This window comes from Hibiscus syriacus, unplaced genomic scaffold (assembly GCF_006381635.1).
Source record: "Hibiscus syriacus cultivar Baekdansim isolate YM2019G1 unplaced genomic scaffold, ASM638163v2 tig00110270_pilon, whole genome shotgun sequence".
NCBI classification, from domain to species: domain Eukaryota; kingdom Viridiplantae; phylum Streptophyta; class Magnoliopsida; order Malvales; family Malvaceae; genus Hibiscus; species Hibiscus syriacus.
This window is the reverse complement of record NW_024062656.1, coordinates 199,007-343,185: the sequence shown is the minus strand read 5'-3', so window position 1 is coordinate 343,185 and position 144,179 is coordinate 199,007. Positions and strand designations below refer to the sequence as shown.

The window sequence follows — 144,179 nt, the reverse complement described above, 5'->3', positions numbered from 1 at the left end:
TCTCTATTTTTCCCCCTATATTTCTCCATAAGCCGTCGAAGTAGATGAATCGCCTCCGTAGTAGACCTGCCTGGCATAAAGACAAATTGGTTTTCCGAAACCCTAGTAACCTATCTCAACCTAGCCTCTATCACCCTTTCCCGTAGCTTCTTGGTATGGCTGAGTAGTTTAATACCTCTGTAGTTGCCACAACGTTGGGGATCTCCTTTATTCTTATAGATTGATATCACCGTAGACTCTCTCCATTCCCCTGGCATATTGGCATTCTCTAAAATAATATTAAAGATGTTGGTTAACCACTTAACTCCCTCTTCTCCTAAGGCCAACCAAACAGTGATAGAAATTTGATCTAGATCGACAGTTTTGTCCCTCCCCATCTTTCTAAGAGCTATTTTGACTTCTCAAACCCAATCCTACTTGTAGGGCAATCATTGGCCGTAGTAAGATGATTGGTTGGCCCATCAATGATACTATCTGTATAGGGAGAGGCACCGTCATTAAATAAGCCAAAGAAGTAACTATCCCAAACCCTCTTAATATCATGATCTTTCACTAAAAGAACACCATTGTTGTCCTTAATAAACCTAATGTCGGGTTGGGTAGAGTATAAATTTGAGATTGAAAAATACTTAATTCAATTCGAAAATAATAATATAATTGAATTTTATATATTAAAAGATAATTATTATAATACTCTATATATTTTTAATTTGGTCCCTATTTTACATCATAAAAATGAGAATTATATATATAGTATCAGGTCGAGTATGAGCTTTTATCCTAAAATTGGGTCGGGTTTAAGGTCATATGGAACTTCCCTAAATCTAGGTTGGGTTGGATAAAGAGATGTTATGCTCGTATCAACTTCGAATGATCTAAAAACCTGGCCTAGTCAAACTCATGAACTTTCTTAATTCCAACCCTAAATTAAGATACATCAATACCATTTAACTAGGAGACAATAAAATTATCAGTTAATCATATGCCAATTGTATCAATCTCTTTATTGTTAAAAGTTATAAAATGGTCATTAGACTATCATATGTTTAAAACTCATCATTTTTCGTTAAAAATTGAAGGTAATCTGAGCTGGACTTTAACATACTGATTGAGATATGAGAAAATTTGATCTCAAAATCTCAAATGACTATCATATCCCAATCAGCATGTTAATGTCCAGCTCAGACATCCGTTAATTTTTTCAATGAAAAAGAATGAGTTCAAAATATAAAAATAGTCATGTGACCATTTTGTAACTTTTAATAGCTGAGGGACTCAACAAAGTAACACACTATAATCAGAAGATCGTTTTATAATTTTTAATAATCAAAATATTTTAAAAAAAATAACATTTTATAATCGGAGAATCATTTATATATTTTATCCAATATTTAAATTATTCATGTAACATGTATACGCGTATATGATGTTTTTTTGGTGTGTATTAAATGTGCTGCCCGTTAATATTTAATCGACGTTTAATTACAAAGCTTATTGGCGGATGTAAATGGGCACGGGGAGGGTGCATGCCCACTCTAACCTTAAAATTCAATTTTTTTATATTAATTGTTTATTTTTTTAATGATGTCCACCCAAAAATTTTACTTGTGTACATTTTATATAAAAAATATCTGTTAATAAATGGTTGTCCCTTTTTCCCATATATATGGGGTAAGAGGGAGGTAAGATAGTAGGCTACCCCCAACACCCGGTTGAGAGCAGCTTCCGTAAGAGACCTCCGAATTATGAAATGTCCTCTGTGGGACTCGATCCCACTCTGTTAATGATATATATATACCAATCGTAAAAAATTTTAAATCCGTCACTGTCATAGTTGATAATAAATATTAATTAAAAGATTTTAAAAATTTGATAGGAGGACACATGGGACTATTAACTTGTAATTGTCGGTAGGCAAAGTAAGAGCTAACAAGGAGATGTAAAATTGGTAATGGTTTGCTGTTCTTTTCTTCCCAATCAATTAAGGTTTTTCCAAAGCAATGTGTGAAGATACGAGAATCCATTAGTTAACCGCCCCATAATGTAATGTAGGTAAGTCTTCATGTGGAAAAATTGACACAATCTCACCTTTGAAAATTGTCATTCCTTTTATTGGGTCATTTAGGACATATGTGTAAGAGGTTACCTATAATGGGATAATATTATAACCCTATTTACAACTCAAAGACCAGAGTTCTTTACTTGTATGATTGTAAAAGAAGGTTGACCATGATGAAGTTGACGTATGATTGATAATGGAGATGTAACTATAGTTGGTATATGCAAATATCTATATATAGATATTTATAAATTTTCTTGTAATATATTTAGTCGAATATATATATATATTTAATAGTTTGGGTGAATACAAAGTAGTTTTTTTAATCAATTGACAACGCACATATAACCTAAAGATGCAATTGTTCGAACCCATAACTTCTAGAGAGAATATCATTCCCTTCTACCACTAAGACCAATTGATGAGTTCTATTTAATTGAATATTTAGATACAATTTCCAATTTTTTTTCAAATATATAAATATTTCTATAAAAAAATAATCATACTTATATGGAATATACTTGCATCAAAGTTCGAGTAACATAGTTATTATGAAAGAAAGGGTTGTGGTGGTTTTTGGTGGTTCACTCCTTCTGGTTTGAAAAAGAAAAGGTGAGAGAGTGCAAACCTCACTTTTTTTTCAGCTCGTTTATTCTCTCTTTTCATTCCACTAAACAATTGTACGTGGTTCTCTGTCTAAATCAAAAGGAGAGAACCGTCAAAACCAACACAATCTCATTTCTCTCATCAATGATTGATGTGGTAAGCTTGAAACACCTCATGCCTAAAAAAGAATCAGTTAAGATGAAACCCTAAAAAAATAACCAATATACAACCAAACCGATTATCATCATCACAAAACAAAATAATCAGAACTTCATTTCTCTCGTCTACAGACTAAAATAATACATACAAAAGAAGAAATAGAAGGCAACTTTGAGATTGTGATGTTTGGGGCATAGATTGAGGATAGCGATATGACTAAGAAAGGATGGAAACTCAAATAGTCCCCCCCGGACCACATACAATGGACCCTCTTTCTTCATCTCCAAGCTGCTGGACAACGACGTGCAATCTCATCTCTTTTAAATCCAAACTTTATTTATTTTCTACATTTGGTTTTAGGTGAAGGACTTATAATGGGTGTATGCACAACCTTGAATGAATACGTGTAAGATCAAGCTGTAGTAGAGGTTCGTGCATGTCTGCAAAGGCCGAAATTTATTTATGACGTGTTTTCACAATGCCACAGTTGAGGATGATTTGCTAACTGTAATTTGAAATCTTGATATTTTTAAAAGATCGTTGATGTGAATAGATAAAATGATATTGAATGTAGACAATTTACTTCTTTTTATTTAGATGGAGAATTGTCGTCATTAATCTTACGATATTCAACTGATAATATTAATGATATATTTATAAAGGAAAGTTGACTAAAGAATGTTTAAAATCGAAGAAGATAAAATCTTTCATTGTGTTTGTCATTGTGGTTTATATACGGACTCTTTCTATATGTTTATATTAAGTTTAAAGTCATGATTATAATGAATAAACTAGGTATATAAATGTAGTCTTCAATTAATAGTAATTTTTTTTAATTCATAAATAAAATTTATCAAAAGTATTATAGAAAATATTGATATTTATTTTATTCCTTTAAAGATGGTCTTAGTAAGTTAGTGGAAAAGTTATACCATGGAGAGTGAAGTTACAAAAATAAATCGATAATGTTAGTATAACTTACAAGAAATAAAAATACGAACCCAGGATTTTCAAAATGTCATTCTCCATAGCTTTTAAGAGTTTTTGTAGCTTTTTCTTTATTTTGAACCGTCCCTATAAATTATAATTTTCTTCTAAACGAATACAAAAAATATGGGATAACTATATATATATATATAACTATATGGGATTACTTGCTGATTATGTTCGACGATTTTAACTGCCAAATTAAGATTTATTCTATGTTTACGAATCAAATGATTTTAACAATTAAAAAGATGATAGTTATCTTTAAAGATTTTAGATTCGAGTACGATATTTACAGAAATATTTGAGCGTTTAATCTTAAATGATTAAAAATATTTTAAACATATATTATTTTATAATTATTTCACACTAATAAAAAATTTACTCGACATACTTTAATTTTTCTACTTTCATAAATTATTAGTTACTCCAAGGAGTTAATTTCATTAATTTAAAATGCCAACATGGATATTTCTTTAAAATACCTCTTCTGATAGTAGTTCTTAGCATTAAGTTTGGGGGTACAAATTATATATTTATCTCAAACTCAATCTAAAATATTAGGTTAAAAATTACATAAATGGTGGTCCTCTTACTATATGGTTTTGCTTTTTGAGTTTCCCAACTATTATGAAATGATTCTCTGACTATATGATATTGTTTTGTTGAGTTTTCCAGCTATTAAAAGTTACAAAATAATCACTCGACTATTCATAAGTTTCAAACTTGTCATTTTCTATTATAAATTGACACTCATATGAGTTGGACGTTAACATGCTGACTTAATATGATAAAATAAGATCCTTGAATCATTTGAATTGAATTTTGTGTGGGTTGAATCTCCATTTAGACTATATTGTTGAGACAATGCTTGAAACATTATATCGTCGAACCAGTACTTGAAAGCAACAAGAATACAATAGACATCATTTAAATATGATTTTATCATATCTCAATCAGTAGGTTAACGCCCAATTCAAACGACTGTGAATTTTTTTAACAAAAAATGACAAGTTTGAAACATATGAATAGTCAAGTGACCATTTGTAACTTCTAGTAGTTGTGGGACTCAACAAAGTAACATCTTATAGTCAGGGAACAATTTTACAACTTTCAATAGTCAAAGGACTCAACAAAACAACATCCTATAGTCAAGGGGACCGTTTGTGTATTTTACCCGAATATTTAACAGATTCGTAAGTATCATATTCGCTTACTTTAAAATCATGTATGAGCAATGTTTTTAAAACCGGACGGACATTGAACCGGTGAAGGTACTGGTTCAACCGGATTCAACCGCGGTTGAACCAAATTTTATATAAAATAATATTTTTTTAATTTTACATAATATTCAAAGCAATATTAATATATATGTAACACTTTTTTTTAAGTTTACAATATTAAAAGGTATAAAAATATCACAAGTCATAATATATATAAATTAAAAACCATAAAATCAAGTGAAACAAAATGATTCAAATCAACTACAACATAATATTTAAGGAAAAACATATTAAATAATAAATATAATTATATAACTATAATCAAAAAAATAAAATTGGGGCTTAAAAAACATAACAAATGATGTCATTTGGTTTAATTTTTTTAAAAAAACAATCCCACATGGCTAAGAAACATAGCAAGCATCCCAAAAGTTTAAAGAGTAAAAATATGAGAACAAAACAAACCCACATGGCTAAGAAACATAGAAGAACATCTCAACTTACTTCTATAAATAATAGAGGTAATTTGACATTCAAAATCATGGAGCCTTTTGGTGAGCACAGAGCGAACTATTCTTTGGCTTCAATTGAGCTCAAATTTTAGAGTTCAATCGAACTTCTAATTTTTTTTTGAGTTCGAATTTTCGAGTTCAAGTTTTAATATTATATTTCGAGTTGAACTTGATAATTTTTAGCTCGTGAGTTTTTTAGTCGAGTTGAGCTTACTTTTAAAGTTTTCGAGCTCGAGTCGAGTTCAGCAATACTCAAATTTGACTTGGCTCGTTGAACAAACGACGTCGTTTGTTTAATTTTTTTAAAAAGAAAAAAAGTGAACCGGCGGTTCAAATCGATTTTGCCGGTTTTCAGCCGGTTCACCCCGGTTTTACCGGTTTTCAGCCGGTTCTATCGGTTTTCAGCCGTTCATTGTCAGCCAGGTTTTGTGAGGTAACCGGACCGGACAGGTCACCAGTTCACAGTTCAACCGGCCGATCCGGTCCGATTTTGATAACCATGTGCATGAGGACAAAACAATATACAGATAAATTACAGAGGCGATTCATTAATAAAAATTTATTGTACTTTGAATAGTTCAAATGATCCCATTAGAATAAAATAGACCTGAAAATACACATCAATTGATCGAAAATTAAATATACTTGAACTAAAATAAAATTTTAATATTCATCACCAACTACTTTATTAGAGGTTAAATCCTCATCTATAACAAATCTAGAGGCCCTATTAAAATTTTTAAAAAATTTAGTCTCCAATTAAAATTTTGAATTTTAAAAGTTAAAATAGAATAAAATAACCTAATGAAATTTTTAAAACTTTTAGGGTGTGTTTGGTTGGGGGAATGTGAGATTCATATGGGAATGAATCCACATTCCCCCGTTTGGTTGGCCGGGAATGTCATTCCCGGTAATCTTACATTACCAATAGTAGATTTTTTGGGGTATATTACCGGAATGTCATTATCTCTATTTCCTTAGGTATTGTTGGATTACCAACGTTTTGGACTAAAATGTCCTTAATTTTTTTTCTTTAAAAAATATCATTATTCTGTCATTGAATAATAAAAATTCTACGAAGGTTAAATTACAAATTTATCCTTAAACTATTTTAGATTTACAAAAAAAATCTATAATTAAAATTGTATATGAAGTTCAGGGGTTAAAATAAAATTTTACCCTTTCATTAAACCTTTTTATATTTTCAATTTTGTAAAAAAATTATATAAATTTTATGAATTTAAATTTTTTAAAGAAAATGTATAAATATTTTCCAACTTGTTAAAAAAACAAATATATAATAAGGACAATTTGGTCAAATATACATTCCAATAATCTTTTATTTCATTAACCAAACACGATAATCTTACATTCCTGCTAAACTAACCAAACACAAAATACAACATTCCCAGTAATCCTATTCCCTGGTAATCTTTTATTCCCACCGGTAATCTTACATTTCGTGAACCAAACGCACCCTTAGAGGGATTAATGAAAGTTTCCCAAAATTTTGGGGGTAAGGAATGATATTTTTTTAAAAATAAATTATAATCATGAATTGGAAATGAAATATCCACATCAATAGTGTAACTAGAATAATAATATTAAATATTTATATTAACTAAAAAATTATAAAATTAACTAATCAAAATCACTGTATGTTTGAGAAACTTTTGAACTGATTAGAATTTTTTTAATTTGATTTTTCAAATGTATATTTGATAATGATATTAAATTTTTATTTAGTATAAAATTTTCAAAGCAAAAGTTTTGAATAGTAACTTTTCACTTGATGTTGAAAATTTTAAGCTGATTTTATTTTCAAATAATTTATCCAAAGCTACTCAAAATAATATGACATATTATATTTATAAGATTTAAATTACAAATCAATTATATTCAGATTTATTTTCATCAAATAACATAGTCACTACTTAATTTGAACTAATATAGCAAATTATTTTATAACAAACATATATTAGTTATTATTTTATCAAATAATACATTATACTTTGATTTCTTTTAAATGTCAACTTGTCAAAAAATAATTTAATTTAATATAAAATCATTTAGTCTCTGATGATGTTACATGCGATTATTGTGATATATTTGGAGGAATAACTTCATTTGATTTTCAGGGCCTGGGGAAGTATAATCCCATAATCTTTTTGACAAAACCTTCCTCTTAGTTTGGTTTAAAAGCTTACGTCCAAGTGTTGGACTCTAAAGTCAACCTAGTTATACACCAAATGTTTGATTTATTTATTCATAAATGAGAAGAAAAGCCATCAATTTCACCATGTTTCCATACATCATTCATCTACTTTCAACATACACAATTTATGTCAAGTTTACATACACCCCCAATGTGTAGGATTCAACTAACATGGTTAGATCAAGTTTTTGGTCGATTTAACTCGAATAGCATATATATTTTTATTAAACATTAAATTCGACCAGGGTTTATAAAATTCTTATTTGTCTCCAAATTCAACTCAGATTTTTTAGGATGAAAATTCGTCTGACTTTTTCCAATTCATTAAGTAAGGAGATAATCGAAAAATATAACGAGTGATATTATAGTAGTTATTTCTAAATATATAGAAGAAAATTACAATATTTTTAAATCAAATAAGAGATTTTTATTCTAAACTTAATTTGATATGATTTTATCCTTCATAAAACTTGACTTAACCATACCCAAACGTATTTAAAAAAATAAATCTAACTTTATAAAACTAAATCAGATTAAAATCTATTAAATTCAATTGATTTAACTCTAGACTCATTGTGAATGTATATATATATATGTATATACTTTGAACTCAGTGGCATTGCCTCTAAAGTGGAAACTGCAAAGACTGAAACATACTTTGTTGTTTAATCCCACACGTGCGATACATTCGGTTGGTTAAAGACCAACATATACATAGGTCATTGTATTCGTAGTTGATTCAGGCAGTAGTAGATCAAAACACAAGAGAAGTGAAGCAGAGATGGACCCAAGTAGGAGCGGGTGGGAACGGATGTTTCTCTAAAATTTTCAATTTTTATTAATAATTTACTTTCGTCTCCTAAAATTTTATAAATTCGCCATCCCTTAAACTTTTATAAGTTTATACTTCTAATATAAAATCTTACGTTCGTCTCTAAAAGTACCCTCATGCTTGAGAATATAAAATATAAAAAAAGGTATCTACCAATGTTTCATGAACTACTCTGCCTAAAGGTTTGAAAAAAGAGATCAAGTCAAACAAAAGGTTTTACAAAAGTTAATTAATTAAGCAAGTAAAAGATGCAAAGTCAGGTCAACTAATCAAGTTTTACCCACACAAAAAAGGATATAATAATAAGTAATTTTAAGCAAAATGGGTCAACTCCACATGCATCAATACTGCATTTAATACAATGCCTGAGATGATGATTGTTGGCTCATTGAATTTGGAACTACCAAAGGCCATTAAGTAATTTGGAAAATGCTAATATGCCCCAACACCTAATTCTCTTTTGACATTCAAAAGTGAGTCCTAATTATTCAGTCTCATCATAGAATTTTTTGTTCAAACTATGAGCTGAAAACCTCTAACTTGTCCTTTGCTATCAAGAAATACTAGTGTGCACACTTACATTCCTTAATCCTTATTTGTTTATAGATCAAATATACAAATGATTGTTAAACTATACTGAAGTGATTTTTTCATCACTGAACTTTTAAATGGTACAAAATGCTCATTAAACTTATCGATATGTTACAAAATGATCATCTTGCATTATAAAATACTGATAGATTTCGATAAGTGTAATGACCATTTTTTAACAATTCAATAAACTTAATGATCATTTTATAACAGTTCAATAAATTTGATAATCATTTTGTAACTTTTAACAGTTCAATGATAAAAAAAATATTTTAGCAGAATTTAGTGGTAATTTTACTTTACTCCTTTTTTATTTATTCATTTATTTTAAGGTCACTTTATTGCTTAATTTATTATACATAATCTAATTACTTAGAGTCCCTCAAAACCCTAAATTATAGACAATCGTACTTGAATGAATTTGAGCCTACTGCTTTTAAAAGGTGTCAACCCGTCTAAAGTTATTTTATTTTACTACTTTTCATTCTTTTTGGGCTTTATAGTTTAAAGCCCAAGTTAATTCAATATGGTAGTTAGATTTGACTAATGGGTTAAAGCAGAAAAATTACGATAGCCCAACATTGTGACTGAACGTGGTTTTTTCGGCCTAATAGAGCACCTGGTTTTTTTATTTTGGAGTATACAACAGATGCTACAGTAGTTAATATGACATATGCTATAGTATTTAACGAATCGTCACCTCGAGGTGACGAGTTCCATGAGATATATTATTTTAATGGACCCAGATGAATGGGCCCCATGGGGGCATTAATTTATTGTATTTAATGTGACTCGTCACCTTAAGATGACGAGTTTATTAAAAAATATTTTAAAAAAATTATAAAAATAATTTAAATTTTAAAACGTAAAATTAAAAAGGGAAGTCGTCACCTCAAGGTGACGAGTTCCTTCGAATTAAAAAAAAATGTAGTCGTTTATAGTTGTTGGTCAATAGACAAAAACAATGGTCACTTGGGTAATAGTCACCTCGACGTGACGACTTCTTCTGATTTTTGAAAATTCTAGCAGTTGGGATTAGGGCTGTAAATGAGACGAGACAGATCGCGAGCTATTCGAGATCGACTCGATCAAGGCTCGATAAATACTCGGATCGAATGGACTCGACTCGAGCTCGACTCGAGTTCTTAACGAGTGAAACGAGCTACTCGATATTCGACTCGAAAAGCTCGTGAGCAGCTCAAAATATAATATATTAAGATTTTATTTAAAAAAATAAATTAATAAAAATAATAATATTTATGTATTGATTTTTTAAAAAAAAATACATTAAGATTTCATGTATTTAAGGTTCATGTTCGAGTTTGAGTTTGAGGCTTCAATCGAGTTAAGTTTAAGATTTTTTTTTCATTTCGAGCCTTTTCGAGCTGCTCACGAGCTTCAGTTCAGGATTTCGAGTTCGAGTCGAGCTTGAAAATTTTAAGCTCGCGAGTTTTCGAGTCGAGTCGAGCTCAATTTCAGAGTTTTCGAGTCGAGTCGAGCTCAGCAATACTCGAGCTCGACTCGCTCGTTTACACCCCTAGTTGGGATTGAGGCTATAAATAGGGGTTGGAGTTTAGGTTTTTACCATGCTTTACAAACGAATTTGAGTAAAATTCGTACTTCCTAAAGAAATATCAAAAATGGATTCCCGAGATGAGATGTTACGCCTCGATAATATTCATATTTATTTGATAGAACTCCACCTGGAAGAAGAACGGAGCATTCGTCAATGCGGGATGACATCGAGAGATCAACATAAGCGGATGATTCTATATCTTCTGCAACCCGGTCTATATCCAATCATATTTGTACATGGCTTTAAGGTGTACCCGACGTTGATTTCGGCTCTGATTGAACGTTGGAGGCCCGAGACACACACTTTCCATTTCTCGAGTGGTGAAGCGACGATTACTTTGGAAGACGTCACTTACCAACTCGGTGTTCCTGTGAATGGCGTCGTCGTCGTCAGGTAGAACGATTACAACTCCATCGATAATGTCCACGAAGTTTTGGAAGGCTGTCACCATCCAAGGTCATGGACGACTATCGGATACGGATGATGTGGTTGGAGTCCAAATTTCTAGTGACGGACAACTCTACCGAGGAGGAGGTTATTTTTGCATCACGAGCATATTTTCTCCAATTGATCGGAGGGATATTATTACCAGATAAATCTGGTAATTTGACACACAATCAATATCTGTTTATATTAAATAATTTATATGAGTGTCTTAATACCAGTTGGAACTCGACGATTTTAACATTTTTGTATCAAGAGTTTTGCAAAGCTACAATCGTTGATCGACGTCAAAAAGCACTCCCGATCTTTGTAAGTGTAATTTTTATAATAAGCAATTCCGATCTTTGGATCATAATTTATAGTTAAGATGGATTTAGGTACGCATAGTAATAACCAATAGGTAACATAAAATTGGGTAAATTAATTATAAGAATATCCTTGATTTGGATATGGATATGGATATTTAGAAATTATAAAAGGAAAAATGTAGTAAAAATTAAGAGCAAACATAATTTTATCTTTATCATTTTCCATTTTTGTTAAAATGCTTTTATTGTATTAATTACATATCCATTAATCAAGGATATGTAAATAATTATGTTTGACTTGAACTGCCTATGAGGTAATTATATATGCTAAATCAATTAGCCTTTATTTATGGGCAGGATTCATCTAGAATAAATTAATTTAAATTATTTTGGTTTGAGTCCGATTTAAGTTGTTTTATATTTAAGTCATTTTAGACTCGTGTGATTAAGGTTTGAGCCAGTTTATCCACCTGAGAACCACACACACTTTGCCATGGCTTATTATGTTATCAACTTCTCCAAACTTTGCACTTGGGAGGTAATATTAAGGAAAAAGAAACCCTCTTTTTCCTTTACATTACAGCCATGCAATTCATGCGTGTTCTTTTTTATGTTATATTGTTAATAAGGTATCCTTCACTATTTTTAGATATGATTTCTTGGATAGTCGATTAAATCTTTAACATTCAATATTATTTTTATGTTGGTGTTTTTGTCTTTCGAGTCATTAGAAGTTTTATAGTGTTGCGAACAACTTTAATAGGTCTTATGAAAATATGATCATATTTAGCTAGTTCAAGTTATTGCACATACAAATAGATTGGATTGGAGCTAAAATACCAGGTCAAAAGTTGATGTCTAATTAACAATAAAAAATAAGACATAAAATTAAAACAAATTTTGTGTCCCTTCAAATGAATCATAGCTTCATCTCTGCAAACATGGATGGATTGAGGGGTGTTGGAGTGATCATACTCTTAAAAATCTCAAATTTCCATAGTTTAAATATTTTTTTGTTTTTCTATTTATAATCCAGTTTTGCATCCTTGAAAATTTGAAATTGTGCATCTCTTAAAATTCTGCATCTATTTTACATGCAAACGGGTATCCATACAGCCCTCCATCTAAGGTGTTCATTCTGTCAATCCTTTAACAACTCTAAACAAAGTATAAAAGTTGACCTAAACTTTCCATAAACGACTCTTTACAAACTTTAAACGTTTAAAATGTTATTATTTATTGAATTTAAATCATAAAATAACTTTTTTTTTTAATAAATTGTAGTTTGTGGAGTATGAAAAGATGATATACTTAGACGGAGACATCCAAGTATTCCAAAACATAGACCACTTATTCGACCTAGAAGATGGCTATTTTTACAAAGTTGGCTGTTAAATATGGTTCATCTAGGCTTGGGTTGATAGGGGAGTGAAACGGAGGAGTCCATAAGCTTAGGGTCACTACAGCAAAATTGGCGGCGTTTTTTTACCTATAGCGGCGTTTTAAGCACCGCAAAAAACACATGCGGCGTTATGACAAACGTCGCAAAAAGCGCCGCTGAAAATAGCACCGCTAAAGTTCACGGCGTTTGTTAACGAAAAACGCCGCAATAGGTAACGATATATAACGGCGTTTGTTGCAATAGGTTCTGATATTTAGCGGCGTTTGTTTTAAAATGTTGCAATAGGTTTTGAGATTTAGCGGCGTTTTTAGATACAAACACTGCTAAAGGTCTGATATATAGCGGCGTTTTTAGGATACAAACGCCGCTAAAGGTCTGGTATATAGCGGCGTTTTTAGGATACAAACGCCGCTAAAGGTCTGGCATATAGCGGCGTTTTTAGAATACCAATGCCGCTAAAGATCTGGTATATAGCGTCATTTTTAGGATACAAACGCCGCTAAAGGTCTGGTATATAGCGGCGTTTTTAGAATACAAACACCGCTAAAGGTTGATATATAGCGGCGATTGTTAAAAAAACGCTTTAATTGGTGTTAATAATTTACGGCATTTTTGATACAAACGCCGCTAAATGTATGATATATTACGGTGTTTTTTGTTACAAACGCCGCTAAATAACACATAATTTAACAAATTAAAAAATATTGTCGACTACCCCAAATCTATTTTTTCAACCTGTTCCATTATCCAACAAACATGACAACAATAACATCAAACTCTATATCCATAACAATCAACGTCAATTCCAATATAATAAATAAAAGTTTTCATTAACATAATATAAGTTCAGTTAAACACGGTTTAATAACATTAACAGAATGCTGATAACATAAATGAGACTATGATGGTGGATTTTGAGGTTAATTTTTCTGTATCATATGCATCATATCATTGAGTCGTTTTTCAAATTCTTCACATCTCTGTTGATATGTTGCTTCTCTCTGTTCTGCCGCTGTTTTCCTTGCTTCATTTTCCGCTTTCAAGTTAGCCATTTGTTGATACATCTCAGCCAACTTTTGTTTTAAACGACTAACTTCTAATTGGGAAGATTGAGACTGTGATGACGTGTACTGTGATGAACTGATCCAAAATATTTGGTGGGAGTAACAAATGATCCTTGACAACGCACCCGACCATATCTTTCAGGACCCAAAACGTCATTAATAGCTTGATTTTCAATGTCATCATCATTAACAAGACCTTGACTCGAACCAGTCGTATAATACTCCACCCTTTTCTCCCCTCAATTTATCCTAGTAATAAGGTGAATAATTAATTAAAATAAAAAATGTCATGGTACAAATATAAATAAAGTCAGGTAAATTTAAAACATCTACCCAATAAGTGTACCATAATTTTTGCAGCTTCAGCAGTCATAGGAGTGTCATCCTTCTTCGTATGTGTCATGTCGAATAATTAGATGCAACCAACTTTAGAACGGATGTATTTTCCTACAATAATTACTATGAGTTAGTATGTACATGGTATACAAAAAACAATGTCAATAATCTATATACCTCCTCATTAGCTATACAAGCAAAACTCTTCGATCCAGCCGCGTGCGTAAACTTTTGATGTTGCCTACTAGCAACACCAACATGCTCTCGATCCTACAATGTCAAACAACCACTTTTAATGATAATTTATAATTCCTTACAATTATTTCTGAAAAATACATCATACCTGTCCTTTTTGTGAACTCCAAAATCTGATTTCATCTTCCCATTGGTACTGAGCATTCCAGGTGGGACTGTTTGCAGTTCTCTTCAAGGCTGAGATCATTCTTGAAGTTTTATTCTTTAAGGAGCTCTTGTGGTCCCTTCATCTCTTCCCTAACACTTGCTTCACATAATCGTCAGAGACCTCTAAAGTAAATTTCTACTATACAAAAATAAGTGTGCACCGTAAGTATACATTAGTATTGAATTTCTGTAGAGTATATACTAATAATGACATTATTACCTTAACAAAATCCAACGCCTGATTTTTATTACTATTAGCATTTCGCGCCATGACTCATAATTGATCGGTAACAGATTCGCATTACGTCCAACTATGCCTAAGTAACCTGCTAGAAGACGTGCTTCTGGGCCAATAGGTTGACTGACATCGTTTCTTGAAACTTTGACACGATGCCCAGGAGGAAGTTGATATAATTCCTTCAAAGTTGTACGTCCTCGAGTCTTGCGCGTTCCAGCATTTTCAACTATATAAGAAATTATTAAATGTCAATTTTGAAAATGAACAATGTAGTAAATAAAGTTTCGAAGATTACCTTGAATTTCTACTTCTTCTTCAACAGTTTCAGGAACTTCTGAAGACTCAGGTGCATTCGATTCATCATTATTTCTTTCTTCATGGTCTTCAGAAGCTCGAACGACCCGCAAATAAGTTATTTTTCTCCTCGGCATGATATTTGTAATAAACAAACATATGTAATAAAAATGAATTAATTAATGAATATATTAAAAGACAACATCTTAAAGGTTATAACATTATAAATAAATAAATGAAGATATAAAATCGTATGACATTCTTATGTAATGTCAGTTGTCATAAATATCTTCATCAACGTCCTCCCGAACCCATTGAAATTGTGTTGTATTTATGATAGTTTCATCTAAGTTTTGTGGTAGTAGAGGTAAACATTCTGATCTTGTTTCAATTTCATCTCTACTTCCATCCCCGATGTCTATCAAGTCTCTGGGAGTATTTCGGAGCACAACATACCAACTGTCATCCATTGGATCGTGACAATAAAATACTTGTTTCACTTGAGAAGAAAATACATATGGTTCATCCATCAAACGTTGACCCGTATGAATTAATCGAGAGAAATTCACCATTATAAACCCGAATTTATCTCTTTTTATGCATCTGTTTACATCAACCCAGTCACACCGAAACAACACAACCTTTCGTTTTCCATAATAATCTAACTCAATAATGTCCGTAAGATTTCCATAATAATCGACCTCTCCCTCATGCGGATTATTGTCCCTGACACTAGCATAACTTGTAGTCGACGAAGTAACTACAACTCCACAATTTTGTGTCCTCCTTAATCTTTCACGAGATTTCATGTGGAACCTGAACCCATTAATGAGGAAGGCATTATATCTTTTAACTATTCTATTCGAACCTTGAGAAAGCCATTTAACATCTCCACTAACTTCTCTCCTACTCCAAACCTATTACACATGAATGGTGAATTAATTTGCATTGATTTCGATATAAAAAGCAAGACATATATTATTTATAAGTATGTGGAATGATTTAGTTGCTTACCATCTGGCCTAACCATTCATGAAAGGTTTCTGTGAATAACTTATGTATCTCTTCTGCAGTTGTAATCTTCGGGAGCGTGTACGAGATCTCAACACTTCTTTAAACTCACTATAAAGTATATTATGTCGTTAAAAAATGATTTAGCATAAAAAAGAGATTTCATTAGGATTGGGTTCAAAAGACTTACGTGCGAAAGGGATCTATTGAATCGTGATGGAAAAGAACATATCGGTGAGCTTGAACCCAAGACGTGTCATCTAAGTGTGCAATTTCAACTTTCCCTAATGGTTGACCATAACTTCCAAACAAATAATGTTAAGGTAAGTCGTTAGTACTTAACACATCATTTTGATTTGGTCTATTCCATCTTGTTTCAACATCTTCCAAATATCTAGAGCAAAATGTCATACATTCCTCTGCAAAATACCCTTCAGCAATTGATCCTTCCGGATAACGCTTATTACGACAGTAAGACTTCAACTTGCCCAAGAACCTATACACAAAACAACATAGTACGTAAATACATTTTATTAAAATGTATAATCAGTAGTAATTTGAAAAGTATCATTCAATTAACACCTCTCTATAGGGTACATCCATCGATAGAAAACTGGTCCACCAACTTTTGCTTCGTAAGGAAGATGAATTAGCAGATGCACCATAATTATGAAGAATAAAGGTGGAAATATCTTCTCCAAGTTGCATAAAGTCAAGGCGACTTGATCTTGTAGTTTATCAAGTTCTTCAACCATTAGAACTTTCCCACATATGGCTTTCATTATATTAGAAAGTTCAATGATACAAGACATCACCTTACTCGACATGCAACCGCGAACAACTACTGGCAGTAAATCTTGCATTAATATGTGATAATCATGTGACTTTAAACCATAAAGTCTTCGATCTTTAACACTGATACATAGATAGAAATGTTTGATGTATACCCATCTGGGACCTTTACATCCTTCAACACAGTGCAAAACACTTCTTTTTCTTTCTTCGAAAGAGAAAAAAAAGAAGGCGACAAGAAATATCTTCCCTTCGGATGTAATTACGGATGAAGATCATACTGAATTCCCATGTCCACTAAGTTAAGTTGACTCTTAAGATTATCTTTAGATTTTCTGACATCATTCAGAATGGTCCCGATAATATTCTCATAAACATTCTTCTCAATATGCATTACATCAAGATTATGTATCAGAATCCGCTTCTTCTAATAAGGCAACTCGAAGAATATACTTCTCTTTTTCCACAAGTCTACCTTATTTGGATCATCCTTTTCATCAGACTCATCACCACTCTGTTGGTCAACTTCAACCTCTTCATTGACATGCTTTGCCTTTTTCTTTGATCGTGTACTACTTGGTTGATTCATATTTCCATAAGTAAAATTGATATTTTTCAACATTCTGAATATTTCAGACCCGATTGTTTGGTTAGGAGCATTTCGAAACTCTTCATCACCATCAAACATATTCTTTTGACATCTAAATCTATGATTATCAGGTAGCCACCGATGATGTCCCATATAAGAGAACTTCTTTCCATTAACCAACCACTTCGAACATGTTTGTACATCACAACAAGGACAAGCATAAAACCTTTGGCACTCCAACCAAATAAATTTGCATAAGCTGGAAAATCATTAATTGTCCATAATAAAGTCGTACGTAAATTAAAGTTCTCTTTTGTCAACACATCGTGCGTTTTGACCCCTTCCCATAATGTTTCAACTCAACAATTAGCGGCTGCATGTAAATATCAATATCATTTCCGGGGCCTTTCTCGCCAGGGATTATCATGGATAAGATGAAGATTGTTTCATGCAAATCCAGGAAGGCAAATTGTATGGAACAAGTACAACATTCCAAGTACTATACGAAGTACTCATTATTTTGAATGGATTAAAGCCATCAGTTGCGAGACCGAGCCTGACATTTCGAGGATCTCTAACAAAACTTGGATACTTATTGTCAAATGACTTCCAAGCTAAAGAATCTGCATGATGCCACCTCATAGAGTCAGCAGTCTTGGAGGACATAAACAATCTTTGTAGCCTAGGTATTAGAGGGAAATATCGCAGAATCTTGACCGGTTTCTTTTTTGATCGTGCTTGAGCTTCATCATCAGTAACATGTTCTACCTCCCTAATCATCCATCGAGATTTTCCACATACATGACAAGATTCCTGATTTTTTCGATCATCCCAATACAACATGCAATCATTTGGACAACTATGAATATTTTCATATCCAAGACCCAAATCTTTTATCATTTTCTTCATATCTTTGCATGATTGAGGGATTTTTGCAAAAGGAAACACTTCTCCTAGTAACTCCAACAATTGCATAAAGGAGTTTCCAGTCCACCCACCCAGGCATTTTAAGTGGAAAAGACGAATGCAGAATGAAAACTTTGAAAACTTTGATCCCTCATAAAGTTGTTCATTCATTTCATTCAGCAACTTGTAAAACTTTGCCGCTTCTCTATTTAGCTCTTCATCACATCCAATTATTCCCGTCTCAATGAAATCATTAACATTATCCTGACAATAATTTTCTGTAACATACGACAGTTGATTGTACAAATTAAATGCATCTCGTAGCATCCCTTCCATGTCATCTTCTCTAAAAGTTGGATGGTGAGAATGAACAGGATAAGTCGAATAACTCGTGGAAGTAGATCTATTTGATACAAACTCTCCATGAAAGATCCATTTTCTATACCCTTGAACAAATCCAAAAATAACTAGATGCTCGTACAAAACTTCACGAATGTGCCAATTAATGTTCATACAATTCTTACAAGGGAAAAGAATCATATTCTCTTGGCTTGCATTCACAAAAGCTAAATTTAGAAAGTTTTCGACTCCATTTCGATATTCGACTCTTACCCTTGAGAAATCCATCTAACTCTTATCCATTTCGTATTTCTGGAGTTTCAATTTAAAATGTTAATTGGTAATATTATAGATACATTTATAACCTAAACATAAGCATTAAACTATCAGATATAGTCTATAATAATTTAAAACCTAAATTGGAGTTGCTCAGCTCAATTAGCAGCTACTGAGATAATTCAAACCGATTAAAGTATAACAAAATATGCAAGAAAATATCAAATCTAAACAAGAATACTTTAATTTCACTCATAAGCACAAATAAATTAATTTCACATAATAATTTAAGTTCACATTTATTTGCTAATATTATAACCTAAACAAAAGTTATAATTTAATTTTTAATTGTTCAATATATGTAACATCCTCAATACCGGGTTAGTGACCAAATTGTAAAATTTTAGAAATTGGTGATTAAAGTGGGATAATTGAATAGTTCAATGATTTATTGGAAATATGATGAAGTTATTTAGTAATTATTGAATGAAATAAAAGGTAAAATAGTCATTTGACATGGAAGATTTTTATTTTCCTTTATTAGATAAGGAAGCCCACGTAGAAGAGAAAATAAGGCAAAATAAACTTCCAGAGTTCTCTTCTTCTTCTTCAGCTGTGAGTCACCATGGCAAAGGTGAGTTTTGTGGCTAGTTGATTATTTGTTGAAATAAAAGTTGGTTTATGATTATTAGATGATAACTAAGCTTAAGGAAAGCTTAAGTTATCTTAAAATCAAAGTATGATGGAGTTAGGAGGGATTAAAGATTTGATGTTCTTGGGTGAAATCTTGAAATAGAGTTCATAACTAGAGTTGGAAGTTAAATTTGACTTGTCAATGGTCTAATTAAGAAGTTAGAAGCCATAGAATTGGAATTAAAAACATATTGCAAAGTTGGTTTAATTCTTGAGTTACATATGAGGAATAGAATTTTGAAGTTAAAGATGGTTTATATGGATATAAATTGGTTTAAGCATGTGTATATGAGTTGAGAACATGAAAGGGGTTGAAAGATGAAGCATTTGAGTTGATTTGAGTAGATTTTCGGGCTTAAAAATGAATTCTAGGCTATGTGCATTCGATGCACATTCAAGGTGCACCGATGCATCAAGGGTAAATTTCCAGAAATTATTCAGAGTGTATCGATGCACAGGAAGTGCATCGATGCACCCATTAAAAATGGAAACATCGAATGCAATTAATGCATTGATGCATAAAGAGTGTATCGATGGACATGTTAAGGGATGCATTGATACACTGTAGAATGCATCGATGCACTTCAAGGGAAATAGAATTATACCTTTCTTTTGGTTTAAGAAATGATAGATTAGTGTATATCAATTGGATACTATATGTATCAATGTATGATTATATAGATATCGAGCACGAACAAGTCCTGGAACAATTATCAAGTCAAGATTCGATCGAAAGAAAGGAAATCATAAAACTGGATTGGAACTTAGTGAGGCTCAGGTGAGTGCATATTAGATCGTATATGATATAAAATGAAAATAAGACTTGCGACAAGTCTATTTCCTATAGTGTTATGCATAAATTCATGAACATAACATGCGTTTGTTATGAATTTTATGTTGTTGCAGGTATGATATGACTTGTATGAATATATGTTTATATAATGAATAAAATGCATATATGATATATGAATATAAGAGATTAAGTGAATGAACATAGATGATATGCAAAATTATATAAGAATAAGATATATATATATATATATATTTATGAGAAAACATGCAAGTGATATGAACTATGTGATATGAATATGTGAAATATGATACAAAGTGATGTGATTATATGATCACAAGAGATAAGAGACAGGTGAAAGTGAACTATGTGATTATATGAATATGTGACATGATATATTGTTAATGCCCATGTTATGTGTAAAGAGACCTAGAGGTATAGTTGGCATGCCAAGAGTTGAGGGTCTACGTGGTCCTTCGGGACATATATGTATCATTTGGAACATTTACAAGGTCTTTTGAGACAGATTTGATCCACTGGAATATGTATATGGTTCTTAAGGAGTGGTCTTTCGGGACAAATACAATACATAGGTCCTTCAGACAAATATCATAGCCCCTAGTGGGACCCCATACGAGCTGTGGTGACAGCATAGTGCACAACCTCCATAGACTCACATATCTACAGTTCTCATAAAAGTACATGGGCTAGACAAAGATATAACAATAAATATATTACATGTGAAAAATATGCTTTTGTGATATATGTTGATATGTGTATTGCACGAGTCATATGATGAAATGTGTATTGTTTGGTTACACGAAGCATATGTTGGTTAACAAGGTTAGGTTTAAGAGGATATGATCAACACATATAAATGATAATAATATGGATAGTGAAATAAGGCTAATGATAGAAATGATGAGTGATGAATATATGTATGTATATGTTTTTATATGTAATGATATATATTGCATATGTGTTATAGGAATTTGTTACATGAATAAGGGTATGAGTGATAGTAGTAATTGTTCATGTATGATTACAAGTTATAATTTATATTTTATGTTATTGCCTCACTAAGTCATCGACTTAGCGTGTGATTGTTTCACACGTAGGTTACCGAAGTGAGAAGAGTAAAGAGCAAGGTAGAGCAAGACAGGTCAGTTCTCCTTACCAAAGGTCAGATCAGAAGAAAGATGAATAATATGTATTTTAATACATAAAGTTCTAGTTGGCATGTATTCAAAATAATATATTGTATAAGCTCTGAATAGTTCGATAAAGGTTTTGAATAAGTTATATATAATAATAAATTTTAAATTACTCATATTTTATACAAGTAAAGGTTTTTAAAAAGTCAATGTGACGCTTCATACTCGGATCCGGGTCGGATACGGGTTGGGGGTGTTACATTTAATGGTATCAGAGCTACGGTTTAGCCGATTCTCGGTATAAACTAAAGTCCAAAGTGTTATAAAATGTGTACATGCAACACAGAGTGAAAATTTCTGATCTGATAGGGTAAGGAGTATGTTGTCTTGTTAATATAACAATATTTGTATATTATAGTAGAAATTGATTATAAAAATTATCGAAGTGAATCGATAGTTGACAAATCTGATGGTGATAGCAATTCACTTGCCCTGGCCAGGCAGGATGAAGAGCAGAAACCTCAGAAAGTGTCTTATAAGATTAAAGGTTGATTTCAGGAAATTGAAATCATATTTGAATAGTGATAAAAGGTTTTCACTGTTTCGAATTGAAAAAGTGATATGAGAAGTTTTGTTATAAAGTGAATAAGATAGAATATGGTGAGCAAATGTCACCATAAGGACGTTAAAAGATCTAAAGATGTGATTATAATTTGTGGAGAATTCAAGAATAAGTGCATCAGTGATAAGCGTATAAGATATATACAGCCAGAGTTGATGAGTTTGAAATAAAGAAATAGTACCGTGTATAAGCAAGAATGTGGATAGAATAAGGGTTTGCATTTTGGATGGACAGAGTTAACATTGGCTAACCAGATTATGTGATGGAAAAGGTATAGAATTTAATATTTTGATGTTGTCAGGATAAGACAACCAAATATAAAATAGATCTGGATACAGTTGTATATTTGGACCATAGTAAGGTGATATAGTAAAGGAAATAAGGATTTGTATATTTGAGTAAAGCTGAGGATTGATAAGAAGAGTTTGAGAATGTATATATATCAATGATCAGTTTATAAGACAAAGGAAGTTATGATGTTGAGTTTGAATAACGAAAATTTCAGGATGTATGAGAATGGAGGTGAAATTGACAAGTTAAGTAAACGAATTTTGAGATAATTTTGATTGGAAGGATGTATGTGATTGGTTGACTAGGTTTGTGTTCTAGATTGGGCAGAAGTTATGGATTAATTGTCAGAGTAAAGGTTATAAGATTAGAAGAAAAGGTAAAGTTAAGTTAATCAATTATGATGTGAAACTGAATATAGTTGTGTATTCTGATCAGATAGCTATGATGTAGAAAAGAAGATAAGTATTTGCATGGAACCTTAAGGAAGGAAAATACAAGTATAAGAAATGATAAAGAATGAATTTTTGTATAAGTAAATGGGTTATCAAAGTTATGAGGATGCCATGAAGATTGGTACATAGAGATGAGTATAGATGATAAGATAAGAGTATGTGAACATGAAAGGAAAGATATGATTTGGGGTATAAGGAATAAATAAGGAATAATGGAGTAAAGAAATGAAAGGAATTTAGTTAAAGGATCAGATATGATAAGGGTTATATGGAAGTGTAGATGATAATTTTGATATAAAAGTAAGAAAAGTGTGCAAGGTGATGTAAAAAGATTCTTTAAAGTGTATGTTGAATCATATTTAAAGAAGATTTAAGGTCATGTTTTTGGTTAAATGATGATGGAAAACGAATTTGGTTATTATTGTAAGCAGTTAGAGATGAATTTATGATGTTGAGTGGTGAAAATGGATGTTACTGTCTACATGATTAGTGATATTATATGAAGTCGCAGAAATGGTCAAAGGAAAATGCATAATGGAAGGAGAGAAAAGACAGAAAGGGATTAAAGTTACTAGTTATTGTTTATATGATCAGTGACAGTAGATAAATGTATAAAGGAAAAAAGTATTTGAAGAAATAAAGGAAGAAAAGATTAAGAAATGAGGTAATATGAGAACAATAGAAGATGTGTTCTTATTGTTTTGTTCAGTGAAAATTCGAGGACAAATTTTCTTTAAAGGAGGGGAGATTTGTAACATCCTCAATACCGAGTTAGTGATCAAATTGTAAAATTTCAAGAATTGGTGATTAAAGTGGGATAATTGAATAGTTCAATGATTTATTGGAAATATGATGAAGTTATTTAGTAATTATTGAATGAAGTAAAGGGTAAAATAGTCATTTGACATGGAAGATTTTTATTTTCCTTTATTAGATAAGAAAGCCCACGTGGAAGAGAAAAGAAGGCAAAATAAACTTCCAGAGTTCTCTTCTTCTTCTTCAGCCGTGAGTCACCATGGCAAATGTGAGTTTTGTGGTTAATTGATTATTTGTTGAAATAAAAGTTGGTTTATGATTATTAGATGATAACTAAGTTTAAGGAAAGCTTAAGTTATCTTAAAATCAAAGTATGATGGAGTTAGGAGGGATTAAAGATTTGATGTTCTTGGGTGAAATCTTGAAATAGAGTTCATAACTAGAGTTGGAAGTTAAATTTGACTTGTCAATGGTCTAATTAAGAAGTTAGAAGCCATAGAATTGGAATTAAAACATATTACAAAGTTGGTTTAATTCTTGAGTTACATATGAGGAATAGAATTTTGAAGTTAAAGATGGTTTATATGGATATAAATTGGTTTAAGCATGTGTATATGAGTTGAGAACATGAAAGGGGTTGAAAGATGAAGCATTTGAGTTGATTTGAGTAGATTTTTGGGCTTAAAAATGAATTATGGGCTATGTGCATCGATACACATTCAAGGTGCACCGATGCATCAAGGGTAAATTTTCAGAAATTGTTCAGAGTGTATCGATGCACAGGAAGTGCATCGATGCACCCATTAAAAATGGAAACATCGAATGCAATTAATGCATCGATGCATAAAGAGTGTATCTATGTACATGTTAAGGGATGCATCGATGCACATGTTAAGGGATGCATCAATACACTGTAGAATGCATCGATGCACTTCAAGGGAAATAGAATTATACCTTTCTTTTGGTCTAAGAAATGATAGATTAGTGTATATCAATTGGATACTAATATGTATCAATGTATGATTATATAGATATCGAGCACGAACAAGTCCCGGAACGATTATCAAGTCAAGATTCGATCAAAAGAAAGGAAATCGTAAAAGTGGATTGGAACTTAGTGAGGCTCAGGTGAGTGCATATTAGATCGTATATGATATAAAATGAAAATAAGATTTGCGACAAGTCTTTTTCCTATAGTGTTATGCATAAATTCATGAACATGAACATGTGTTTGTTATGAATTTTATGTTGTTGCAGGTATGATATGACTTGTATGAATATATGTTTATATAATGAATAAAATACATATATGATATGAATATAGAGATTAAGTGAATGAATATAGATGATATGCAGGATTATATAAGAATAAGATATGATATATATATATATATATATATATTTATGAGAAAACATACAAGTGATATGAACTATGTGATATGAATATGTGAAATATGATACAAAGTGATGTGATTATATGATCACAAGAGATAAGAGACAGGTGAAAGTGAACTATGTGATTATATGAATATGTGACATGATATATTGTTAATGCCCATGTTATGTGTAAAGAGACCTAGAGGTATAGTTGGCATGCCAAGAGTTGAGGGTCTACGTGGTCCTTCAGGACATATATGTATCCTTTGGAACATTTACAAGGTCTTTTGAGATAGATTTAAATCCACTGGAATATGTATATGGTTCTTAAGGAGTGGTCATTCGGGATAAATATAGTACATAGGTCATTCGGGACAAATCTCATAGCCCCTAGTGGGACCCCATACGAGCTGTGGTGACAGCATAGTGCACAACCTCCATAGACTCACATATCTACAGTTCTCATAAATGTACATGGGCTAGACAAAGATATAACAATAAATATATTACATGTGAAAAATATGCTTTTGTGATATATGTTGATATGTGTATTGCACGAGTCATATGATGATATGGGTATTGTTTGGTTACACGAAGCATATGTTGGTTAACAAGGTTAGGTTCAAGAGGATATGATCAACACATATAAATGATAATAATATGGATAGTGAAATAAGGCTAATGATGGAAATGATGAGTGATGAATACATGTGTGTATATGTTTTTATATGTAATGATATATATTGCATATGTGTTATAGGGATTTGTTACATGAATAAGGGTATGAGTGATAGTAGTAATTGTTCATGTATGATTACAAGCTATAGTTTATATTTTATGTTATTGCCTTACTAAGTCATCGACTTAGCGTGTGATTGTTTCACACGTAGGTTAATGAAGTGAGAAGAGTAAAGAGCAAGGTGGAGCAAGACATGTCAATTCTCCTTACCAAAGGTTAGATCAAAAGAAAGGTGAATAATATGTATTTTAATACATAAAGTTCTAGTTGGCATGTATTCAAAATAATATATTGTATAAGCTCTGAATAGTTCGATAAAGGTTTTGAATAAGTTATATGTAATAATAAATTTTAAATTACTCACTATTTTATACAAGTAAAGGTTTTTGAAAAGTTAATGTAACGCTTCGGACTCGGATCCGGGTCGGATACGGGTTGAGGGTGTTACAATATAAATTGACATCATAATAAATTCATACTAGAGGAATAGCACGATCATTTTTAACATGATAATTTTAATCTTAATTCGAACATTAATAATTACGTTTATTAACTTGAATTATGTTATTTGTTCATGTATTATGTATAAATTGTAGATTGTATTGATGTTCTTTAATTTTATCATTTATGCCTATATATTATTAGGCTAGGACTAAAATTTTAAAATTCGAGAATTATCGCGACTAAATTAATCATCGATACTAAATTAATCAAATAAATATTATATTAATTCATTACACATCCTATGCATGAAGACATCTACCTTCAAAAACTCTCTAGAAGTGCAACTAAAATAAGCCCTCATAACTCATATCTATGTCAAGAAAAGGAGGAATTGAGTATGTTGGATATCTGTGCGTTGTTATTGTTATAGACTAAGAAAAGTTTAATAGTAACCTGGGTTTCACGTTCAAGCGTATTGTCTTGAGGAACAAAGCAGTCACGCTGGTATCGTTCAAGGGTCTTGTTCGTACTGCCAAAGAACAAAGTAAATGATGAAGTTGCATGCAAGGACTTGAGAAAGTAAAAGGAAATTCTTTCAACGCAGGCCTTAAATGTTTGATCGTGTACTATTGTTCAATAATTATTTAACTTTAACCAACTGGCGCAAAGCAAGGTTCAAACTTTACTGCAGACAACATAAATATTTAATTTTAGTTCAAAATATAGTTGTGAATAAAATGATAATAGATGGTATACATGTTGTAATTCTAGATGACCAAGAAGTAAAATGATACCCCATTTTTATAATCCAAATCAAGATTCAAATATATAATTCTGCAATATGTATCAGTATCGCAAATACAGATAATATCTGGGGTGTTCGATTCTACAAAGCATAGTAATTTTAACAACTTAATCTAAATATTATTCGAATATTCAAAGACAGATCAAATATCTAATGACAACCAAATCTAGAATCCGAATTACACTTCCTTTGAAATTAAAGATTAACCAGATCCTTCGCTCGGATTAGAGAAACAAAATGAAAGTAAATGGGGATAAATTTTCCAATGTAATCAATGTTCTAGCGCAGTTCTAGCATTGCCTAGACAAGACAGATTTAGAATCATTATAAATCAATTAACCATGAAAAATAACATTCTAAATAACTAGCAATGGAATTATGCTCCCAAAGTACATAGTTCCATAATATTAAATGAAGCTACACTATTCCTTTCTCAGATAAAATTAAAAGCTAAAGCTAAACAAAAGATTCAGATTTCACCAAAGAACCTAAATCTAGCGATCTCAAGTCCTATATGCTTTATTTATCATGTGTACAAATTACTGATATTTGGTTTAACAAATTAAATGAAATAAAAGGGAAATCATAGTGATGGACAGGGCATTTAAGAATCAGATTTGTCCCAGAAACATTTGTCTCTTAAGACATCACAACTATGGTAATATGAAAATGCAGACACATAAGCACAAACAATATACAACTTAAGTTTATTAAGTTTTATAATATCGAACTTTCAGAAAAGGTTTTCTGCATTGATTAAATTAAATCACAGGAATTTATTATATTCATGAACCATAATAAATGATGATTGTTTTAGTTTGAGGTTTGAGTACCTGGATGAGGCAAAGCCTTCTGGTCACTGGCCGAGCAGACAACTCGTACGATGAAGAAGGCAATAGGAGGATTATCCCTTGTCAGATTTGAAATTTCTTGGTATAATCTAACGTGCAACAACCTGTTTTTCTCCACAGATAAATGCCTTCATATCACAGAACAAAAACAAAAAACAAGATCAATCTTAATGAAAAAGAAACAAGTTTGTCTCCATAGCCATCAAAATTTCACTCAAACCCATAATTTTGGCAGGGTCATAAACGAAGGTTAAAGTTCAAATAATCAACCAGGAAACAAGATTTTCTGCATGCTTATTAAAATTCAAATTCTTTAGTGCTTTAATGCATACATACGTACCATTCATTCAGTACCAAAAAATACCTTGTTGAAAGATGAAACCCACGGCATAATTATAAACAGTGATATGGACGAAAGCAGTAGGGGTTTTGTTTATGGATTGATGGAGGCGCGAGAGTCAACGGTGATGGCGCGACACTGGAACCAACGGCGTGAATGGTGGCCACTGCAAGGCCGATTGCGGTGTTTTGTTTGTGAGGGAGAACGAAGGAAGATATGGAGGATAGATGGAGACGAGAATAGGGCTCAAGATTCGAATATCTAATTTGGGGATTTAATATCAATTTGTGACGTTTGTAATCCAAACGCCACTATAGTTATATTATATCGCGACGTTTTCTATAAACGCCAATATAGTCCATATATTGCGGCGTTTTTATTTAAAAATGCTCCAAAAGTACAAATATATTACGGCGTTTTGTGAACAACCGCTACTATATCTTACACCTATTACGGCGTTTATATAAAAACGCCGCTAAAGTACTATTCTATGTCGGCTTTTGTTATAAACGCCACTACTATCCAAATATTTTGTGGCGTTTGTGTTTAAAAACTCTACTATATATTACAACTATTGTAGCGTTTGTACAAAAACGCCGCTATAGTACAATTTATTAGCGGCGTTTTTATACAAACGCCACTATAGATTAACTATATTGCGGCGCTCTTAGATATAAACGCCGTAAAAAGTCAGTTATATAGCGACGTTTTTGGATACAAACGTCGCTAAATACCTTTATGTAAATAAATATTTGATTTCTTCTCTACATAAACTAAAATTAATACCATGTATTTTTATGTAATTAACAACAACTACTCATTTTAATTAAGACATAACTGATGCATAAAACTACTTAACAACAAAATACATTATAATTTATAAACATTAATTAAAGTTATGCATAAACATTCTTCACCATATTACACCTATTGTGGCGTTTGTACTTTAAAGTTATGCATAAACAGTCTTCACCATAAAATTAATACTTAACAACAAAATACATTAAAATTTAGAAACATTAAAGTTATGCATACAAAGTCTTCACCATATTGTTCACTTGAATTTATTCTTTACTGCACCTTCGTGGGGAAAGGACATAAGAAAGTTGTTTTCCTTGTTTGACGACGCATCGTTGCGTTTTTCCTCCGTGTAAACTCTATATGGAGAAACTCTTCGTCCATTTCACCAAATAAACCTCATACATCTGGTTCACCAAGAAGAGTCCTTACGCGGTGCAGTGCTTCACTTGAAACATATAACAACCTTCCACCTACAGTATGAAACTTGATTAGAGGTGGCTTTGGAACTGAATCAAACATTAAAAAAAATTAAATAGAAGATAGACAAGTTTACTTGGAGTATCAGTAGAGGCAACGTCGTCTTCATTGAGGATAGATACTGATTTTGCAATTGAAGATTCTTTCAACGCTACAGATTTAGCAATTTCGGTTCTAAACATCGGGTCTTTATCCACTTCTTTATCATCGTTCTCAATAAGCTTTGAGCATCCTACATGCGTGCGATCTATGAAATTTGGGAGTACAAAATAAAAATATAGTGGCATAAACTTTCAGTGATTAATTATTACCTTCAATTAGGAGATCGGCCATGGAAGGGTATTTTGCAATATGAGGGCCTTTCGGGTCATCATCGACTTTCGACAGCAAGTTCGGACTGATAGCCTCCCAACGATAATTCGATCTATCGTCAGAGCAAAGACGCCACATGGACATTCCGACGATAATTTGTCTTACTGAATGAAACACCTATTATTTGTACCACAACCATTTGTTCAAGTTTTGAAAAGCTATTATTATCATATTCAAAAGCTATTATTTTTGTATTCGAAAGTAGAAAAACACAGCTCCCAAGCAGTAAACCAGTAAAACAATATGTATAGATATTCTTTTCTTATTCGAAAGATATTATTTTTCTCTATTACACCAGCTTTCTGGGTTTTCCCCATTTTCAGAATACCAACAAAAAAATGAAAAAGTTTTGTACTTAGAGAAGGGATCAAATCGTGCAATCGTGAGATAAATGTTCGCCGGTGAGAGGACCGATTTGGTCGCCGAGACAAACAGAAGAGGACGTCGCTTGGAATCGGATGAGTGCTGTTGTTATACAAGAGAAATCCCTTTTAGGGAAATAGCGTTGAAATGAATTTAGGGATCGAGCAGGTGAAAATAGTGGAGCATATATTGACCCTTTGGCGGCATTTTTTAAACAAACGCCACTGTAGTACACGTTTTTGCGGCATTTTTTTAAAAACGCCACTATAAACAAACATATGGCGGCGTTTGTTATACAAACGCCGCTAAATTATTAATCTATTGCGGTGTTTTTTGCACAAACGCCGCTATAAACAAACCTATTGCGGCGTTTGTTGATAAACCCCGCTAAATTAATTCTCTATAGCGTCGTTTATTGGACAAATGCCACTATAAACAACCTTGTTGCGGCATTTTTATACAAACACCGCTAAATTACTATTCTATTGCGGCTTTTATTGAAAAAACACCACTGTAAACAAATCTATTACGGCGTTTTAGTTATAAATGTCGCTAAAGTATAATTTGGTGGCGTTTGGATTGTTAACGCCGCTACATGCTTAAATTTTGTGGTGTTTACCCTAAAAATGCCGTTATAGAACACTTTTGCTGTAGTGGGTTAATGTGGACGGGAAACAAAGGAAGCAAGCATTGGGTTGTCAGAAATCATAATGGAATGGTGATAGGAGGTCTTGCTTGTAACATCAGGGGACTATAATCCGCGGAACTAGTTGAGGCTAGAGCCTTTTTAGAAGGCATCAGCTCGACCGATGAGAATACATAAAAAAAGTCTAAAATATATTATAGTTTTAAATTTCAAGGGACGCATATCCCAATCCATCCCGACAACTACTCTCAACTTGTTAGAGATGCTTCAAATCATAATGTGATTTTTATCGGGGGACAGACGAATCTAGTGCCTAACGAGTTAGCTCGTTAGTCGTTCTCTGGTATAAGTCCTTTATGGTTTATTTCTGATGTACATATATGTATTGCAAACATTGTAGTTTTGGACGTCATTAATAGTTAAACAATTTAATTTTCCTAAAAAAACTAAGTATATAAAATAGTATAAAAATCTTAAACGAATCAAACACAAGGTTATTTATACAATTTAGACAATAAACCTAAAACAAGTTTAGTTGTTGAAATCCTTAGTGAAGAGTTCAACATCTACACTAACACTAGAGAAGGGCCGGTCCAATGAGTTGTAATGCCTTGGGCGAGATAATAATTTTATGCCCCTATACTTGTACCGTATAATAGACAAAACATAAATACTTTTTTTATGTCCATCCTTTTACCTTACACTTATTTATTTATTTATTTATAATCCACCTTGAAATATACTCATTCACCAGTATCCTAAGGGATAAAGGGAAAAAAACAACCCATTTTCTAACCATTATGATATGGGTTCTAAGAATAGAGGGTAAGTACTCTTTCAACTAACAAGTCGGTTCTTCAACATGATCAGAAGCTTCTTCATTTATAATGCTTTACCAGTATCCGTAGATTATCAGAAGCATATAAAAATCTACAGCATGCCATAGTTCGAGCACTAAAATATCCTTCACAAATTACACCTACACCAAGTTGCTTACACCTATGTATCGAAAAGGAAAACTAGTTTTTGGCAAGTCAAATTGCCTTTTAAGTTGGTTTAAAACTATCTTCACAGTGCAACTTGTACATCGTATAAAGTAAAACAAATTCAAATCTGTTTGAAGAATGAAGTAGTCCTATAATCAACAATTCAAAACTATGAATAAAAATGATTTCTTTGTACATAGAACCAAAATCAACAAAAAATCGTCCAAGTCCAATACGTTTCCCAACAATAATGAATCTATTGAACCAAGAAAAGGAAACCCACATGCTGATGCCCTCCTCAAACATACTGCCCTGGGCTAAAGCTCATCTGGCACATGTATTGGGTCGGACCTAACTAGAGATGGTTGTGGAATCGTATAATTTATGAAATTTTATAATCTAGATTTGAACTAAGAAAACTCGAAATTAGAAATATATATTTTTTTAGAAAAACTATTAACTTGTGACAGTAACTATTGCTAGAAAGTCAAAACAACAGACAAAATATTAGTAACGAAAACAAATTGTTTCTAAAATATCTACAGTGACGTATATATTCCGTTTGAGAAGGCTTCTCTTGTCCTAAGTGATGTCTCCTTAACTATCACTGAGGTCCTATACTTAAATTTTCCCCATGTATATAATCATTTAATTTCATTTTCTTGAATAAGATAGATATAAGGTTTTGTCTCCTTTGCATTGTTAAACCAATAGATAATGAGAAAGGGAAAGCATTCCTCTACTCGAGTCTTGAAATTGACCTTTCCCCCCTCTTTACAGGCACAATATCATGATTGGATAAAAATTTTAGAAGTTATTTCAAGACAGGATATATATTGAAATTTCCCATTCAAGACCTGTGGTGCCAGTTTCAAAGGAGTCTTATTTCTTATGGTGGCGTTATGCAGCTCAGGCGGCACTGCAACAGAGGAAAATGTTGTACAGACTACAGAGTAACTTTTTTTTTTCTTATTTACATATACAAATATTTGCATTTGATAATTACTCTAGGAGTACCTTTTGCTTGATAATCTTAATATTTACCCTTGAAGTCAACCTTTTTCTTCGTTAGCAGTTGCATCTCTTTGCCATCTGCTGTTTGGGTAAATGCTTTTCCCCATTAAAATGTTTATTTATTTCAGTTATAGATTATCTTGGGATAGAATTTCGCATATGTGCAAGCTTCGTCGGCGGTATGTTCACTTGTATGCAAGTTTGCTACAACAATCATCAAGTGTTGACAAGTCAGAAGTTAGAGACATTGAGATGGGTCTTGATGCAAAAGCAATTCTTCTATGGAGGTAAGAATGCTTAGCTTTGCCTAACTTCTATGCTATCCCTCTTTGAAATGAAGTAAAACTTGGTCATTACTGGGACAATGATCTACATGCTAGACGTCCCAATCTTTTCCTAGTTCTGGAAAAACATGGTTTAGTGAGTTGATGTATTGTCTGGTAATAATTGCAAAAATTCAACTAGACAGGGTTACTCTACTGTGAGCTATCATCATGATCATGCGTTATCAGGGGAGAATCCGGGGCTAGGCCGGGGGCTTGGAAAATTTTATTTATTTATTTTTTATATGAATTGGAGGTCTCATTAGAAAACCCTTTCATATTTACTAGGACACCAAGGGGTATTCTAGAAAAAAGCAGAAAGGGGAAAAGAGTTCAACAGATTTTATTGAAATATAAAAGAACAATACAAAGTGCTTAGAACTAAAGATTGTTTGTCCCAAAAAATAAACCTTATAACCCTACATCAGAATCTTCTACAACCCAAAAAGAAAGCCACTATATTAACCAATTCCTATCTTGGCTAAAGCATCTGCTTCTAAGTTGCCGGTCTAGCTATCCAGCGGAGAATACCCTCTTTACTCCTAATTCTATCAGTTGTTTCCTTAGATATTGTAGCATAAATGCCAGGACACTCATCCAAATTATTTATTCACTCCACACAGGTTTTACAATCACTTTCAATGATCAACCGTCACTTAGAGCTCCACCTCGAGGCTTCGAAATAGCTGAGACCTTTTTTAATGGCCAACAATTCCACCAAAGCTGGGGGCCTAGACAAGAAGGCTCTGAGAAAGTCCCTAGTACTGTACTGGAGTTGTCTCGGAGAATCCCACCTACAACCACTTGCTTTCCAATCACTATTTATTGCCGCGTCCACATTTAATTTGAAGAAACCCTCTAGTGGGGGGTCCAAGTGAGATTTTGGAACAAAGCAAAGATCCTCTAAAGAAGGGTCACCAATTAGGGAGTCCAACAGAATAGGAGTTTCAAGAAATTTGGCTAGAAACCAAGCTGGTAGTTTAAATCTAGCTGTGAAAAAAATCTAGGTTGTGTCTAACACTCCCTTTTCAAAGGCAATAGCATTCCTACTTTTCCATATCGTCCATAGCACCACCCCAAGAATGAACTTCCAAATGGATGATTGCAGTACCAAGTTCTTCCAAGCTGGAAGAAAGAATAAGGCGTTTTCGTGCAGGACTGAGGATATTTCAACGTTCCAAATCCAACCCCTGTTTCCATGCTCTCCAAGCTGAGGTAATCTTCCATTTTGGTTGACAGAAAGGGCAAAGAGTCTTGGAAACATACTCTTTAGGGGAGCTTCCATTATCCAAATATCGTGTCAGAATAAGATATTCTCTCCATTTTCCACATTAATTTGTAGGAGATTGTAAAAGCTGGAGTCAAAATCATCATTCTTAAAATGATTGTTCAGAATTCAACTCCAAATCCAAGAAGCATGTGCTGATTTTTTATTGCTAAACATCAAGGTTCTAATGTCAAGATTATACTTGATGCAGATCAATTTTCTCCACCCAGAATCTCTTTCATTTGCAAACTTCCAAGACCATTTCCCAATTAAAGCTCTATTCATTAGATTAAGATCCACAACTCCTAAACCTCCACTGTCTTTTGATTTACACATTGTTGACCAGTTACTCCAATGTATCCTATCCTTCTCTGCTCCTCCCCTCCATAAGAATCTAACCATTATGGTATTTAGCTTCCTGTTAACACTCGAGGAAAGCCTGAAAATCGACAAGTAGTACGTTGGGAGAGAGCATATAACAGATTTTAGGAGAACATGTCTTCCAGCCAAGGATACAGTTGCTGCTTTCCAACCATCGATTTACTATGGAAAAATACCAACTGCAAACCAATAGCAGGAGCCCATTCTTTAACAACTTCTTTATTGTATTAATCCCAAATAATATGCTTTTGGAAAAGCTCAATTGAAGTCCGACATTACTTCAAACACACATAGAACTCTCTCAGCATTTCTAATCTGGATGATCGATGCGCTGTAGAAAATACATTCTATTTGAAAAAAATTCTAACTTGGAGAAATTAATTAATAATGGTAAAAAAATGCAACTCCAGTCCCTTCAAATTTAATTAGATCAATTTAGTCCCTATTAGCCCTTCAATTAATGGAAAAATTGCATTTTGGCCATCGCAAGAATTAATAATTCAATTTAGTCATTTTAACTCAACTTTTTTACCTCTGCCCCCTCCAATTAAAAAATCTCAGTCCCCAAGAAAAAATTCCTAGCTCCTCCCCTGTGCATTATTAATTATTGCATGAAGTTATTAGTCTTGGAGGTTGATTACTTTAGGTTTGTTTTAGGTAAAATAATTTTCGGAGTCCTATATTTGGTGTGATTTAAGTTGTAACTACCACTACCAAAGAGGGAATATCCGTAAGTTCTGATTGCTTAAAATTAGATTATAGTGAAACCAGCAGTCATGTTTTCTGTCATGAAAGTTGGACATAGCTCCACTAATTATGTACCAGTACATGCCCTATAATATGAATATGCATTTGGAATGGGTGGACATGGGTTGAATGCCTCCGGAATCCAGATGTACCAGGAAAGTTTTTAAAAATGATTTTAGACCAGGGACAGATATGACCAGTCAAGCTACAGAACCTGCCATGGTTTACTAAAGGGAGAGATGCACCAGTATGAGTGTTTTCTGTTGGTCATAGTATTTTCTTTATGTTCATAGTATTTTCTTTATGTTCAAGTACTCATAGGATTAGTAATTGTTGGATTACCATATGTTCTATTTATATGATGATTTTTTCTTCAAACCAGGTATATATATATCTGTTATTAAAAGTGATCAAGGATATTAATATACAATTCATACTTCAACGTCTTTTTCTTCACTAATCAAATGGTCAACATTTTTCATTTTTACTTGGATCAATTAGGTTACTTGCACATGCCAAGGTTGAATCTGTAAAGTCAAAGGAAGAAGTTGAACAGAGAAGGCTTCAGAACAAAAGTTGGTATTCATTGATTTGGTATGTGGAAATATATATGAGAAGTTTACCTTGATATTTGTTATGATTTTCTTTTGAGCTTTTCCCCAAATATTAACTTTTGCAAATTCTGTTTTCCTTTAATCACAGGGGTAGACAATCTGAAGATGCGTCTGATGGGGATGCTTTGGGTGAATCGCAGTTAACAGAGGAAGGGTTGAGTAAAGAAGAGTGGCAGGCAATCAATAAGTTACTCGGTTACCAGTCTGATGAGGACTTGATGTCACATTCAGGGAAGGACTTGCAAAGCATGATCTGGTTTATAGTAATCATTTATATAAGTCAAGCTGCTGCAAGGATTATCGATAAAAACCAGACGGAGATAGTTTGCTGTAGATTTGAACTTCATGTGTCTGCTAAGTTTAAACACCGCAGTACCTACTGTGATGTAAGTTGAAGATTCTATGGTGTGTCAGCCCCTGAAGGTTCACTTGCTCAGGTTTGTTTGAGTAGCATGTTTGAGCTGATTCGTTCTGAAAGCTTCTTTGTTGATGACAACTAAAGCCTTCCCACTAAAATGAACACCATAGAGGAGCTTATATCCAGATCAACCTGCTCTTTTAATTTTTAAGATAGCTTTAATAGATTCAAACTGTATGCTATTTCCGGATAGGATGATATATACTTATATATATATAAGTATTCCCTTATGTTGGATTTTTTCTGCAGAGTGTTTGCACTGAGAAAAAGGTGAATGCATTAACCGCTATTTTTGTCCACGTAGGAGAGAATGTTGATCAGAGGTTGTCAGCTACAATTTCCCCTGCTATGTTATGGTAATTTCTTTGATCCATCTAGGATCAATCCCTTTGGAGCAATGGAGCTCTAGATTTTTTGATGCTTTCTCTGGAGACCCTTAGCTTTCCAAGGTGTGTCAATCTAATTATGGTTGAAAGTCCCTAGTTTCGGGTCTAAGATTCAAGCCTGTTGCTAAATTTATTGTCAACTTTTTGCACCCCGGTCCAATGTTTTATACTATAGTATTGTCTTTTGGAATAATCTATTATTAGCACTTTAATTGTGAATGCATTTGACAAGCGGTTCTTTACTTTTTCTACCATCTTGTAGTTAGTTCCGACATCTCTTAGGAGAAAGAAGATGAAGCTTGATAAATTCTCATGGCTTTTTGCAGGTTTTGAAGGACAGTTGTGATCGCTTTTTTGAGTTTGTGAAGAGTAGTAATGCAGTTAGTCCAACTGTTGCTTTGGAAACTGCCACTGCATTGCAGGTAATGAAACTAATACACCCACTGCGTGGGTGAAAGAAGTTAAATACACGAGTAAAAATAGGTTAAGGAATTTTGATGCAAGCATTGAAGCCTACTGTGTGTCCCACTGTTTCATATTTATTTTACATTAACTATAGAAGTAGGGGGTTATATTTTCAAAACAAATTAATCAAAAAATGTTTTTAATATTACATGTTTTATTATATATATATATATATATATATATATATTTAATGATATAATTTGGATATCGTGTCAATTCATTGAGTTGGTGTCAGTTGACTTAATGGCACCCTAGAAACAACTTCTATCACCCTTCGTGCTGCGTAATTATTTGAAACCATTGGTAGACGAGGATAGAAGAAGTGACGCGCCGGCCACAGGAGCAGTTTCAAACGGTGCTAGTCTGCTAGAGGAACAATGCAGGTTAATGATTGTTTCTACTTTCAATTGTGTTCTTCATATCTCAGTTGTTTGATCATTTTATTAGTTTCTTTTTTACTTGATATTATGTTTTATGCTTTGTATCTCATTCAATGGACCGATTGGAAGATGTACAATGGGGATAAAGCCATTCTGGTGAAAAGGGCTTGAAGTCGAGAAGCTTGTCTATGAAATCATTGTTTTCAATGGTTGGCTTTTCATATAATTTGTCAGAAAGCAATTTCCAAAAGATTGTGAAATTAGTTAGGAGACTTTGTAAAATTCTTAGTATCTATAATATCTAACTTTAAGGGATTAGTTTTTCTTAGAATTAGTTAATTTTCTAATTTAAAATTTTCTTAAGTCAAGTCTTCTGCTTGTATATATATTAGCATAATGATTCTATGAAGAATATATCAGAATTCAGTCAATTTCAACATGGTGTCAGAACTTTTTAAGTTCATTTCTAAAGTCTTTTTAATAGCCTTTTATTGTTTTCAACCCCTTCCTCGAGTAACTCAAAGAGAATATGGTGGAAGTTAGTGAAACCAACAACTCTGAGACTATTCTAGAAGTTTCAGTGAATGAAGGGAATTACTCAAACCCAATGAGTGACTTGAAGAATATACAAGCAATCTACAAATTAAATGGAAAGAATAACCTAAAGTGGTCTTAACTGGTTCGTACCTTCTTAAAGGGGATAGGAAAGTTGAGTCCCCTACTTGGGAATAGACCTAAAGAGAGGGATTATAAGTTTGATGCTTGGGATGAACAAGACTCAATGGTAATGTCTTGGTTATGGAACTCCATGGTGTCATAAATCAGTGATACATGCATGTTTCTCAACACAACCCAAAAAATATATGAGGTTGTGGAACAAGCTTATTCAAAGGTTCGAGATGCTGCCGAAATTTATGAAAGCAAGACGCATTCATCTACCAAGCATGGAAGTAAATCAATCATAGAATATTCCAATCTGTTGCAAAGTCTTTGGTAAGAGATGGATTATTACCAATGCATCTAGATGAGATGTAGTGAAGATGCAGAACTCCTAAAAAGGTTTGTCAAAAATTATTGAATCTATGATTTTTTTGCTGGACTAAACGTTGAATTTGATGCAGTAAGAGTCCAAATTCTTGGAAAAAATGATCTTCCCTCACTAAATGAAACGATTGCAATTATTTGAGCTGAGAAAGGAAGAAGAGGAGTTATGATTAAGAATAATCAAGTAGAGAGTTCAACCTTAGTCATAAGAACTGTAACTGTGAGGAGACCTGGCTTGGAACAACCCATTAATGAAGATAGTAGGTAGACATAACTTACTAGGCCAATCAACAGGGACTCCTTGTTGTGCACCTATTGCAAGAAACCTTGTTATACGAAAGAGAAGTGTTGAAAACTTCATGGGAAACCACATACAAGTAAGAGTTTTTTTTAAATGTGAACAATCTAAGGGGTAACGACAAGCGTATACAACAAAATAGCTGGGGAGACCCTCAAGAACCACCTGTTGAATTCAATAGAGAATAAACCAAAAAACCAAAAAATTATTGGGGACAATGGAGAAGCCTTCTTCAACAGGTACTTGTACTCTGATATTCTTAGGTATATCCTCTTCTCAAAACTCTAAAGCCTCAGATATATTCACCCAAAGTTCTTGGGTAATTAACTTAGGGGCTACAAACTACATAACAAACTCCTCTCACAGATTTATCACCTATACACCATGCCTTAGTAATTAAAAAATATCAGTAGTAGATGTCATTGTAATTACAGTGGTTGGTCAGGGGATATTGTTGTAAGTGAAACTCTCACACTAAAAAATGTCTTTCATGTACCAAACGTTTCGATGTCTAGGGGCTATCCACTATTCCAAACATATCTGGGGTCCAACGGTTTGTCTCTTTTATTGATGATTGTACCCGAGTTTCTTGGATATTCCTTCTAAAACAAAAATATGATGTGAGCTCTTGATGCAGGGGGATCCGAGACAGATGATGCTGAGCTGTCAGATTGCACGTTGATGGCGCTGAGATACCATGAGTTGGCAGATCAGCGCAAAGGCGGGAATTGATTGTGACATGTTCCTCATTGGGGTCGTTTTGAGTATGTTTCAGTCTTTTGGCCATAACTTTGGCTACATGTGTCAGAATCGCGCATAAGACCCCAATCTGGAAAGCTCTTTTCGACGCGCACGCTCTCCACATGAGCTACGCTCCATGTGGCCTTTTTTTTCAACCTCAAATTCTGCCGTTTTCCCCTCCGAATCACTAGATTTAGTTATTTTTTACTATTTATGGTAATATTTCGATTGTTAATTAGGAAGTCAATTTAAATCCGATTTAGGCCGGATTTTTGGGAGATTGCTTATTTTATTTCGAATTTCAATTTAGAGTGATTTTTGGGATTTTCCTATTTTTGGCAAAATTCGAATAAAGACGATTTTTTTGCTATAACAGTCCGGCTTGTGGACTGCTTTTTGGATTGTTTTTGATTTTATAATATTTTATTAAACCCTAGAGACTTTTTTTCTCTGATTTTTTGGGCGAATTTTCTCTTGTGAATCATCTGTCGGAGCTAGCCTACAGGATAATCACTATTCTGTCTGGCGTCAGTTGGTGTCAGAGCTTCAACATCTTCTTGGGAAATTTCACCAGTTTCAATGGCTGGAGGTCGTGGTCGTGGTCGTCGTGAGCAGGTTCCGAATGAGGAAGCCCAACGCCGTGATCGCAGCGTTCAGGATGTGATGATTGCGGATTTGCAGAGGCAAGTCATAGAATTAACCCAGCGCCTGGCGGCGCAGGATTTCGAGGATCGTGAGGCCACTGATCACGATACCAATTCCACTTTCAAAAACCCATATCACAATCGCGTAGGATTCCGGGGCGCAGGATTCCGGGAGCACCGTGGTCGGGAGGAGCGTCATGGAGACCTCGGTTTTCGGGTCGATCTCCCTGAGTTTTCTGGTATGTTACAGGCCGAGGGATTCGTGGATTGGATTAATGAAGTGGAGCGTATTTTTGAATATAAAGAAGTCCCCGATCGTGTGAAAGTGAAACTGATCGCCATCAAACTCAAGGGCAGAGCATCTGCGTGGTGGGAACAGTTACGACGTTCACGAGAAAGACAGGGCAAAGCCAAGATCACTGATTGGGAGAAGATGAAAAAGAAGATGAAGGGCCACTTCCTTCCCTTCGGCTACACGCAAACCTTATTTCGGCGACTTCATGCGTTGAGGCAGGGCGCGCGATCAGTCGATGATTACACGGAGGAGTTTTACCAATTGGTCGCCCGGAACGATTTATCTGAGTCGGAGGAGCAGATGGTGGCGCGATATTTGGGGGGTTTACGCCAGCCCTTGCAATATGTCCTCAGCCTTCATTCATTGTGGAGTGTTTCGGAAGCATACCAGCGTACACTTGCTGTTGAAAAATAGCAAAACAGGAGACCAGTGATCAGGAGCGATCACAACAGTCGACCAGTTCGCCCTCAAGAGTCTCGTCCTGCTCAGCAGCCACCGCAGGGTAATTCTAACCCTACTATTAGATGTTTTCGTTGTGGTGAACAAGGGCATAGGGCGACTGATTGCAGGAAGCCTGCTAGTCAAAAAAGCAAAAATTTGTTGATTGAGGAAAACGTGGAAGACGAGACTGAGGAGATTGGCGAACCCATGTATGACGATGATGAGACTGATGATGTGATGTATGGAGATGGTCATGAGACTCTGGTCGTTCGCAAGAGTCTACTTACCCCCAAGGGCGATTCAGGGGACGATTGGTTGAGAACCAATATTTTCCACACGACTTGCACAGTTGCAGATAAAGTCTGCAAAATGATCATTGACAGCGGCAATTGTGAGAATGTAGTGTCCGAGGAGGTTGTCCAGAAATTGCAGTTGAAGACGGACCGTCATCCTAAGCCATACAAGTTATCATGGCTAAATAAAGACAGTGAGGTAACAGTTGATAGGTGATGCCTCGTGTCTTTTTCAATTGGTAGAAAATATTTTGATAATGCCTGGTGTGATGTTGTGTCTATGGATGCGTGTCATATATTGTTGGGTCGACCTTGGCAGTATGATCGCAGTGTCATTCATGATGGACGGAAGAATACATATTCCCTTAGCATCAAGGGAAAAAAGATTGTGTTGGCACCCCGGCGGGAAGGACTTACTCCTACCCCAGTAACCCATAATACTAATCTGCTTTCTATGTCCAGGTTTTTAGATGAGATTGAGCATGGCGACGTGGTCTATGCCTTGCTACCTTGCGAGAACAATGCAGTAGACGTGGATACAGATTTACCAGTAGAGGTGCAGCGGCTGCTAGCAGAATTCTCTAACTTGATGCCAGAGGATCTTCCTCCTGGACTACCACCTATGAGGGATATTCAGCATCAAATTGACCTTGTTCCTGGGTCAAGTTTGCCAAATCGACCAGTATATCGCCTCAGTCCCAAGGAGGCCGAAGAGTTGCAGCGACAGGTGGAAGAGTTGTTGGAGAGGGGCTATATCCGAGAGAGTATGAGCCCATGTGCAGTCCCTGCTCTGTTAGTGCCAAAGAAAGATGGTTCTTGGCGTATGTGTGTTGACAGCCGAGCGATCAACAGAATTACAGTGAAGTACCGGATTCCAATTCCCCGTCTAGATGATATGTTGGATCAACTATCTGGTTCTAAGATCTTCTCAAAAATTGACCTTAAGAGCGGTTACCACCAAATCAGAATAAGGCCTGGAGATGAGTGGAAGACGGCGTTTAAAACGCCACAAGGGTTGTATGAGTGGATGGTCATGCCTTTTGGGTTATCCAATGCGCCCAGTACATTCATGAGATTTATGCATCAGGTCTTGCGGCCTTTTATGGGGAAATTTGTTGTAGTTTACTTCGATAATATCCTCGTTTATAGTCCGACATGAACTTCACACTTCGATCACCTCCGTGTTGTTTTTGAGATGCTGAAAACGGAGTGCTTGTTTGTCAATCAAAAGAAGTGTTCTTTCTTCACTACTTCTGTGACTTTTCTTGGTTTTGTTGTGTCTACTGATGGTGTTCATGCAGATCAGTCAAAGATAGATGCAGTCTTGGAGTGGCCCAGACCAAGAACCTTACATGACATCCGAAGTTTCCATGGCTTGGCGTCTTTTTACCGTCGATTCATTAGAAATTTCAGTACTCTGATCGCCCCTATCACAGAGTGCCTCAAGGGGCGTGATTTCCAGTGGTCTGAGGAGGCAGAGGCCAGTTTTCAACTGGTCAAGCAGAAGATGACCGAGGCTCCAGTTTTGGCACTTCCAGATTTTGACAAAGTGTTCGAGGTAAATTGTGATGCATCTGGCGTTGGCATTGGTGGTGTTCTGAGTCAGGCAGGTCGTCCGGTTGCTTTTTTCAGTGAGAAGCTATCGGGATCAAAGAAAAATTATTCCACTTATGATCTGGAGTTCTATGCCATAGTTCAGTCCCTGAAGCATTGGCGTCACTACCTAGTACAGAAGGAGTTTATTCTGTTTACCGATCATGAGGCCTTGAAGTACATCAATGGCCAACACAAGCTGAGTAGACGTCATGCCAAGTGGGTAGCATACTTGCAAGAATTCACTTTTACGCTGAGGCACCAAGCAGGGAGTTTGAACCGCGTCGCAGATGCCCTGAGCCGTCGTACCTTACTTCTCACCACCATGAGTACTAAAGTTGCAGGATTTGAGACGTTCACAGATATGTATGCAGCTGATCCTTCCTTTGGAAGGATATTTCAGGAGGTAACTGAGGGTCACCGTCATGATTTTGTTTTGCATAATGGGTATCTGTTTCGTGGATTACAATTGTGCATTCCAGATTGTTCATTGAGGCAGCAAATTATAAGTGAACTCCATAATGAGGGACACTTTGGTCGAGATAAGACATTGGCCCTTATCTCTTCTGAATTTTATTGGCCCAAGTTGACTAGTGATGTGGCCCATTATGTGGACCGTTGTTATGTGTGCCAGCGGTCTAAGGGAGTTCTCACCAATGCGGGATTGTACACTCCCTTACCTGTTCCTGAAGCTCCTTGGTTCGATGTCAGCATGGATTTTGTACTAGGCTTACCCCGCACCCAAAGGGCCTCTGATTCTATCTTTGTTGTGGTTGACAGGTTTTCCAAGATGGCTCATTTTGTAGCTTGCAGAAAGACTATGGATGCTGACCGGATTGCCCATCTCTATTTCAAGGAGATTGTGCGTTTACATGGTGTTCCTCGATCCATCACTTCAGATCGTGATACTAAGTTCATCAGTCATTTCTGGAAGAGCCTGTGGGGGAAACTGGGAACGCAGTTGAATTTTAGTAGCGCCTACCACCCCCAGACGGATGGCCAGACTGAGGTGGTGAACCGAAGTTTGGGAAACCTTTTAAGGTGTTTGGCAGGAATGAAGCCGAAGCAGTGGGATTTGGCATTGCCTCAGGCAGAATTTGCCTACAACAGATCAAAAAACAGAACCACAGGTTTAAGCCCATTTGAGATTGTCTATGGTCAGAACCCATCCGGGGTGTTGGACTTAGCCCCTATTCCACGTATAGGACGTTTCAGTCCTAAAGCAGATGAGATGGCAAAGTATCTTCGGGGTATCCATGAGCAGGTGAAACAGACCATTCATGAGAGCAATACCAAGTACAAGACTCGGGTCGACAATCATCGTCGTCAGGTACTTTTTGATGTTGGTGATTTTGTTTAGGTTGTATTAACTCGTGATCGTTTTCCTGTTGGTGAGTATAATAAGCTTAAGGATCGGAAGATTGGACCTTGTGAGGTCGTGCAGAAGATCAATGATAATGCTTACAGGTTGCGACTTCCCAGTCACTTGAAGACTTCTAATGTCTTTAATGTGAAGCACCTAAGTCATTGTTTTGTGGATCCTGATGACACTACTCTGAACTCGAGGACGAGTTCTTTCCAACCCGGGGTGACTGATGCAGGGGGATCCGAGACAGATGATGCTGAGCTGTCAGATTGCACGTTGATGGCGCTGAGATACCATGAGTTGGCAGATCACCGCAAAGGCGGGAATTGATTGTGACATGTTCCTCATTGGGGTCGTTTTGAGTATGTTTCAGTCTTTTGGCCATAACTTTGGCTACAGGTGTCAGAATCGCGCATAAGACCCCAATCTGGAAAGCTCTTTTCGACGCGCACGCTCTCCACATTGAGCTATGCTCCATGTGGCCTTTTTTTCAACCTCAAATTCTGCCGTTTTCCCCTCCGAATCACTAGATTTAGTTATTTTTTTACTATTTATGGTAATATTTCGATTGTTAATTAGGAAGTCAATTTAAATCCGATTTAGACCGAATTTTTGGGAGATTGCTTATTTTATTTCGAATTTCAATTTAGAGTGATTTTCGGGATTTTGCTATTTTTGGCAAAATTCGAATAAAGACGATTTTTTTTGCTATAACAGTCCGGCTTGTGGACTGCTTTTTGGATTGTTTTTGATTTTATAATATTTTTATTAAACCCTAGAGATTTTTTTTCTCTGATTTTTTGGGCGAATTTTCTCTTGTGAATCGTCTGTCGGAGCTAGCCTACAGGATAATCACTATTCTGTCTGGCGTCAGCTCTACCTTCAAAACCTTTTACAACATGATTAAAACCTAATTTGAGGATGAAATAAAGAGGTTTCAATCTGAAAATGTACCTCAACAAAATGGTGTAGCCGAGAGAAAAAAGGCATTCAATCAAGTCCTCTCACCATATTTCCAAAAAAAAAAGACATCATACATGAGTCTTCATGTGTCAATATACCTTAGTAGAATGGTGTTGTCGGGAGAAAAAATGATCATATTCTTGACATCACAATGGCCTTCTTGTTCCAGGAAAATGTTCCTAAACAATATTAGGGGAAATTGTCGTAACTCCCATTTACATGATAAACAGACTGTTTGCAAAGGTCCTTGAGTCTCGAAGCCCTATACATATCCTAACAAAGTTTTTCCCTAATTTCAATACTTGAAGTAATCTTAATCTCAAAATATTTGGTTGTGTTGTCTTTGTCATATACATTCTCAAAATAGGGGAAACTTCGATCCAAGGGTAGTAAAGTGTGTTTTTGTTGGCTATTCTTCCACTCAAAAGAGGTGCAAATGCTATCATCCTCTTATGACAAAATACTTTATTTCTGTTGATGTCACTTTTGCAGTAAAAGAAAACTACTTTACTCGTTCTTATCTTTAGGGGAAGATTCGAATTGTCATAGACCAACCTAATCTTGTGAATCGGCTTATTTGTCACAAATATTCTAAAAGTTTTTATAAATCTTATACTATAACATGAAAAAATAAGAATTAGTACAGTAAAAGCTTTGTTTTTACCACTCGAAGATGTAGTAGGAATTCCTTCCAATTCCAAAATATTGAACCTCGTAGTCATGGATAGTGACGTGATCCCCTAATTGTAGCGGTCGCAGTGAATGGGCATTTCTTATGGATGTAGCTTCCTTCAATAGTTTCACGAGAGGGTCTTGAACCCCAATCCAATGCTCTTCCAGAAGCAGTTTTCTCGGAGCTTAAAAATACTTTGGGTTGTTTCGAAAACGCCTCTTCCGCCATTGTTGATGAACTCTCTGGATACCCTGGCAAAGGCAAGTAAAAAATAATAGACAGCCACTTCCAGAAACCCAGCTGACACATAGCAAGAATAAAAATTACGTTTGAAAACAAACGTGCGTTTGCCGGGAGTCGAACCCGGGTCTATTGCTTGGAAGGCAATTATCCTAACCGTTGGACTACAAACGCTTGGTGATGCCAACTACTCTACAAAACTTTATGGTCATGACTGGGAAGCGATGGTATTATGTCTCATTCGTTTGTTTTTGATTAAACATTGAAGGGATGACAAAAGACAACGAAATAATGAGTGAAAAATGTAACGTAACAATTAAGCTGCGTTTAAAAAGAGTGAATCTTTGTCTTTAGAAAACCATGCCCACAATATACTCTATGCACACACTTTAACGTTCTTCTTATGGTTTATATAAGAAATGCAGTGTCCACCAAACACAGCACTTTCATCTTTGCACATATCAGTAAGCCATTGATTGTGTACCGAGGGATACTTCGCTCAGTTCTAAAAATACTGACCCTCTGCTCTACCTGTATGAAGAATTAGAATTAGTTGTTATCCAAAACTGTATGTTAATATTTTAACACCGAGGTAAACATAACTATCAAAGTACTAAATGTTGTTTTTGTTGAGGGAACTTTCGACTTCTTCAAGATAAATCTCGAAATGTCGCTGGTCGAATTCCCAACAATCAATATTATACACATGTCGAAGTTGTCTCTCATACTTTGTTGAGAGTCATCGTGGGTTTACAGATTCAGGAGCGCTTCTTAGGTTGACAAAGATAGTTGTTTTGTATGAATACTTACACGGCTAGAGCCACACTTGCAAGTTTTTAACATATAGCTTATAGGTTGGTGCTTCGAGTCGCATGACACACAAGGTATTTCCATAGTTATTATTACACATTATACTTGCACTTATCCTGTGAGGTATCATATTCATTGCCTGCCTCAGTATCTGGTACTGCGTTTTCGATTGCAGTTTGCACCCGAATTCCCCGTAGACCAGCACCTTTTCACCTCCATCATAGGATTATCTTTTCCACTATACCAACAGACCAAACAACGCTTTTTGTATTGTTTACGAACTTGGTGTCCCCTCACGTGAGCCTGAAATTAATGATAAGCAGAATAAAACTTTTGATTCATACTATCAAGAAACCAAAGGAGAAGAGAAACCATGAAAAGCAACTTAGGGAACTTATTGTAAAGAGACACCAGCTGAATCATTCTTGTAATTCTCAATTCACCAAAAGGAAATATAGCAAATATATGTAAAACATTTACATCTTACAATAACATCAAGAAAATAAATCAAAAGAACTTAATTTATATGCTCTAAATCTTGTAGATCGTCAATTTTTTCTTGCAACTCTCATATGTTCCATTATCATTCTTACTTGTACATGTCCAAGGTGTTTCATCCCTTATAAATTTTTTTTTCATGTCTTCAATTTTTCTTTTCAAGAAATATTTTCAGATGCTGCAAAAAGTCAGAAAACAAATTAGGCATTGCTAACATTTCTAAACAATGCTAATAAGACAAATTTGTTTTCTTTGAGCACTGCTAATAAATATTCCATGACATTACTAATCAAAATCTTGAAATGTAAAGAGATCAAATTGTTAATGGATTTTCATTAAGACAATTTATATTCTAACTACTGTGGTAAATCTTTGTACAATTTAATTCACCTTTATCTTTCAATTTTTAAATCCAGAAGCTAAAGAAGCATCATTCAATAATTTAATTGATGGTATAAAATAAACTACAACAATTTGATTCAATTTGTAATCATCATCACTAAGAATCTTTAAATAAACATGTTTAAGCATAATCGATTAAACTATAACAAACTTCAAGTCAACATTGTTATTAACAAGATTAGTAGAATAAAGCATAAAACAAAAGAAAAATAATGTATGAAACTATCTTATAAAACCAATGTAACTGCATAATCACGTATCACTACTAGTAATATGTATTGTAAATTTGAATAGTACAAATAAATTTTTTGGAGTGGACAAGTCAGTATCTCTACAAATCAGATGATCAATTTCTTTACTGTCAACAAATAAATAGACAACTCTGACAATACAAAGACTTGTTGAACTTCATCAATATTAGGATTATTCAAAAGATGAATTTGCATATATATAAAAGTGAATGCAATTCTTACTATAATGATAAAAATTTAAAAGTATAAAATTACTAACGTAAGTTATATATTTAAATGTACCGGAGAAACTGTTGAAAATGCATGCACCACCGAAAGTGCCAAGCAAGTTGGCAATTATTTTCAAGAATTAATGCACCGAAAGGTGCATGGAAATTTTTTATTAAATGGGATAATTCAATTTAGTCATTGTATTTTAGGGTATTTATAAATTAGTCCTTATGTTTCTGCTATAAATACCTTAGCTCATTTAGCTTCAAAATCATCCCAAAGCATTCTAGCTTTCTTCCAATACTAGAGAGAATTTAGAGAGTTTCTTGAGAGTTGTTTTCTCCTTTTTATCTAGAGAGAATTATCATTGTTTTCTCATTGGTAGATCGAGAGGTTGTAATTCCTATTTTCTCATAGTGAAAATCTTCTACCATTGCCCGTGGTTTTTACCCTATATTATTTAGGGGTTTACCACGTAAATTTGTGTCTTCTTTATCTTTATTTTTATTTTCTCAAATTATCAGTTGCGATTTTGCTCTATCTGATAGCCGTCTTCCGCAACAATTGGTATCCGAGCCAGATTAGAGTGTGTAATATCTGCTTATTGTCTTTGTGGTTGCCACCAAAAGGTGGATCCTCCAACATAAGAAAGTAAGAAGGTATTACCCATTCTTTGAAGGTTTCAGAGAACTATTCACGATAGTGAAATAGTGGGAGCTATCCGTAAAAGAAGACATGGCAACAAAATTTGATATTGAAAAATTCAATGAGAGAAATTTCTCATTGTGGAAATTGAAGATGAAGGACATCCTGAGGAAAGATGGTTGTCTAACAGCTATCAGTGAAAGGCCGGTAGATTTCACAGACGACAACAAATGGATCGAAATGGACGGGAATGCTATGGCAAACTTTCATCTAGCATTAGCAGATGAAGTATTGTCAAGCATCGAGGAGAAGAAGACAACTAAGGAGATATGGGATCATCTCAACAAATTGTACGAGGCCACATCGTTGCACAATAAAATTTTCCTTAAGAGGAAATTGTACACCCTTTGGATGTCAGAATCTACTTCAGTGACGGAGCACTTAAACACACTGAACACTTTATTTTCTCAGCTTACATCCTTAAGCTGTAAAATATGAGAACAAGAACGTGCTGAACTTCTACTTCAAAGTCTACCGGATTCGTATGATCAACTCATCATCAACTTGACAAACAGTAATGTCATCAGTCTAGTCTTCGATGACGTTGCAGCTGCTGTTCTACAAGAAGAAAATCGGCGCAAGAACAAGGAAGACAAACAAGTAAATCTGTAACAAGCAGAAACGTTGACAACGACGAGAGGGAGATCAACATAACGTGGCCAAAGCAGCAGTCACAAACATGGTAGATCGAAATCTAGGAGTAAGAAGAATTTAAAGTGCTACAACTGTGGAAAGAAGGGTCACTTGAAGAATGATTGTTGGAGTCTAAATAAAAACTCCAATCCACAAGACAATACTGCAAACACTTCAGATGATGGAGATGCTCTATTCTGTGAAGCGTCAACCACCGTGGAAGGTAGAAAGATATATGCAGATATATGGCTCATTGATTCGGGAGCAACATATCACATGACCTCAAGAAGAGAATGGTTCCATCATTATGAACCTGTCTTAGGAGGATATGTGTATAGTTGCAATGATCATGCCTTAGAGATCGTTGGCGTGGGAACCATCAAATTGAAGATTTATGATGGAACAATTAAAGTTGTTCGAGATGTGCGGCACATGAAAGGCCTGAAGAAAAATTTATTATCCTACGGATTGTTGGATAATAATGCTAGCAAGATTGAAACACGGAAAGGAATCATGAAGGTGTTCCGTAGAGCGCTTGTGGTGCTGAAAGGTGAAAAGATAGCTGCAAACTTGTACATGCTGAAGGGAGAGACTTTGCTAGAAGCAGAAGCCTCTGTTGCCTCATGTAGTTCAGATTCTGCAATGCTATGGCATCAGAAACTTGGACACATGTCAGAACAAGGAATGAAAGTCCTTGTGGAGCAAAAGCTACTTTCAGGCTTAACAAAGGTATCACTTACTTTGTGTGAGCATTGTATAACAAGTAAGCAACACCGGTTGAAATTCAAAACATCAAATTCTAGAGGCAAAAGTGTTCTAGAATTGGTTCATTCTGACGTATGGCAAGCACCAGTTACATCCCTAGGCGGAGCAAAATATTTTGTCTCATTTATTGATGACTACTCTAAGAGATGTTGGGTGTACCCTATTAAGAATAAGTCAGACGTGTTTTCCACTTTCAAAATCTTCAAAGCGCGGGTGGAACTTGATTCTGGAAATAAGATCAAGTGTTTCAGAATAGATAATGGATGAGAAAACACAAGCGAAGAATTTGATGACTTTTGCAGGAAAGAAGGCATCAAAAGACAGTTCACAGTGGCAAACACTCCTCAACAAAATGGAGTGGCAGAGCGGATGAACAGAACCTTGTTAGAAAGAACAAGAGCAATGTTGAGGGATGCAGGCCTAGAAAAATCATTCTGGGCAGAAGCAGTCAATACCGCCTGTTATTTGGTGAATCGAGCTCCATCAACTACAATAGAGCTGAAGACACCAATTGAGATGTGGACTGGTAAACCAGCTGATTATTCAAACATCCATGTATTTGGAAGTGTCGTGTACGTGATGTACAACTCCCAAGAAATTTCAAAGCTGGATCCAAAATCTAGGAAATGCAAATTCTTGGGGTATGCTGATGGAGTAAAGGGGTATTGCTTGTGGGATCCCATTGCCCGCAAAGTGATCATCAACAGGGATGTTATCTTTGTAGAGGATAAACTAAAAAGAAAAGAAGACGATGATAGCGCTGAAAAGTCAGAGACTACTCAGATACATATGGAAAAGGAGGTTGAACAAGGATATTCTTCTGAAGCAGAACCAGCACATGATGAACAAGAACTAGAGAGTTCTGAAGCTCCAACAACTCATCAATTAGATCGTGTGAGAAGACGTCCCAATTGGCACTCAGATTATGTTATAGAAGGTAATATTGCATACTGCCTTTTAACAGAGGACGGTGAGCCATCAACATTTCAGGAGGCAATAAACAGCTCAAATGCTTCACTATGGATGATGGCGATGCAAGAAGAAATTGAAGCCCTTCATAAAAATAATACATGGGACCTTGTGCCACTACCACAAGGAAGGAAGCCAATTGGTAACAAATGGGTCTTCAAAATCAAGCGAAATGGTAATGATCAAGTGGAGAGGTATTGTGCAAGACTGGTGGTCAAAGGATATGCTCAAAAAGAATGTATTGATTTCAATGAAATATTTTCTCCTGTGGTTCGACTAACAACAGTTCGAGTAGTTTTGGCAATGTGTGCTACATTGAACTTACATCTAGAGTAGCTAGATGTTAAAACAGCTTTTCTTCATGGAAATCTTGAAGAAGAGATTTATATGCTCCAGCCTGAAGGTTTTGAAGAAGAAAAAAAGAAGAACTTGGTTTGCAGGTTGAACAAATCTCTGTACGGTCTAAAGCAGACGCCAAGGTGTTGGTATAAGAGATTTGATTCCTTCATTATGTGCCTTGGATACAGCAGACTTAATGCATACCTTTGTGCTTATTTCAAGAGGTCTGGTGATAACGATTTTGTTATATTGCTGTTGTATGTGGATGACATGTTGGTTGCAGGACCCAACAAATATCATATTGATGAATTGAAGGCACAACTGGCTAGGGAATTTGAAATGAAGGACTTGGGATCAGCAAACAAGATTCTAGGGATGCAAATTCACCGAGACAGAAGTAATAGGAAGATTTGGCTTTCACAAAAGAATTACTTGAAGAAGATCTTGTCAAGATTCAACATGCAAGATTGTAAGCCAATTTCTACCCCTCTTCCTATTAACTTCAAATTATCCTCCAGTATGAGTCCTAGCAGTGAAGAAGAGAGGATGGAGATGTCTCGAGTACCGTATGTATCAGCAGTGGGAAGTTTAATGTTCGCTATGATATGCACAAGACCAGACATTTCACAAGCAGTGGGAGTGGTTAGTCGGTACATGGCGAATCCAGGCAAAGAGCATTGGAATACAGTAAAGAGGATCATGAGATACATCAAAGGGACCTCAAATGTTGCATTATGTTACGGAGAATCAAATTTACTTATCAATGGGTATGTTGATTCTGACTATGCATGGGATTTGGATAAAAACAAATATACTACATGATATGTGTTTAAAATTGCTGGTGGAGCTGTAAGCTGGGTTTCAAAATTGCAGTCAGTTGTGGCTACATCCACAACAGAGGCAGAATATGTAGCAGCTACACAAGCCAGTAAAGAAGCAATTTGGTTGAAGATGCTATTGAAAGGGCTTGGGCACAATCAAGAGTATGTCTTTATGTTCTGTGACAGTCAAAACGCCTTGCATCTAGAAATGAATCCAACATTTCATTCAAGGACAAAGCACATACGAGTTCAATACCATTTCATTCGTGAAAAGGTGGAAGAAGGGACCATAGATATGCAGAAGATCCATACTAAATACAACATAGCAAATTTCATGACGAAGGCGATCAATGCTGATAAATTTACCTGGTGTCGATCCTCTTGTGGCCTGTCAGAGATGTAAGCAACATGATGGTACAAGGTAGAAAGAATGGTGTGAAGATATGATTGTTCCAATCAAATCTTCAAGTGGGAGATTGTTGAAAATGCATGCACCACCGAAAGTGCCAATCAAGTTGGCAATTATTTTCAAGAATTAATGCACCGAAAGGTGCATGGAAATTTTTTAGTAAATGGGATAATTCAATTTAGTCATTGTATTTTAGGGTATTTACAAATTAGTCCTTATGTTTCAACTATAAATACCCTAACTCATTTAGCTTCAAAATCATCCCAAAGCATTCTAGCTTTCTTCCAATACTAGAGATAATTTAGAGAGTTTCTTGAGAGTTGTTTTCTCCTTTTTATCTAGAGAGAATTATCATTGTTTTCTCATTGGTAGATCGAGAGAGGTTGTAATTCCTATTTTCTCATAGTGAAATTCTTCTACCGTTGCCCGTGATTTTTACCCTATATTATTTAGGGGTTTTCCACGTAAATTTTGTGTTTTTTTTATCTTCATTTTTATTTTCTCAAATTATCAGTTGCAATTTTGCTCTATCCGATAGCCGTCTTCCGCAACATAAACAAACTCTGAATATAATGGAAGGAGACTAGAATAGATCTTTTAAGTACCAAGGCACCAATGTCTTTTTAATAAATTGATGAGAACCTAGAAAGCATTGTATAACCAAATCAAAACTTTAAAAGTCCATCTATAAATCTTATAGCTCAATAGTTCAATCTCTCATAATTTTTGATTTTTCAAAAAAATAATGAAAAAAAGAAATTTTCCTTTATACTTGTAGACACTTTAAAATCCCTGAAACACAAATCTGAATATTTCACAATTTGAGAAAGGCCGCTAGCATAAAAAAATAACAAAGGAATCAATAATCTAAAAGTAAAATTCTCAAACCAGACAAGGATACTACGAAAATTTTACTTCTAAAACGAAATTCGAATATTGAAAATAAAAATGAACTCTAATCCAGAACAAACAAATGAAAAGGAAATATAAAGATGAAGAATCTGAAACAAAGAACGCTAATGAAAGAAGCAGCGACAACAGATTTTTCTTGTAAAAAACAATAAATTTCCATGGAAGAAGAAAATTTCTCACCTGATTTTCGTTGTCATAAAAAGGATGAGACGCCATTTGCAAGTTTTTTACAAGAGTTTTGAATGCTTTTGAAGTAGCAGATGCTCTCTAGATGAAGTGAGAAGGCATGTCATTTTACGGAGAATAGTGTGTTTTTTCATAACAAAAGAATATACCATGAAACAAACACAATGAAACTTTAGATTTGAACGTATAACTTAAGGGTAAATTCAGAATTTACTACTTCAACTATCACTTTTGTTTTATTTTGGTCTCCAAATTACTTTTTTCAAAATCATATTTAATGTTTAGTTTTAGTTTCATTTTGGTCATGCGCTGTTAACAAATTACAGTGATATTGATATGTCACCATAAGATAATATCATATCATCATTGAAAAAAATAAAATAAAATAAAATACCACATCAGCAATTCTAAACGTGTATTGGATAATTTTAACAAAATAGTGAACAAAACAGAATAAAAGAGATAGTTAGGGTACTAGACGTGTAGTTTACCCATAACTTAACCCAAACAAAAATGTCATCATTTGCCAAAGAATAACGTCTTGCGGAGCCAGAAAACATGGTATATTCTTTGGTTATGAAAACCATATTTCATTCAACAAGCAGAGAACGGATGCTTGTTGATTCATCACAACAAGCCTAACTATAAGCATAGGATTAAGACTCGAATCCTCAAAAAAATTATCTTTTTTACGTTTGGAATAACTTTTTGTCTCTCCTTATACCATATATCAATATATCATATACATATACATATACATACACACATACATATATATATATATATATATCAAACCATGTTTGATACTATTAAGCTGTGTCTAAGACTTCTTTCATACCCAAAATTTGTCCCCATGGCCATGGCTTCTCACGTAGCCGACAACCTACAAGGTATCAATCCGTGCATATGTTTGCCTATGATAAATTGATAATCTTTCTGCATACATAAATATATATATTGTTCTTGTTGTTAATGACAGTAGAGTTAAATTTGCAGAAGTTGAAAGATATATATCAGAAGCAGCTCCTTGTCATTACGTGCTAAAGATACAGTCATTTTCATTGCTTGCAAAGAACGGCATCGAAAAATATGAATCTGCAGAGTTCCAAGCTGGTGGCTACAAATGGTACTTTTGATTGTTAATGGCTGAATTATTGCATTATAAGTTTTTATGGTATGCTTAGCCTATCGTTTTTTTCGTGTTCTCTCACAGGAAACTGATACTGTATCCGAATGAGAACAGAAGCCGAAATGTGAAAAAGCACCTTTCTCTCTACTTGGTTTTCACCGATGTCGGTTCACTCTTCCGACAGGGTTTGGAGGTCCATGCTGTTTTCAGGTTTTTCGTGCTTGATCAGAGCAAGGATGAGTAGCTGGTAGTTCATGGTATTTTTATTCCATGCGGCTTTTGTTTGTCATTTCAACTTTAGAATATATGTATGTATGCATGTATGGAAGCTGTGGATTTGATTTTGTTATTGTCATGTGGTGCCTATAGATGCCAAGGAGAACAACAGGCGGTTTCACAGATTGAAGCATCAATGGGGATTTGATAAGCTCATTCCGATTCGAACGTTTAACGATGTCTAGAATGGATACCTACTCGACGACACTTGCATGTTCAGAGCTGAAGTGTTCGTCACCAAGGAAACAAGACTGGGACGAGCCTAATGCTTGTGTGTGGTAAAAGATTCCATTAGTTGCAAGCATGTCTGGAGGATTGAAATTTTTTCCAAATTAGATTCAGAATACTTGGAATCAAATGTGTTCTTTTATGGTGATCAGAAATGGTATGACAACCCTTAACGCGACTACGAATATGGTACATTCTCGAGGTCTACTGCTATATACATTCCGAAAATGCAGGAAAATACAGCTTTATCCGAAAGGAAGACGACATGGATCAGGCACTCATATCTCCCTGTATTTGGATTTGGCCGATTCATCAACTCTTACGGATGATTCGAAAATATTCGCCTAGTTCACTTTGCGTATCCAGGATCAGATGCAGAGCAGGCACATTTCCGGAAAAGGTATAAAAACCAAAACGATTCGTCTAATAACAGTCATTTTCATCAAGTATATCATACCAGAATCACAAGTTAAAATTCCGGTTTGTGTTGCAGTTAATCACTGGTTTAGTGAGTCAAGCCAGGAAAGTGGATGGGCAAAATTCGTTTCGTTGGCGTATTTCCACCATACCGGTACCGGCTACCTGGTGAAGGATATCTGTGTAGTGGAAGCTGAGGTGATCGTCCACACGGTCACTAGTACATTGTAGATATAACGATTATGAGAACGAATTCGTCAATCAACACTCATACCCCTACATACATGCTTGAACTCTGGGACCTCAAGGATAACAACAATCCCTTAATCACTAAGGTGGCTTGGTTCATGCTAAATTTTGAGTTTAAATACCTAATAAGTCTTTATATTTTTCTTAAATAGTCTAATATTTTGGCCCAGCCAATATTTAATTATGGCTCCGTCCCTGAATATGACAAGTGTTGTTTCCACAGGCATACTTTGAACTGCTCCCAACCATTCTGAGGGAATCGAGTCGGAAACTGCATTTCATTTGAATCAGGAGGAGGTGAACTCAATTGCTTAACCAACTCTAGATTTTCCCTATTATAGTAAGATGGACAAAAGAGTTTCAGCCTATGACATTAGTGTATTTTTTGTTGCATGAAAAGCTGGTGGCCAAAAATCCGGCTACTGCAGACGAGATAGTTTTAGCCTACGCCTAGCATTTGTAGTTGTACGTACCGAAACAAAGAGGATCTCTTATAAATATCAGAAAAATCTACGCTAGTTTGAGCCTCTGCAGATTGAGAAGTAATTTCGAACATCCATGTCGCCGGATTATAATCGTCTTTAATTTTCGGCACTCCAGGGATGTTCTAAAGCATTATATAGAAACAATTAATGATGGTATGCTTGCAAAAGAACTACTTTCTGTATCAGATCATAATACTGTGAACCACCGTATTATTCATAATAATTCAACAAGTAAGATGACCTGAAAGTACTCGATAACTCGACTGGACTGCTGACCAAGCGGTCCGGAGTAGATAATGCTCCCTCCGGTTTTCAGTAAAATCAACTGCCATGCCATGAGAGCAACACAAAAGTGAGGGGTCTCTCTTTTTTATTTTTTTGGTTCCTTTCGGATACAATAGAGGAAAAAATGTAAATCATGTTTTATACCTCGTCAAATGCCTCGAATATGTGAATGCTAGGTTGGTGGATGGTGCAAACAACGGTTCTTCTGGTTTTAACTACGTTCTTCACCGCTCTCATAACGATTGCTGCTGCTCTTGCATCTAGACCCGAAGTCGATTCATCCATAAACATGATGGATGGATTGGCAACAAGCTCTACGGCTACGGTCAGTCTCTTACGCTGCTCGGTAGACAACCCATTGACTCCAGCTATGCCTACTACGGAATCTTTGATTTCATCGAGCTCTATGGTTTCAAGCACTTCATTTATGAAGTTCTGCAGGAAAGAAAAAGAGAAGAGAAAATGATAACGAAGAACTATAAACTCAAGTAACGTATTGACCAAGCAATGTGTCTGCCGTACATCTTTAGTTCTTGACTCGATATAAGACGGAAGACGCAGCCAAGCAGAATATATTAGTGATTCCTCAATGGTGAGATGGGGAGAATGTATATCAGTTTGCTCACAGTAGCCTCATACCCTGGCAAATGCATCTTGAACCTTGAGGTACCCACCAATTCTAATCTCTCCTTCAATTGTACCCCCGGTTTTCCTTCCGGAAAGAACATCCATAAGAGTTGTTTTGCCTGCTCCACTGACACCCATCAATGCTGTTAAAATGCCGGGATGGAATGCTCCCGTAACATCCGACAGAAGCTGCACCTTTTGGTGCTTAAAACCCTGAAACAAGAATTGACAACTTCATAAACAGTAAATTAAGAATTTAAATCTACATGAATGAAACTAGCTGTCGGGTTAGGATTGTTACCACAGGGACATTCACATCGTACTTCACGTCCCGAAATGCGACCATTAGGGGCTGGAAAGGCAAAGCCATTTTGCCTGTTCGGAACACGGATTTTACATTCAGAACATGTTTGATTATTCATGTTAAAGGGGAATCAATCTTCTCACCTTCTGTAGATACTGCAAAACTTTCAGACTCGATGGAGATTTTGCTTTCTTTCTGTATACTTTCATCTTTGCTATCTTCAAGTCCTTGAAGTTGAGAGTATCTCTCGAACGAAAGTATAGCGCGAGACTTTCCTGGAGCTGAACTTCATCAATGTATCGATTAGCACGAAATATATAGTTTTCCTTTTAAAAAGGACATTCCACCAGAAGTTGGAGTAACTTACGCTTCATGAAAGTCAAAGCCTGTATAAAAATGACATTGAAAAGTACTGTTAATCCGAATAAAGCTGCAACGGATAACCAGTAAAAGTAGCTATTGTAGTTCAGTCCACGACTTTCTAGAGTTTGTTGTCCAATGCTCGTGTTTCCGGACTCAACCTATAAACGAAATTAAACAAGTTAAGAAACAATATTTAATTTCTTTTGCCTAATGAATGAATCATTGATAAGAGGCTCCTCTAATGTACTATGCAGCACTTTGAGGTAGGTAGAAGTGCATTTCCGAAAGAAATCGAAAAGAAGAAGAAGAAGCTAGCAACAACCACTGCTACTTATTGAGTAGTCGGTTTTACCTTTTCCCACCGAGGTGCAAGAAGTTCGTTCAACGTCAAGCCTATCTCCCCATATGACACCGGATTTAGCCAAAATCCCCATTTTAACCAAGAGGACATAGATGCTGTAGCCATTTAGGGTGAAAAAGATTGTAAAGAAAAACCCTTGGCATTTATCTAAGCAAATGAATTTCACATAGGAATTGATGGAGAGTGGCTAATGAATGTTACGTTCTGCAACAATGAACCAACCGAAGGATATAATTGTCAATAGTACAAGATTACCAGCGGTTGTTGAAACAACTATCGTTTGAGACAATGAAGCAATTACACGGAACATAGACATTCCTGTTAGGTGCAGACCAAAGCATACAAGGAACTGCACAAAGAACCTAAGAGGGGCATACATAATATACTTCAGATGAGACAAGCATATATATATCAATCTTACTGCTAAGTACTAATAGTATACATTTGACGCTTAAACTTAATCTGAATAAACATAGAACCAATATTTCCATATGTGCAGATCTCACCTTGTGACCTCAGGGCTGTAACCGATGCTATAATAGGTGAGAGCAGTCAATAAAAAGGATTCCATTAATGAAAGTGGAACTTTTAGGACTAGAGCGGGAATTACATAAGCCCATGCAGGATAGAAGCAAAGCTCTCTCTGTTTGTAGAAAACATCGAGTCTTGATACGGTCATGCTCAGTTCCGGAAATGCGTCAACAATGAGTATAATGATGGTGAAAAAGAGAGCACCCGCGTAATAATTCGCATGGATGATGTCAACAGCCATTTGAGTGCGGAGGAAAACTGACATAGTCATTGAACCAACCACGAGAAGCTGCAGAGAAAAACAATCCAACAATAACGATTTCAGATATGAAGGATATACATGAAAGTTGATTAGATGAAACATGTTGACAATTACCTGTACGGACTTAAACACATACAGAAAAGCATTCCTCTTCATTAGCAGGAATTCCCTCATCGAGCAAGCTTTAAACAGTTCCCATTTACTCAGTGAATACCTTTTAAAGGAAAGCGAATCTCGGCCACTTTGAGTCTTCTCAAATGGATTCGAGAGTTCCTTATCTAGATTCAGTCCGATTTCACATTCTTTAAACTTTGGATGAATTGATTAACAGAAACATAGCTGTAAGGTAGTTCCTTATGGTACCAATACTGTGCTTGGACTTTTCTAGAGATTACCTGGAGCAGATAAAAAATTAATAACTATTTAGGATAACGATAAGGACATCGAGACAATGGCTCGACAACTATGAGCGTTGCAGTAGGCATACCTCCTGAATAAAGTCGGCAATTCCTTTCCTTTCAAGGCACCGAAACCCGCAATCCTCGAAGAATTTGCAAATATAAGTGTGAGGGCCGTGATACACAACTTTCCCTTCTGCCATCAGAATAACATCATCGAAGAGCTCGAATATCTCCGGTGCAGGTTGAAGAAGTGAAATCAATGCAGTAGCATCGGTAAGATGAACCAAATGTTGAAGACAGGAAACAACCTGGAAGCTGGTAGAACTATCAAGGCCATTCGATATTTCGTCCATGAACAAAGCCTTTGTTGGACCAACAATCATCTCTCCTGTAGTTAAAAGAAAATCCGGAGCTATTCAACCCGATCCAAATCTAAACCGCACAAATTTAGCAAGTCTACTGTCAAACATACACTACCTGTTGTCAATCTCCTTTTTTCACCACCTGAGACACCTTTTCTAATGGCATCACCAACCCTTGTGTCAAAACAGTTGTCAAGGCCAAGAATCTGAAGAAAAAAAAGGCGGTGTGAATCCATGTTTCGAGACGGTATTCGCTAGTGATTACCTTCAGAATATAATCTGTTTGAAGGGTACTTTCCATACCTTCAACTGATATTGCGCGCCTGTATGAAACGGTAACAGTTTAGTCCACAGAACATTATGCTAAAGAATGGACAAGCAGTTCCGTTAACTCGAGCATTGAAGATAAACAGAAACCTTCATGTAGGCATCTATGTCGGGATTCGGAACTATCCCCTCCTGCTTCTCTCCTAGGCTGATTTCCTTCATGATTTCTTAATGATCATAAAAAAAAAAGAACAATTAGAACATACAAAGTAAAAACCATGTAACTTTTATCAAAATCACCATTTATATTGGGCACTTACCTGCTCTGCTACCTATACCCTGAAAGCGAGCAGAAAAATCAAGAGTCTCCCTCACCGTCATCTCTGGAGTATGCAGATCATATTGGCTAATATAAGCCGAGGTTTTTTGAGGATTGAACTCGTCCAGTCGATAACCATTGTAAGTTATTTCCCCCGAAACCTTTTTGCAGAATAAAATTATAATAAGCATGTGATAGCTTAGAAATTAAGAAATCAAGCTGCAGCAAGTTGTGGCATGCAGTGCAGTAGTTTTGGTCATCGATGTCACCTTGAGAGTTTGGCTTAATTTCCCGGCAAGCGCCAGCAAGAATATACTTTTACCGCATCCGGGAGGGCCGACCAATAAAGTCATCCTAGATGGAAGGGAATCGAAAAAGAAGTTCAGTCAACCTAATCCCAATATATAGACCACAGAAGGATTTATTCTCTTCTGTTGCTTGATGTACAAGCTTTCTTCCCTCTCTTCGTGGCTCGTTATTAAATGAATATTTCGTAGGTCTAACTTCTGGGTTTTACGATGCCGCTGACGTCTTTTAGGATGCTGATCTCGACCTCCTGTTTCGAGCCTAATAGATTGGCTATACCCTATCACAACAATAGAAACTAGAAAGCATTAACAGATTAAGCTGAAACTGTAGAAATACACAACTTCAGATGCTATAAAATGTCAATCTACTCCAGGAATCTATGCGATTAACGAGCTGTGGTACTTACAGAGAAGGCGGCTTTTGTGGCATTTCAGAGTGTGGGAAGAGGTTTGCCATGAACCAATTGGCACTCAGCTTGAACACTCAGATTTTTGTATCTCACTTCCACAGAAGGCAGTTGCACCCCAACCCTGCAAATTAGAACAAACTATGAATCGGATTCGAGTGCTCATCAAGGTAATAGGCAATTAATTAAGAGTTACCTTTCAATTATGTGTCTAAGTTTTTCCAACAAACGCAGGTTATCATCCGGAACGTGTTTCACAAGCTTCTCCACTAAAAAATGCTGCTCATCAGGTCGAAGTTTGGTGACATCAACAAGTCTTTTTCTTCCGACATTCCCCGTAGTGTCTGCTTTTCCGTCCGCCACTTTTTAATCAAAAAGAGCCGTGGTGATCCGTTCAGACATTGGTAGTCTCTCAACCTCAGCCCGTTGGGACACACATTCATCATCATCATTACCATAAGAAGTCAGGGAACGTAAACTGGACACATCGCTTACGTTGCTTGTTCCAATATCGGATAACTCGATTCTCACGGATTGCTCGTCTGAACCAGCCGGTCAGGCCATCATTCGGAATGGGACGATGAAGCAAAGGGTTGAAAACAAACATAGCGGTGAGAGACGCGAAGAGGTGCATATGTAGTATGAAAGATGGAAGGTAAGGGTACGTGTACATTCAAAGACAGGAACATCCAAAGCATGTAAATTCCAAAAGTGTAGCGATGAGCCTTATGCAAAGAGGAATCCACCTTATGCATAAAAGAATCATCGTAACTTCAAAATGATTCCAAATTAGAAGCAAACAAGAGCACAAGACAAGGTGGCATAAATTGCAAGGCTATTTTGTTTATTACCTTCGGACATTGTAAGGGACAAGTAGAAATGTCCATTTAACGTTCTATGTTTTGGAATTTGTGATTGTTCTTTTAATAATGTCGCCTTTGCAAGATTTAAATTTATGTTTTCCCCTTGAGATAATGTGTAGTATATTTAATTAAAATAGTAAGAATTAATATTTGATGCAATAACGATGAACTTGAAACCTCTAGAAATAACAACAGTCTCTTTTACCAATGCGGTCATTTATAGGTTGAACCCATAGCATTCAAATAGGTAAGATTATAGAGTTTTAAAGTTTACATCGTGTATCAACCCTTTTTTTTTAGTTTTATACATTATGGATGAATCGGATAATTACATACTTTATGTTAATATAGAAAGAGGATTAGTGTTGTAAATCTAACTGTAGCAACATCCTCTCACTAAAATGGTAGAGAAATCAAACACGTATTCGTCAATTGAGTCACCACATTTATCAACTGCTAGACATCCGCTACCTTGTTGTATTCCTGTCTCACATATTTTGGTTTCACCTTCCAATTCTCGGCATATGAATACATTTCACGAGGACAATCCTCTAGAGTATCTTAGACTTGCAAGTGAGAATTGTATTATCAGTTTTCAGCTCGACTTCCGTATAATAATCTAATCTTCATATATGCTGTAATATATCATGAACCGCCCATATCTCTATCATTATAACCAAATATCGTCTCAAATTATGCGAGAAATCAAATATCCAAGATTAATTATTGATTAGATGTGATTGAAAGGGTACTTTGTCTTGCATTTGTGTTTTTGGACAACATCTCAAGGATGGAGGAACAAGGACATAAGTGTGCGATTGGGAGAGGAAGAACAAAGTCTTCCGGCAAGAAAACAAACCCCTGATTACATTTATTTGGTTTGGTTTCATTGCTTTGGCATCTTATTGTTTACCCTTTTTAATTTTTTTTATTGGGGGGATGGCCCCCACATGTGTCTACTGTGTTCCGCCTCTGGGTTGAGGTAACCGTGCAACATGGATGGCTTAAAACACTCCATATCTAACGCTCACATTGTACATTGTTGGATCATGGTTAGAAAAGGCACCCACAGCACATGGTAGTCTAAGAAAATTACATCTTTGAGATTCCACACATTCAAGCTGCCATATTTTAATTTTAAGCAACTTAAACTATCTCCTACAGTCCATAGTTACCTCTGTTTATGATATCTTTGTACCTCCATCTAAACATCAATGATTCCGGTCGCAGAAAACGAATAGGAGAGGCAGTAATCAAACCATCCATTTTGGAAATCAAATGCAGCGGCTGATCGATCAGTGACTGAATTCATAAGATTGCGATTGCATAAAAGAATCAGTTACACTTCTCTGACTCGGTCATGGCCGCTATTTGTTCCATCCAAGTGTTCTACTGAGGTTGTAGACAACAATTATTAAGCAACTCCTGTTTTAGTTGCTCCAAATCATAGATCTTGTCGTTCATACCTTGCTTTCTATATGCATCCACCATGATGGAGAAGGTTAACTCATTTGGTTGGCATTGCTTATCTTTCATTCGATTAAAAACTCTCTCCATTTCCATCAAATCGTCTGCCTTTGCGCACGCGGATATTACCGCATTGTAAAATGAGGTATTTTCGGGTATCTCAAAATTGGCAGCCAACTGAACAGTGCTGATAACTTTATGAAAGAGACCGGCATTAGCATATCCATTGATTAGGCAGCAAAAGGTCTTGGTGTCTGCTTTCATCCCTTCGCCGCGCATTTGGTCGAACGTGTATTCCATGTGTTTCGCGTCCCCAGCATCCGCAAAAGCCTCGATGACATTGTTGTAAGTAGAGGTTGTCCATGAAAATTGAAGCTTACGCATGTACTCCATCACGGATGACATTTTATCGTACATTATTTTCTTCCCATAAGCACCGATCAAGATATTGAAAGAGCGTGTTTCTGGCTCGATTCCGAAATTCCGGAATTTCTCGTACCATCTCTCCATCATATCAATCTGCCCTTTGTTACCAAACACACTAAGTATAATGTTCATTGTCCATACATCAGGCTTGCACGCCGAGCTCTCCAACATGCCAGATAACACTTTCTCCATTTGATCAAATTTCCCAGCCTTACCATATCCACTTAACACTATGTTCTGAGTAACCGTATTCGGCATAATCAACCGCTCATCCATTTCCCCGTACAGAGATTCGACTAAGTCAAATCGCGAGGCATCGACACACGCCTTAATCAAGGTACTGTAAGTGAAGACATCAGGCTGGCAAGTAGGAAGGGTTTTCATTCGCTCAAGCGTCCAGAACGCCTCGTCGATGAGATCGTTCCGACAATAAGCCGCGAGCAACGCAGTGTAAAGCTCTGGAGTCGGTTCACATCCTTCTTCAAGCATTTCATCAAACAGCTGGCGTGCACGATAGGGTTGCCCGGATCTCCCCAATAAGATAAGAAGTTTCATATAGGTGCCTTCCTTGGGTTGATAAAAGGGTTGTTCTCTAAGCATCTCAAACACCTAAACATAAAAACCCTAAAATATAACCAAAAAACGAATGAGAAAGAACGAGAAGTAGAGAGAGAGAGAGAGTAAGTGACCTCGAGAGCTTGAAGCCACTGCTTCTTGAGAATGCACTCGGATAAGGTCTCGGTGACGGTGGAGACCCAGGCTTTGGCGTTGTTCTTGCCGTCGAGTTTCTTCTTGAGGTTCTTGAGGGGTGGGTTCTTGGAAGACCCGGGAATCGAATGGCGAGATAGGCCTGGGTATTCTCCTTCTTTCCATAATCTTTGCTTCTTCTTATCTGAAACAGCATCGCCGGCGAGTGCTGATGAAATGACGATGGAGTTTGGGAAATGGGGTTTGGTTTTGCAGATTGTTTCTGGACGTGGAAGAGCAGAGGAGACCAGAGAAGAAGAGAAGGAAAGCGACATGGACGATGATGCCATGAGAGTAAAGTGTGGAGCTTTTCAACACCAATTCAAGCAGCAAGCAGCAATTCAACTTGACTTTGCCAAAAATAATCTTCTTAATTGCACGTATCTAGTACAGGAATAGGATAAATAATATAGATTTATTCTCTCTACTTTATGGTCTATTATTTCTCTCAGTCCCTGTAATCTTAGCGCATTTGAAATTTTACCATAAAAATTAAGATAATTTAAACTTAAAATGATCAAACATTTATATATATGCATTTTAATTTAGTATTTCTAATACACTAAAAATCCAACCAACGACGACGTCAGATATGATAAAATCAATAACATTTAAAATCTAATATGACGTTGGACTTGATAAAATCAAAGGTAAATTATATATATAACTACTTAATTATAAGAGAATTTTATTTTGATCATCATTTTTAATTTTATTAATCATATTATTTAATTATTTAAATATTATTAATTAAGTCATTTTTTTGTTAAATATTAATGAGACTAGTTGATATAACATTTAATAAAATTAGTATAATTATAAATTTCATCCTCGTTACTTATATATTTTAATATAATTTAAAAAAAATTAACCCACCAAAAAAATTTGTTATTTTAGAAGACCATATTTGGCCATATAGGTACTAAGCATGCTAAATCCTCATTTGTGTGTGGTTTTGATGCCTTAAATAAGCTTACATGTCACAAATTATGTATTAAACATGTTTATATGGTTTGCATTATGTATCATTATGATTTGAGAATGTTTTGGGGCTCCCAAAGTTCAGCAAAGACCTAAAAGTGAGGTATTGATATAGGTAAAAAAAAAGATAAATTATAAATTTAATATCTAAATTATCAATTTTGATCTATTTTATTACATAAACTTTCAAAAAACTTCAAAATTATGCCTACTTTTTTTTGTTTCATTTTAGTATCCGCCGTTAAAACTTTAGTTTTTATTTCATTTTAGTACTTCATTCAAAATTTAACGTTAAGTTTTGAAAATATTGAAAGTTTAGGTACTAAAACGGACCAAAACTTATAGTTTATGCACTAAACACGTTAAATTTTTGACAGCGGATATTTAAATGAAATAAAAAATTAAATATTAGGTATGATTTTAAAATGATTAAAAGTTTATATACCAAAACAAATTAACACTGATAATTTAGGTACCAAATATAACATTTACTCTAAACAATATTGATATTATAAACATCAAGACCTTGTAAGGCAATGATGTCAAACGAAAGGTATCATTGTTTCAAGTTTAAAATTGGCAAAATATGTTAGAGGGATAAAAAAAAGTAAGAACCTGTAGGGGTGTAAATGAGTCGAGTCGAGTTCGAGTATTGCTGAGTTAAACTCGACTTGAAAACTCTAAAATGGAGCTCGACTCGACTCGAAAACTCTCAAGCTCGACTCGAACTCGAAATCCTAAACTGAAGTTCGTGAGCAGCTCGAAAATGCTCGAAATGAAAAAAAATCTTAAATCTAACTTGATTGAAGCCTCAAACTCAAATTCGAACATGAACCTTAAATACATGAAAATTATATTGTATTTTTTATAAAAAAAAATCAATACATAAATGTTAATATTATTAATAATTTATTTAAAAAATAAAAGCTTAATATATTATATTTTCGAGCTGCTCACGAGCTTTTCGAGTCGAATATTAAATAGTTCGTTTTAGCTCATTAAGAACTCGAGTCGAGCTTGAGCTCGAGTCGAGTCCATTCGATCCGAGTATTTATCGAGTCGATCTCGAGTAGCTCACGATCTGTCTCGTCTCATTTACATTCCTATTCATGGGACATTTTTTTACGTGGAGAGTGTTTGATATAGTAAGGGGTTTTTTATTAACTTTTGTTATAGTGTAAATTTGTGGTAATTGAAAGCATTTGCTGTGCTTCTATAGATTCACGCCAGTTAATAAATTTTATAGAGAAACATAACTTTAAGAGAGAGATTAGAGAAGAGGACAAGTGAAATAATCATCCAAATTAATTTAATAAAAGTAATGAATGTTTCATAAGCTTCTTTAATAAAGTCAATATGGGCTTATTTAGAGATTATACATTCGGGCTTTCAATTATTGATATCTCAAAATACGTTGTATTCGAATTCATAATCTCAAGAGATAAAATTAATTTCTTAATCACTTAGACAGTTTGGTCAGTGTATGATTAATTTATTTAGGTTGCATGATGGTGATTGATGTGTGTAATTTAAAAATTATTTGATTGACATCATTAAAATTTAAATAGTTAAGTGATATAATTTATAAATTAAAAAAATTAATAGTTGAAATAAAATTATCTTATAATTAAGCAACAATCCATATAGTTTGCCCTTAATTCTTTTTTTATTACACCCTTAATTCTTTTTGGATGATATTACTTAATACATTTAAAAAAAATCTAAATTACTCGTTAAAAGAATTTTATATTATAAGATAGTATATTTTTAAAACTTTATTAATCGATTGATAATATATATATATATATTTTACAGACGTAATTGCTAGAATATAGTAATATTAACCAATATCGCTTTATGATTCTACATGTTTATTTTGATTAGTAATAGCAAGAAAAAGAACTCTTTAACTTGACTGAGCCACCACCACTTGCACCATTTTTCCAGAGGAATAGAGATGTTCAGTTTTCACCGCCGAGTATGGTAATCTCCTCTCTCTTTTTAATTTTATTTTAAATCAACGTTAAAATTCTGAAAATATAATTTGATTATCATAATTTCGTAAAAAATCTAACTTTTTTTAATTAATTATTACCTTTTAGAGCAAGAGGCTGAGAAAGGAGAAGATGAGAGAAACTACCCTGGCGCCCGCAATTGTAAAAAAAAAAAACCACCTTTTTTTCCTCCAAAACTTCTTTTTTGCTAAGTATCATATTTAGACGTTACATTATTAGCCAATTAAATGCAATTTCTGTTCCAAGCTTCTCCTTTCTTCAATCTCTGTATGTGTTTAGTTTGTCATTTTGCATGTTGGGTCGGTGGGTTGAGTTCTAAGCTTTGCTAATGGCGGCCAAGAAGGCGTGTGAGTCTTTCTCCAAGAGCTTAATAGAGGACGTCCACAAATGGGGTTGCATGAAGCAGACCGGGGTCAGCTTGAAGTACATGACGGAATTCGGCTCCAATCCATCGGACCGGAACTTGTTGCTTTCGGCCCAGTTCCTCCACAAGGAGCTCCCCATTAGGATTGCTCGCAGAGCTGATGAGCTTGGTGCCCTCCCTTATGGCCTTTCTGAAAAGCCTGCTGTTTTGAAGGTACATTTCTTTGTCTTGGATGAACCCCAAATGCTTCATTTTTTTTGGTTTTACTAGAAAAGGGTCTTTAGATCACCACTTAAACTTCAAATTTCTCTTGATTTGCCTTTAGAATTTCTTGTCTTGGATGAACCCCAATGGTGTCTTTGTTTTGCTGCTGCTAAGTAATCTAATGGAATCAAAGAAATTGTTTGCATGTTCATGAAGTTTTGTGATTCTTTGCAGTGTGGTTGAGTTCATTTCGAGTTAAGAAATGGGAGAGGAGATTAACTCGTTTGATTTGGTTTATTATTTCTTAGGTCCGAGACTGGTACATTGATTCCTTCCGTGACATGAGAAATTTCCCCAAGATCAAGGATATGAATGATGAGAAGGAATTTACTCGAATGATCAAGGCTATCAAGGTGAGACACAACAATGTCGTCCCCATGATGGCTTTGGGGGTTCAAGAGTTGAAGAAAGGAATGGATCCGAAGATTGTTTACGAGGATCTTGATGAGATTCAACAGTTTCTAGATCGGTTTTACATGTCGAGAATCGGAATTCGTATGCTTATTGGTTAGTTTCAACTTCATTAGTTTCGCTGTGATAAGTCTGTCGTTTTCTTGAAGAAATATCACATTTGTTTCTGTCTTGGAGCTGGTTTTAAGCACTGTCTGCATGTTTGAATTTGGGTGAAATCAGGGCAGCATGCGGAGTTGCATAACCCTAATCCTCCTCCTCATGTTATTGGCTCTATACACACAAAAATGTCTCCTCTGGAGGTGGCACGAAATGCTAGTGAGAGTGCTCGTGCCATTTGCTTGCGAGAATACGGGAGTGCACCCGAAATTGATATCTATGGTGACACTGGTTTTACATTCCCGTAGGTTGACTTTATCTCACTTTGATTCTGTTTGCTCCATTTAGTGTCATCTAGAGTTATCATCCCTTTTATTTTAACTACACTTCCAATCATGGATTTTCCTGAGATGTGTCTTTAATTCAGTCATAAATGCGGTAACCGACGGTCCTTTGTTTTCGGTCACGTGTATCCGATCCTTTGTTTTCCGTAACGTGTATCATCTGTTTTTTTGCATGACAGGTACGTTCCAACACACTTGCAGCTTATGGTGTTCGAGTTGGTAAAAAACTCCTTGCGTGCTGTCCAAGAGCGCTTCATGGATTCGGATAAGGTCACACCGCCTGTTCGAATAATAGTTGCCGATGGAATTGAGGATGTGGCCATAAAGGTAGTTGCCGATGGATTCGAATAACACTTGCAGCCAATTATGTGATTTAATTATGTGATTTCTGCTTTTGTCTAACATTACAAGTTGGTCTTAACTGGAAATGCAGATATCAGATGAGGGGGGTGGAATACCAAGACGTGGTCTTCCCAAAATTTTCACATACCTTTATAGCACTGCCAAAAGCCCCTTGGACGAGCACTCAGATCTCGGAACAGATGATAGAGTAACAATGGCTGGATACGGTTACGGGATACCTATAAGCCGCTTGTACGCACAGTATTTTGGAGGCAATCTTCAAATTATCTCTCTGGAAGGATATGGTGAGTGTAGTTTGGTACAATTTGATCGATTAAACACTTAAATTGCTTGCAACATTAAAGACAGGCTATAATTAGTAATTGTCGAACTGGTTTGCTCGAAAGCATTTGGTTGACATCATATGGTATTATACTTTAAATATTACTTTCCTTGCATTCTTGAAGGTGGCAGCGGCACCGGCACTGCCATGTTGATCGAAAGTAGAAAGAAACAATCAAAGGATTTTATTTATGTAAAAAACCAGATTAACTAAATTTCAAACTGACTTATCCTTTGTGTTGATAGGGACTGATGCATATCTTCATTTGTCTCGTTTGGGAGACTCGAAAGAACCATTGCCGTGATTTTCTCTATACTCCGGGTACCAGGAGGACAGGGGAAGGAAAATTTTAATTTCTGTAAAGAAAAAGAAACATTTGAATAGATGTTTTCAATCTGGTTGAACATTGTTTTCTATCTTGAAACAGGGAATCAAATAGTTGTTTACAGGCCAAACTGTTAATTCAAACATGGAACTTGGTATGCTATGATGCTATCCAGCTTCTAACTAGAAATAAATGACTTGCGAAAGAAGAAACCGGGTCGTCGTGTTTCAACTTTCTTTTTTCTGGTAAATAACTTGCTATACAAAAGCTAACATTCTTGGTCATTCTTACATTAGGATTATGATTGTTTCTCATGGCTTGCTCATCGAACACTAAAACCGAAACTTAATGTTGATTTTATGGATGAACCTGTATTCCATATTTCAAGCATAAGAGTAAAGTAACTATGTACTAAATTGTAAATTCAAAGGTATACTAACCTGATGTAATTTTTCTTCCTTGAAGCTTACGGTTCTAAGCTTCAATTCTCCTCTGTGGTTTGTCATTTCATCTAAAATCTCAGCATCACAAAAGTTGTCTCCTGTCCCTTCACTGTGAGCATCAAATGAAACCCTTTCCTGTTTGAACATTACTAAATATGTGATCAAACTGCATGAAATCGTCTAAAGCAGGAAGGATTGAAAGGATCAAAAAATATGTGATCATACTCGGCTGCATCGAGTTCCTGAAGATATTCATGGCAGAAAAACTTGGGAAGGATGTGCTTTCTGATGCCAATGAGGAAGAATGGAAGTGGAAACAGTATTCCGGCTATAGGTACCCATGTCACCCCGAAACATACCAGAAAATATACCAATTGGAAGGACGTAATGAAAGGTACAGATTCCACTAATGACGCATGAACGCCTTCGAGGACTCTGTTCAAAGATATATGAATGCAAAACCACATCAACCATCAGATTTATCAGAGTTATACTACAGCACCTATTCGATATATCTTTGTATAAATCATCAAATATCTTACTTGTAACGTCTTCCGGGGGTGATGAACAGTAGCAACACCCTTTCCCAGAACTGGTTCCCTGGGAGGCTGTCAATGGCCATATAGGCAAAGTATCCCCACAGTACCGAGGTAGTTATCATTTTTACTACAGGCAGAGCACATGATGAGAATCCAACAAGGAATGACTGCAACAAGTTGCTCATCCTTTGCTCATTAACTCTAACTGGCAAATAAGCATCGATATGTATCTCGGGATCGAAATTTTCTTTTGCAGTCTCCCTATTGATGCGTTTCATTACAACCTCTTTCAAGTTCTTCAACTCTTTATCTACTGAAGTAGGCTGCAATCCAAATGTTGCTCTAGTGAGTCTTGCAGCCAATCAAAGATGCTCGCAAGCGTGTATATGTATTGAGTAGTATAATCAGTATTACAAGCCCACTGTACTTACAGCAGAAGATGAATCCATTTCTATGAACATGGCTTGCATCCTTCCATAGATTTCTGAGCTGCTTGCTAGTTGAGATATGCCCTCCTTGGCACTTTTTACCATTCTTTTCCGATTCAGCTGCGATCAATGGATTATAGAGACTAAGAATCTAGATTGATAAGAATCATACAACAATAAGAGGAATAGTTTCGAACTGTACGATGTTTGACGTGACATTTGAGAACCGCAAGACTCTTGGTGTGCATGGGAGACTGTGGAAGGACCCCATTTGAAGGAGGGAGTCCCAGCAATCCACAAATCAAAGTCTGAAACCAAGATTGACAAGAAGCATTTAAGCTTGATATTATTATGAAAATATATATTCGAGAATATAACTTGTAAAAAAGGCTGTGCGAGGACTACGAAGAGGGAATAGATCAGAAGAATTAGTACAAGTACCATAACACCAAGCAATAAGATATCATAATGGTACGCAGTAGGATTTTTAAGGTTAAACTCCTTTTGTTGTGCCTAGCAACACTGTGATCGAAGAAGTATAAACCTGCTATCATTACTGCTGGTATAAAAGCAGCAAAGATGTACATTATCGGTACCTTCCCCATGTCCTGTAGCAAAACAATTTAGATCTTCATCGAGTGTTCCTATATTGTAACTTAAGGTTATGAATTTTAGAGATAGTTCGATTATAAGATATTGGCAACATAAGATCTCCGGAAAGGGAACAGATAAAGGAATCACAAGTTACCTTTATCACTGTCCAATGATGTAATGATTCAGGTTCCCAAAGAACTGGACAGATCAACCTCCTGGGAACTCCAGAATTAAATTGTTGAGGTATTGTGTACGACAATGCCGTCCAGCACAAGATCATAAGAGGAACCCCATAGTCTGCAAGAAAACCTCGAAGCCAACCTGAAAGCAAATACATTAAAAATTAGATATAAAGCAGCAAATAAAGTTTCACAAATCAGTAAAATCTCAGTTAGTGAGCTGATGTACCTGTTCCGTAACGCCATAATCTCGCCTTTCGCATCTTTAGGGAAGTAAACAGAACCCCAAAGGAGAAAATGACAGCAAGCAAACCAGTTGTATATAGCCAGGGGAACTGATACTTATCAAATTTGGGATTGTCACCTCTCGGAACATTGAATTCACTGATCACTCCCTGTAATCCAAACATTAAAGTTATCAAGGTTAAACCACGTGATTCTGTCATCATAAACATTACAATTCTTTTGTTGCATGAGTCATTTCAATACCTTAACAGCCTCTTGAAGGAAAAGGACAGTTATTAACATGCCGAAAAGCTCTCCAGCAATTCATGTAAATCTGGTGATTATGGTACATGCATTGAATACAGCAAGAAGAATGAGCGGTATAGCTGTCCATACACAGACCCTTGGAAGCAAAACAAAAGAAACAAAATCAAACAGAAAGAACATTTCAACTGAATCAAGAACCTCGAAGAATGCTAAATAATGATCTTAAAATTGTAGGATAACTCGTTACTATGCCGTCCAAGCCAAAAAGAGTTCTTGGCCTAACTCCGGCCGTCCTCTGCAAAAATTGTACAAATAAGTGTACATTATAATTGTTGGCTCTGCAACACCTATTATCAACGAAGGCTGCCCACCCAAAATGGAGTTAATGATTTTCTAATAGCCGTCGAAGCCAACGTTTCCACCGTGCTGAGGGACCGTCTGAAGCAACAAAAACAAAAGCAATGTTAAGGTTTATTCATGAATAGCCATAATAATGAGTTCTTGGAACTAAGATCCAGCATTAATAATGTTCAAGATAAGATGATTTGAATCAAAGTAACTTCATCCTTGATCATGCTGGCTTTTGAACATTCTCTTAAACGAATGCAGCACCTGTATCTCGACTCAACTGCTCTCCAAAGGAAATGACAGGAAGAGCAGAAGCAAAGAAGATATAGAAAGTTGGAGCAAATATCCTGGAAGAAATGATAGTTGAAATATGAACCAATATCGAAAATATTTTCACCAGAGGAACATAATGTAGTGTCGAAAACATCGAAACGAAGAACATACCCAATCTTGCTTGTAGCACTTGCTTCTTCCCTCTATGTCTTTGATTATCCCCTTAAATGGACTTCTCATGTTTCCCATCATCGACTCACCAGAAAAAAAAGGGTTTTACATAAATCACAATATAGAACACTAAAGAGAACATGATTGCATGTATGTGGATTTTGTGAATAGCAACGACAGTCATGATAAAAGTGAGAATCAACTACTAAAATTAATGGAACACGTGTGATTTGTAATTTACAAGTAATAACATCATTGAACATGGCAGAAACATCCAAAAGTAAGTTAATATAAAAACAATTTGATCTGACTATAGTGGCACACATATTAGAAACAATAAATATAAACAACCATTCTGATGAAAGATTAATGCAGGCTGAATCAAAAATTGAAAAAAAATACAAAATCCAAGAATGTCCAAAAGAAAATGAACAATCTAGAGAACCCAGAATGCTACCAGATAAAATATCATGGAAAACCACAAAAGACAATATTTTACTCGCATTTAAAGTTTTATTTTTCTTTTTCATTGTTAACTTTTCAAAGCCAATGCACGTGAAAACTTGTAAAAATCCAACATAAAATAGAAAAGAGAATGTATCATGACTGGAATGAAAATGAAGAAAAAAAACGTGTCTACCCTGAATTTTTTTTGTGCCCACTCTTTAATATGAACTTTCTTCGTTACTTATTTTATTGACAGTGTTCATCTGAAATATTATTTGTAATCGTTCCATTTAAATTTTTTTATGTTATTAACTTACGTGTGACCAACCTAAACAAATATTTTTGGATCTATCGTGGATGAACCTTGAAACCCCGGCTCCGGAGACAGAGTTTCCAAGTGGAATTTTACTTCTTCAGCTTCTCTTTTCCGTCATGTGCAGATGTGCCTCTTTTAAAAGGAAAAATATGTAAGAAAGAAAGAAAATGAAAGTCAAAGCTCCTAAAACTTTCCCAGTTTGCAGTTTACATTGAAAAGAGAGGCTAGAGTGGAAGAGAGAGTTCCATCGTACTGTCGCTTTATGGTACCAACAGATATTTTCGTCACTTTTTAATGAAAATTTTCCCAGCTAATCAAGTTGTCAAAACACTGTTTTTATGTTTTCGTGGAATAATTTCACATGTTAATGTTTAATTAGTGTATGGCACCTGCTTAAAGAGGATGTTGGTTAGATGTTGACTTGAATTTTTGTCGGTAATTAAATTGTATTTTTGTAATTTTAATGATTAAAAATTATTTAGTGATTAAACTTATTTATACGAAATAAATAATAAGATAAATATTTTTATAATAAGTATTTGATTATGTAAATAGAGAGGAAATGGGCTAATCTTAATAATTATAAGAGAAATAATTATTTTATAGAAATACAATTCTTTTGGAGTTTCTACTACTTTTGGTGTTGTGATACATTTGATACAATGATCTTTATGTTTATGTTTACAATGAATAATTAAATTTTTTTTTCATTTGTAGAGATATATAATATCACATCGTCATTAAAAAATTATCACGTCAGTAGTTTTTGCTTATTTTTTAGTGACGAGTAATTAAAACGAACATAAAATGTAACGTTAAATATAATTAAAAAATTAGGTGAGTAACTAAAACAAAACTATAAGAACACACAGTCGACTAAATACGTAATTTATCGTTTTATTTTTAAAGAAACAGGGGATTTTTTGTTACTGGTTTAGCTTACCAAAGCAATCAATGTTAAATTGATTAAGATTAGAGCCCATCGGTTAAAGTATGGAATTGATGAGTTGAATTGAGTTTTCTCCCTTTTCTAAGCAAACTAACCAATTCGTTCCCTATATCCAATTCTAGGTTAAAGTTCATTTTAAGTTTCTTTATTATAGAATTTACATATTCCCTCTTAGGGATCTGGTTTCAGTAATTATATTTTTAAGCGTGCATTAGTCCGTATATATATTATGGGTGAGTAAAACTTGAATCGATTAAAATTTTGATTTTTTTTAAATTTTATGTTATATGATTCGAGTTATTTTAGTTAACACTGATTGTTAATTTGATTTTCAAGTTTGAGTCAAGTTGGAATTTAAAATTTTCAAGTTAATTGTAAAACCAAAAATTTAATAGAGTATTTTGATAGTTTTGTAATTTGGTCCATGGTTTCTTTATTCCACCATTTCCTCCTTCATTTTAAGTATATTTTTACCAAATTTGAATCACATGCTCCTAAATTATTTTAGAATACTTATGTATCTTCAATTATTTTTTTATACTATTTTTTAATTTAGTTCCTCATCTATTTTTCCATTTCTTCAATTCACCGTTTATTTTAAGTCTATTTTTTTTATCAAATTTAAATTGCATGTTCCTCTACCGTTATAAAATTCATATGTAACTTAGATTGTTATTTTAAATACATTTTTCATCTTTTTAATTTAGTCTCTTAACTTTTATTTTATTCAATTTGGTTTTTTAATTGTATTTTTTGCATATTTTTTCTTTCTATCAATTCCTTGACTCCTTTATATTCTCATCAATAATCTATTCTTAAAATATGTTCTTTAAAAAATAATCTTATAATATATTTTATAAATTGATTTATTAAATAATATTATAATGTGAAAAAAATGTGAAGAAATATATATGTATATCTTATATGGCTAGAGAAAGTTGATAAATTGAAACAATTCGTACCATAATATCATAAACAATTACATTTAAATTTATAGGGTCTCTAGCTTGACTCATCTCAACTCGAATAAAATTTAAGTCATAAAATACGACTCATCAATTAAACTAACTCAAATATTTTTACTTGACTCGACTCGATTGAATACTCACCTTTAAATATAATATTCTAATAATATTAGAATGAATCAAGAAAAATAATTTATTCAATGTACATTTTGAAAGTGAATAAATAAAAACTATCTAAAATGATATTAATCTTTTTCTATCAGTATATCACACATTCCAATTATGATTGGATAATTTTTAAATGAAATAAAAATTAAAATTTTATATAACTTTTAAATGAAATAAAAACTAAAATTTTATATAGTTTCTCAATGTTTTTTTTCATAATTTTAAAAAAATGACAATTTTAATGAAATTGTAAATATGTTTTATGATTTTCTATTCTAGTTTTTCTTTAAGTTAAACCCTTACTCTCACTCCAAATATTAAAATTCTATGAAGAATCAATATACATTTTAATTTTTTAATGTTTTAACTTGTAATTTTATATTATTATAAGTGAAGAAAATAAAACTTAAATTTAGAAGATGAACTAATTTTGTATATTTGATAAGTATTTATTTTATAGTTGTAAAATTTTATAAAAAAATATTTTAAGAGATATTAATTTAAATTCGAAAATGACAAGAATTTAAATGACGTTTAAACCATAATATTTAAATCAACATCCTTTTATCAAAATAAAATAGAAAACAGAGGAGAGAAATGGGGCATTCAAACCAAGAGATATATGGAGGTGAAAAAAGAAGAAGAAACGGGGAATAAGCGATAAATGAGAAGAAAAAAATTACAAGGAATCAAAAACGGTATTGTTTTGGTCTAAATTTATTTTTTATGGATTTAAAACGATGTCGTTTTGATGTAAATTATCATGTCATAAATTCGTTAATTATCTAACGCAGAGTGACAAAAAATATTTAATCTCCAAAATTTAGTGAGTAAATTGAAAATTTTTAAAGTTCAATGACCAAAATGGAGAGAGAGAAAAGTTCAATTATTATTTGTGTAATTTACCCATAATTATAATATAAATAATACATCCTATTTTTTTAAATTCCATATACAATAAAATACTTACATTAAAAGAATTAAAATATATAGAAACATTAAGCAATGATTTACAAATTTTTGTCATTTGCTGCCGAATTGACAAATATTCACTTAATCCAACTGATTTCCAATCAAACTTTCAAATTATATTTTAAACTTTACATTATTTATTCGGGTTCTTTTTTAGTAAAAAATCAAACATCTAGATATTTTTTAGGGTAAAGTACACGAATGGTCCCCAACTATAGGGTACTATTTTATTAAGTATTTCGATTATTAAAAGTTATATAATGATCCTCTTATTATAGAGTATTGTTTTGTCGAGTCCCTTAATTTTTACAATTTACAAAATGGTCACTTGACTATTCATTTTGTTCCAAACTCGTCTTTTTCCGTTAAAAAATTAATAGGATTCTGAGTTGAACGTTAACGTACTGATCGTTATATGATAAAATTTGATCTCATAATCTCAAATGATTATCACACCCCATACATCATATTAACGTCCAGCTTAGACACCGCTAATTTTTAATGGAAAAGGATAAATTTGGGATACAATGAATAGTCGAGTGACCATTTTATAACTTTTGATAATCGAGAGACTCAACAAAGAAATACTCTATAATTAAAGGACCATTTAATAATTTTTAATAATAAATGATCTTAATACAATAATACCTATAATCGAAGGATCATTTGTGTTCTTTACTTTTTTTTTAAAGAGATAATTTGGAAATTGAAAGTAACATAGTTAGCAATAAATCTTTTAACTTTGTTTACAAATAATCCCATTCGTTACCATATTTTTTTAATGGAGGCTTAAGCTATTACATCAATCATTTAACCTACATAAATATGAGGATCATACAAATTTCTAGAAAGGTAATCATGTAAATAGTAAAAACGGATGTAAATTTTATATTTCATATGCCCTATTATTTTGTCCCATGTCGATTAAGTGTATAATTTCAAAAAAAAAATTACCCATATAATTATAAAATGAGAAAAATGAAAATTTATTCTAAAAATAATCGGTATTCGATAGATTTTTTTGTTAGTATAAAAGAATTAGACGTATAAGAATAAAAAGAAAATATAATATTGTTTGTTGAATTTTTAATAGAACATTTTGAACGGAACAATTTTAAAATCTAAAACAAATAAATTTAGTGAACAAAGAAAGTATTAGAAAGGATGAACTTATAAAACTATTTGAACGAATGAGTACAAATTTGAAGGGACAAAAAATGAGATTAAGTAGGTCTACGTTATCTATTCTAGAACGAAATTTTCTCAAAATTATTGTCTAAGGAGCTTAAGGGTTAGTCACATAATTTCAATATTTCTTTAGCTTGTAAATAAAAGAATAAAAATAAAGTGTTGGTGGTTGAACATTAAACGAATGTAAAAGAAATATACTTAAGAATGTAAAATAAATCAAATACAAATACCTTTAATAATGACAAATAAATACGATCAGGTCTTTTTAAACTTTAAGTCTGAGCTCCTAAATGTAGGAGTGGGGGACTTGGGCTTAAGCCCGAGTTTGAAATGTTATTTGTGCTGTCTGGTCTAGTGAACTGAACCTCAACGTGTTTCACCTAATCAATTAGAGGCACTAAGCTCAACTACCAAATTCCAACAAGCTCGACCACAGACATATTATGAACATCAATATCAGCCATACACACCAACAAGGTATTAGGAGGGATAACGAGTTCCAAGCTTTCATTTGATTGGACGATGCTGTAATAATCCACCAGAAAACATGGTGGCAGTAACAACGTCGGAGGCACTATTCCCTAGATTCAGGGTCGGAGAATGCCTGTCCAAATCCCAACTATTACCCCTCTTCTCATCGTGTATTCCAAAGCAGCAGCAGCAGCAGCAGCAGCAGAAGGGGGTGTTCGTTTGCAGAGCCGAAGCATCGGCGGCGGCGGCGGTGGAGCAGAGTGGAGGAGGGAAGATGGTGGTGGAGCTCGTGGGGGCGTTCAATCAATTGACACAGGAGATCAACGTGTTATCAAGCAGCTCATCTCGTTTGCTCTTCAAGTCTCTGAAGCTGTCGATTCCAATGTTGCAGGCCTTGCCTCATGCCCCTGATGGCCGCCCTTGCCTCTCTAAGGCTTTGTCTCTCGCTCTACTTCTTGCCCATCTCCAGGTACTTCCATCGACTGAATTTCCATGAATTATTCGTCAACAGTTCCATCTTTATGTTCCAGCTGAATACATGAACACTAATAGGACTCTTGAGGATTGAATTGAATTTTTATTTGCCCAGTTTCCATGAACTGCACTCTTGATTTTGATGCACGAGTCTCTCCAGAAGAAATTTTTTTATATATACAAAAACTCAAACTCTTACCACTTAAATTAATCCGTTGATAAGAACGAGTTGAATTTGAAGAGTCATATGTTCACTTCATAATTATTTGTGTTTTTATTTTATTTGTTATGGAACTGCTATATTTCCGGAAACGAAAGTCTCCGAACTTTGTGGTAGCCTACATCATTTATACATAGATTTTTGGTCAATTATAGAGGCTCTTATAGATAAATCCTACGACAGAGCAAAATCTAATTTCTGATTTCCAAAACCTATTTAATCTATCAATCTATAAATACTCCTTTACTCAACAAAAGAAGAGTGGGCAGTTACCTTTAACGATCACCCTTCTACTTTTTCCTTCTCCTCATGATTGTCGTTTTACATTACCAAAGCACCGATCAACGATCATTTTAGTTTCACCAATCGTAGCTTTCCGTCCAAATCAAAATGGGATTCACAGCCAAAACAAGATCAATTTGTTCCATCGACAAGAATAAAGTTTTATAATTTTATACATGTGTGTGTGTGTGTGTGTTTTATTTAAGTTTGTTTGTTTATTGTGTGTGAATTTGTTCCGTGAACATGTTTGAAAGCATATTCCTCATATTTACGAATAAATTCATTTAATTGAGGAGAGTAGAGATGAACACATAACTTCAAATGAATGGACGCGAATAGAATTCAATATCGGTTCAGTTACAACCCTGTGGAGGACTGAAATGAGGTTTTCACTTTTCAGTACTTAATTTGCAAAGTTAACCATGTTGCATTCACATAATATATTGTAATCGTGTACATGCTTTATTTCTGAAGGTGGTAACAAATATCAAACCTTGATTGCAGATGGATGCAGAAGTTATTTCAGCTGGTTTATTGATCCAAGTTGTGGAGGCAGGTGCCATTTCCATCCATCAAGTTCGAGATCGAATCGGTATCGCCACTGCTCATCTTTTGCACGAGAGCTTGCGCTTGAAGAACATCCCTTCCAAAGTCGATGTTCTGGACGATGATAGCTCGGCCGCCCTTCGGAAATTCTGTCTGACTTACTACGACATCAGGGCTCTCATTTTGGACCTTGCTCTCAAGCTCGACATGATGAGGCATCTGGATTACCTCCCAAGGTATCAACAGCAAATGCTTTCTCTCGAGGTTTTGAAGATATATTCCCCCTTAGCTCACGCTGTAGGAACCAACTATTTGTCACTCGAGCTCGAGGATCTCTCCTTTCAGTATCTCTTTCCGTATTCTTACCTATACGTCGATACGTGGCTACGAAGCCATGAGACTGGAAATAATTCTCTGATTGACATATACAAGGAACAGCTGCGCCAAGCTTTAAAAGCTGATCCTATCTTAGCTGACATGGTCGATGGCATCTCTGTTAAAGGCCGCTACAAAAGCCGGTACAGCACAATGAAGAAGCTCTTGAGAGATGGGCGTAAGCCAGAAGAGGTTAACGATGTTCTGGGATTACGAGTCATATTGAGCCCGAGGTCCGGCATAGATACGACAGAAGTAGGGGAAAGAGCATGCTACAGGGCACATGAAATTGTTCAATCACTATGGAAAGAAGTACCTCATAGAACAAAAGACTATATTGCAAGGCCGAAAGCAAATGGGTATAAGAGCTTGCATATGGCAGTCGATGTGAGTGATGATGGCACGACTAGACCGCTTATGGAGATACAAATACGCACTACTGAAATGGACAGTTTGGCCACCGGTGGAACTGCAGCTCATTCGTTGTACAAAGGTGGCTTAACTGACCCAGAAGAGGTGTGCATCGAGACCGGTCATTAGTCTACTTTAGTGATGGTTATTTCTCTTATTAACATAGTTTAAAGTGATTAGCCGTTTGTTTATTCTCAGGCAAAGAGACTTAAGGCCATAATGATTGCAGCAGCCGAACTTGCAGCGCTGCGGCTTAAAGATTTTCCGTCCACAATTCATAAAGGCCTCGAGTTTGGTCAAAAAGGTGAAGTATTCTGCCTTCTTGACAAGAATGGTGATGGTAAGATTAGCATCGAGGAACTGATGGAAGTTATGGAAGAGCTCGGTGCATCAGGGGAAGATGCCCGAGAGATGATGCAGCTTCTTGATTCAAACAGTGATGGTTCTTTAAGTACTGACGAGTTTGATTTGTTCCAGAAACAGGTAAAATGGTTATTTTAGCTTTGAACTAATCGGATGATCTTTTCGATATCATTGTATGAATGTTCCATTTGTTTCTTTTCTTTGTGAATGTGGTTCTTTTAACACCGGCAGGTTGAATTTATGCGTAATTTCGAGGACAAAGATGTCAAATGCAAGATGATGCTGAACAAAAGCTCCGACTAGCCGACAACAATGGCTTGATTCAGGTGTATAGCAAAGAATTTGGTGACAGGCTTGCAAATTAGATTGGTTGTTGAGAGGTAAGCTGTAATCATTTACTGCTAATTCTATGCCATGTAAAATCATACGATTGTATGTGTATATATACTATATAAGCATACTGGAAACTTGTGAGCTTTAGAATTGTAATATATGAAGATTAGAAGCTTTATGTTCACACACACACAATACCTTCTTTTTCCTATAAGAGGTAGCAAAGTAAGGATGGCTAGATCCAGTTCCGAACTTGCTTGAAATGCAATGACCAGATCAGTGACGGTAGTGGCCGCACTCTTGAGCAAAAATAGCCAGCGAGTTCCCGACCACCCTTCTTACCAAAACCGTATCCGTTGACAGCCTAGTTCTGATTGCACCACTTTAGTGTTGACACACATTGAAATAGCCTATATTCATGTTCACTTTCTCAAAGCACATCGAATGCACCCGCTGTATCAACTTACATCCGACTATGGCGAATAAGTATGTGCTCAACGCTTAACACAACAGCGATACAACAACAAGAACAACAAACATCAATGCCCAGAACCTGGAATCCTTGTTGAGCTCATGATGTGTCTCGAGATAGTTTTGATTATGCAGCAAAGAACAATGCTAAAAATCAGCAATATTACACCGTCGGCCACGACCAGTCCAGTACAGCTCCTAAGAGCAATTCTAGTATCTCAGTCCAGTCCAGTAATAATCGGGACTTGTGGATGCTCAAGTATTCATAGCGGTATACATCAACGGTGAAACTTAAAACTGACCTTTTTTGACGGTGAATGACTGCTATGAAATCAGCATTCCTTATGGTGCTCAAGTGGTAGGCGATGACGGTTGATCTTTCAAGTGCGTCTTGAACGGTCCTCTTGGTTCAGTTGAGAATCTCAGCAGCCAATGGATCATATTCATAAGCCTTTGTCGATTTCCCACTTCCACTGGGACACCACTACGTATCTAAGAGAAAAGATTGAGGATTTGGTCTTTGGGTCTTGCTGGGTAGCTGAAAAACAATTACTTCCACACATAATCGTTGCTTGTTCAAGGGGCTCAGGTGAGGTTGCCGAATTGCAAAAAATAGTGTTCCAGGGCATGAGGGAAACTGATGGAACAATTGCTTCCACAAGTAATCGTTGCTTCTTCTAAGGGTGCAGGCGAGGTTGCCGACTTGCAATGGAGGACAATGGTGGAGTGCCTTGAAAAGAAGGGAAAATTGAATAATTGTATTGCTTCATGTTTTTTATACAAGGGGATACACTTATGTCAGTGTTACTACCTCTAAACCCTAAACTCAAAGAACTCTTAAATACAAGGCTAGCTACAGTTAGAAAAACTATGGATTGACCGAAGGCTCAGTTTTTCTCTCTAAATGCCATCTCTGGCTTTCTTTGATCATTGAATGCAGCATGGAGTGATCTTATTACAAGGAGCGTTTTGAGTCATTTTTCGTTCTTTACTTCTTTCCTTCCTTTTAGGGCTGTCTTACTAAATGGTACATCAACAGCTGTTACAGGAGCACAATAACTAGTGCATTAAGTAAGTTCTACAATTTCTACAATAGGCATGGCAATTAAAGAAATATTAGTCCATAGAGCCACAAATTATCGGATAAATACGTTGCTTAGCAGAGAGAACTGCCCAATGATAAATTTAAAAATTGAAACGATGAATAATCGTATTGCTTCATGTTTTTGATCCAAGGGGATACACTTATGTCAAAGACTTGAGTCTTCAAGAATGCCGATTTCAAGAAAGTGTTTGATAGAATGTTGCAGGTTGCTGCTGATCTGAGGCTGAAGCAAGATCAGATGATGAAGGGGGTTTTCGTTTTCAGAGATATGGAATTGGATGAAGCATATGACCCTCATCTGATAAGAACCGCATAGAAAGGTTCATCATATTGGGATACCGGCAGTGGAGAAGACATGCATGCTTGAGGACGATGGCTGGTACACATTAACTGGAGGAAAAGAAACTCGAAAAGAACTGGCTGAAAACGATAACAGGATCATGGGAATCAATGTATGGAACGACACGTAAGAAATTTCAAGAGCTTTTGATATGCCGGAGATTGTGTTTTGGAACCTCAAAAGCCACATTGAATATATGTCCCATGCTCATACACTAATCAAAGATCAAAGTTTCCAATTTACCGTATTTGAAAATACAAAGCCAATAAGTTAAAAGTAAAGATACATCAAAAAAAAAGTCTAATCTTATCCAAAAGCAGTTCAACTATTTCTTTTTCTTACCCCCACCAGCCTTGAGCTTTCTATTAGTAGTTTCTTTAGCTGTCTTCTCAGGTTCCTGTCACGGCGATGAGGAAAAATCCATGTAAGCCACAAAATCAATGCATAATCAACTCCCGAATCCAAATTGTAGAGAAAGAGAGTAATGATGGTATTGTTGTGATCGAGTAGTTAAATAAATAATTTAATAAGTGACACCACAAAACAAATACAATTATGGTCTACATCCCTAGAGAAGAATGAACAAAAAAAACTAAAACACATGGAATGAGAAAATAATACGTAAGAAACATGAATTATTAACATGTAAAATTTGCTCTAACACGATTTCTTAGAAGTGCCGAGGCCTGTATAACACCTTCAACAGAACATTATAAAATAAAGCAAGACATAAATATAATGATTGCAGAGTCCAGTTTTCAGCTTCAAGGACAAAGCAGAGACACCTCTTGAAAATATCACTGAGTGCTTGAAATGCAACCCCACAGGTGGCTTTCTAGCAATACCATTGGGATTGGAACGATTACAAATTAGTGGACAAAATATCTTAGAGCTTAGCATTGGTTAAGGAAATTAAAGCATGCATTTGGTTCCTTGCAAACAAGTGCACCGAGAAATTATAAAAGGCAACCAATCTAGATGCAAGCATCGAAGAGTGTATTACCTTCCATACTTTCCCCTTTATGAAGATTATCTAACTCCAAATATACTTCTCAAAACTTTAAAACCAAAACAAAAACCGACCTTTTGTGCTTTCTTTTATATAAATAAAAATCTTACCAAATAACAAAACCCCGCATGAGGCAAACCAAATTATGAAAGGCCAAGCAGTTTAGTTTATTCATGTAGCAAGTAAACAATAACTGTATGTGGCAAACAAATAACCCATTAATGCAGATTCAAAAGAAAAATAAAGTAACATGATATATGAGATGCAACCAGTTGAAACAAATAAAACTGTAAATACATCAGCAGCCAGGTAAGAGAAGCGAACCATATAGTGATGGTTAATCAAAATACATAGTGGAGCTATACCTTCCGTTTAATTGGTGCAGATGTGTTAGCAACTGGCTTAAAAAATGACTCTAACCTGGAAAGAGAAGGGTATAAGACATAGTAAGCATTAGCATAAAAACTTATAACATCATTTTATGTAACTACGCTTTACTTACCGGCCCTGTGAGGACTTGTTCTTGGCTGCTTTAATTTTCTCTATTCCCTAATGAACAAAAGAAATAAACATAATCAGATTATTAGAAAAAGTTTGAGTTAATAAGAGAGGAAATACCTTCATCACTCTGTCAATATTGAATCCACTTTCATTCACCAGAAAGGTTATCAACCCCTACAGAAATTGTCAAATTAATGCAGCGGCATTGAACTTGAAAGATGGTTACACATTGCTCAGAACAATATATGTAATTAGGATAGAGATTACGCACTTCAGTATCTGGAGCACTCCACTTCAGATCAAGTTGCTCATCATCCATGCAGACTAGTGGTTCTTTAAAAAGCCGACGAGCCTCTTCATATGGCCAATCATATGGTATTGTGTACCTGAATATTGAAAATGCTTTTATTAATGTTAACTAAAATTAGTTAGTAAACAAAGAAAAATGTATGAATCATTTCACACCACATATAATCAATACATATCTTTCTCTGTTTATGTTCTGAAGTATTTGCTCTATAGACCCATGTTGACAAATATGTTGAATAAACATTAAGTGTTGTTTTTAGTGGGTTTCTTTAAATTTAGAAGTTAATGGGAAAATAAAAGGTCAATAGTTTTAGTAGCGGAAAGGCTAATGGGTGATATAGGAGTTAATGATCTTTTATTATTTTTAATAAAGTTTATTTTTCTGTGTTTGGTAGAGTAGTACCTTGTGTCTATATAAAGACATTGTTGATTTCATTTGAAAACAAATCATATAAATACAAAATCAATTGGAAATAATATAGTAGTTGTTGGTTAATTTGATTTCTATTTTACAAATTGGTATCAGAGCCAATGAAAAATGTGACATGTCAAATAAAAGCTCTTCGCGAATCTTAAGATGCATATGAGGTGGTCGAAGAAGATTTTGAAGAATCAACAACTACTTAATATTCCCTCAAAAATAATTTACTACATAATAGTTTATTTTAATAACTTAAAATTAATAGTTAATTTTAATAACTTAAAAGTCATTGTTTATATTAAAATTCAGTTTAATTTGCAAGCACTATTGTAATTTTTTGTAATATTTTTTTTCCAAAAAAAAAAATATTTAAATTATTATTTTGTAATAATTTTATATTCATATGTTAAAAAATATTGATAATATATTTTTTTCATAATAAAGTATTTCATTTATAAAAATATTATTAATAAGTTATCTTGAAATAATTTTTATATTTTTATTATAGTTTAAGTTGATATATTTTATATATCATAGTATTAATAAGTGTAAATATAATTTAAATTATTATTTCTAATTTACAACAATGATGTATATAATAGACATTTTATATTTTTGAACTCATTTTTAACAAAAAATTTCAATTAATTACATTTTTAAACTGCATTTTTAAATAATACTTTTAAATATCCTTTTAAAAATCACTTTTTAAAAACCCCAAACGGACCCTAAGTCGTTTATATTAAAAAAATTCTCTACCGACTGGTCAAGGCGATGATATGGTAGAGTTCTAATATATCACTTTCCCTTAAAAAATAAATAAATTTATCAAATATAACTTTAGCAAAACGTTTAAAGACACTTTTTGAATAGAAATTTCATGATCATTTTCAGAACATCTTCAAGTATGTTTGGTCCGTATTTGTATCTCACACTATCACATATCGTACATTAAATCGGTAATCACACGATGAAGCAAACAATTATTGATGCGGATGTCGTTTTGGTACATTAAATCGGTAATCGCACGATGACGCAAACGATTATTGATGTAGATGTCGTTTTGGTGCAGCTGTTTTGGTGTCCAAAAAGGCACAAAGCAAGGTTGTTTTGTCGGAGAAACTTAAGAAAAATACCAAATGTTCTCCTGGAGGCTGGAACATTGCTCTTATAATTGGTGCTCATGCAAAAGAAAAGAAAAGGAATGATAATGGTTTTATTATGTCTTTAACATAATGGTTAACACAACGATTTTTTTAGCAGCATGGAATTCCTGATCCTGGAAAGCACTGTATCTACATCAATATCCCTCCGACACAAGAATAGAGATGATCCCACGCTGCTGACATGCAACCCAACACAAATACACTAAAAGCAAGGCGAAAATGGTAAGACAATTTGGCCACCGGCGAAGCTTAGTTAACTTGGCTTATGACCGGGAGAGGGCGGATGTCGAAAACCTCGATTATTATAAATATCCTAGCTTTGGCGAAGCTTCATGTCACTTGGCTTACTACCCCTAAAAGCTGAAAGGGAGAAGAAAGACCTTGTCCCTGAAAAAAAACAAATACGAGGCAAAAAATATCGGAACTTCGCAACTAAAAAAGCCTACCATGGCAGAGCTAAAAGAAAGTTAATAATGGAAATGGAAGTTGACCTTTAGTAGTGGAGGCAGTAGCTGAGACACCACGCTTTTGTAATTTTTGCATATCAAATGAGCTAATGCCTGATTGAGCTGCATAAACAAAGCAGGCAGTACTTTCGTAAGAAGACTCGATGAAGATTCAAGGAATGGTAATGTTCACAACTATTTGGTATTTCTTCAAAACATGAGCAAAGAAGCAAAAACAGACCAGCTATAGAATAATGGAACTGCAAGCATGAAAGTGGCTACTTCTATGCTTTTGACCTACAGCCACCTCAAATCTATCTATATGAGACTGAAACAATTTGACAGAAAACACGCGTGTAAATATTTAGGCAAAGGAGAAAATATACCAGATGGAAGCTCATGAGCATCCAAGTTGTGTTCATAGTTCTTTGCATGAAGGGCAGCCTTTCGTAGTAGGTTATCAGCATTTTTCTTATTATAAACTTTTGAATCTTCTGTGTCATCCTCTCCTTCAGAAAAGACAGATGGGCTAGACCAACCAGTTATATTTGCATCGCCCTTACTCTTCCGGGCAAACTTCAACAGCCTTTTCAATCCCTTAGGAGCATCCTTATGGTAGACCATTGCTGGAGGATTTTCAGCATTTCCCCATTCAGTGGTATCAGCTTCACTACTTTCTTCTTGCAGCATTTGTGACAGAGAGTGATGGACGCGAGGACTACCTGATTCAACTGGTGCAATGCAAGCTGAAGAGGCAATTTCACCTGTTTGGTCATCACACTGGTCAGGCAGGTTCTGATGCTCTTCTATTTCTACCCAAGCAGTTGGTGAGATGACTGATTCTTCCACAACTTGTGAAGACCCATCAATATTTTTTAAAACCTCTTCAAATTCGGGAGCAAGTTCATCAACACTCTCAATCACATCACATTTCTGGTGGTCGTTCACCTGTGTTTCTGGCTGATTAGCATCATCACGACGATCCAATGATGAAAAAGATTCATCATGATACTCATTCACTGGCACAGAAGCATTAACAAGGACATCACTCTCTTGAGCATCAATTGAATTTTCAGTATTTCTCAAAGGGCCCTCCAACTTAGAAGGATTTTTTATCTTTTTAACAACACCAGTGATAGAGGTCAATCCAGAACCTTTGCGGAGAAATGGCTTTGATTCCAGTGGAACTACAGTACTTTTCTTTGTTGCCTTGTTATACAAACTAGGCTTCACTGGAACCACACCGGATGAGTCTCCACCACGTGCTGCTGTAACTTTTTTCCTAGTAGTTTTGTTGGTTGTCATCAATTTTTGCTGCTGCTTCTCATTCACACTTACTGAACCTCGTTTATTAGCCTGGGAGCTGTTCACATTTCTTTGTTGTGGCTGGGAACTTTCCACTTTAGGACTCACTCGAGGCACTGATTGTGCTGACTGAGGTTTCCGAGATGTTGGCATAGTGCCTGCAGAAGAGATTCCACCTGAAGTTTTATCTAGTGACGGTGTTGAAGGCCATGACTTACGAGTAGCAGGCAATGGGGATGTTCTAGATGAGATCTTCTTCGCACTTGAAGGTTTTGTGGTTTCTTTTGCAGTTTCCCTTGTTGTAGCTGGCTGAGAAGGAATTTTTTGTATCTTTTGGGAATTCTTAGCAGAATTTAGGGCCTTAGTAAGAGGATCCGTTTTGCATAAATTATTCACTTTTTTGGAAGCCATTTCTGCTTTCCTCTCATTAAGAATTTTCTGCATTGCTCTAAACTTTTCTTCTTTTTCAGTGCGCTTTCCAGCATTTTCTCCTCTAAGTTTTTTATCCCTCTTCTCCTTGTAATGGTCATAAAATCCACCTGTCTGCTCTGGAGACAGGTTTTGCCTGACTTTAGCTTGAGGCTTGCTACAGCTAACAGGCTGATTTTCCATCATTCTTTTAAACATTTGGTTCAACTCTGCTTCCTTTTTTCGACTCCATTCAGCTGAGCTTTTTGACCTTCCATTAGCTTCCTCTTCTTGGATTATATCTGTGACCACATGAACATCTATTGGACTATACGATCTCTCTTCCAGCCTTTCTACATTCACATCAACAGTCTCATCGATGTTTTGCGCTTCAGTTCTCGTATCAGATTCCAAGTCAACTTCTGCTGATTTCCTCATTACATCATTATCAGAGACATTATCAGGAGGCTCTGGAACAGGATCTTCAGAAGTATTCTGCGGTTGGAATTGGTAGGAGGATTCACTCATACCTGAACTCCATCTTCTCAATACAGCCTTATTTGCGCCAAGAGAGATGTTTGTTAATGAGTTCCTTATAGGAACATCAGGAATCTGATCCCTTTGTTTTCTTTCAAAAAGATTTATTGCGTCTTGAACACTCATACGCTGAACATTATTCTCAGGTTTCTTAGTCTGTTCTGATCCTTCCTCTTCACTATCTTTTGAAGCTACATCTGTTTGAGACCAAATTTTTTCTCTAGCAGGAATAAGGCTCTTAATGGTCAGAGCAGGGGCCTTACGTGAGCCACCCCTCCCTATTTGAACCCTTCGCATGGGAGATGCTGAACGTCTAGGAGATGCAGATCTTATAAGAGATCGACTTCTTTCTGCAGACATTTGAATCTCATCACTTGAGTCAGAAGATTCCTCACTATCAGTTGAGCTCTGACGTTCGACCTGGGCAGCTTTGGCTGGTGAAACACCATATTTAACTGGCGTTTCTGAACTTAACGGCTTTGATATTTGATTATTTCTATCAGTCTTGTTTATTCTGACACTCATTGAAGCAAAAGCAGACGAAGGCTTTTCATCATCTGACAGATTATCAACTTGACTCTTTTGGCTCAGCTCTAGAAACTTGTACAAAAAGTTCCTGCAATAGATTCAATGGTATTATCCTTTGCGTTAATTTGATTCAATAAATGTTATATATGAGAAATACCAAACTTTTGGTAAAATTATCGCATTACAAATTCTTTGGGAAAACGAGAATTCAAAAGATCCAAGCACTTTTTCGGAAGGCAACTTACTTCACATCATTTGCTCCAAAAATTTCAGAAAATTTGGCTAGATGAGTGATTTCTTTGTAGGAGCAGGTTTCTCCAGCCGCCTGGTTAAAAGCAGCAACTAACTCACTTCTTAATGCTGTCAGTCTTGAGTCCATAGCACGTAAGAGCTCATTCCTAGCAATAAACTTTCCATACGTTGGTTAGGATTTTTGGGAGAAATAAAACACACTAGCAAACTAACTATAACACACACATACGCACGCACGCACACACACACACACACACATATATATATATATATATTTTATTAGTTAACTTACTTTGAGGAATCTGACGATGAATTGTTGACTTCAAACTGCAGAGATCAAATACATATATTAGTGGCAATAACAAATATGGTGAAATATAGTGTAGAATTATAAGAATGGAGGTTACCTTGGATGCTAGCAGCCCATCTTCTGAGTTGCTCATATCTGTTGAACGATGAAAGCAAAAAGTTAATTTCTCACGTATCCAGGCAATTGATGAAACACAAAATTACTGAGATTCAGAAGACAGACAAGGGACAATACTTTTGTCCTCAATTAGTTTAAAAAGAAACCTCAATCAAACAATTCTGAAGTTGCAAGCTCCGGTTTGCAATGCAAATAAATAGAAAGTCAATAAGGAATTGCACTCCTTTTTTATGCAAATAAACTAAAAACAACAATGATAGAGAGAATGTAGCAACGTGATGAACAGTGTGCTACGTTAAATTTGCTTGAACATAACAATTACCTTTTTTGCTGCTTTGAATATGATCTTGGTGACCCTGAGAAGATGAATTTCAATTTAAAATTTCTACTCCAATCATTGACATAGATAATAATTTCAGTCAAAATTTGCAACCTAGAGATCATAATGATTTGCTTATGAGGTTTGTATGATTGAATGGGTGTATTGATGGCAAATTTTGACAAAAAATACTAAGAATGTCAACTATTGAATTGAAACTTTTAAATTGAAAAAGTAAAAGGATTTAATTTTTAATTTTTAACTTTTTGAGTATAGGATTAATCTCAAACTTCGCTCAACTACACGGACTGGCAGAATACTTTGACCTAGGCTATAATTAAATATCTAGGCAGTTAAAGACACATGCAAGATATTCATTTACCTGAGCATACAAAGAAAGTTGAAACTTTCTGGTTTCCTCCAAAAGAGAGATCTCACCTTCAATACCTTTAGCAGTATCCACCAGTTCAGTAGAACTTATAAGATGTAGGAATCTGAGAAAGTACAAAGGGGGTGACCACTAGCAGAAATAAAAACGAGAAAAATACTTAAGACATTAGGGGAGAAAAGGAGAAGAACCTGGTGAAAGTAGATTTAGTAAACCAGTGGGCAGAGTTTAAATTGTTGGGAGGTTGCAGTTTGTAGTCAGCAATGGAGCCTTGGGTGTACAAGTTATCTAGCCCGGGTAAATGGGGCAAGAGCTTTTCCAGAACACCAACACCCACTTTTTCTACTTTGCTGTCATTACAAGTATATGCCTCATACCTAAAAATTATTAAAAAGAGAGAGAGAGAATGATATACAATTGAACACATCAGAGAAAGAGAATTCCATTATTGATTAAAGGGTAGTTCTTAACTATATTGTTCGGACCAGTGATTTAAATTACGGTTCCGGTTATATTGTTCGGACCAAAGATTTAAATTACAGTGTCTGTCGCGTTTTCGATTGTGTTTATCGCGAATGCAGCAATAGTGGGTGCTGTTGCAGTCATTGCGGTTGTGAAATAACAGTTTAGGACGGCACCTTTACTGCTATATAATGGCCGCTATTTAAATCCCTGGTTCAGACTCTTGATTCTTCATGAAGTACCCATTTCCATGAATGAACCGTGGGGTCTGGAGGAGGAGGAGGCCCCCTCAAATTCTCATATATTTTTAGATATTTTTTATACTTTTTATTGATAATGTACTTTCGCCCCCCTTAAAATTTTATAAGTTCACTGCAGCATAAAATTTTAGGACCGTCCCTCCCCATGTTAGACGGGATGTGACCAACAAGATCCTCCAAATAAATGAAAACTTAAAATTCTAACTATGTCCGTGCTCAAGTAACATAGGTTAGTAGAGTTACCTGTTTTCAGAAGGCAGGATCTGAATGGTGGCGAAATCTAAAGACGAATCTCCACCATTTCCATTTGCATCCATCTTTTTCTAAATGTTTCTGGGTAATCTAACAAAAACAAAAAAAGAAACGAATTGTTAATAGAAACGGGAAACAATCCAGTTGCTTCTAGCTCTGGAGCTGCATTATTGGAGTCGGATCTGAAGAGTGAAGAATGCACCCACAACTATCTATTACCTACAAAACCTTTAGTTTTTTTTTTTTTGAAAAGGACACAAAGCAAGATCGACTACCTTTGCTTTCAACTTCACCTTGAACTAGTAGTAAGCATTAGCAAACGAAATCGAAATTATTGATTTTGACCAAACAAAATGCAAATTTGGTGGTGTGATTTGGATTTCATGAAATGCAGAATTTGAAAAAATAAACTACGAAATAAAAGAATGTACCTTCTTAAACTTCCAAATGAAGGAAATCAAGCTGTGTGTGAGTCCGTGCACTGTGTGCCTTACGCTTCTCTTTTGAACCTATGGGGATGGAATGTGAACTCAAATCTTAAAGGTCTCACACTGAAAAACAGATGTATGGTTTGTTCATTAGTGTCGGATATACTGGATTTTTTAATATTTTTTTATGAATAATATATTTTTGTGATATAAGAAATTCACAAGTTTTGAATTAAAAAGGATAAATTATAAATTTAATGACTTAACTTTGCTCTCTCTCCTATTTCACTTACTACACTTTAAATCTTTTCAATTTTCTTACTGAACTTAATACATTGTTTTTTTATCACTCAGTCCGTTTTCTTAGTAACGTCGTTAAAAATGAGCTACGTAAAACGACGTCATTTTGGTGAATTTTTTAAATGCTGTTATTTTAACTTCGTTAACTATATAACGGTATAGTGACAAAAAAATTCAATGTATTAAGTCAAGTGAAAAAATTGAAAAATTTTAAATTTCAATAAGCAAAATAGGAGAGATAGTCAAGTTTGATGATGAAATTTGTAATTTACCCATTAAAAATAGAATTTAGTAATTTAAATATTTTTTTTGGATTTAATGATATAAGTATATGATTTATTGATGTATTAATCTGAATTGAATATTGTAACTCAAATTTCAAATTTCTAGATTGATGGAAATAACTTTAAATTATTGATTAATTATTTTTTAACTAAAAATTATTTTAAAAATATTTATGAGAAGGAGATTTAAACCTTATTAAATAATGACAAAATTAAAAAAAATAAAATTATTTTATCATAATAAAATTTGAAATTTGAAACTTTGTATGAATCACATAATCTCCATAGTTAAAAAAATTATTGTTATTCTTGAAATCTTCGATTTTCAACACGCCTAAACAAATCTTATCTAATAATCATTTTTTATTAAACCAAAAAAAAAGTCAAAACTTAAGATTAATATGAAAAGAAATTAAAAATTAAAATTGATTGGAATCAAATTTTAAAAAATGATTTTTTTAAAATAAAAAAAAAGCTTTGTGAAAAGCACAATGTAACCAAAGTATTTAAGAAGCAACAGGGGTGTTAGTGATAATTTAATCATAGAATATCACTATCATTACTATCATCTCAATCCCCCAACGGATTTGAAAAGCACTTTTGAATTAATGAATTTGAATAGTTAATTATTCATTAATTACTCACAAATAAAAAATATGTGTTGGGGTTTTCTTTTTTTATTAATTAATAAATGTTGAAGGGAATGTTATTTTGTGATGGTTTTGAATGACAAGTGTGTGGGGATGGATGGGCCACCGACGAAGGGAAGGGTAAAGTAAAAAGCTTGAAGATGGAATAAAGAATTGGAATTGGAATTGGAATTGGAATTGGAATTGGAATTGGAATTGGGATAGGACTGGTACCCTATCCTTATTCCTTATCCTGTAGTCTTAATATCTATCTCCACTGCTTTTGCACCATTTCCTTTCTTCTTTTCTTTCCTTTGCTTATCATTCAAGTTTAAGGCTTTCCAAAACAACCCACACTCCCATTTCAGATGCTTCACTCCTAAACAATCCTACCCAACTCAAATGATTTGTATGTATACGTATGTACATGCACGAATGAAGCGAACTTAATGGATAAATGGATGATTGTTATATTTAAAGTCTTGAGTTTAAATAAATATGATTGCACATGTAACTCAAGGTGGGCACGTGTTCACCTTGAAATCCGAATTTTCTTAGGTTGGTTATCTATTTATTTGATAGTGTTCATCCTAAAATTTTATTTGTATTCACCCCCATTAAAAAATTTTATGACATTAACATGTGTGCTCGTCCTAACAATTATATATGGATCCACCACTAAGTTCAAGTATGACGTCTGTATGAGTATTTAAACATTTATCAATAAATGATTAAAAATCTTTTGTACCGATACTACCTTATAATAATAATAAATAAATAAATCATATTAGATTTTTAAATAAAATCTAATAATATTATTCTTTTAGAATAAGTAACATGTGAGAATTCCTGAAGTTGAAGAATCTTCTAATTCTGAAGTTCATATAAATTATCAATTACTTTTTACTTGTTTATTGATTGAGATGCTCAAATCGACTACGTTAACTAGTCTAAAATATTTAAAAATTAGTAAATTTTTAGTTCAAGTCATACCAATGTATATAATGATAGATTCAAAAATATTATTTTAGAGTGGACACATATATATTAATAACATAAATTTTAAATAATCTTAACATAATACCTATTCTATTAAATATCATTTATAATTTAATATTTTTAAAATTAAGTATAACATAATTCATTAATTAACACAAGGATATTTGAATGTAATAAATATACAAAATTAATTTTAAAAAGCTTAAAAATGAATAATGAATAATGAAATTCAATATTCAAATTTATTACCCATAAAAAGAAAGTGAAATTGATTTTTTTTTTGCCTCAATAATCTATTAAAAGTAGGGTAAATTTAAATAATGGATATTGAAGGTCGGTGCCTACATTTTTGGTGGGAAATAATTAGAATATTCAAATTTAAATATTATTCAAATTTATAATTCTTTAATATGTTAGAAATAGATATTTATAAATATTTAAATATGTAATATGCATTATCATCCTTTGTCATAGGGACGAATTCGAATATTTATGTTGAGAGATGAACCTCTAAAACTTTTGAAGGGAATAATTCATAAAATTTTAAGAAATGAAAATAAATTTTTAATAATAAATACATAAAAAATATAAAATATATGATAATTTTAAATTTTTAGATCGTTCGTAGGTACATCCCTATTTTATGCTATCAATATATATTTGTATATATATTTTGTTCTCTTCAATTGAATTGATATCTAATTAAATATGATGTCAAATTGCATTGGAGATTTCTATGTTAAATAAACCATTTCTTCCTTGGTTAGACCATGCCTAATGCCCGTTCTTGTATATATGCCATTGGGCAATGAAAGTACCTAGCAGGTCCCCTTTAATAGGACCTACTCAAATTGGTCCATATATTGGTTTAATTCAATTCATAATAAGTTGAAATTAATCATCCGATTATTAAATATATTTTATAAATTTTAAATCTAATCATAATCTTAATTAAAGACGAAAGAAAAGAGGAATCTAATCTCTAAAAAAGAAAAGGAAATGTTTTTAGTGATTCCAGATACATATTTAAAAAAAATGTCAAAAAATAAAGATGAATAATTTGACTAACCAATTAAATATATTTTTACGATTATTATATAATTCCGTCAAATTCGTCTACTAATAAAAATAGCCGAATAAGAATAAACTTTAACGTAATTAAAATTTAATATTTTAAAAAGTCGCACAATTTATTATTCTTCATTTGCCGTTCATGTGAAAAAAAATATTTCATTTGTAGTGGTGGAACCTAAAAATTTCAAAAATATTAATATTTTTTACGATTAGTCTGGAGTGATTATAAGATAATATATGTGTAGAATATTCTTAGTTAATTGACAATGGATGTGCACATACCCAATAAATGTAACTATTCGAACTCAAGACCTTTAAAAAAATAAAATTTCTTTTTATTAATGAGACCACTCAATGAATTTTAAATTATAAAAATTAATTTTTTTAAAATTTTGAGAACTTTTATTAGTGTGGATATTAAATTGATTCGTTTAATAACAAATACATTAAGTTGAATCAAATTTTGTAATAGAAGAATTAAACAATCTATTTAATGATAAAGAGATTAATTTGTTGTAATAAAGGGAGCTATGAGGTAGTCTGACCTTCATCTGACAATTATAGTGCAAACATGTTATGAAATCATATTTAAAAACATGATTCAGTACCATCAATTCAATCTCAAGCTACAAAACATCTTCCCATTTTTGCAATGATTCCTAATGATATAAGGGGCCAGGCCATATAAACTCAAATTCCTCAGAACGCTGTAAAATTCAACGCAATTTTGCATACGTAATTTTTTAATTTATCAAACCGACACCTTAATCTTGTAAAACTATAGAAATGAATATAAAATCAGGAAACTAGTTAACAGTTCAAAGAGAAAGCAAAGTTGTTGAAGGCTTTCTTTTCTGTTTCCAGTTCATATTAAGGCTTTGTGTGAAAGCATTTCCATAGTTTGAAAGTTATGGAAGGATCGAAAAAGTCTTTGTCAAAATATAAAGATAAATTCAAAGTAGATATGGGCTTTGTCATTGCTCTGTTTGACATTTACTGTCTGGGCTTCGGGCTGCGGATTGTTGAACACGAAATGAATTATATAGAATGAGGAGGGCGAAAGATTAGGGCTTGGGGATTTTCATTTTGTGCTCTCAAATCTCATCTGGACGACGATTCAGTATGGGGAGGAGTAAGTTCCTTTCTTCCTTCTCTCCTTTGCTTGCTTTCTATTAGATTTATTCTTTTTGATATCTTCGCTGCTATGATTATTCTTATGATAATTGATGTTCTCTGATATCCTTTGAATTATTCTTATGCTAATCTGGATTTTTTTTATGTTCTTAAGGTTTGAGATTTAGTATTCTATTTGTCAAAATTTGCTTGTTATTATTATGAACTTAGTAATAATACCTGATGACAAGCAAATTTTTATAGAAATTACTACCTGTGTCAATGATTAAGCTAGATTTTTTGAATAAAAAGAAGAAGAATTGATTTTTAACCTTTTTAAGAAGAAATATGATCTCAGATTTTGCTCAAGTGCAGGGATTAGTGGCATGATTGAATCTAAACTTGTTGATTTTGTAAAAGTGTGTTGGTTTGCTAAAAATCTTTTCTGTAGGACCTGCGAGGTGTTACCGCCAAATCAAGAACAAGCCATACCCGAAATCTCGATACTGCCGTGGTGTTCCAGACCCTAAGATAAGAATTTATGATGTTGGAATGAAGAAAAAAGGTGTTGACGAGTTTCCTTTCTGTGTCCATCTGGTCAGTTGGGAGAAGGAGAATGTCTCGAGTGAGGCACTGGAGGCTGCTCGAATCGCCTGCAACAAGTACATGGCCAAATTCGCCGGAAAAGATGCTTTCCATTTGAGGGTTAGGGTTCATCCCTTCCATGTTCTTCGGATCAACAAGATGCTTTCATGTGCCGGGGCTGATAGGCTTCAGACTGGAATGAGGGGTGCTTTTGGGAAACCTCAAGGAACATGCGCAAGAGTTGACATTGGTCAGGTCCTGCTCTCTGTTCGTTGTAAGGACAGCAACAGCCATCATGCTCAGGAGGCCCTTCGCCGTGCAAAGTTCAAGTTTCCCGGTCGTCAAAAGATTATCGTTAGCAGGAAGTGGTATGGAATTTTGATTCTTAGAAATTGAACTCTGAAACTCCTTGGTATGCTAGAGGATAACAGATATCATTAATCTCTGCTTGTGAAAACATAGGGTAGAACACACACTTTAGGCTCAAGAGTTAGAACCCTCTTATTGCTTCAGGCGTAGTGCTAGCTTGATGAAAGTAAAGATCAATATGTGCGCGTGTGTGTTTTCTGTACGTGTTTGTATACATTACATAAATGAACATATACATGGATTATAATCAGTCATTTTTTCATTGCCATTTTCAGGGGTTTTACCAAGTACAACCGTGCTGATTATCTGAAGTGGAAGTCTGAGAACAGGATTGTACCAGATGGTGTCAATGCAAAGGTAAGTATTAAGAAAACTAAATACATGGTGGAATGTTCTCTCTTTCAAACACAGTGCTTCCATGTAGTGATAGCATTTGATCGAGTTGAGACAGTGCTTCCATGTAGGGGTTAGCATTTGATCGAGTTGAGTCGAGTAAAAAAGTTTCGAGTTAGTCTAGTTAACGAGTCTTATATTATAACTTAAACTTTATTTGATTTTTTTAGTCAATTCGAGTTTATGAAATTAGGAGTAGAATTTTTTAGGGTTGAATAGAGTCTAATAAAAAAATTTGGTATTTTCTTTTGAAGTTGAGTTGCGCTCGCCCCTGCTTTCATCAATGATTTGTTATCTTACATCTGTGTATTTAGCACTTCGTGGCTTTGTGTAGCTCCTCTTAGGAAGAATGTGAAAAAAAATTTGAGAACATATTTTAGTGATATGATCCATTCCCTTGATGGTTTTTGTCTTGCTAAAGTGGAACTTGAATGTGCAGCTTCTTGGATGCCATGGACCTTTGGCTAATCGTCAACCTGGAAGAGCTTTTCTACGCGCATCATCTTGAAATGAATACCTAAAGCTTCTGGGGAAGTGCATTTTAGTTTATCATTACAGTTCCCAGTTGAGCAGACGGCTTAGAATAATAGAGTTGGTGTTTCAATTCAAACTCTTTAGCAATTGAGTTTGCTGGTACTGCCAAATACGTTATTCGATTCTTTAGTATAAAACGTTTTCTTTCACTTATATGGTATGGTAAAATAGTTTCTATTTCCATATACATGCAAAGTAGGTACAATTTGAAGGGATTTATACATGATAAAATTTAAAGATAATTTGTACATATTTTATGTAAGGTAAAAGTTATGGGTTAGTTAGAATCCAATTAGGTAAAAAAAATTACATTCTTTTAATATCGTTGAATTGAGATTAATTCCTTTTTTTAGTTATTTTTTTTTATTTCTTACTATTAATTTTAGTATTTGATTTCTTCTCATTCAGCAATATTAGAAAAGTGTGATTTTTTTTTAATTTTATATTATGTAATTGGATATCTCAATCTTTATCAATTGGGTCAAAATTCCCACGTGTATACAAAATGAATTCAATCAACTTTTACGTCAATGGTTAACAGTTAAATGATCTTATCGGTATTTTAACTATGCAATATAATTTTGATTGATTTTAGGCCAATCTTAATTCAAACCCAATTCTTAGTTCAACAAGCTCAAAACATTTAATAAACGGGTCATCATCAACGCCCGAAAGTTGACTCTAGAAATCGAATCTTACGAAAATATAGCAATAAACAATTCAATTTTCATTTTTTTTTTGAAAAATGGGTACTTTGTATTAAACAACCTAACCTAAAGTACATCACCCCAAAGACCTCATTAAAAAACCTCATTAAACCTAGGTAGAGGAAAACATAGTGAACCTTGGGTGGATAGAAGGGCAAATAAGATCACCAATTACATCAAAACAAAATACCGAAAATTACACCACTAGAACAGCACATAGCAAGCTACAAATATATAACTACAGACAACCTCCTAAAAGAAATACAAGAAGGAACTACACACATCCAAACAATGAACAAAACCATGCTACATCCCCCCAGCAAAAGACCAATGAGCAATGTCTATCAGTGGAAATTAGACCACAACTATAGATCTCGAAGAGAAGATAAGGCTGGAGCCAACCTCACTGCACCACTAAGCGTAGCCCCAGCTTGGCTGATAGATCAGCAAATGAGATGGAAGTGCCATGAATAGATCAAAAGCATCTAGATTAACGGTAAAATAAAGCGACCACAGAAGGAAAGACTCTCGGCACTTCTCGGCAGAAAACAAGTCCAAAATCAAGCTTCCTGATAAGAGCTTCATGTCCGAGCAGCAAACAACGAGATTCCCAATTCAGAATCACTAGCTGAACTGGACCACCCTAAACTAATGCTAACATCGCTAAAACGCATCACCAGAAATCTCCATTAACACACACCTCGAACAATAGCTTCCAGATTTTGAATAAAATCAGACACCATTGGTAACAACATCAGCCACAAGTAAATCCCATATCCCTATATGAAGCAAAGCTTTATAAAAAATCTGATCTGCCGAAAAAACAACACCATTAAATCTGAAATTATTTCTACAAATCTAGATAACCCAAATCATACCAAAAAAACCAATACGCCAAAGCCACCTCACTCTCCTCTTGACAGATTGCGAAAACCAAACCTCTAACCATTGATAAACATTCTTAGAAAACACTAAATTTGCATTCCACACCAAGCACCATCTTTGCCAAGCTTTCCATATAACAATGCAATGACAAAGAGCATGGTTAATCGCTTCCAGCTCAATATTGCAAAATAAACAACGAACCTGATCAGTGCAATTAACATCCTTTTTTACCAACTCAACTATAACCGACAGTTAAAGATGTCACATCAATTTAAAAACATTTATTGAACTGAAATTTGTCTAAAAGTTTGTTTCATTTAAAAACGCTCTTATTCTAACTTTAAATATCTATTTTTAAAGTATCTCTCAACTATAATTTGTTTCTTTGTCACAGGAAAAATAAATTCATTTGTTAATCAATAATTTTACTAAACCATGTCTTTTCGTAAAATCTTTTAAAAACAAAATAATGTAATATATTCTTTTCATGCATAAATACTCATAAACTAAACTAAGTAAAATAAACTAAAATAGTTCTAATTTACTATTACAAATTATTAAAAATAAATATAATAAATATAAACTACTGACATAATTATACATGTCACTACTAGTCAAAAGAAACTTCAATAATGTCTTACTGATACTTGTATTATGGATAATCTGCACATGATGCTTGGAAGACTCCTCATAAAATGTTTGTATCTCAATCAGACCTTACGCATGAAAATCATTTCGCGCTAAGTATAACTTAGTGAGGCAGTAATAATCTAAGGTGAGAAAAAAAATCAGAAAATATCATAAACATAAATAAAATAATTCGAATCAAAATATTAAATTGACAAACCAACTTATCTAAGTCGATTTCTTCACTGAGACCTGAAATTCCTTTTTACATCATGAACTCATGAAAATTCCGATAAATCATATCTGATAAAATAAGCATATCATGCTTTCTATCAACTAGAAATCATTCACAACTTGCATATTCATTTTCATAGCCCAATGCATATTTATGAAAACATAAGATACGTGAGTAAGGTGCGCACTGTGCACAACACGGTGCAAATCATAACTTATACTGAGATATGATGCACTTCAATGCCATCATAACCTGAATAAGCACCAACGGTGCTGGACATTGATACATGAATGTACCAAAGTTGATATGATAACATTGATACACGAATGTATCAAAGCTAATAATACTCAACTAACGGCATGCCAAGTGTACCAACAGTTCTCACTATAACACGCAATGGGCTGATGTATCATAATAAATTCATCATAAAAATATCATGTTTGGGTAGTTCATACCCTAAACCATTCATAAAACTTATATAAAATATTATAAAAATATTATTTATAAACTTTATAAATCATATTGTAAATTGGAATGAGGTCGACTTATCGCAAGTAGTCATCGATCAAAATAATTAAGTAAATAAATGCACTCACATTTGCCTCACTACATAACTTGTATATAATAATCCTAGTCACGAGCTTTGTCATTTCCTTTCAAATCGTTCGGATTGCTAGATTTGTCGTGGTCTGACAATACCAAATTATAACACAAAAATTGTTCGAACTACATATTAGTATAGTACTATATATTCGAAAATCTACAAAATAAAAATCTATATCAAACTAAATCATATTTCTATTATAATTTCCAACTTTTGAAATACTCTTCCAAATCCATGAATATTTATTTTCATCTTTAACCCTTCGTCTTTGATAAATTACACAAATAAGCCACAAATTGTGAATTCTTTTTAGAATTCACCTCATCATTTCCATTTAATTCATAATGGTCCTTCACCATTATGATAATTGAACATTAATTACTAAAATTCCAGCACTTGAATAAAATACCCAAATAAATTCTTCAATATTCAAAACATTATAAATTTCAACCCAAACTTTCCTAACTTTCAATTTTCAACCACCAAACTCAATAAATTTGTAATTCAACCTCAACTCAATATTTAATTCAAATTTCAGAATACTAATAAATTTTCCAGCATTCAATAATTTACTTAAATAAGACTTCTTCATTTAAGAACTTGCAAACAAGTCCCCAAAGTTTTGGAACCTTTCGAATTCCACCATCTCTAACCATTAAAATGAATTCTTTTAGAATTCTTCTCAACAATTCCAATTTATTCAAAATTGTCTCTTGCCATTTAACTTCAATTAAAAGCATCCAAAAATATACTCAAACATTTAAACATTACTCTTCATCTTCTAATCATTTTCGACTTAAATTCTAAAATTTCCATATTCAGACAACTTGCACTACCTTTAAAGAATCAGTATTCTGTATTGATTCACACACTGGAATTTAATTTCATTTTTTCCTTTGAAAACTATACTCAAATACGAATCTATCCATATAAAGAACTCCTTATAATTCATTCTTTACAATTTATGGTGAATTTTCAAAGTTGACCGACATAATCTGCTTTGTGCAGAATCTGCTACCCGTTTTTCTAACATTTCCTCGGTTAAAAATTCATATCTTTTTGTATACACTTTGAAATTGATCCCCGTTTATTTTAAACAAAACTAGATTGATATACAAACACAATATATAAAAATCACCTCCAAATAATTTTATAGAATTTCTGATAAATTTTCAAACTCCCTGCCAGATTTGAAAATCTAAACTGTTTTCACTCATTTGCATCCTTATGTTCTTCATAAATTCTTACAATACTTCTAATATCAAGAATCAATCTTTAATCATAAAAATCACACTTCCCCTTAATCAATATCTTACCAACTTGAGCATGAAACATGAAGATTTTTCTACTAAATGAAAGAGAATTTCATGTAGGTTATTTTATCCTTAATAATCTAACTTAAAATTCTAGTAAAAATAGACCAAAAATTAAAAAACAAAGCTTCTCACCTTGGCTATGGGTTTCAGCAGCTTTCTGGAGGAGATAAGAGTTCACGATAATTCTCATAAAAAAAATCTCCAATTATTAGCCTTTAAAACTAATTAAATGATTTGTTTTATTCCTTTTGGGCCAAATACCAAAATTACCCTTAATAAATCTTTAAATTACCAAATGTCATTGTCATATCATCCATTAAATATTCTTTGGTCAAATATGAATCAACTTGGCTTTGAATTTTTGAATTTGGCTATTCAATTTTCAAAAATTGCATTTTAGTCACTATAATTCTACTGTTCGGTCAAATATGTAAAATTGCACTGTTCTGAGCCAATTTTCTCTGATATGAAATATGAAAATAATATTTCAACCATTTTCTAACATCTTTCAAATTTTTGTAAAATTTCGGTTCGATTTGATTATCTGATTTCAAAACCGAACTTTACCGCTTTATAGCTTTTAACACAAATCCCGTTCTAAAAAAAATCTGATTCCCACTAAAATCTCTGTTTTAATTCAAACTATTCATTTACAGGCTAAAAATATAATTTTTAAAAAATTACAATTTCAGTTCCTAAACTTTTCAAAATTTATACTTTAGTCATTAAACTTTCAAAACTTACATTTTAGTCACTGGTTAAAATTTGGGATATTACAATTCCTCCCCCCTTAAATAAAATTCGTCCTCGAATTTTCCATAGTATTTATATAACTGCATTAAACAAATAAGGAAACTTTTTATTCATGTCTTATTCTCGTTCCCAATATACTTCCTCAACTTTATGGTTCCGCCAAAGAACCTTTACCAGTGGTATCGTCTTATTTCTTAGTTCTTTGAATCCATGTGCAAGTGTCGTTCACATGGAAGATTTTCCCTCACGGGCTTCCCCCGTCTCTTAAAATCGACTAACCCCATGTGCTAGAATCTTTACTGGCTCCTCTTTGTATGATAAATCCGGCTGAATCTCAATTTCTTCAGTTGTAATTACGTGTGAAGGATCTTATCGATAGTTTCGAAACATCGAAACATGAAATATATTATGAATCTTATATATCTCTAGAGGTAACGCCAACTGATAAGCTACTGGTCCAACTCTCTTTACAATCTCGTATGGTCCAATAAATCTTGGACTCAATTTTTATTTTCTTCCAAAACTCATAATCGTTTTTCAAGGTGACACTTTAAGAAATACCTTATCACCTACTTGATATTCAATCTCTTTTCTTTTTAAAACAACATAAGATTTCTGTATATCAGCAACTATCTTGAGATTATCTTGGATCACCTTCACATTGTCTTTCACCTCTTTAATCAGATCTGGACCAATTACATCTCGATCTTTCAATTTATACCAATTCAGTGGTGTTAGACATTTTCTTCCATATAATGCTTCAAAAGGAGCCATTTTGATACTTGATTGATAACTGTTATTATAAGCAAATTCTGCTAAAGACAAATATTTTTCCCATGATCCTTTGAAATCAATAACACACGCCCTTAGTATATCTTCAAGTATTTGAATAGTTCGCTCAGACTGACCATTTGTCTGAGGATGATAAGTTGTGCTGAAACTTAATCGAGTTCCCAATGCCTCATGCGAAGACTTCCAAAATCTCGAAGTGAATCTCGGATCTCTGTCTGAAACTATCGAAATGGGTACTCCATGAATTCCTATAATTTCTCTGACATATAACTCAGCATACTTTTTCATGGAATAATCTTCTCGAACTGGGATAAAGTGTGATGTCTTTGTCAATCTATCCACTATCACCCAGATCGAATATTTTCTACTGGGTGTCAAAGGTAAACCTGTTACGAAATCCATGGTAACTCGTTCCTATTTCCATTGAGGAATGGAGATAGGTTGCAACAACCCCGAAGGCACTTGGTGTTCTGCTTTTACCTGCTGAGAGGTTAGACATTTAGAAACAAACTCAGTGATAACTCTTTTCATACCTGCCCACAATTACTGAATCTTTAAATCTTGATACATTTTATTTCCTCTTGGATGCATAATCAAAGGATTATAATGAGCTTCAGAAAGAATATATTTATCCAGTTTTTCGTCATCTGGTATGCAAATTCGATTGCGATAATACAAACATCCATAAGATTTAAGTTCAAAATCTGTCATTTCTCCTTTCTTTGCTTGCTCCATTCTATCTAGACAATTCTTATCTTTATTATGAACATCCTTGATTCGATCTACTAGGGCAAGTTTCAATCTCAATTCTGCATTCAATGCATCATTTTCGTCTATTGATAGTCGTGCATCTAACGCTCTCATAACAACAAAGGTTTTTCGGCTTAGTGCGTCAACTATCACATTAGCCTTCCCAGGATGATAATCAATAATCACATCATAGTCTTTGAGAAGTTTAATCTATCTCATTTGCCTTAGATTTAACTCTTTCTGAGTGAGCAAATATTTTAAACTCTTATGATCTGTATAAATGTAGCATCGCTCACCATATAAATAGTGGAGTCATATCTTCAGAGCAAACACTATAGCTGCTAGCTCCAAATCATCTGTCGGATAATTCCGTTCATGTGGCTTTAACTGCCTTTAAGCATAGGCTACCACTTTACCTTCTAGCATTAGAACACATCCCAAACCATTACGAGACGCATCATTGTAGATTACATAATCTTTTCATGACTCTGGTTGCACTAACATTGGGGCCTCTGTCATAATCTTTTTGAGCATATCTAAGCTTTCTTGACGTTTTTCGGTCCAGACAAATGGTACATCCTTTCGAAGTAACTTAGTTAGTGGAGATGCAATTAACGAAAAATTCTTCACAAATCTCTAATAATATCCAGCTAACCCCAAGAAACTTTGGACTTCCGAAACATTTTGTGGAGGTTTCCACTCCGCTATCGCTTGCACTTTCTTGGGATCTATTTTAATTCCTTCTGTTGAAATCACGTGGCTCAGAAAATCAACCTCTAACAACCAAAATTCACATTTTGACAATTTAACATATAACTTTTATCTCGCAACATCTGTAGTATGATATGGAGATGTGTGTTATGCTTCTCCTTAGTCTTAGAATACACCAAAATATCATCAATGAACACAACCACAGATTGATCTAAATACGATTGAAATACTCGATTCATCAAATCCATAAATGTTACTGAAGCATTGGTCAATCCAAACAACATCACAACAAACTCATAATGACCATATCTGGCTTCCCTCTCACGGGCTTCCCTCGTCTCTTAGGATCGACTAACCCATGTGCTAGAATCTTTACTGGCTCCTCTTTGTATGATAAATCCGGCTGAATCTCAATTTCTTCCCGTGTAATTACGTGTGAAGGATCTGATCGATACTTTCAAAACATCGAAACATAAAATATATTATGAATCTTATCTCTCTCTGGAGGTAACGCCAACTGATAAGCTACTGGTCCAACTCTCTTTAGAATCTCGTATGGTCCAATAAAACTCTATTTTTTTCTTTGCCAGTTGACTAAACTCTAAACCACATTTAGACATAAATCTTCTAGTAATTTTTTCGGTATAATGAATTTTTTCCACTTATACCAGAGATTTTTCTGAAATGATTTTTTCACGTTAAATTTTTATGTTTATTATTTTACGATTATTTTATATTGGTAAAAGGATAACTTTTGTTCTTGTAGTAGACCCGATTTATCATTTTTTGCCCCTATCGTCAGCTTAACCTCGAAGTTGCTCAATTATATCGATGTTTAAAATATTTACTATTATTTAAGGTTTCAAGTCAGGTTTAGAGGCTAGGGGTTATGGATTAGGGTTTAAGGTTTAAAATTTATGGATTATATTAGGGATAGGGTATAGGATGATATAATTAAATAACTTTGAGTGTTAAATTAATGTGAAAATATAATAAGAGCGAAAATGATAAATTGAGCTTACTAGAAGGACAGAAATGACCCTTAAAATTTTTATAGTAATTATTATTATACTTATATTATTACATACATATAACGATTATTTATAAAATTAACATTATGAAAAGATTATTTATGGAAATAAAATTTATGGAAGATGTTTAAACTATCCATAATTCCAATTAACAAGAGAATGACTAATATGAGATCTATTAACATTGATATATAAATATTAAGAACGTTAGATTAAAACAAAAACTGATATAATATAAGCTTTGTAGATTGGTCTGTCCCATTCAAAATGTAGGTGTGAAAAAGGTAAAATTTTGCATTAATGACATCTTCTTTGATTCCCTAATCCTTGCATTTCATTTCATTTCATTTCATGAGATGCCATTTCAACTGCACCACATCTGACTGTTTCGAAGGCTTCAGCATGAACATCTTTGCACCTTCCTCCAAGCACCTGTTACATAAAAATCAACTTCAAACATTTCGACCCGAATTCGAGTAATCCAACTTATGGTTGTTGAATCGGAACTTACTGACTGATACGAGTGGGAATGTTCTCGAACGACATGATCACGACTGGAACTTCCTTGAGAAGAGATGATTCCTGGTTTTAACTAAAAATTGTGACCATTAAAGCATGAGACAGAACAAAGGGTACTGTGATATTTTACCTTAATTTTCTTGAGCAGTTCATACCCTGTCATTCCTGGCATGCAGTAATCTGTTATGATTAGGTTCACCTTGGAGACCTGTTTAAAAAAAAAATAAGAGTTTTCGTTTTTCGTTTCGTATTCGTGTTCGTGTCTTTATAAATTTCGAAAATGAATTGTTTTGTAAACTTACAGTGCCTTCCAGTGTCTCGTTTCCCAGTCCCAGATAATTCAAAACCCTCAGGGCATTTTCTGCTGTAGTTACTGCAGTAATGCACATGAAAATATATGAGAAATTTATAAGCGAAAATAACCAAAACGATATTAACTTAAAATAATATGTGTACAAGATTATTATTTCTGAAAGATGGTACAAAAAAGGAAGGATTTAAAAACAAATGTACCTTTGCAGGAGGAGTTCTTGAGTAATTTCTCCACCAGCTTTCTGTCAATAAGGTTATCATCCACAGCTAAAACATGGGGTTCATCTCCAAGCTCCACCGACATATCATCGGAGGAGTCATCTCCACAGCCACCGGCACCTCCGCCCATGTTGAATAATAGCCTATAAATGACTGAAAAAATAGGGCAAGCAGAAAGTTGCAAAAAAGAGAAGAAAAAAAGTGTTTGGAGGGAGGGAGTGGAATTTTCTTTGTGGAAATAAATAATAAAAATCCAATATAATAATAATAAAATCGATAAAAAAAATAATAAAATTAATAGTATTTTATTAGATATATTAATAAAATCGGTAAAATATATAATGATAATAAAATTAATAAAAATAATAATAATTTTAATAACTTTTTATCAATTTTATTAAAAAATAATAAAAAATTAATAATATATTTTCTTAATCGTATATTAAATTGTACGTTTCAAATCAAGAGATCACAAATATTTGACAATCTTTTTCGGGGTTATTTTCGATTTTATCTCATTGAGCTTTTGCTGGCAATATCCAGTCTGACACCACAGAATCTGTCATGAACAGACAGACAGGTTTGCAGAATAATATTTGTTTTGTTTTCTTAACGGAGAAAAGGGGATCAAGGGACATTTTTTAAAAAAAAAAAAAAACCAGGATCGTTTTCTATGTTGTAAGGTTTGGTCATACGGATCAACGGAGATCCTTGGTCGGAAACAAACACAATCCATGAATTTTTTTCTTTGATTTGTAAATAATGAAGTGTAACTGTAAAGTATAAGTTTAATATCTTAATTTTTACTTTTATTCTGTTTTGGTCATCTATATATATATTTTTAAAAAAATATACTTAATATTTAATTTTAATTTTATTTTGATCACTCGTTGTTAAAATTTTAATGGTGATGCTAACATATCAGCATAAAATAATATCATGTCATTATTGAAAAAAATAATAAAAAAACCATGTCAGCAGCTCTGTTAATTTTTAACAATGAATGACCAAAATAAAATAAAATCAAAATGTAAAATATGTATGATTTTGAAACAAAATCATGTGACTAAAATAAAACAAAAGTGATAGTTGGGATACTAAACTTCTGATATATTCAATAAAGAATGATTATGAATCTTGGATTGTTCATCATTGATTAATAGAGATAATTCTGGTTGGAGTTTCCTCCCATATTTAATCAAATAATAAAGATTTGAAGCCATCCATGTGAAATGTAGCAGTATGTTTATTGGAAATATTGAAAAATTATATGAACCCAAGATTTAGATTTTAAAAATATATCAGACTTTGATGCTGTTTGCCACGAATAAACTTGTTCAAAATCTGAGTGAATATTGGATTAAGTTAAAATATTATGTTGCTCCAATCCCAAGCAAATAGATCTTTCTCTTGCCATAAATGCAAGCTAGGTTTTGTATCAATATCTGCTTACATTAATGTAAAATATATAACACTGATCCGAGCCATTTTTAAGGATTGAAGAGAAGATAACAGAAATGTTAAATGCTGAGTCAAACTTTAATTATAAATTATTAATTTGATTAATCTAGAGTATTTGCATGTGGTAGTATTTGTTAAAAAATTCTCAATCATTTGACAACGAACGCTGAAATACTCTGATAAAATATACAAATGATCCATCGATTATATGATATTGTTTTATTGACCTTCGACTATAAAAAATTATAAAATGGTCCTCTGACTATAGGATATTGCTTTGTTGAATCCTCGACTATTAAAAATTATGAAATGATCTCCTGACTATATATTGTGTTACGAATTCGTCTTTTTTGGTTAAAAATTTATGACAGTATGTGGTGAATGATAATCTAATGTCTGAGATATGATAAATCTGATCTTAGAATCTCAAATGACTATCACATCTCATACAATAGATTAACATTCAACTTAGATTGTCGTTAATTTTTTAACGGAAAAATACGAGTTTAAAACATAATGAATTGTCATGTGACCATTTTATAACTTTTAGTCGAAGGATTAAACATAACATCTTATAGTTAAGGGATCATTTTGTAACTTCTAATAGTCGAAGAACTTAATAATGTAGTAACTTATAGTCTGGACCATTTATGTATAATTTTTTTTTTGTCTTTACAACTATCAACAGTTAATTTATCAGCACATATGGGCATGAATATTCTACCAAAACCATTGAATAAAGTTTCTTGGAATTACGTCACACTCATTTAGTGAAAGAATGCCCATGATCCAACACAACCTTTCATTGTACCGTTAGAATTACGTCACACTCATTTAGTGAAAGAAAGAAAATTCTATTAGAAGAACAAATCCATTTAATCGGTCCAATTTTTTGCCAATAACTTTTTTTTCTCTAACATTTGTTATTAGAGGTCCAATTTTCCCAGTACTTATTATCATTGGTCCAATATTTTCGATATTTGTTACTAGGACTATACTTTTAAAATTCAATTTTTATAGGTCCAATTTTTTCAATATTTTTTATTAAAGGTCCAATTTGTTTTACAATATTTATTATTACTAGCATACTCATAAAATTTATTTTTTAATATTTATTATTAGGTATCTATTATTTTAATATTTGTTATTATGGAGTTGTCCTTCAAATTATTTTTTTTAACACTCACTGTTAGAACAATTACTTAAATAACATTCTATAACCACAACAATGATTATTATGAAGTAGTGTAACAATATCGTCTGAAACCAATATATCCACAATAATATATATTATTAAAAATTCACAATCACGATACTTGCAGTGACTATAATGTCATTCGTTGTGTCCGCAATAACGATAAATGCAACGCAACTAAAGACACAAATGCAAACTATAATTTAAATCTCTGATTATGGGCCTAATTTTTTTGTTCGTCTGAGAGTCACCAAAATCTCAAAAACGGATCTGACTAAGATCACTCTTTTTCTGTCCTCTAGAGTCTCTACTTCCTCTTCCCTCTAAGTAAAATTAAAATTTATAAAAGAAATTATTATAAGATTCGAACTCACCGGTTATTTTATATTTAGAACCATAACACACCTTTTTGGTGAAAAATGTAAAGTTTCACACACTATAAGATCCAAACTCACCCACCAGTATACCCTTGAAACCAGATCATACCCATTTAGGGGCCATTTGTGAATGCTTATGGAACTGTTTTAACCCAAAATTGTGTTTGAAACGCAAAAACATTCACAAACAACTTATTTTCAACTAAAAATTGACATTAAAAAAGTTATTATTAACTCAAGCTAAAAAATTGAAAAATCAATGCTTTTGCGTTGAAAAAAACTCATTTGAAGAATATTTCCAAACGAACGTAAAGTTCCACATTATGAGGTCCAAACCCACTAGCCATTGTACCCATCACACTTTTAGTGAATGAGGTAAAATTTCAACCTGATGAGGTCTAAACCCACAAGCCTTTGTACACTTAGAACCACATCACAACTATTTAGTGAAAGAGCTAAATTCCACACTATGAGGTCTATACCCACCAGCCATTGTACCTTTAGGAATCACATCACACCCATCTAATGGAAGAGGCAAAGTTTGGTACTAAACCCACCTGCTATTTTACCTATAGAACCACGTCACACCGTTAAAGTGAAAGCACAAAAAATCTTTAAACTCTGTTGAACCTGGTTATACGTCCCTCTAATAGTAGATACTTCCCACATCAGTTAATGCCATCTTTAACTGACACTGCTTCCAAATAGGTAAGTCCTAATGCTTTCACCACAGATTCATCCACATTGTTGATGCTCCTCAAATCAATGAGCACCACCATTGTTTCTACTGACAAAGTTAACTTGAATCCTCACAATACCATACCTTGCAGAACCACACATTCATAACCCGGGAACCATCAATCATCCGATGATTAAAAACGAGACAACAAGATGAACAATCAAGATTCAAAGTAGTTAAGAAACTGTTTTCCCTTTTTCTTTGCTTAATTTTCTAGATTAACAGGTTCAGATTAAAAGCAGAAGCAACAAAATCCTTCCATACAGATCACTTTCAAACAATTCAGTGAGAAAAACATGCAATGGTACAAGGTCTCTTCCTGTTCCAGCAGGAAGAAGTACCACTGACTGCCGAGAACTGCCACTGGAACACCAAACAGAGACCTATATATCGTTTTGTAGGGCATCCAGTGATCATTTTTGTCTTCATTTGATGCTTGCTTTAGGAATGGACTATGTGCACGGCGCAGCAGAGGACTTGAATGGGATACCCTTAAATGTGGCAACACCTTTCTCATCGGTGAAAAGATTCTGCACCAAAGAGAATCAATCAAAACCCATTCTGGCTGGATAAGATAAGAACACTAAAATGGTGATAGAAACCCAGATTCATGGGATCAAACACCCAGATTCCAAAAGTGTGATAGTCGTAACAATAGTTAAATACTCCATCATTTTCCCATTTCCACAATCTTATAGAAAATGTAAAACATGCGCACCGGTGTTATTTTGTCCAAATTTAGGACATCTTTTGGCTTGCCATCAATCCTGAATGAAGAATACCAATATTTTTGATGTAATAGTGATACCGGGAGAAACTTCATCCCAACCAATAAACACCTATCTCAAAGCCAAAGTACAAGCAAAAAGGAAACGGGGAAGATGTAGAGTAAAAAGCAGTTAAACTGGAACAGAGCCATCTACAGGGAAATGAGGAAGTAACACAGCCCTTTATGTCAAGGCTTAGATTTATGAGTAGGGTTATCCGTTTTAGACACTTTTCTTTTAAGCATATAAATACATTAGGGTTTAATCTAGGAAAAACCTTTTGTAAAGGTTAGACAATCTTTTACCATTAATTTTTGAAATGGTAGGTTTATTATTTATTTATTTTGTAAATCTAAAAGTAAATCACAGGTTGTGATATAAGAAAAGTCCTTTAATCTACTAGTAGGCTTGTCTCCACGTATATGTTGTAAATCTAAAAGTAAATCACTGCTTGTCAACTAAGCCTAACATAAACCTGATGCCCCCTGAACAGTAGCTGAGCTAGGACCGACAAAAAACTAAGCCGGCTCAAGCAGAAAAGGTCTATTAATTGCAATCCATATTTCTTGCAATCTCGGATAATCTCACAAATGCAAGGCTGTGAGATAATTGTGCAATGGATGTTTGTATTTTTACGGTACTGACAACATGCTTACCCCGAAAATGAAATGCGTTCGCCAGGTTTAGACCCTTCAGGGGGCAGTATAGGCTCTACAACGGAATGATCTTCATTAGAAGCACAAAGCACCTGAAAAGGAAGATTAAAAACATGAAAACTAGGCAACATCATGGCTTCAAATATATAAGCACACAATCAAAGTCTAGTTTCAGAAACAGCAAACAACCAATCTTTCTGCCAAAAGAAAAACATGAATGCTATCTAACGAAGTCTGTTTATCTGGGGACTAATTGAGATCACTTGAGTAGCATTTGGGAACGTGGAATTGTTAGATAGATGTGTATTTAGTAGTGAATTTGAAATTCCTAATATATTTTTGGATTTGAGAAATCCATGTTTTCACACTTCTCAACTATATATTATATCGATCATATCTATTTATCCATAATGTATGCATTTGATTTTTTACCAATATCATAACAAATGAAATACAATTCCAAATTTTCAAACTCATTTTTCCAACGGAGCATTATGAATTTCATGGACCGACTTAAAGGAAATTGTTATAGAGAAAAGAAAAAAGGAATCACGTCAAGTTGTATGCTCTAGTTCGGTTTTGATACCAGGTAAAAACAGGTATAAAATATGCAAGTATGGCAGAATAAAGATGTGTAGAGAAGTAAAAAGGGAAAAGTTACGGACATTTTTCAGCTATCTCAGACAATCAAAGGATGCATCTTTTCCGAGATTTCACATAAGCACATGCACATAGAAAATTGTTTATGTTGATCAAATGCCAAAAAGTATACCAGTCCCTCTGACATCACATCTCGTAGCTTTCCGGGTTTTTACATTTGTAATCAGCGCAACTCGACGATTCTTCACAGCACAAAAGCAAAAATCATGGAGAACATCAAATGTAAGCTTCAGAGTTTCATGAACCAAAAAATATGAAGAAACAATTCCATTGGATGTGTAATGCTAATGTCGCAGAAGCTGAAGCTGCAGATTCCCTCTACTCTCCATAATTTCCATATTTAGTTGGTCAAACAAAGAAGCATGCAACCATAACTTTATGTAATAATAAAATAATACTATTCAAGCGAACCTTTATAAATATTTCGATTATAATATTGCAACCTATATTTCTAATAAAAACTCAACGCATTAAAATTAATAAGAATATAATAAATCCTAAATTTTGTGTCAAGATTTTATTTAAAAGAATTCAAAGCACAATAGGAGAATAGAAAAACATTTAAATGTACCAACAACCAGTTGGTCTGGTGGGATGAGACACTAGGTCCCTTAAGTAATGTCAGGGGTTCGAATCCTGACGTTTGCGAATGGAGCAAACTGGATTGGGAGGGTCGCCCTCGCCTCTGTAGTACTCGATTTAGATTAGTCGGTCAATAGATCGGACACTAGTGATTAATTAAAAAAAACATTTAAAGGTAATCCAACATAGTGAATTCGATAAAATATTTCTGGTGGTTAAAATAATGAATGTACATTTAGTTAAGAGCTCAATTATGGGCTCGTATGTTGCTATCAAACCACTAGTGGGCAATGGAGGATTTGATATCCCGATCTGGAAATGGGACAAACACAAGCGTTTCACAGTTAAGAGCTGCAACGTAGATGGTTTTTCGACCTGCGGAGGTGTAATTCGAGACCATGAAGGAAGATGGATCGTGGGATATTCCAAAATCATTGGTAAATGTTCGATTCTTGATGCGAAACTTTGGAGCATTTTTGAAGGATTATTGATTGCTTGAAATTTGGGATTGAACTCCATCATTATGAAAAACATATAACAAGGAAGCTCTTAGTGAAATTACAGCTAGGTCAGGATCGAGGAATACATTTTCAATGACTCCCTTTATTACACACTTGAGTAACAAATGCTGGAGTTTGAAGTTCGTCTTTGTACCTAGGGAGAAGAATAATATAACAGATAATATGACGAGACTGGCATGATCACATCGACAGGATTACAGATTTTTCAACACAGCTCCGATGGAAGCGTTCAAAATAGTCTATGAGGAGATGCATGAAGCTCCTATGCAGAATAGAGACAACTAGCTCTATTGCTTATTTCATTCAAAAAAAAATTATAATTATATACATGTATTTTGTATACATGTCTGTTGTAATTTCAATCATCTAATTTAGTTTTTATTTAAATACTCTTTTAAATCATTCGATAACTTTGCATTCTTTAGACTATATTTGTTTAGTTTATTTTCAGTTTATAGTCCTACATTCTGCATAAAATGATTCGTGTTGTGAGAAATACTTTCTAGATCTGGTGTTTCAGAATTAACTAATACTATATTAATTTATCCATAAAAAAACAGAAAACAAGTTTCCTAAATCAAAGCATTTAATGGAAGAAGCTGCATTTAAGGTAAATTACACCACACGTCATTTAACTATTGATAAAATTATAAATGGGCCACAGTATTTGACAATTATAAAAAAATATTCTATTTATCGATTATAACATTCAAATTATTTTATCATTAAGTATGTAATAGGCATTCTCTTTTAATTACAAATATCTCAATTTTCTTATAATACAAGTAAATAATCAACATATTAAAATTTTATTAATATAATCACCACATAATATTAATCTAAGGTGTTTACAAGTGGTAATATTTATTAAAGATTCAATAACTTGATAATGAACGGCCAAATATCATGCAGTGAATCTTTAAGAATAACAACAATTCTTTAAAAATACTGAAATAACTTAATTCGTGCTACAACTATATTTTTTAAATACTAATAAATTGTAAACTATAAATTTTTATTAGTTTTGATTTTGGGTTGTTGAACTTCATTTATAATTAAATATGGGTTTGTTTTATAACTCGTGGGTAAAATCTTAAAGTTTTTTTTATAAATGTTTTAGATTTAAATTAATTATATTATTTCTGAGAAAGTATTTTAAGTATATTATTGATGAGTTTTTTCATTATCTTAAAATATGAAATAGTTATTTTTTAAATAAAAGCAAACGATCAGTCCCTCTCAAAACAGGAGCAGTCAGCTCCCAGTTCTCTCACTTTAATTGCACACTTAACTGCTTTCCTTGTCCATTGCGTTCTCTTTCTTCCCTTTCTCCCATTTACCATGTTGCCCTTTGAAAGTTTTTATCAATTTGACATTATAAAAAAATCAAAATATTTTTGTATCAATGATTTTGCCAATTAATAATGTTATAAATATGCTTAAGTCTTTTTTATATTTTATAATTATTAAGTGAAACAATTAAAAAATATTACTTAAAAATTAAACACATAGCTAATAATTTGATATTTTTATTAAAAAACCTAAAAATTCATTTATTAGATATATAATTTCAAACAATAGTAATTTGAAAAATATCACAAACTACACATGTAGGACTATCTCGCATCATACAAAACATGTTTAAAGGATCTCACGTTTTACTGAGCGTAATATCTATAAACTTTTCAAATAAACTCATTTAAATTTTGGATAAATGGTACAATAAATTCATGTCACTCGTCATAGAACGAGAAATCTTAATTTCTTTTTGGATTTTTCTAAATAAACTATTAGAGGTTATTTAAAAAAAATGATGAATGAGAGTATTCTAATCGTTATTTTTGGGTTTTTGTATGTGAATCTCTCTCACTCCATCTATATTTACTTATTAATTAATTCTTTTATAAATTTATTTTTATATAAAAAATTCCTATATTAAAATAAAATGATTAAATTCATAACTTATACACAGTACATATATTAATGATAAACATTTACTGTATTTTACAAGTATTTATAAGCACTTCAATTTCATATATAATATTTGTGGATTAAGGAGTCTATTCTTTTTCATATGTTTGCAATAAAGAAAATGTTTGTTGGGCCATTATTATGTTTCATATGATGTAACAGGAGTTGTTACCTTAGTACGTTATGAATCATAATGCTTGCCTAAAAAAATATTATTTATTGTTTGTGAAATTATTAAACTAAAATTCATAAACAAAATAATACCTCCACTTGTACCCTTTAAATGCGATTGAAAACTTAAAAATTAAGACATGGAATAACATTTTAATTTAACTCAAATTATTATTTAAAATTAAAGATATTCTCAACTTAATTCATAACTATATCTCGAATATAACCCAGACAGTTACTTACTTCACCCCTTTTACATATAATAATATAATCTCAAAAATAACAATTACAATAATTATATATATATATATATATAAATAAGAAGAGGCATAAATCAATAAATTAGTGTTTTATGCGAAGATAAGGTGGACCAAAATTATCTCTATATAAAATGTCAATCAGTTGAGCATGAGGAGACTTAAAAACATACAAGGGGTCATTTGATAAATTTGAGTAAGTACAAGATAATATATGTTCAAATATTCTCAAACATTTAATAATCAATAATTGTATCTTAGCATACACAATACTCAAACCTAAAGTCTCAATGTTTAAAAACAATACCTTAATTACTAAGGTGATATAGTTCACGTCTATTAACAATATTTATATCACAAATAAATAACTAAAATATATCATATTTTTTATTTAAGTATCTGAAGTATTTTTAATAAAAAAATATTTAAAATTATTATTATGGTCAAAAATAAATATCTCAAGTATTTTTTTCATCAACATATATACTTAAAATACTTTAGTATTTATTTAAATAAAAAAATATTTTAGATAAATAAAAAATGATATAATTTAGATATTTATTTATAGTATAAGTCTTTTTTTACTAGTATGTGATAATTATAAGATAATATATGTTTCATAATCATTCAGATCTTACACACGCAATTACTTAAACTTAAAACATCTAAAAATAACTATATTATCTTTTATTACTAAGATCACTCACTAAATTCTAATATAAACCTATTAGAAAAATAAAACCAACCAACGATGATTGGTTCAAGTGTTAAATAATTTAATATCGTTTAAGTAAATATCGAGTTCGAATCTTTGTATATATAAAAATTCCTATTAAAAGACTTATCTATGAAAACTAAATGTAAGACATATATTGATCTATAGTAATCAAGATAAAATCTTAAAATTATAAGAGTGAAAAAAAAACCAAAAAATCTAAAAATTATTTGGAAAGGTAAGGTCAATTCTAGAACCACACAAACCAATTCAACCCATTTACATGCACTACCTCAAAAGCAAATAATACACTGACAAGTGACAACGACTACGTGTCGCCAAGTGGAATTCCATCCTCCTCTCAACACTTTCCACGTGTACCCATCACAATAAATTGCCCCACCTACTATCGGCCCCACCACTCTCTTTCCCGTTATTTTTCATCAACCGGAAAAGAAACTAAAAACCTTTCCTTTACATTAATTACAACCCAACCCGTTCCTTTCCCTTTTTCTCTCTTAAACCAAAACAAAGAACAAAGCCCGGACCTCTTCCTGTTTCCTTCTTTATCCGGCTACTCTCTACCGGAATAGTACCTCCGGTGGACCTCTCAGACGTGGTTTTTCCTTGAAATGTGAATTTTTTAAAGAAACCCTACGTTTTGGCATAACTTCTATATTGCTACTCTGAGTCCTTTTTGTTTGCTTTGCCTAAAAAGAATCAACATTTTGGATTCTCCTTTCCCTTTTTCTTTCTCTGCAACTCTGGTAATTAAGAATGGAGTTTTTGAACTGTTGAGAAAGGAAGAAGGGCAAGCTGAAGATGAAAAATCTGTCAACTTTTTTATTATTTTGGTTGGTTCTTTCACTTGTTACTTTCTTCCCGGCAAGATCTTTAAGCCCTTCCTTGAACGATGATGTTTTGGGACTAATAGTTTTCAGAGCAGACGTTGAAGACCCAAGCCAAAAGCTTTCATCTTGGAACGAAGACGATGATACTCCCTGTAACTGGATTGGAGTGAAATGTAACCCAAGGTCGAACCGTGTCACCGAACTCAACCTAAACGGGTTATCTCTTTCGGGTCGGATCGGCCGTGGCATTTTGCAACTCAAGTTCTTGAGGAAGCTTTCCTTAGCCAGGAACAATCTCAGTGGAAGTATAAGCCCGAACTTGGCTAAGCTTGAAAGTTTAAGAATCGTTGACTTGAGTGAGAATTCTCTTTCGGGTTTTGTCCCTGATGATTTTTTCAAGCAATGTGGGCCTTTGAGGTCCATTTCATTGGCTAGTAATCGGTTCTCGGGTAATATTCCTTTAAGTTTAGGCTCTTGTGCTACACTTGCTGCTGTTAACTTGTCATGGAACCAGTTTTCAGGGACTTTGCCTGGTGGGATTTGGGGTTTGAGTGGTTTAAGGTCATTGGATTTGTCTGCCAACTTGTTGGAAGGTGAGATTCCAAAAGGGATTGAAGCTTTGAACAATTTGAGATCCATTAATTTGAGTAAAAATAAGTTCACTGGGCAGGTTCCTGATGGGTTTGGGAGTTGTTTATTGTTGAGATCAATTGATTTCAGCATGAATTTACTTTCTGGGTCAGTTCCACACACAATGCAAAAGCTTAGCCTTTGTAGTTATCTGAATTTGAGAATGAATTCATTTGTCGGTGAGGTTCCTGGATGGATAGGAGAATTGAAACGTCTTGAGACTTTGGATTTCTCTGTGAATAATTTTTCCGGTCAGGTTCCAGAGTCGATTGGAAACCTTAAGTTGTTGAAGGTGTTAAATTTCTCTGCTAATGGTTTAACTGGAAGCTTGCCTGCATCTATGGGAAACAATGTGAATCTTCTTGCGCTGGACTTTAGCCAGAATTCGATGGGCGGTGAACTTCCTGGATGGATTTTCAAGACCGGTTTGAGTCAAGTATCACTTTCGGAGAATAAGCTTGGTGCAAAGTTGAGTAATCCCAGTTTAGCTTCACCAGGAACCTCCCTTCAAAAGATTCAACTCTTGGATTTATCTCACAATTCGTTTTCGGGAGAGATAACGAATGGTATTGGGGCTTTAAGCAGCTTGCAGTTCTTGAATCTGTCGAGGAACTCCCTCATCGGTCCTATTCCGGGAACCGTTGGAGAATTGAAGGCTTTGAACGTTCTTGATTTGAGTTATAATCAGCTTAATGGAAGTATTCCTATGGAAGTTGGAGGTGCTTTCTCCTTGAAGGAACTGAGGCTCAATGCAAATATCCTAGGTGGAAAAATTCCTACATCAATTGGACCTGCACTTTTGCTAACAACTTTGTAAGTTTCTCCTGTTCTTGAGTGTATGGTTTCTGGTTTATCCAATGTCCGGATTGTGTTAGTATAATCGAACCATTCCTGTTATAATGACACATATAAACAACAATTTTACCTTAAAGGCTAATAATAGTTTTTGGTAGGTGAACTTTTTTGTATCTGCTCAAAGGCTTAATGAGTTCTGGATTTTGCTTCATTGGCCTAAATTACCTTAATTTGCCTATACCTTTCTTGACCGCGAGCTTCTTTTTGTCATTCTAGACTGTTCATACTTGAGATAGTAGATTAAAGGAGAATGTTCGAATTTCTTGTGCTTGCTATAATGAAAACTGATGCTGTATGTTGTTCTAACTTTTCATTTCTGTTTGTTGTTGTTGCTGTAGGATTTTATCACAAAACAACCTGAGTGGCCCGATACCAACTGAAATCGGAAAACTCAACAACCTACAAAACGTGGACCTGTCTTTCAACAAACTTGCAGGAACCTTACCCAAGCAGTTGGCCAATCTGCCCCACCTGTTGTCCTTCAATATATCCCACAACAATTTACAGGGAGAACTGCCTACTGGTGGATTTTTCAACACTATATCGCCCACCGCTGTCTCTGGGAATCCATCACTTTGTGGTTCTGCGGTTAACAAATCTTGCCCTGCAGTTATTCCTAAACCCATTGTGCTAAATCCCAACTCGTCTGATTCCATTTCCGGGGTGTTGCCTACGACTGTCGGTCATAAGAGGATAACTCTCAGTATCTCTGCTCTCATTGCTATTGGTGCAGCTGCTGTTATCGTTGTCGGAGTTATTGCCATCACTGTTCTTAATCTACGTGTAAGGTCGTCAACATCCCGGCCTGCAGTAGCCTTTGCTTTGTCTGCCAGGGATGAGTATAGCGGTTCCCCTACTACAGATGCCAATTCCGGCAAACTTGTCATGTTTTCCGGGGAGCCTGACTTCAGTACAGGAGCACATGCTCTTTTCACCAAGGACTGTGAACTCGGCGTGGTGGGTTTGGAGCAGTGTATAGAACAGTTTTGCAAGATGGGCGCTCTGTGGCAATCAAGAAACTCACGGTATCGAGTCTTGTCAAGTCTCGAGATGAATTCGAAAGGGAAGTTAAAAAACTTGGGAAAATAAGGCACCCTAATCTTGTTGCACTTGAAGGCTATTACTGGACACCATCACTGCAGCTTCTTATTTACGAATTTGTATCCTGCGGGAGTCTTTACAAACATCTTCATGAAGGATCGGGTGGAAATTATCTTTCGTGGAACGACAGGTTCAGTATCATTTTAGGGACAGCGAAAAGCTTGGCTCACTTGCACCAAACAAACGTTATTCATTACAATATAAAGTCGAGCAATGTCCTTATCGATGGCTCGGTGAACCTAAACTGGGAGATTTCGGCTTGGCAAGGTTGTTGCCTATGCTAGACCGCTATGTTTTAAGCAGTAAAATTCAGAGTGCACTTGGCTACATGGCCCCAGAGTTTGCCTGCCGAACGGTGAAAATAAATGAGAAATGCGACGTGTATGGATTCGGTGTTTTGGTTTTGGAAGTGGTTTCAGGGAGGAGGCCCGTTGAGTACATGGAAGACGACGTGGTGGTGCTTTGTGACATGGTCCGAGGAGCATTGGAAGAAGGCAGGGTGGAAGAATGTGTCGACGAAAGGCTGCAAGGAAAATTCCCAGTCGAAGAGGCAATTCCAATGATGAAACTAGGTTTAATCTGCACGTCACAAGTACCATCGAATCGGCCGGATATGGGAGAAGTAGTTAACATATTGGAACTGATCAGATGCCCCTCAGAAGGCCAAGAGGATATGGTATGAGTTTTAACTTAATGGCTTAATGAATGTCTTAGTCCCCAACTCCTTTAACTTTTTTCCTGATCAGAACCTAATATTATTGTTTTTCCCATATTAGTCCCTCCTATTACCAATGCCGTGACAAAAACAAGTGGACACTTCACTCTTCTGTATCCGGCGAAGAAGAATCCGGTTTGTTCATCTGATCAAAGAGAAGAAATATTTGTTTATTCTTCTGCACTCTTGTATTGTTTCTTTACCTTTTGGATTTTTACAAGCTTTCCTTTGCTGATTTCTTCTCTATATTATATAGTTAGGCTTGCCGGATTCCTTTTCACCGGGTTCCATTTCGGGGGGCCCTTTCGAAATTGTTACCAAGTTTGCTGATCTGCAGTCTTCTGCAATCTTTTGTTCATTGTCATTGCTTCCTTTGCTTGTATCCTACTGATTAATGTGTTGTTAAGCTTTCTATATTCATCTGTTACGTCCGCAGTGGATAATGTATGTGAGTTTTCATAATCCAAAGGCATGTGTTCTGAATGATGGCAAATTTTAAAAGTCAAAGTGAGTTAAAGAGCCTCAAGACTAGCAAAGATTGTCAGAGCCATTGGCATCCACTGTGAGGGCAGTGTTCATGTTCAGTGCTGAATATGATAAAAGCAAAAGCACAAGGGGAAAGCTGACAAAAGTTGGGATTTAAATATTTTCAAAGGTATGGGGCTTGGGAGCCATAGCCATAGCCATAGACATGTGCATGGATTACAAAGCAAATGAGTTGTGGTGGTGGCATAGGGCAGTCAGCCGAAAGTTCCATGCTTTAATAAACAAAATACACAAGAAATTGCAAACAGATGATAATCAACTAAACACATGGGGCTCTAATCTCTTACAGATGGAATATTTAAATGCAGGTTATCTTCTTCAATGGAATCTGTAAATGACAGACACAAAAGACGCCAACCTTTTCTTTTTGCAGTAGTTCTGCTTATGGTTGATGGAGCAGACTTGGACTACGTACCTGATGTTATATGCTATCCATTGCTGCAGCTGGTCAAATCCCCAAGATTAAGGACCTGCTCATTATTCTTCAATGCTTCACAACATAAATTAGCTGTCTGCCTCCATATTTTTTAAGGACAACCATAAATAATCAAGTTTGAAATTAAATATAGAGTTATTTGCATCACATATCCTCAAAGTATGACTCTCATTTTAAACTGGTCTATAGACTTTTAAATATTCCAATTTCATCCTTAAATTATGACTATCATTCTATGTCCTCAAATTTTTTACATTTCAATTTCATCTCCAAACTATGACATACATTCAAAATTGGTCCTCAAACTCTTTGAACATTCCAATTTTATCCCAAGCTATATATATATATATTTGGATGAATTTGGGGATGAAGTTGGAATAGTCAAAAGTTTGGGGAGTAATTTAGAAAGAGGTTCATATTTTAGGGATGAAAACTAGAATGTTCAAAAGTTTTAAGAACTAATTTAGAATAAAGAGTGGTTTGAGGATGAAATTAGAATATTCAAAAGTTTAAGGACCGATTTAAATAAAGATTATAATTTTAGGACGTATGATACAATTAATTCTAAAATATAGATTATATTTTTTGTTTACTAATTAAATAGGTTTAATTGAGTAAATTTGAATAATCTGAGTGTTATTTTATATCAAGATAAAACATAAAAATGTTATTTTTTATTAAATTAAATTAATTGACGGAAAATATATTAATCACACAATAAAAGAAACACTAAGATTTTATAATAGAAAGGTTAAACAAGTGAAAACTATGTTTCGTTTATTTAAAGAGGCGAATAACAGAAAATTGGTTAGCTTCTTTGACAAATGAACAAAACTCGGCTCAACTTTCTTTTTCATAGCGTCTTTGGGATGGAAAATTCAAGCTATTCAAATCCACCAACACTGTTGGCTTAATAATTCTTCAAGGATTATCTTTAAGTAAAGATGTCATCGTTATAAGACATAAAATATAATGACTCACAAAATCCACCAACACTATTGGCTTAATAATTCTTCAAGGTTTATCTTTTACACTTTTTCCAGTTCTAACTGTTCTCTTTCATTAATTCTTGATTTAGGGTCTATTAAACATCAGGTCTGGTCCAAATAATTTGTCAATTATAATAACATTCAATAATTTATAAAAAAGTAAAGTTTTTGATATTGTAACTTAAATTTTTTGACTTGATCTTTTGTTCTCAGATAAATTTAATATGCTCATTTATCATGTTCGTAATCACGATAATATATGTACGAAACAACCTATAACCAAGAATTGAAGGGGAACAAACAACCTATAACCAAGAATTGAAGGGGAAATGTGAGTTTTTCATTTAGATGATTGCTTTCATACTACAAAGGCATTTGTTCTGAATGATGGCAAAATTAAAAAGTCAAAAGTGGTTTAAAGAGCCTAAAGACTAGCAAAGATTGTCAGAGCCATTGGCATCCACTTTGAGGGCAGTGTTCATGTTCAGTGCTGAATATGATAATGAAAAGCTTAGATTTAAGCTAATTAGCTCATATACTGATTATTAGTAAAGATAGATAATAAAAAGAATTGATTTCATGATTTTACCATTTTTTTTGGTGAAAAATTGAATATATATTTTCTTATAATTTAGTCTAAATTACTTATTTCTTTAAATTGACATAAATTAGAAAACCCTTTAAAGTGGATTTTCTATAAATTGTCATGGGATTAAATCAGCAAAGTAGCAAACCCTCTTCTTCTTCTACAACGCCCAAAATCAATACCGATTGAAATAAAAAGTTTGAAACTTTTAAATCTTTATTTTAGAGAATAAATAATTCTAGGAATTTAAACTCTAAATTGATTATATATTTGGTATGCTTTAACCTTAGCTTTCATCTGATATCTTTTGTATCATTCAGAATTTAAGTAAGAGATGACATTATTAAATGTTAAATCTGGGAGCTATAATGGCAAGCCCTGTAGAGTTCAGGGACCCTAGTTGGATTATTTACCTATCCATCTTTTTGAAAAAAATCAGGGTAAAGAGACTCAAACCAGACCCAAGTAATGGTAACACCACATTTTACCATTTGTGTTAAGGTACTATTCTAATAAACAGTAATAAAAATATTACGAGGCCTGTTCTAATAAACAGTAATAAAAAAATTATTAATCTCTAGATAGGTATAATAAATCAAGTAAGTTATAAGGTGTTTCCTGCATATGAATTAACGAATCAAGTAAATTGCCTCCTCTATAAGCCTTTACATTCATGATACAATTCAAACGGATGAATGTCAATCCTTCCACCCCCTCCAATTTATCTGCAGAAAAAAATATTACTATGCTCGGCTATTGAATCCCGAGTTGTTTTTGCCAAGTTGATGAGCTTGTGCTAGAGATGGATGGCCTACGTCCCCTTAGCACTTGGCTTAGTGAAGAATACCCCATAAGTCGATGAAGCGTTGACCCTCCGGTTCTCGGTGGCAACCCTTCGGTTTCCGAGGACACTTTCTTTGACTGGACTGCACCACTGAATCGAAAGTTTCCATAGGTTTGGAAGAGCTAGAAGACATGTTTTGGACATCAGCATTGCTGCCTTGAAGATGGTGGAATTTTGCATGAGAATCAGGGTTTCCATCTGTGGAGCAGCTTATGACAACTCGATGCCGCTCTCTGAATTCTTGCATTAATCGCATCATCGCGGTCCTCAACCTCGCTCGGTGGAGGTTCTGCAGTGACCGGTTCGTAAGGAACTATATTGGTTCCTTTTCGAAGTGAGAACTTAAGCACCTTCCACCCCCTCCAATTATCTGCAGAAAAAATATTACTATGCTCGGCTATGAATCCCGAGTTGTTTTTGCCAAAGTTTGATGAGCTTGTGCTAGAGATGGATGGCCTACGTCCCCTTAGCACTGGCTTAGTGAAGAAATACCCCATAAGTCGATGAACGTTGACCCTCCGGTTCTGGGGCACCCTTCGGTTCCGAGGACATTTCTTTGACCTGGACTGCACCACTGAATCGAAAGTTTCCATAGGTTTGGAAGAGCTAGAAGATGTTTTGGACATCAGCATTGCTGCCTTGAAGATGGTGGAATTTGCATGAGAATCAGGGTTTCCATCTGTGGAGCAGCTTATGTCGAAAGAGAGTCCGTAATCGTCGGAGTAAGACAAAGGATCTGCGTGCATGCGACTGTGACAACTCGATGCCGCTCTCTGAATTCTTGCATTAATCGCATCATCGCGGTCCTCAACCTCGCTCGGTGGAGGTTCTGCAGTGACCGGTTCGTAAGGAACTATATTGGTTCCTTTTCGAAGTGAGAACTTAAGCACCTTTGAGCAAGCACCGCATTTTAGCTGATGAAACCTCCTTCTGAAAAGTAGAAAATCTGCGGGTAACTGCAACGGGCTGATGCAATGGTAACAAGTTACAAAAGGCGCTCCACCTGCCGTTGGTCGGATATCGCCTAACCGTATGATGTTTCTCCCTTATGACCTCTTCAGTTCATGGTCTCCATATCTCTGGTATCAGATTGAATTTCATGGACCTATTAGAAAAAATCAGACTCCATATATCTTTGGGGGCTACAGGGCAAAGAGCTGTATGAATTATAACAACTATGACCGGTGCAGCCTCTACAAAATCCTCGGTTATGTCGAAACATGGACGGAGGCAGCTGCTCCGAATGCTTCCAGGCTTGAGGATGGCAGCATAAACAGGTTGTCAATGCTATGCCTAGAGTTTATTGCACCTCCGGAAAAGGGTACACGCCTCCGGTTCAAGCCGTGTTCTCCGCAGTAAGCGGGATAAAAATCTTCATCCTCGGGTGCGTCAAGATGATTGTTATAATGGTTTTTCTTCCAAGGTACATCAGTGGAAGCACTTACATTGTCTTTCCATTCAGATGCATTTCCGGCTAATTTGATCCTGCAGTTCATATACCATTCTCACAGTTTCATGTTTTCCTCTTCCCCGTACTCGGCCTTTTCTAAGGGACGAAAAGCTGAATCAACAGGGAATTCATCTCGCAGTTCACGTGAAGGGCCGGCACTTTCATAGCCACGCAAAGGAGTCCTTCGAGACAAAGGAACTTGAGATGGATATTGATCTCTCCGGTCTCGGCCATCGCCTAGGTGGACGGTGATACATTACAGGTTCTAGCGCTTCATCTCGGTGCCACTTGCCGTGTTTATCCGTGTCATAATGTTTCTTCTTAGCAGGCTTGTAACTATTTTCAAAGGAATGTAATTGCTGATCAGAGAAGTGATCATCAATTCCATCATAAGCATGAGAGCTTCTGACGGTAGTGGACTTCGACAAACATTCGGGAGCGCCGCTGAACTCGGAACAAACGCTGACAAAATCGACAGTTTGAAAGTATCCGTAGACCTTGAACCATTAACTCCGCAATGTTCACCTATCCAAGAGACTCCGGCGTTGGAATCAATCTTGTTGCTCGTCTCGAATTCCGATTTACACCTAACCGCGAGGTCATGCAATTTGCCTGCTTCTATATTTGTTTCTGCTGCCAACATTGATTCTTCATTTGATCTATTTTCATCAAGCATATCACTTTCCCATCACTATCTCTGGATGCATTTTGATCCTTCTCGTAGCGACCGTTATGTTGGCCTTCTACCGATAATTTCTTACCGTGCTCATCACTATGAGGGTCCGTCGATATCTCCAGCATTAGCTCTTCATTCCCATGACAAAGCTCCGTGGATAAAGAACCTTCAGTGCAAACTCCTGGCTGTTGTATCTATCAAAAGATTCCGTCCGCAACAATCCAGTTCCATTCTGCTGCCCTTCATTCAACCTACTTTCATCAAGCATGCCACGACCACTTTCATCATCGCCATCACTCTCTCCGGATGTATTATGCTTCCCTTCATTCAATCTACTTTCATCAGCATACCGCAATCGCGATAACGACCGCTTTCACCATCACAATTACCGTAATTCGACGTATTCCGGTCCTTCTGGTACTGCCCCTTATGTTGCCCTTCTACCGATAAGTCCTCACCGTGCCCCTCATCACGAGAGCCGGCTAATACCCTGATTCCCTCCACTTTCTTGACTTGAAGGGGAAGGAAGAACATCCTGCAGAGCCGAGCTGCTAGATTCTCCATGTTCGGACACACGAAAAGACCTATTCGCAGCAGCTTCTGTTTCTTGCAAGACAGAGGTGGTTTTGGCAATGGCCTTTTTACTTTTAGCTGCAAAAAAAAAAAAAAAAAATTGAAATCTACCGACGATACAAGTCTACTCTAAGCTTCAATTATCAGTAAAAAACCATGGAAAAGACAAGATCCAAACATATTAAACCATGGAGAACACAGAAATGTAAGGAAAAAAATAGATGCTTACCTACAAGAATTGTATCACAGCCTCCACATTTGTACACAGGAAAATCTGCAACTTCAGGAAGAACCAAAAGGCACTTAGGGCATCTAACCAATCGAACTTTAGGAGCTGTAGCAGTTGCCATACAATAATCCAAGCTGCTTCAGACCTACTGGTTTCCAAGAGAGAAGAAGAAACAAAACATACCCAGATTTTACAAGGAAAAAAAAAACAACCTTTTCCAGGCAAAACGTGCAAACTGGGAAAATAATTAAGGGGATGAAAATGGGTTGACTTAGTTTTATTTACAGTAAGTCAAGGGTTGACTTTCAAAACCATTCTTCTTCTTCTTCTCCTCCTTATTAAGCTTTATGTTTGAAGGATGGATTTGCAGGTAGAAACAAAACCAGACCAAATACAACAGCTTGTCTGTGTGGTTCTTAAATAGAAAGTAGAACAAAAAAACAATGACAAGATTGGATGGGGTGTTTTAATCTTAAACTAAATGGGGATTTTTACCAAGTCAACTCATGTTTTTAATTTTATCTTTTTTGTAACTTGTCTTGTCTGCCAACCCCATGTTTGAAAATGTCTTAAATTGCTAAACTCTTTTTTGTGTATTTCCCAAGCAATCTATTTTGTGTATTTCCCAATACATAAGCCATGTAAATTAAAGTGTTACAATTGTATGATCTGCTTTTTTTTATATAGATTTGAGCTGATTATGATTATGAAATAAATTTATTTAAAATAAAGATTTAAAGTGATATACTAAAATATTTAATCCGTAGTAAAAAAAAACTGTTTATATTTTTTATGTGAGTTTTTTTCTTTCTTGTAAAACAAGAAACTAACCTTATAAGCAGATATAATGGATTAGGGTCTAGAAATAAGGTGATTAAATTATAAATGACGTTTATAGGTAAATCTTTTTGTATTCTTTTTTCGGCATAATAAATTTTCTCCTTTTATGTTCATGATTTTTTTGTAAATGATTTTTATATTAAATCTTAGTGTTTCTTTATTTTGTGATGCTTGTATTATTATATAAAATTTAGTCCAACATATGTTTTTGTACATGAAAAAAATATTAATCTAAAAAAATAAAAATGATTGTTAAAATAAAAATAAATAAAATTTGTGTAAAAAAGCCAATTTTATTACTAATCTCCAAATTATGTGCAAGCTAATACGACTAAAATTGTGCAGCCCTGGACTTGTTTATTATTGGTTCCCACACATTTTCATTTTTCCAAAATTGATTTTATGGTCATCCAAGGACGGACTAGAAATACGATCTAAACTGGTTTTCAATTTCAATTTTTTTTTTAAAAAAAAATTCACCATATTCCAATTGTATAGGAAGAAGAATGTGGACCGATTTGTGAATCCTAAAAATTAAGACATTTTATTAACTTATCACATACAATTATAAAAAACTCAACTTTAATTTAATAATGAAAAATTAAAAAAAATTAGGGTAAAGTAAACAATCGGTCCTTCATTATAGGGTGTTGTTTTGTTGAGTCTCTCGATTTTTAAAGCTACAAATTGGTCCTCCGACTATAGGATATTACTTTTTTAGTCCTCCAACTGTTAAAAGTCACAAAATGATCACCTGACTGTAGCGTATTATTTTTCTAGTCCTCCAACTATTAAAAGTCACAAAATGGTCACCCGACTATTAATATGTTCCAAACTCGTCATTTGCCGTTAAAAAATTGATGGCAGTCTGAGCTGAACTTTTTTTAATTTGTTAACTGTGATATGATAAAATCTGATATTAAAATCTCAAATGACTATACTACTCAAATGGTTTTAGGATCAGATTTTATCATGTCTCAATCAACAAGTTAACGTTCAGCTTAGATTACCGTCAATTTTTTTTAATAAAAAGGAAAATTTTGAAAAATATGAATAGTTGAATGACCATTTTGTAACTTTAAATAGTCGGGGACTCAACAAAATAACACCTTATAGATGGGAGACCATTTTTGTGATTTACCCCAAAAAATTAATGTCTCGATTCAAATTTCATTAGTCTTATTTTTTGTTTATATTCATTCTATTGAGTTGTACACATTTATCATTTTTATATAATATTTGGGGGTGTTTGATCTACATAAAAATCATTTTTATGTGTAATAATTTTTTTAGAAATATATATTTATGTGTGGATTGAGAATTATTTCATCTAAAGGTCCAACATCTATATTTTTTTAGACAAATGATAGGAATGCCATTCCCTTTGATTTATTAAATATTACATAAATTTTGTTGTTTTATAAGAGATTTGTTTTGTAGATCCTTCATATTGTCTCTACTAACTTTCATATTATTCATTTCGTCATTTCTTATATTCACCGAAATTTAATTATATAGTCGATAATTTAATCATTTACCAACTTTTTCAATGTTAGGGTTTCTTGTTATAGATTGCAATTTTAAATTTATTCGATGTTTCTTCAAGTTATTTATTAATATATATCAGGGGCGTGGCTGAGGGTGTGCAAAGTGCACGACGACACAGGGCTCCAAAAAATAATAGTTCCGAAATCGAGTATATCTATTAGTTGTTGCCATTAAGAAGTCTAAAAAATAGAGGTCCCGAAATCGAGTATATCTATCAGTTGTTATAAGAATTTGCACAGGACTTCCAACAACCTAGCCACGTCCCTGATATGTATATTTATATTTAAAAATGATCTTAAATCGAATCAAATCAAGTTTTTGAGTATAACATCTCTTCGTTATTCACTCGACATGAACTTAAATCAAATAGCATCTCATCGATCTTAAGTCGAACGTTACTCCCTATCTGTTACACCCATGATCTTTATACCCTTGAATTCCTATAGCTTTGGATAGAATTGTATCCCTAAATTGGGAGGGGACGGTATGGGATGGGGGATGGCAAAGTCATGGGTTTGACGAATGAGAGGCCAACAGAACACAATACACGTACAGCTGGAACAATCCAAGTGGCAGAATCTCATCCTCGTCCAGGTACCAGTGGGACCCACCTGTTAAAGTCTTTGCCTTTGATGACCGGCAACAGCGACCTGAGAAAAAGATTGCTTCTTTTTCTGCAATCTCCCTCAATCCCCTGCAATCTGCATTGAATATCCAAACCCAATCTGTTCCACCACATCCTTTACCATGGAGATCACATATTGATTTCACCCTCCTGCCTTGGCTTGGATTAGTTTCCACGGGATCGTCTCTCATCACATCATTCATCAATATTACTCCGATTAGTATTCGATCTTAATTGTATCACATGTATCTAAATAATAATTTAAGTATTATATCAGTTTGGAACATTTCAAATTTCCATCATAATATTCATTTCGCTTAATATAGAAATAATTATTTAAATTATATTTAAAATTGATTTTTGGTGTATAAACAATTTTTTTGGTTAAAATGAGTGTTAATATTTTATTTATTATACTTTTATGTGTTTATTTTTAAAAAATCGTTAAGTAACATATGTTATATTTATATTTTTTATTTTTATAAAAATATAATATTATTTAAAAATATTTTTTTTTTTAAAACTAAACATGACATGTGTAATTTAATGATTTTGTTTTAAAAGTAGACACCTAAAGTTGTAATAGAGATAACATTATGCACACATTTTTAACAAAAATAATTCTTTAGACATCAAAAATCAATTTTGAATATAGTTTAGACACTTATTAATTTGTCCGAATCTTTACAAAATAGATTATTAATATCATATTAATAAAAATTTTAAAGATAAATTAAATGTTTAGTACTTAAATTATAATTTTTATTTATTTTGGTACTCAAACTTTTTTAAAATCACACCTAATGTTTAGATTATATTTCATTTTGGTAGTTGCCACTAAAAATTTAACGGTGATGTTGATGTATCATCAGTAATGGAACATCATCATTAAAAAAATAATAAAAAATATCATATTGACAGTTCTGATAATTTTTCTTTGTCATTAACAAAGCATATACACTCTGCGGAAGTAGCTACTCGAATTCAAAACGTCAAAAAAGAAAACACTCTCTTTAACCACTAAGATCATTTAATGGATTCATTCTTTTCATAATTTTTTGGTCTGGTCTGTGGGAGATAATGTTAATATCTGTTTTCTTGCATAAGTTGTGGATTCCTTAAAGCAGTTCTTTGAAACATTGAAATAATGACTTGTGCAATAATTTGTTAGTCAAAGATTTAGCATGGTTGATGGTTCTTAAAATTCAGCTTACGGTAAGTGTTAGACACAATATTTTATGTTAAGGAAATAAATTTTTAAAATTTTAGATGAATAACTTCTAAAGATTGAGGGGTTCAAATAAATTAACACTATTTTTTTTAAAATATATGATAATTTAAATTATTTAGAAGATTACTGCCCCGTTTGCATCCCTCGGTCTATTCCTACTCATTGTTGATATTTGTTTGAGTGATATACGATATATTTGAATGATTCTAAACTCAAATTTATAAATCATAACTTTAAATATTAAATAACACAATAATATAATCTTATATGCAATTTTTTCACCACGAGTGTATGGGATAATAATTTTATATTATACTGATGGTAAGTCATTGGTTTCAAGTTTGTTTAGATTTCAACTTATTATTTTATAATAAATAATCCATGGGGAGCTCCATAAGAAAGGGGGGGGGGGGTTGATGAAAGACCATGTACTGTGGAGTGGAGTGGAGCTGAAAAGAATGAATCAACTGCCGTCCTGCAAAGCAAAAGAAGACTAGAATGGATCAACTGCCGGCCTGCAAAGCAAAAGAAGACTAAGTCCAAATCCAGACCATTGATTTGTGTTCATTCAACTATAATTGCAAGTCTCCCATCAATTCTGTGCAATTATATTACTATTATTTTCCCATTAATACAAACATAAATCAACACTAAACAGTTGAAAATTTTTGGATAGCTCACATCAAAGACTAACCCAGCTGTAACATACACTAAAAGCATGCTACGAAAGGATGGTTATCTTAAACAAGCATCCAACGTTTAATAAATTGCAAAGTTGGGGCAGCTCTACTTGTCTCTGTCAGAAGGGCTTCTACTCATCCTTTTAACTGAGGAGCAAATCTTTCACGGCTCCAACTCGTCTGGAGAGAAGGAAACATCACCAAAGACAGAAATAATGTTCGAAACATGGCAAGGCGAACAGAAAAAATTGGTAAAACCATGTTATGTTAAGCGTCCAACATTATTTATTTCAACAGGGCCATTTGACTACAAGGCAGTTAAAATATTTAGAGAAAGCATTGGCCACAATCAGTATAACGAAGGGGTACTCCTCAAAGTAAGTTCATCTGGCATTGTTAATGCCTCAGATCAAACTTTCAGAAACTTTAGTAAACGAAAGCAAGAAGGGAGAAGAACAAAATCAAGCCAGCCGTCATTGATTGCCACCTTTTTCAAGCTTTTCGACTTCTTCACGACGCTTTCTTTCAGCCTCTTGAAGTTCTCGCTCGGCATCCTCCTCTTCCTCAATTTGGTCAAGATCATCGAATTCCTTGGTCGCAGCCATTGCCTTCACTACGGGATCTCTCAGCACAGAGATCAATCCACCACCAACCTTGTACTCTTCTTCATCATCAATCAAGAACAGCCGCTGATCAGGACCTGATCCATTGGAATGTCTACTGCTAATAGCTTCATAACATACTGCAAATAAAAATAACATATGCTCAAATATATAGGAATGGGCCAAAACACTAAGAGAACCTTCAAGTTATTTCACTTTTCTTAAAAAACCCTGTTCTTTTATTGTGTTCAAATATGCCTTTACCCTTTGATTTGAAATTGAACCCCAAAAGGCCCTTGTTTCAAATAAAAGGTTGATTCATGTTAAAGGTTTATTGAGCTATAAATTCAAGGTTAGGGTAACCTGGGTATACATTAAAGACTAAGGTGGCGTTTGATACTTTCCCATGTTACGATTCTAACGGTATGTAATTCTTGAGAATATGATTGCTAAGTTAACAAAACATTACAACGTTTGGAACAAGGAAAATTCCTAGGAAAGTTGATACGTTTTAGCATACCAACCATGGGAATCACTCTCCCACCAATTAAATTCCTCGAAAGTGATTACTTTCCAATTTTCATCATATAAAATAAAACGAGCTCTAAGTGCTTACCTGGGTAACAAATTAAAAGTACAAGGGCTTATCTATAGATAAAGTAGAAAAGGGTTCTTTAATCATTTTAGTACAGGGATATAGCATCATTACCTCTATAATGGTCTATATGCAATTCGTATTCTTCCAGTTTATACCTATTCTTTTTTTTTTATAGAAGTTGGAGGTCTCATTAAAAACTCCCTTCGTATTCGTTCACATACTAAAAGTATGTTAACGAACATTGGAAGGAAGAAAAGAGTACCTCAGATTTTATTAATATAATACCCGATACAAAAGACACCACGGAATATCCTCTCATGGTGATGTACACCATTACAACAAAAACCTTAACCTCATAAAACCTCTTCCAAAGCCACAGTCAAATCACCTTACTACTAATTACACCACCAACAGTAGTAATAAAACAACGCGACAGAACATAATACAAAATGAAAGCAACACCTACAACCATATAGACTAAAATAAAACCACAAATGAAGAGACGAGATCTAATGAGACTTGTATTCTTCAGGAGCCCAAGAGTTTGGTTTGAATGAAGGTTCTATCTCATGCACCATGACCTTGAAGAAATTGTCACCAACCTTCAATTCAACCATCGAATCAATTCTCGCATCAGCCTTTGTTAGGACTTGAATTTTAGCCCGATCAAAGAATGATGGAGATTGACAACTTTCGTCGATAGCCAATAAAAGACCCCACTTATCAGCAATGTTCTTGAAAGTATTCCAATTCCATGCGTGAAAAGGAACACCCTCGCAAACTAGCCATACTCGACGACACTCCATTACCAAACTCTCTGACCAAGCTTCGACTATGGAGAACCACTCTGCGAGAATCTTTGATTTGTCGTTCTTTACACTTCTCAATGAAGCATTGTCTTCGAAAATCATTAAAATCGCATTACCAACAGCTCTCATTAATGTGAAGCCAGTGAGACCCTTCGATTGCATTTATCTAGCGAGATGACCAATTTTAACAAAGTCCTTGCACCACCCCACTAGACAATTGCTCAACACCTGGAGTTTTTCTTCATCTATAACACCTTCAACTTTATAATGATTCTTACTCGAATCATCTTCCATCCCAGACTTGTGAAGAATACTTGTCGATGACTTTCTCCAATATGAATGACGAGGTTTGAATTTAGCGAAAGAAACAAAAAGAGACAAAAGGGAGCCATGGAACTATAGCAGAAAGATTTTAAATGCTTCCAAGAAATATTAAGACATTAAATATTCAAATACAGAAGAATGGCAGAGAGAAACATATTCATCACTCCTCGGTTCCCCTCTCTATCATTCTCAGAAGAAAGATATAAGGTTCCCCCTAATAATTTACTAACACGTCTAGGCATCTATTCGGGAAAGATAAGGTTCCCCCTGATTATTTACAAACACGTACTTAAAATGTGGTACTAGCTAAAAATTTGAAGTTTTGCTATCCATCTCACTGTTGGATAACCAAGGAAGATGCTCTCTCTATCATATGAAGGTTGAATGAAATTATCAAATTACACCTATAAGTAAATGAACTAGACAAAAATCTTAACCATGAATTAATTAGTACTATCATATTTCTTGAAGGTAAAAAAAAGGAGAGGGAAGTGGTTTACACAGCGCAAGTGACGTAGGAACTTTACAATTATGTTATTTTATTATTTAACTATTATTATACATATAGATAGGTGGCTAGGATTATTAGTTTCCTTTAAGGTTTAAATCCAGAGTTAAGACTTAAGAATTAAGATCATAAGTTATCTTTAGGGTTGAATTTATAGAGAAACTAGATAACCTAAATTTCTAAAGTTCCATCTTCTTCTATGTTTTTCAGCTTGTATACTTCTTTTGATTGCTTCTGTTTTTTCTTCTTAAACCACATCAGTGAGAGTTCATGTGTAGTTTGCTCAAGAAATTATAAAGGTTAAATATTAGAAGCAAACCTCGCCCTTGTTATTCTTGACTTCAACGCTTACTAAACCCTTTCTCTCGGAACCTTGGATGGGGAAGATAAGAAAACACCGTTTTCTTCTAAACTTTGGTTTTAAGTTCTTCAGTGTAATTCCACCACCAGACATAACATAAGCTCTTAAATCTGTTCCCGTGAGCGGTGCACCCAAAACCTCAAGAATCTCAGGAGATGTGTTCAGCATCCTCATGGCAATCCTATAGACTCTGCCGGGATTTATCGTTAATCTCGAGCGAACATACAAGCCCTGATGATAATGAATGACCATGAAACAGAAGGTCAAGATACTATCATTTTCCTTAAAAAAATGCCAGAATCATCCATTAAGGCAAGAAGCAAAATAACCATACTCATGAATTCAATAGCAAAATAAGGGCATTTCAAAGAAGCAATGTTTACTTTTATTGGAGTATAGAAACACATTAGTCGACAAAGAAATGTAAAACCAAGTATGCAATAAGACTATAGACAATGAAATAAGGTGAATTCAACAGCTAAAGTTTCATTATAATTTGTTATCCAAGAACATTCATACAAACTCCAAAACCAGAGAAAATCATCAGAATTTGTAAAATCTACTTTGAGTTAACTTAAGTAAATAGTTTGTCCAAACTCACTACATTAAAGTTGGTACATAAAAGGTTCATAGGTATTGACTGACAAATGTAGGGCTGTAAACGAGCTGAGTCAAGCTCAAGTCGACTCAAAAAGTTTAAATCTGAGCTCATCTCGACTTGAAAGCTCACAAGCTAAAAATTGTAAATGAATTTGAAATCAAAAATTGAACTCAACTCGAGATCGAAAAAAATTGAAGTCAAAAATTTCCCAGACTTAATTCAATTGAAGGTCGAACGTGAGCTCAAATTTGAATCTTAAGTACATACAAATCTTATATCGCATTTAAAAAAAACAACAAATAACTATTATTATTATTAATTTAATTTAAAAAATTAAAATTTAATACATTATTTTTTTAAACTGCTAGCAGCATTTCGGGACGGATATCAAACAATTCATTAAGAACTAAGTCGAACTCGAGCTGAGTCTATTCAATTCGAGTATTGATCAAGCTTCGACCAAATTAACAAATTTGAGTATCATGGTATCTATCTCATCTCATTTACGGACTAAACAAATGCATGGACAACTCGCAATTAGGAACATTGATTAAATGAATCAGTATGCAGAAACATCCATTGTGGTGTCAATGATTCAACCTCAAATCAATCCAAAACCCAAAAGCTAGTGCTAGCAGTTGGTGAATGAGCAAAAAGCAACTTACAGCGAAAGATACAATTGCAGTGGAAAGGGCGAGAAAGCCATACTTTGCCATTCCTTCAGAGAGACCAACAAAAGTGTTGGCAATGCCGAACATAATCCGCCAAAGCAAAGCACAAAGGAAAACCCCTCCAACGCCAAACAGAAACAAGTAATTCCTTTTGAAAAAGGCATCGAAATGCAATGCGATTGCCTCCCGGTGCTTGGACAAAGTGGTAGTGAAGACACCGGTAGGGTTCTGAAAAACGTTTTTGGCGAAATGGGTATTGAATTTGGAGGCGGAATTAGAGGGTTTAAAGGAAAAGAACCTAAACCCAGAAGGGGAAATGGGGTTGGGTATTGGAATGTAAAGGTTTGAGAAAGGGTTAGTTCGGCAACGAAAAGGAAAATGGGAAAGAGCTGATTCAGCTGAATTTGAAGGGATTTGGTGGAACGGGTTGACTTGAAGACGGTTGAAATGAAGTTTGAGGAAAGCAGACACAATTCTTGAAGAAGAAGAAAGCTTCCACATTTTCAAGTTCAGAGATTTTAGGTTCTAAGGACGCACAAACACTGGACGATCAAAACAAAAGAAGCTTGCTTCACCGATTGAATTATCAAAAACCGGAAATTGGAAAACGAAATTGCAAAGTTGGAAAATCAGATCGGCGGACCGATTGAACGCAGAATGGCTGATTTAATGATATGGAAAATTGAGTTAGTAACTAAAGACCTGTTAAGAGTTGATGAAAAAAATCCAAGATCGTTTATTGAAAAAATCAGCTTATAATTATTTTAGAATTTTGGGTAAACTATAAGTTTAGTTAGGAGTGAATGTTCAATCCAGTTAATTAGAGTCGAGTTAAGTCGAGTTAAAGCTAATTAAAATCATTTTAAATTATTTAAGTTGATGAGTTATATCTTATAACTCAGATTTGATTTGAACTTTTTTAAATCGAGACGAGTTTATAAAATTCTAGTCGAATTAAGTTTTCAAATTTAAATGGATTTTTATATAATCATATACAATACATATATATATATATATATATATATATTTCTTCATTTTTTTCATATGTGATATACATATATTATGTAGAGTCGAATGACTCAACTTAAACTTGAAAATCAATATATTAATTGTTAAAAATTTTGAGTTATTCGAGTTGTATTCTATAATTCGACTTGAACTTGAAATTTTTTCGAGTTGAGTCGGATTTATGAAATTAAAATTTAAAATCAATTTGAGTTTAGGTTTTTCGTACCGAGTCGTGTAAAAAAACTATTTTTCGTGTCAAATCAAATTAGTTTACCCCTAATATTTAGTTTATGTTTGATTTTAATATCCGATCATTAAAAAAGTAACAGTAATTTTGACGTATCATCATAAGATAATATCATGTTATCATTGAAAAGATAAAAAAATTAATATCAACAATTCTGTAAATTTTTTAACTGTGAGATATTAAATTAGAATCTAAACTATACATTAAATATGATTTGAAAAAGAACTAAAATTCAATTAGAGTAATAATTTAAATACTAAATATATAATACGTAATGTACCTATAATTGTTAACTATGAAAATTGAATTGTTTAGCAATTAAAAACTCTTATTCAAAAATTTTCAGTTTAGCAATTAAAAAACGAGGAAAGATTAAAGAATTCGGTTGTTGGGTTCATGGTAGATGGGAATGAATGATTGTTATGAGAAGGGATTTCTTCGAATGGGAAAAACCTATTTGGAGTGAATTCAGGCAGATATTAAGCAGAGCGGTTAGTGTCGATGAAGGTCTTAACAGGGTAATCTGTTAAAAGCATGGTTATCAAAACCAGACCGACCGATTCAACCAGTTGAACCGTGAACCGGTGGCCTGTCCGGTTACCTCACAAAATCGGGCTGGCAATGAACCGGCTGAAAACCGATAAAATCGGGGTGAATCGGCTGAAAACTGGTAAAACTGGTTTGAACCGCCGGTTCACTTTTTTCTTTTAAAAAAAATTAAACCAAATGACGTCGTTTGTTCAACGAGCCAAGTCAAATTCGAGTATTGCTGAGCTCGACTCGAACTCGAAAACTTTAAAAGTAAGCTCAACTCGACTCAAAAAGTAAGCTCAACTCGACTCAAAAAGTCACGAGCTAAAAATTATCAAGTTCAACTCGAACTCGAAATATAATATTAAAACTTGAACTCGAAAATGCTCGAACTCAAAAAAAATTTAGAAGTTCGATTGAAGCCTAAAATTTGAGCTCAATTGAAGCGAAAGAATAGTTCGCTCTGTGCTCACCAAAAGGCTCTATGATTTTGAATGTCAAATTACCTCTATTATTTATAGAAGTAAGTTGTGATGCTCTTCTATGTTTCTTAGTCGTGTGGGATTGTTTTGTTCTCATATTTTTACTCTTTAAACTTTTGGGATGCTCTTCTATGTTTCTTAGCCATGTGAGATTGTTTTTTTAAAAAATTAAACCAAATGACATCATTTGTTATGATTTTTTTAAACCCCAATTTTATTTTTTTAATTATAGTTATATAATTATATTTATTATTTAATATGTTTTACCTTAAATATTATGTTGTATTTAATTTGAATCATTTTATTTCACTTGATTTTATGGTTTTTAATTTATATATGTTATGACTTGTGATATTTTTATACCTTTTAATATTGTAAACTTAAAAAAAAGTGTTATATATATATTAATATTGCTTTGAATATTATGTAAAATTTTAAAAAAATATTTTATATAAAATCCGGTTCAACCGCGGTTGAACCCGATTGAACCAGTGAACCAGTACCTTCACCGATTCAATGCCCGATCCGATTTTAAAAACATTAGTTAAAAGTAAAATATCACGGCCACCGAAATGGAGCATTAATGCACCGATCCATTCGGTGCAATTGTAAAAAATTGGGTACAGAAAATGTTGAATTTTGGACAATGGTAGAATCATATTTTAGTCATTGTAATTTAAGGTATTTACAAATTAGTCCTTAAGCTTCAACTATAAATACCCTAGCTCATTTAGCTTCAAATCCATCCCAAAGCATTCCAGCTTTCTTCTAATACTAGAGAGAATTTATAGAGTTTCTTGAGAGTTGTTTTCTCTTTTTTATCAAGAGAGAATTATCATTGTTTTCTCCTTGGTCGATCGAGAAAAGTTGTAATTCATATTTTCTCATAGTGAAATTCTTCTATCGTTGCCCTTGGTTTTTACCCTATATTATTTAGGGGTTTTCCACGTAAAATTTGTGTCTTCTTTATTTTCATTTTTATTTTATCAATTTATCAGTTGTGATTTTGCTCTATCCGATAGCCGTCTTCCGCAACAATTGGTATCAGAGTCAGATTAGAGTGTGTAATATCTGCTTATTGTCTTTGTGGTTGCCACCAAAAGATGGACCCTCCAACATAAGAAAGTAAGAAGTTATTACCCATTCTTTGAATGTTCCAGAGAATTATTCACGATAGTGAAATAGTGAGAGCTATCCGTAATAGAAGCTATGACAACGAAATTTTTTATAGAAAAATTCAATGGGAGAAATTTCTTATTGTGGAAATTGAAGATGAAGGCCATTCTGAGGAAAGACGGGTGTCTAGCAGCTATTAGTGAAAGGCCGGTAGATTTCACAAATGACAACAAATGGATCAAAATGGACGGGAATGCTATGACAAACTTTCATCTAGCATTAGCAGATGAAGTATTGTCAAGCATCGAGGAGGAGAATACAACTAAGGAGATATGGGATCATCTCACCAAATTGTACGAGGTCACATCGTTGTACAATAAAATTTTCCTTAAGAGAAAATTGTACACTCTCCGTATGTTAGAATCTACTTCAGTGACGGATCACTTAAATACACTGAACACTTTATTTTCTCAGCTTACATCCTTAAGCTGTAAAATAGGAGAACAAGAACGTACTGAACTTCTACTTCAAAGTCTACCGGATTCGTATGGTCAACTCATCATCAACTTGACAAACAGTAATGTCACCAGTCTAGTCTTCGATGACGTTGCAGCTGCTGTTCTACAAGAAG

At 34.2% G+C, this 144,179-nt stretch overlaps 9 protein-coding genes, 1 long non-coding RNA gene, 1 other non-coding gene and 6 pseudogenes across 16 annotated transcripts; 7 read left to right on the top strand and 10 right to left on the bottom strand.

Annotated features, from left to right (window-relative positions):
- Window positions 1-32,952: 32,952 nt before the first annotated feature.
- LOC120115632 lies at window positions 32,953-36,966 on the top strand. Its single transcript, XM_039136277.1, has 5 exons — window positions 32,953-33,073; window positions 33,263-33,421; window positions 36,354-36,446; window positions 36,555-36,796; window positions 36,881-36,966. The coding sequence occupies exons 1-5, from the start codon at window positions 33,012-33,014 to the stop codon at window positions 36,964-36,966; spliced, it is 642 nt and encodes a 213-aa protein (XP_038992208.1). The 5' UTR covers window positions 32,953-33,011.
- Window positions 36,967-37,194: 228 nt separating this feature from the next.
- Window positions 37,195-38,118, top strand: LOC120115663. The gene is made up of 3 exons (XR_005515495.1): window positions 37,195-37,240; window positions 37,597-37,692; window positions 38,043-38,118. It is a non-coding gene; the product is annotated as an uncharacterized LOC120115663 (long non-coding RNA).
- An 8,690-nt stretch (window positions 38,119-46,808) lies between these two features.
- TRNAG-UCC lies at window positions 46,809-46,880 on the bottom strand. Its single transcript has one exon. It is a non-coding gene; the product is annotated as a tRNA-Gly (tRNA).
- Window positions 46,881-55,469: 8,589 nt separating this feature from the next.
- On the top strand, window positions 55,470-56,918 carry LOC120115631 (annotated as a pseudogene).
- Window positions 56,919-57,096: 178 nt separating this feature from the next.
- On the bottom strand, window positions 57,097-62,761 carry LOC120115630 (annotated as a pseudogene).
- Window positions 62,762-64,221: 1,460 nt separating this feature from the next.
- LOC120115678 (pentatricopeptide repeat-containing protein At3g06430, chloroplastic-like) lies at window positions 64,222-66,044 on the bottom strand. The gene is made up of 2 exons (XM_039136310.1): window positions 65,643-66,044; window positions 64,222-65,562 (listed from the first exon to the last, which is right to left on the bottom strand). Exons 1-2 carry the CDS (start codon window positions 65,988-65,990, stop codon window positions 64,450-64,452), a joined length of 1,461 nt encoding a protein of 486 aa, XP_038992241.1. The 5' UTR covers window positions 65,991-66,044; the 3' UTR covers window positions 64,222-64,449.
- Window positions 66,045-68,796: 2,752 nt separating this feature from the next.
- Window positions 68,797-71,306, top strand: LOC120115679 (pyruvate dehydrogenase (acetyl-transferring) kinase, mitochondrial-like). Of its 2 annotated transcripts, XM_039136312.1 has the most exons (7): window positions 68,797-68,837; window positions 68,976-69,273; window positions 69,573-69,831; window positions 69,958-70,138; window positions 70,358-70,505; window positions 70,612-70,825; window positions 71,109-71,167. In XM_039136312.1, exons 2-7 carry the CDS (start codon window positions 69,025-69,027, stop codon window positions 71,165-71,167), a joined length of 1,110 nt encoding a protein of 369 aa, XP_038992243.1. In that variant the 5' UTR covers window positions 68,797-68,837; window positions 68,976-69,024. The 2 variants fall into 2 exon arrangements, with proteins under 2 accessions (XP_038992243.1, XP_038992242.1); XM_039136311.1 differs by lacking the exon at window positions 68,797-68,837 and having other exon boundaries at window positions 68,954-69,273; window positions 71,109-71,306.
- Window positions 71,307-71,589: 283 nt separating this feature from the next.
- On the bottom strand, window positions 71,590-74,202 carry LOC120115680 (annotated as a pseudogene).
- A 5,886-nt stretch (window positions 74,203-80,088) lies between these two features.
- LOC120115677 (probable GTP diphosphokinase CRSH, chloroplastic) lies at window positions 80,089-83,246 on the top strand. Its single transcript, XM_039136309.1, is given in 5 exon segments — window positions 80,089-80,603; window positions 81,615-82,547; window positions 82,641-82,925; window positions 83,037-83,088; window positions 83,091-83,246. Coding segments are annotated over 5 exon segments (1,743 nt in total). The 5' UTR covers window positions 80,089-80,210; the 3' UTR covers window positions 83,171-83,246.
- A 2,018-nt stretch (window positions 83,247-85,264) lies between these two features.
- LOC120115654 (flap endonuclease 1-like) lies at window positions 85,265-86,941 on the bottom strand. The gene is made up of 5 exons (XM_039136286.1): window positions 86,836-86,941; window positions 86,682-86,738; window positions 86,566-86,612; window positions 86,429-86,483; window positions 85,265-85,451 (listed from the first exon to the last, which is right to left on the bottom strand). The coding sequence occupies exons 1-5, from the start codon at window positions 86,881-86,883 to the stop codon at window positions 85,380-85,382; spliced, it is 279 nt and encodes a 92-aa protein (XP_038992217.1). The 5' UTR covers window positions 86,884-86,941; the 3' UTR covers window positions 85,265-85,379.
- A 1,549-nt stretch (window positions 86,942-88,490) lies between these two features.
- Window positions 88,491-94,367, bottom strand: LOC120115675 (histone-lysine N-methyltransferase set-2-like). 5 transcript variants are annotated; one of them, XM_039136304.1, is made up of 11 exons: window positions 94,320-94,367; window positions 94,036-94,134; window positions 93,262-93,447; window positions 93,065-93,176; window positions 92,686-92,719; window positions 92,344-92,381; window positions 92,229-92,263; window positions 91,930-92,082; window positions 89,293-91,772; window positions 88,952-89,053; window positions 88,491-88,847 (listed from the first exon to the last, which is right to left on the bottom strand). In XM_039136304.1, the coding sequence occupies exons 2-11, from the start codon at window positions 94,107-94,109 to the stop codon at window positions 88,774-88,776; spliced, it is 3,288 nt and encodes a 1,095-aa protein (XP_038992235.1). In that variant the 5' UTR covers window positions 94,110-94,134; window positions 94,320-94,367; the 3' UTR covers window positions 88,491-88,773. The 5 variants fall into 5 exon arrangements, with proteins under 5 accessions (XP_038992235.1, XP_038992234.1, XP_038992236.1 ...); XM_039136303.1 differs by lacking the exon at window positions 94,320-94,367 and having other exon boundaries at window positions 94,036-94,212; XM_039136305.1 differs by lacking the exon at window positions 94,320-94,367 and having other exon boundaries at window positions 88,952-89,029; window positions 94,036-94,208.
- Window positions 94,368-98,792: 4,425 nt separating this feature from the next.
- On the top strand, window positions 98,793-100,762 carry LOC120115674 (60S ribosomal protein L10-like). Its single transcript, XM_039136302.1, has 4 exons — window positions 98,793-98,890; window positions 99,323-99,824; window positions 100,101-100,182; window positions 100,658-100,762. The coding sequence occupies exons 1-4, from the start codon at window positions 98,881-98,883 to the stop codon at window positions 100,724-100,726; spliced, it is 663 nt and encodes a 220-aa protein (XP_038992233.1). The 5' UTR covers window positions 98,793-98,880; the 3' UTR covers window positions 100,727-100,762.
- Window positions 100,763-109,507: 8,745 nt separating this feature from the next.
- LOC120115719 (two-component response regulator ARR17-like) lies at window positions 109,508-110,406 on the bottom strand. Its single transcript, XM_039136344.1, has 5 exons — window positions 110,196-110,406; window positions 109,985-110,055; window positions 109,813-109,890; window positions 109,675-109,745; window positions 109,508-109,595 (listed from the first exon to the last, which is right to left on the bottom strand). The coding sequence occupies exons 1-5, from the start codon at window positions 110,341-110,343 to the stop codon at window positions 109,508-109,510; spliced, it is 456 nt and encodes a 151-aa protein (XP_038992275.1). The 5' UTR covers window positions 110,344-110,406.
- A 4,004-nt stretch (window positions 110,407-114,410) lies between these two features.
- LOC120115629 lies at window positions 114,411-117,169 on the bottom strand (annotated as a pseudogene).
- A 3,893-nt stretch (window positions 117,170-121,062) lies between these two features.
- Window positions 121,063-124,833, top strand: LOC120115673 (annotated as a pseudogene).
- Window positions 124,834-130,155: 5,322 nt separating this feature from the next.
- On the bottom strand, window positions 130,156-131,131 carry LOC120115653 (protein ENHANCED DISEASE RESISTANCE 4-like). The gene is made up of 2 exons (XM_039136285.1): window positions 130,767-131,131; window positions 130,156-130,615 (listed from the first exon to the last, which is right to left on the bottom strand). The coding sequence occupies exons 1-2, from the start codon at window positions 130,885-130,887 to the stop codon at window positions 130,434-130,436; spliced, it is 303 nt and encodes a 100-aa protein (XP_038992216.1). The 5' UTR covers window positions 130,888-131,131; the 3' UTR covers window positions 130,156-130,433.
- A 4,850-nt stretch (window positions 131,132-135,981) lies between these two features.
- On the bottom strand, window positions 135,982-140,733 carry LOC120115672 (annotated as a pseudogene).
- Between the last annotated feature and the right edge of the window lie 3,446 nt (window positions 140,734-144,179).

Coding starts and splice junctions, on each gene's coding strand:
- LOC120115675 (XM_039136304.1), bottom strand. CDS start 94,109: ATGGATGCAAATGGAAATGGTGGAGATTCGTCTTTAGATTTCGCCACC. Junction 93,177..93,261: donor ACTAAATCTACTTTCACCAG/GTTCTTCTCCTT, acceptor GTACTTTCTCAG/ATTCCTACATCTTATAAGTT. Junction 88,848..88,951: donor TACTGCCTCCACTACTAAAG/GTCAACTTCCAT, acceptor GTTTTTTTTCAG/GGACAAGGTCTTTCTTCTCC.
- LOC120115654 (XM_039136286.1), bottom strand. CDS start 86,883: ATGGATGATGAGCAACTTGATCTGAAGTGGAGTGCTCCAGATACTGAA. Junction 86,613..86,681: donor ATATTGACAGAGTGATGAAG/GTATTTCCTCTC, acceptor TTTGTTCATTAG/GGAATAGAGAAAATTAAAGC. Junction 85,452..86,428: donor CTGCACCAATTAAACGGAAG/GTATAGCTCCAC, acceptor TCGCCGTGACAG/GAACCTGAGAAGACAGCTAA.
- LOC120115632 (XM_039136277.1), top strand. CDS start 33,012: ATGGTGGCGTTATGCAGCTCAGGCGGCACTGCAACAGAGGAAAATGTT. Junction 33,422..36,353: donor AAAGCAATTCTTCTATGGAG/GTAAGAATGCTT, acceptor TGGATCAATTAG/GTTACTTGCACATGCCAAGG. Junction 36,447..36,554: donor AGTTGGTATTCATTGATTTG/GTATGTGGAAAT, acceptor CTTTAATCACAG/GGGTAGACAATCTGAAGATG.
- LOC120115678 (XM_039136310.1), bottom strand. CDS start 65,990: ATGGCATCATCGTCCATGTCGCTTTCCTTCTCTTCTTCTCTGGTCTCC. Junction 65,563..65,642: donor AGTGGCTTCAAGCTCTCGAG/GTCACTTACTCT, acceptor TTTTATGTTTAG/GTGTTTGAGATGCTTAGAGA.
- LOC120115719 (XM_039136344.1), bottom strand. CDS start 110,343: ATGGGCGGAGGTGCCGGTGGCTGTGGAGATGACTCCTCCGATGATATG. Junction 109,891..109,984: donor ACGAGACACTGGAAGGCACT/GTAAGTTTACAA, acceptor TTTTTTAAACAG/GTCTCCAAGGTGAACCTAAT. Junction 109,746..109,812: donor AACTGCTCAAGAAAATTAAG/GTAAAATATCAC, acceptor AGTTAAAACCAG/GAATCATCTCTTCTCAAGGA.
- LOC120115653 (XM_039136285.1), bottom strand. CDS start 130,887: ATGGCAACTGCTACAGCTCCTAAAGTTCGATTGGTTAGATGCCCTAAG. Junction 130,616..130,766: donor CTGTGATACAATTCTTGTAG/GTAAGCATCTAT, acceptor TTTTTTTTGCAG/CTAAAAGTAAAAAGGCCATT.
- LOC120115679 (XM_039136311.1), top strand. CDS start 69,025: ATGGCGGCCAAGAAGGCGTGTGAGTCTTTCTCCAAGAGCTTAATAGAG. Junction 69,274..69,572: donor AAAAGCCTGCTGTTTTGAAG/GTACATTTCTTT, acceptor ATTATTTCTTAG/GTCCGAGACTGGTACATTGA. Junction 70,139..70,357: donor GACACTGGTTTTACATTCCC/GTAGGTTGACTT, acceptor TTTGCATGACAG/GTACGTTCCAACACACTTGC.
- LOC120115674 (XM_039136302.1), top strand. Junction 99,825..100,100: donor ATTATCGTTAGCAGGAAGTG/GTATGGAATTTT, acceptor TGCCATTTTCAG/GGGTTTTACCAAGTACAACC. Junction 100,183..100,657: donor CAGATGGTGTCAATGCAAAG/GTAAGTATTAAG, acceptor TTGAATGTGCAG/CTTCTTGGATGCCATGGACC.